At 35.3% G+C, this 129,267-nt stretch overlaps 1 protein-coding gene across 22 annotated transcripts; it reads right to left on the reverse strand.

The window, feature by feature from the left end:
* Positions 1–13,370: 13,370 nt before the first annotated feature.
* LOC106061028 (dynein axonemal heavy chain 6-like) lies at positions 13,371–121,641 on the reverse strand. 22 transcript variants are annotated; one of them, XM_056004074.1, is made up of 68 exons: positions 121,492–121,641; positions 121,168–121,296; positions 120,627–120,740; positions 114,983–115,126; positions 107,441–107,650; positions 106,259–106,471; positions 104,628–104,808; positions 104,159–104,255; positions 103,501–103,640; positions 103,333–103,406; positions 102,604–102,750; positions 101,377–101,487; positions 101,130–101,255; positions 99,906–100,061; positions 99,076–99,237; positions 98,305–98,442; positions 94,994–95,147; positions 94,226–94,351; positions 93,879–94,024; positions 93,076–93,288; positions 90,735–90,920; positions 90,346–90,542; positions 89,877–90,060; positions 88,687–88,914; positions 87,917–88,138; positions 87,567–87,714; positions 85,360–85,517; positions 81,251–81,382; positions 80,195–80,366; positions 79,359–79,522; positions 78,158–78,289; positions 77,716–77,876; positions 77,424–77,574; positions 74,045–74,226; positions 61,721–61,910; positions 60,603–60,757; positions 59,451–59,631; positions 58,143–58,268; positions 55,563–55,672; positions 55,281–55,443; positions 53,944–54,026; positions 53,408–53,621; positions 52,161–52,293; positions 50,709–50,902; positions 50,438–50,623; positions 48,409–48,581; positions 47,867–48,047; positions 46,870–47,049; positions 45,301–45,407; positions 44,275–44,404; positions 43,591–43,743; positions 41,382–41,546; positions 40,510–40,700; positions 34,317–34,410; positions 33,792–34,032; positions 33,006–33,106; positions 29,810–29,914; positions 29,006–29,120; positions 27,346–27,492; positions 26,680–26,825; positions 25,959–26,045; positions 24,688–24,780; positions 23,201–23,228; positions 23,075–23,131; positions 21,490–21,653; positions 20,705–20,817; positions 17,240–17,349; positions 13,371–13,518 (listed from the first exon to the last, which is right to left on the reverse strand). In XM_056004074.1, the coding sequence occupies exons 1-68, from the start codon at positions 121,636–121,638 to the stop codon at positions 13,415–13,417; spliced, it is 10,065 nt and encodes a 3,354-aa protein (XP_055860049.1). In that variant the 5' UTR covers positions 121,639–121,641; the 3' UTR covers positions 13,371–13,414. The 22 variants fall into 22 exon arrangements, 21 of the variants coding, with proteins under 21 accessions (XP_055860049.1, XP_055860047.1, XP_055860052.1 ...); XM_056004072.1 differs by having other exon boundaries at positions 23,075–23,228; XM_056004077.1 differs by lacking the exon at positions 46,870–47,049 and having other exon boundaries at positions 23,075–23,228.
* Positions 121,642–129,267: the final 7,626 nt, after the last annotated feature.

The following is a 129,267-nucleotide window of genomic DNA, read 5'->3' on the forward strand; positions in this document are numbered from 1 at the left end:
ACAGAAAAGTAAAATCTAGACAGTCAACTGTTAATTAAGGCTAGTAGAAAGTAGAACAAATATTCGTTTTGTAGAGTTCATTTTCAAGAATGTTGTTTATTATGTTGCTATCTTGACTAAGGCTAACTCATTTGACACAGAAGGCATTTCAAACCCAAGCAAAGGGGCATAGCACTTGTAATACATATTAACATAAACTTTTTCATATAGAGTTAAATATAAATATCTTTATATTATGAACTAACCGTGTATGTAATAGAGACCAACAAAAAAACAAAAACAGTCTAGAGAAAACCAATACATAAGATCATAGAAAGTGTAGGTGCAGCTACGGAAACTTACCCCAAAGTAGTCTATTGTTAAATTATGCCTTCTTTTAGCTCCAGTAATCCATCCCTTCTTTGTCTACTCAATCAATCATATACACTCTGGACTATCGTTTAGTGGTCTCCATGATCCTAGGTTAGACCCCTGCCTGCTGCCACCCCACATCTTCTTGTGGGACGTTCAAGCTAGAATGTAGTTGTTTTCAACCCTGAAGGAACATCTGAAACATGTAAAACATTTTTACAATAATCAGAATGGGTCACCACAATTTAGATCCTGCACACATAATAATTCCAGACTCATCATAGATAATCAGTAAGTCAAAGTTAATAAGTAAATACTGTTTGCATCAATTTAATTTAACTGAAAAAAACAACATTATTACATTATAATAAATATGTCATAGAAAAAAGCAGTTTTAAAATCATAATCAAGAAATTACTATTTTTCTCAAATTTACCTTAATTATAAATAGTCTAAGATTTCATTCCCCTGAATCTCTGGATAGTTGACAAAGTAGTTTTGAAGTTGCCTAGGAAAAAAATTTTTTTTAGGAATTAGTTTCAAAAAGATCAAACTCATGCCTGTAATAAACCTTCCTCAGTTACCAGTACTATAAAAAAAAATCCTGTGTTTGGTACCATGGGGTCAGTTTAAGCTTTATTAGTCTCATTGTAATTTTTTCATCTATGTTTTGAATTCTCTTAATTAAATAACATTAAATCTCTAAAATCAGTGGCCTGACTTTTAAACTTATCTGTTTGTTTCTAGTGTAACAGTGTAAGCTTACTTTATCAACTCTATGCAGTCTCATTTATTCTATTTTACATGTTGTTGTGTTTTTTTTAAAGCATCAAATTTACATATAAAGAAAAAAATAATATCTTTTTGATGTTTTTTTTTTTTTTTTGCCTTTTTATCATGTTTTTCTTTTAATAGGCCTACATAGATCTCTATATATTTTGAACTTCCAAATTACAGCAGTTTTTTGTTTAGAAGCCATAATGATATTATGCACTATGCACATTACCAAATTAGTTAATTTAATTAGGTTTGGACAAAGATGTAAATTAGATTTATATAGATCTTTACCTTTACCTTTACCTATCCCTTAGTCTGTTGGACCGCTCGGGCACCAGGCAAGATTTATCGACCGTCTTTCTCCATTCCTCCCTTTTTTTGCCTTGTTTAGAACCTCTCTCAATGGCAGGCCTGTCCATTCTTTAATGTTGTCCTCCCATCGCTTTTTCTGTCTGCCTCTTCTTCTTTACCTGGCACTGTTCCCTGAAGGAAGGTCTTTGCGAGCCCCGTAGATCTTGTAATGTGACCAAAGGTTTTAAGCTTTCGTCTTTTCACAATAGTTAGCAGGTCGTCATGGGCTCCGATCGCTACAGTCTCTGATTTCTTGGTTTGTGATGCGGTCTTTGAATGTGATGCCTAGGATCCTTCTGTAGCATCTCAATTCCATTGCTAGGATCCTCCTCTCAAGCTCTGCATTCAACGTCCACGACTCGCAAGCATATAAAAATGTGGCCATGACCAGAGAGCGCATCAGTCTGATTTTGGTGCCGAGGGTTAAGCCCTTATCTTTCCATATTATTTTAAGTTTTGAAAGGGCTGCTGTGGACTGTGCTATTCGGGCCAATAATTCGGGTTTTGTTCCCTCATCTGAGACAATAGCTCCGAGGTATTTGAAGCTGTTAACACTAGTTAGCTTTTCACCTCCAATACTCTTTTAAAGCCCTGATGGCTATTGGTCATAATTTGAGTTTTTTCAGCATTTATTTGCATGCCATATGCTGCGGCAGTCTTGTCAATGCGCATCACCAGGTCAGCTAGTTCTTCTTCTGTCCCTGCTAGGCCGTCAATGTCATCTGCGAAGCGCAAGTTAGTAATTCTTCTTCCTCCAATGCTAACAGTACCTTCATAGCCCTTGAGGGCATCTTCCATTATCCTTTCAAGGAAGATATTGAAGAGTGTTGGTGACAGTAGGCAGCCTTGTCTTACTCCAACTGTGGTTTTGAACCAGTCCCCAATATTATTGTTGAAGTACACCGCACTCTTGGCATCCTTGTAGAGGTTCTGGATAACTTTGATTATGTTTTTATTAATGTTGTACTTTTCCATTGTCGCCCAGAGTGCTCTGTGCCATACTCGATCGAAAGCTTTCTTGAAATCAATAAAGACACGGAAAAGATTCTCTTGGTGTTGGAGATATTTCTCACAATGTATTCTGAGGTTTAGGATTTGCTCTGTTGCGCATATATAGATCTAGAGTCTAGTAATCTTTAATTCATAACATGTTATGATGACTGGTAATCTGATTATAATTATGACATGTCACATGGTGTAAAATAAAAATGATAAGATTCAACTTGGCAGAATTTAAGTCATTGCATGACTAGAATACTAGATGATAAAAAAAGTAGATGCATGACGCGTAGCCATAGGACATAATCATCTTCTTTTTTTCGAAGTAACGTCTGTATTTTATAAGATACGATTCAACAATCTAATTCTAATATATATATATATCTAGATTCTAGATAGATATCTGTCTAGTCGTCTAGATCTAGAAAATCATTATAATCTAGATGTAGATCTAGCTCTAGATACTAGAATAGATTAGAATTAGTATAGTCTACTATTAATAGATTATTACTCACTTAGACTTAGATCTAAAATCTATAGTAAATTCTAAATTATATTTTTTAATATTTATTAATTATGTGATAATAATTTAAATAATTATGTAAATTACTTACCCCAATCATTATTTATATCCATATTCTACAGCTGAAACATTAATATTCCCATTAGAATCTTATTCTATTAAAGCCTACACATAAGCCTAAATATGTTCCATTTTGAAGGCTAGCAAAAAAAAACGTAATTTTCAAAAAATCTAAAAAATCCATTCCAACATGAACATGCTTCAGAGATACAGATAAACACCTAAAAATAGATTCATTATCGCTCTTCTAGGTCAGAGTTTGTAAATTTATAAATAATTTCCTTAAAAACTAGCAGTGCGTGCGTAAACGAAACAACCCAAAATCGGCGACTGTCGTCGCCTTCGACATAGAGGTCACGCTTTAGTTGTCTACCTTCAGTGAAGTCCAGAAGGGCGTCGACGCCGTAGGCGCCATTATCCCATTGGTGGTTAGAAAGGCTTTTATCTAACTACCAGGCCTGGACGTGGGGCTCTTCACCCATGTCCTGTCTGAGGGCTCCCAACGGTAGACGGTCATATCGATTGACTGGGCCAGACCGGACCGGGACGTCAAGGCCGGTCCTAGCGAATGCGGGGCTCTATGCGAAACGGATAGTGCGGGGCCCAGTCTGGTAAGGATAAGGATAATAAGTGCAAATTGCATTTTATTCATTCTTTACCAAGTAAAATACCTCGAGCTTTACGAACCTTGCGTGTAGCGAAGTCATACAGTATATTCTCAAAATTTTGTTTCTTGCTTAGATCACGCTCAAAAGCAATAGCAAATATTGCCAAATTGTTCAATGTATCTTCGTGAATTGTTGACCTCGAGTAATTGAATGACATCCCAATATAACAATTTTGTCTTTTTTTTCAGGAAATTTCTTGAGCCCGTAGAAAATCCAGAGGCCGAGGGAACCCTGAAATATAAGTTGTAATGGTTTATTTAAATAATATACACTTAATATTAGCGCGGGCCTATGAAGGTGCGGGGCCCACTGCGGCCGCATAGGTTGCAGTGGCCTAAGACCTGCCCTGCGTGACGTGTACACAGCGCACAGTCCCTGTTCCTGGGCCCCACTCGCTACAAGTGGCCGAGAACAGTGCTAACTGAGGGGAGCTTGTCTCATATTCCTATACTGTAACCGCCACTGTTCCGTGCAAGGACCGCCACTCCAGCTAACGGGACACTGATGACGGCCCCCTTGTGGAACGGCGTGACGGACTTATTCGACTGGGTTCCGGGCGTTTTTTCCATCCCAACCCCGAGTGAGAAAAAAAAAATCTCACCCAGGGAAGCCCGGCCGGGCCTGGTTCGCTACACGTACTTAGACTATCTAGTTTCCACCACTAGACGTTTCCACTGGATAGACACGCGACGGGTAGCTGGAATTTCCTCCGCCTAGTTGACCACCAGTAGCGGCGACTCCCGGCAACTCTAGTTGTCAAATGGTTAAATATTGACTCTATGGCTTGCCATGTTTGTGTTTCAGACGTCAATAAGATAAAGTTCTTGCGGAAGTAATCTTTTTTTTTAATTCGTATTTATAATTTTAAGTTCTCACTTTCTGGTCTTCGCTTTAAATGCTCTAAATTTTAAATTATCTCGAATTATGTAATTTGAGATCGATCTAAATAAGAAGGAATACTAACAAAACAAATATAGATCAATAATCTAGGCCAGGCCCTATGCTATGCTGACTGTGACCGGTCATTTCATCCCCGGTCACTTCATCCCCGGTCATTTCATCCCCTGGTCACTTCATCCCCCGGTCACTTCATCCCCGGTCATTTCATCCCCAATTAAATATTTTATATATAAATATGATTATGAAGAATGCTTTTTGACATTTTATGACTTGTTACTAATAGCCTACGTTTATAGAGTTTCCTCTTCCACTTTGTTTTCTTAATGAGAAATCTTATTGTAAATCTGGGTGTGTACTTAGCTATAGCGATTCTAATGGATGTGGGGGTTGTAATATCATAATATTATCCGGATCGAAGGCCAAGTAAAAAATCGTTTGAGAGATAGAAGTGCGATTACAATAATTATGACCGTGTCGCTGATAACTTATCATCAAAGGCCAAGGTATGGTGAAAGTACGACCATGTTTTCACTTTATTTTATTTTTCAATCGCTCTTTCTTGAAAATGGGCGATTCATTTTTAGCCTTGAAATAAGGTTTTATTTTTTTCTAATAAAGGCGGAGTTCACCCATTCTCGTGATATCATGTCGCCTGTATAAGTTTTGCTTTAATTCCTTTTAAACATTAACGTGTTACAATTTTGTCATTTAAATAAAATATGAATACATTAAATATTCCTCATTTCATGATTTTTTAAATTACAATTTGTTAGATAAAAATGATCAGATGATGAAAATATCAGGGGATGAAATGACCGGGGATGAAGTGACCAGGAGATGAAATGACCGGGGATGAAGTGACCGGGGGATGAAGTGACCAGGGGATGAAGTGACCGGGGATGAAGTGACCGGGGATGAAATGACCGGGAACCTATGCTGACATAGTTTGTACGCTATTAACTTCCCCACATTTTAACATGTTCAGATGATTCGTTTAAAAATGTTTTTTCATTGAAAAAGTCAATGTGATAGATAAATAGATACATTTTGTTACAGGAATTTAAGTTTGAAATGAACATATTGGATTTCAGAATACGCACATAGATTACTTTGAGTGATCTTGCTCCTCATCAGCAATGCAAATTACCTGGAACAAAAAGGTCTTTCAGAAGTACTGGGTACACTATCTGGACAAGAATAGGAACATAAAAAAGGCAAAATATGAAAATACTTTTTAAAAAGCTTTTCTATGGTATGTGGAAGAACTCCACATTCGCAACTATAAATTTCAATATTGTAAAAGGAAAGTTTCCCTTTCAGACCTTGCGATCTATGGGACAGATGATGTTAAGGTCATCTGTTTCTATGGCCAACTTTTAACGAGCAGGGTGTCATGAGGTCAGCACATTGACCAACCGCCTTTACTTTCCCAAATTAAGTCAGGTCACCATTAGATTTGGGTGGACCGAAATTCAAAATCCCAGTCTTCACCAAGATTCGGACCCAGGACCCTAGGTTTGGAAGCCAAGCGCTTAACCAATCAGCCACCACGCCCCAGTACAAATTTATTTATTTTGTTATTGATTCATGTATTTTCTTCGCCAAGGAATAATTGTGCAAAAGTTTCACTCAACTTGATCCAAGAATGGGAATGGGTGAAATGACATGTTCAAACTTTTTACCAGACAAGAGTTGGTATACGCTTTGTAAAAACAGGTTTATTGTGTAAGTAATTTTTTTTTTTTTTTTTTTAAGTTTCGGACACTTCTTTTGAAATGAAGATCATTCATTGCAGGGCAAACCTCATGCGTGACGTCGGGGGGATGACGTCATTGACGACGAGCATTGAAGTGCATATCACTCGAACCGGCGGCCACCAGGGGCGTAGCTAGGAATCGTTGGGGGGCCCAGGGCTTGACCTCTTTTGAGGCCTCTGTATTTTGCGTAATATTTTTTTAATGTAAAAAAACACACTAATTTGGGTGCTTTCTCAAGTGGGGGGCCCGTGGGGATTTTTTTTTTACAAAGCTTTTGTCAACTCTGTCTGTTTGGTCAAAAAGTTTTGTAGTTTTTTTTTTTTCAAAAAGTATTTTTTTATGTTTTCTTGTTCATATATTAATTTTTAAGAGATGGAAATTTCAAGTCACTGTCCACTGAAAGAAAACCTAGATAAAAGTCAGCGCTATTGTGTCTCTAGTGCAGTGTTAGGGAAACTTTTCGCTTATTTGTTTTTCACTTGGTGGCCTTAATATGGATTGTGTATGTGTGTGTTTATATTGTTACGATCTTCTCTATCAGGCCTTCTGCAAACACTGCCAACAACACAACACATCTAAAACAACTTGACTACAAAAGCTTCAATAAACAAAGTGAACACAATTGGCTACACTAACTGAAATGCTTTTCTTCACAACAGAACTGCCTAACTAATCCCTACAAGTCTCTCTAGCTCGTACAGCTACATCTTCGAGGGCTCTCAAGGTACTGCACAGTTTTTCTCTTGCTGTCCTGGACTCAACTGTCCTTTCTTTACACCAATGTTTCTCAAACTGTGTGCCGCGGCACATTAGTGTGCCGTCGAAGATTTGCAGGTGTGCCGCGGGAGTTTTTAGAACGCCACACGTGCAGCGTTACACAGGTCTGCCTAATATTAAATTTTGATTTTACGTTGCGATGACATCTCCACTTGCAATGACCAGTAGTAGTAGTGGATCTTTCCATTACGACGGAAAGGGGTGTTAGCTATTCAGGCTATGGAATTGTCCACTATACATATATTATTATAATGAATAAAATGTTGGCCGCCTTAGCAGACGCACAGCAGTTCTCGAATTGGTAACGATAATAATAAGCGATGTGTTTCAAGTAAATTGGTTAGGTGTATGCTAATAATAACAAATTAAGACATTACCATTCTCAATCTAATCATTGACACTAAGACATTACCATTCTCAATCTAATCATTGACATAACATTCTCAATGTAATCATTGACACTAAGACATAACCATTCTCAATGTAATCATTGACACTAAGACATTACCATTCTCAATGTAATCATTGACACCAAGACATTACCATTCTCAATCTAATCATTGACACTAAGACATTACCATTCTCAATGTAATCATTGACACTAAGACATTACCATTCTCAATGTAATCATTGACACCAAGACATTACCATTCTCAATCTAATCATCGACACTAAGACATTACCAATCTCAATGTAATCATTGAAATAACATTCTCAATGTAATCATTGACACTAAGACATTACCAATCTCAATGTAATCATCGACACTAAGACATTACCATTCTCAATCTAATCATTGACACTAAGACATTACCATTCTCAATCTAATCATTGACATAACATTCTCAATGTAATCATTGACACTAAGACATTACCAATCTCAATCTAATCATTGACACTAAGACATTACCATTCTCAATCTAATCATTGACATAACATTCTCAATGTAATCATTGACACTAAGACATTACCATTGTCTTTGTGGCAAAGTAAGATCTCGAAAGGAGTCTTCGACTGCTTTCCTACTTACAATGAATGTGCTTCAACTAAAGAAATCACCCCCGAAATTCTGGACACTTTGACACACTTGCAGTCAGCATTGTGGCATTAATTTTCAACACTTGGAAGCAGGGGCGGACTGGCTATATGGGCATACGGGCAAATGCCCTGTGGGCCGGTACCCAAATGGGCCGGTAGGGCACCTAGAGGGCATCATGATACTATTAAATTAAGGTTCCATAGTATTATCTTATAAAAGGGAATTTTAAGCGTCTTGTTCAAAAAATTTTCTGAGATTCTGTAATATCCTACATCCGTAGACAGTAGGCTCGATGGTTGAGTGGTAAGGAGCTAGGCTTTCGAATCCTGGTGTGACTGTGGTTCTTAATTGCGGGACCCACCTAGCTCTAATGGGCACCTGACGTTGGTTGGGGGGAAAGTGAAGGCAGTTGATCTCTATTATCTTATCGTATATCCCTATGATATACAAAGGCCGGATTGTAAATAAATGCCCGGGCCGAAATTGACACCCAGTCCGCCCCTGCTTGGAAGTAATGAATATGGATTGGATGGGTCAGTTATCCATTTGGAAACAATGAAGCTACAAATTTGACAACTGAAGAAGCAGAGAAGCTAATTGATTTAAAGAAACGATGCCGTTCTTAAGTCAAGTTTTGCAGAGAAAAGCCTGGATGTGTTTTAGATTTCAATCAACAAGTTATATCCTGCAATCAGTTTAAAAGCAATCAAAATAATTCTTCCATTTGCATCTTCATGGTTTTGTGAGTTTGGATTTTCAGCATTGACTGAAATCAAGTCTAAGAAAAGAGAGAGACATCTTACAATAGACGATGAAATGTGAGTTTGTTTGTCGACTCTGGAGCCTCGATTAGATCACATTTGCTCTAAAAAAAAACAGGCACACCCATAACATTAAATATATTACTTAAAAACAGGTAATATTTTTTTTCTTTTTATTATAAAACATCTGTTGCTCTTCGTGGTGTGCCGCGAAACTTTTGTAGTATTTTTTTACTGTGCCGCCAGACAAAAAAGGTTTGAGAAACACTGCTTTAATAACACACTCTTACATAACACGCACAACAATAGGTTTCTTACCAAGGGGAATAACTCTACACACAAACACATACACATCAACACAATGTCAACATCTCTAATTTTTTCTTTCTCTCTTTGTGTTTCTCTTCCTCTCTCTCTCTCTCTCGTCGTTTGGTATGCTTTGATTCTGGTATCCTCCCTTTGTTTCTACAAAACTGTATTTAAAAAAAAATTGAAGATAGCATTAGGGGCACGAATATTTGTACAATGGGCTGAAGGTGACGAAAGATTCTCTCTTTAGGCACTGGAAAACATTGAAAAAAAAACATAACAAAAACATAAAATAACATTTTTAAAAAGCACCAAAAATAAAAAAAAAAAAAAAACAATGTTACAAAGACATTTAAAAAAAAACTAAAAAAAAAAAAAAACGGACAGAAGCGAGGCTCACTACCCGATGTTCGCCTATCTGCTTCCACTAACATTTCTACCGAGGCGCCACCTTAAGGCCAGGGGGATCTGGAATTAACTCGGTGTCATTGAACCAGCTGTCTCTGCACCATTTGTCGTGGCGCCTTTATTGACCTCAACCTATCCCTTGGTTTGTTAGCCCGTTGGGGCACCACTCATGATCGCTCAACCGTCTTCCTCCATCCCTGTCTATCCTTTCAAAGACAAGCCCCTCCCATTCTTTTATGTTTGTTTTCTAATCGCTTTCTCTGTCTGCCTCTTCTTTTTCCTGGTATTGTTCTCTGAATGAAGGACTTTGCAAGTACTGAGGACATAATGGTATTGCCATAATATATTTTTTTTTACAGTGGTCAGCAGGCCTTCATTTACCTATTATAATGTCTTGAATTACTTTCCTACGCTCTTGCGCACGCTCCATTGGCTTCCCGTGAAAGCGAGAATCGATTACAAGGTCGCCACACTTTGTCATCAGTGTATATATAACAATGAGATGCCCTTGTACCTTAGCGAACTGATTACTCCATATGTCCCCCAGAGAGCCCTGCGCTCAATGGACTCAACGCTTTTAGTAGTGCCACATTTCTCCCTCAAAAGCTACGGTCTGCTTGCTTTTTCAGTTCACGGCCTACATTTTGTTTGTTAACAGCGCTTTATAAATAAAATTATTATTATTATTATTATTTCCGACCCAGTGCAGTCTTGCCAATGTTGACATTATTTTGACGAGAAACTCGTGCGCTAATGGACACACGCGATGGCTGTGTTGAAGCACGGAGATACTTTTGGGCTGTATGACACGTTGCGGGTTTGACTGCAGACACTTGGTACTAGATTGACACGTGATATGACGTAATTATCTTCCTTTTTTGAAGTAACGTTTGTAATATGTAAGATAATTTTTATCGACCCAATCAAATGAAAATTGTTTGTCTAGAACTGACCACCTCAAGTAACTACTGTAACAATAACAATATAGATGCACGATATAGATACACATACGAACAACATTCACATTCGAAAATCACATACACACTCATAACCAGCGCTTTATAAATAGACTTCTATGAGCTTCTCGATGACAGAATGTTTATTTTAAATGAGGCCAAACATAGCGGGCTCCCTTTAATTATTGTTAACGAAAATCAAGTAAAAAAAAATGATATTTTGGTCAGCTCTTATTATGAAAAGATGACCATTATTAAATGTATTTTTTACATATTAAATTTTTTTTTCAATGTTATCATTAAGTAAAATACGTGCAAAACATGTTGAACTATTTGAAACATGTGAAAACTAAAAATCGATTTTTTTTCCCAAAACTATCATTTTTGAGTGTTTCCCCTGCCCTTAAGTGGCCAAGTAGACCCAGTTGCGAACTGCATATTTTGCCACAACCTTTGCATAAAAAGCAGGTTCTCTGAGGCCTACGTTCTTTATTTTTTTTCGTCGACTGCGCCTGTCTTATCTGATGAATTACAGACGTTACTTCAAAAGAAAATATAATTACGGCCTGTGAGAATACAGTTATGCTAGTTAATTAGTGATTTAGTATTTGCCAAGTCATAGCTTTTCCTGGCTGATTCAGACAACCCATTCCATGCTCTAGTAACACTATTGAAGGAGGAGCACTAGTACACATTTGTCCTAGCATATGGAACAAGTAATGTGCTTTACCCATCTGTCTTTCTGAGTATTTTATTATGTTTTGTTTTCAGACAAGATAATTTTTATCGACCCAATCAAATGAAAATTGTTTGTCTAGAACTGACCACCTCAAGTAACTACTGTAACCATAGGCTAATAATATAGATGCAAATACGAATAAGATTCACACACGGAACACATACATACTTACAACCAGCGCTCTATAAGTTAGACTTCTATGTACGACTTCGATTACGACAGATGACCTTTCGTGTCCCTTTTTTTTTTTTTTAACATTTTTATCATCACTGACATAGACTTTGCAGTGGAATAACACAATGGTAATAACCTTATATAGAACACTAAGGCTTTTTACATACGAATGACAAAACAGTTCATAACGATACAGTACACACACACACACACGCTGACCTATTCTATGGCTGTGCAGCTGGATGAGTCAACCTTGCCTGGTATTGGTAATGTAGCATTAATTTTTATTTTGGTCGCATGGACATATGGTCATTTTATTAGGATCAAGCTTCACTCCCCCCCCCCCCTATATTATTTTCGAGCTCTGCCAAGCGCATTAAATTAGATCCATTGATTTCTATTTCCAAAAGACTTTTAGGCTAAAATGTCTGTAAAAGCTAAGAAACTTTTAAAAGGTAGAATTAATTGAAAAAAATTATTTTGGGTAAGGATGATTTTGGTAACAGGAATTTCTATTGGCACAGATAAAGGCAAACAATTGAAGACAAGACCTCACTAAATGTAGCAGGCCTATATATAGCTGGATAGTCCATAAATTAATCAAATTAAATTAACCATTTAAAAAATGTTCCACTTAATAAACAAACATGCTCAAGCCAACATATGTGAAACACAAACATATATATATGCAATAAATAATATATCACATTTATTATTGTGCATAGTGTGAGCTATGAAACTACGGATGGCTGCCTGGTCGTGGGATATTGTCTAGTGATATGTGGTCTCGAAAATCCCGGGTTCAAACCTTTCCTGGCATCCCGTGGGAGTTTTGTTAATCCTCAATATAAAAATTAGGAAAGGTAAGATTTTTAACTGGAACCATGATACACCTTCTTTTATGCAAAGACCGGAGGCCAAGCCGGGACACTCCATATTTCTATTATATTTATAGTATACCAGCCTTTAAATACAATAAGTTATCAATTCAAGTCTCTCTACAGTATCCTGTTCACCAAGGCTAACAAGCCCCATCTCCCTGAAGCTTACTAGTTTGTGCAGTCTATAATAATATTATCAGAGAGTCGACTTCTGTGTCATCTCCTTCAAGTTGAATATAAATAGATATAAATATTTATTTATTATACTTTAAATGACCAGAGTACAATAAATATTTATACTTTAAATGACCAGTACTCATTGCTCTATACATTTAGTATCACACCCATAATTCTCGCACAGTTGATTTTCTACAGTTGAGGGCATGGTATTATACCCCACTAAGAACCAAACCAACTTCCACCGAACTCAAATATATGAGCCACACATGAATTAGACTGGTTGTCAAAGGCTATTTGAGATATATGCCATAAGGAAGCAGATATAGGTAGTGGATTGTTTATATCCATTACCACTTCCAACAATTACACCTTTGCGGACCTTGAGAATAATTTATTGCTTAACTATGCAATGTGATTCTGACTGAATGAGAGTGGATTTGAATGCCTGGATCATATAATTTCAACTGTATAGAAACATTGTCTCGTATTATTTTCTTTCATGTGTCAAGAGAAGCTCAATGTATAAAAATTGTATTTTATTATGACTAAATAGAAATTTTTATAAAGAATTTTTTACTTCATTTTTATAGTGGTAAAAAATATAATTATCTTAAAGTAGTTAAAGACTTTATTTTATTTATGTTCTAAATAGTGATCAGAGAGGAAAGTTGCTCACTAACATATCAAACGTTTTGTGAGCCTACAAACAAACAGAGAACAAAACACAAAGTAATAACTAGAGAACCATTTGTAATGTACATTGTTTTTATTGTTAAATGCTTTACAACTTATCTGTAAGCAAAATTAATCAGAAATTTGACATAAGAGTGCTGCACCTTTAGCTATCCAGTAATCTTGTGTGTTGCTTGAAGGAAGGTGGACAGTTACAACAAAGTTAGTAGAATGTCCTGCCAAATAAACAAACAAGGAAAGCTATGTCAAAACAGTGGAGTACAAATATTTATAGATCATACTATACACCTAGGGTGCAGCAGCTAAAAAAAACTTTTATTTTTTAATTATCTCTAAAATGTGAATATAGTAGACCAGGGCAGAGGCTCCTAACATCATTGCATAAAGAATATTACTGCCTATTATTATAAAACTACATCTATAGGGTTATTAAATCAAAGCCTGAAGCTATGGTCTTAGTTAGGAGATCTTGTCATCCACAAAGAAGCCCCTCACCTGGCAGCTGCTAGTTCCAAAGGAATGACACAAAAAAAAAAAGGATATATAATATTATAACGACTCTATCCAGGATTTCTGCCAACACAACATAACCAACTAAAAGAACTTCACAACTCAGGCTCCAAATAATGTAACACTTTAATGTCTAATAAATACACAGCAATACTGAATACTGAACAATAATTGTACTGCAGTCTAAGCCTCTGTACAGCTGTACCAAACTCTACAGGCCTTTCCACCTCATCCTGAATTTAACTGTTTTCTAGTGCCTTCACAATGAATCGTGAGACCTTCAATCATGAATCATCTAGACTGACACCTTTGTTCTTAATATATGGTTCTCAAAGACCTTGTAGAAAGTGATTGATGATCATAAGACTATCATCATGAATTGCATATGTAGTATTCAGAATACAGATCATTCCTGAAGTGTCATCCCTCATCACAGTAGACCACTCACAGAGTTCTGGCCTGTGCTATCAGTGTCAGCTGATTGCACACACAATTACCCCTACATGAATCAGTAATAACAATATTCTAAAACACAAAAACACCCCTAGATGTCAGCCAATCTGTTTTGTATGCTGCAATCTTACACAAATAAAACACTTTTTAAATCTACTTAATATTAAAAACCAATTTATTGAATGGTCAAAGGTAATCTTAGAAATGTCAATGTGAACACATTTCGTCATTAACCCTAATAAATTATTGTCTATTTTAGCCTTCTATTATAATATATAAATATAACTTTATACTTATTATTTAAAATCAGAAAAAAAAAGTGTAAAATAAAATTAATTATGATGAAATAAGAACATAAAAAATTAGACATTAAATGCAAGCAATTAAAAAATAAATGCTCAAAGCAGGCACTGAAGCCTGATCATAATTTTAAATTCAGTAATTTCTACTACTAAATGGTTGATTTTTTTTTAAGTTTCTTATTTTTAGCATTTTGTTAACATCATTTCTCAAAATAGTACATCTCTTGTTTCAGTCAACATATAGGAAAGAATAGGAAACATGTCTAGCTTTCTATAAAGTACAGTTGGTCCAATCCATACTACATCAAAGAAAGCTTCTACTCAAACTTAAACAAACAAAGAAACCAGATAAGCCTACTATACCAGTATTGAAATACATAATCTGATTGGACAACCTGAAGTCATTTTCTGGGCAAACATGTCATCGGCCATTTTATAGAAGTAATGGCATATTGCTATTAGAAATACGCTCAGCTCATAATCATAACATAGGAGGCACGGTGGATGACTGGGGTCCAGGGTTCGAAACCTGGTGAAGACAGATTTTAATTTTTTGGGATCTTCTGGTGCCTCTGAGTCCACCCAGCTCTAATGGGTACCTGACATTAGTTGGGAAAAGGTAAAGGCAGTTGGTTGTTGTGCTGGCCACATGACACCCATAGGCCACAGAAACAGATGACCTTTACATTATCTGCCCTATAGACCACAAGGTCTGAAAGATAAACTTTACCTTACTTTATAATCATAACATATACACTTTTTCAGTTCCCTTGAATGTATCCCAAGCAGTGGCATCAAATAGATCTATACCTAACTATTGTCAGGCAATCACAAAAACTATGTACTGAGCTGAGATCTGGACATATATTAAAACTAAGCTGTAAAGAAAATGGACAGCTTCAGGAAACCAATCATGTTAAACCAATGGATGTACTAAAGCTAAAAAAAACAACAGAAAGCAAACAAGAACTTATCAAAAACCTCAAATACAATCTTTACACTGGAAAACCACTAGAAAGATCACATGCACTCAATATACTGTGACTGGCACAGCCAAAATGCAAACACCATTATTGATTTGATGAAACCAATGAATAAATCTGAGAGTTCCTGAAACACAAACAACACGGCTAGAAGCCTTATAGTAATACTATGACATCTTATATCTCTCTGATGCAGGTCTATTCAACACACAGAGACTGAAGACTAAAATATTTCTGCATTAGAGATTTGCTATTGACTGATGCTTGCACCCTGAATGCCTCAAATGAAGCAGATCTTATCCCTGTACACATTTTGGCTTCACAAACACAGTAGGCATGGAATCAGAAATACTATGACCATAAACTGCCTGATGTCAGGTCATTGATTGATAGGTTGAGCAGTATGCACTTTGGATTGTCATCAACCTAGTCCCGATTTCAAAGCCTGCCAGCTGGCCGTCATGCAGGAGGAATGAGCTAAGAGGTAATAATCTCCATTTCTAAAGGAACACCCAAAATGTATTAAAACAAAGAGTCAACATGCAATAATTTGTCCAGTTGGGGAAGCACTGTAACAATATATGCTAATATAGATGATTAAACAAACTTTTTGTTACACATGCTAGTGCAGCATTTGGTAGACTTCAAGAACAAGGAGGGCCAAGGAGAAGACTCAGCATCAACAAAGCTGAAAGTCCACAGTTCTTCCCTCACTTTTATAAGCCATGGTCTCTATAGTCTTGACACATTCAATAGCTGAACTCTTTTTTGATCTGTGCCGCCAAAGAAAAATTTCACATGTAATAGTAAGATCCTATACATCTCAAATAAACAGTGTCCATACTTTAAAAAAAAAATGTCCAAACTCTGCTGGGCTGGGTATGTAGTAGGCATGACTTTAGTCCATTTCCTAAATGAATTTTTGAATGAATAGCTGTGCAAATGAGGATGTTCTCAACACAGAAATGATTGAGAAATTTAAGGAATCCTCTTCTTATTCACAGAAAGACTAATTGTACTAGCTACAGAAACTATTGAACACAAAAATCTATCTTGATATTTAACCAATCCTGTTATGAACAGAAAAAAATGTTGCATATTGTTATGACATGATTAGGATTTAGTTATTTGATTCGGGAATAAGGGGAAAGTTTTACTTAGCGACAAGTGACGTGACAGATCTTTAAAAAACAAGAACGCTCCAAGTGACGCTAAAAAGAAGACGCTTCTTGTAGAGCAGTAGAATAGATATACGGATTTACAGACATAGCTGACATCGGACGATTCCCTTCTTGATTATTAAATATATTTGTAGAACAACATCAGCGTCGACTACATATTTTGATTGTTTCGGCCTTTCGCCGGTGTTACGGAAGTAGTTTGAGTTCAGTGTTACTTCCAGGCAGACGTAGATCTACACTAGTTATATTTCAAAGAATCAACACCGTGCGGAAGCCTCAACAATATCTATATACAGAGTAAATCAGTGAGAGATATACAAAGAAGAAACAAGTGAGAGCTAGATCTTAAAGTAAACAAGTTAGGTCTTGGAGAAAATAAACCTGTGAGAGCTGTAGCAAGACTTAACCAGACATGCCCATGAAAGCTATGGTAGGAGTTAACAAAAGATAGAAAGTGTTTTGTGAGAACATTGATCCCAGCTGTAAAGAAATTTGTTAACTTGTTACCTGTAGTGGAAAGTGTGCCAGCTCTTGCAGCTGTTTTGTAGAGTGGCGCTGGATAGAGAGATAAATCTGGTTCATAGTCTAGGCGAGGATCCATGTGCATTACAGGCAAACTGGATATCATTTAGAAACAAAGAATTAAATGACTCAATTTGTATAGAAATAATGAAAGCAGTCATTTCTTTTTTTCTGATTTGTTCCCCTCAATATGACTATCAAAACAGAAAGTTGTTTCTTTTTTTTTTATATTACGGTCAATTGATGGAGGTCATAAATAGTCCTACATGTTTCAAACTGCTTAGTTCTTTTTACACTTTTATAAGGTTAGCTTGAGGCCAGTTTCTTATAAAGAAAAGCACAGATCTGAACAACATTTTTTAGAACTATTCTACTTGGGTCTGTGTCGCTGGTTCAGATTTTCATCTTCCAGGGAATGCATTTCTAAATTACATTGTCCTATGTAGTTGAGTTAATTTAATTTTTTTTTTCTTCAGGCTGAATTTTTTGTAGTGTGTATAAGAGTCATGTTCACATAAATTGTGACGAGACTAGGACACTCTTGGTTTCATTTCTGTCATCACTTTCTCTAAGTCTAACAATATTTGTTTGCATTATTTTGGATCTTCCATTTTGTCAGTCATTTTTTTTATAGTTGAAACATGTTTTCAAACTTGCTTTTTGAACTTCAACGAGCACTGAGAGATGACTACAGTTCTGTCAGTAAAGACAGACAAATTCTATTCAATCAGTAGAAGACAGATGGCTTCTATTCAGTCAGTAGAAGACAGATGACTTCTATTCAGTCAGTAGAAGACAGATGACTTCTATTCAGTCAGTAAAAGTTAGATGGCTTTATTCAGTCAGTAGAAAACAGATGACTTCTATTCAGTCAATAGAAGACAGATGACTTCTATTCAGTCAGTAGAAGTTAGATGGCTTCTATTCAGTCAGTAGAAGTAAGATGACTTCTACTCAATTAATAGAAGACAGATGGCTTCTATTCAGTGAGTAGAAGTTAGATGGCTTCTATTCAGTCAGTAGAAGTAAGATGACTTCAGTCAGTAGAAAACAGATGACTTTTATTCAGTCAGTAGAAGACAGATGGCTTCTATTCAGTCAGTAGAAGTTAGATGGCTTCTATTCAGTCAGTAGAAGTAAGTTGACTTCTATTCAGTCAGTAGAAGACAGATGGCTTCTATTCAGTCAGTAGAAGTTAGATGGCTTCTATTCAGTCAGTAGAAGACAGATGGCTTCTATTCAGTCGGTAGAAGACAGATGACTTCTACTCAGTCAATAGAAGTAGTGATGGGCAAAAGTTAACTAAAAAGTTGCTAACTTTTAGTTTAACTAAAAAAAATTAGTTAAGGCCAAAGTTTAATTAAAAAAAAATAGTTTAGTTAAAATCCTAGTTTAATTAATTTTTTTTAGTTACAAACTAAAAAGTTTAATTACAAAGTTTACAAACTTTTTTAACATACATACGGTCATACCAATAAATATGTAGATAGATCTATATGTAATTCAGAGAATATATATAATGAATGATAGAGAGGAGAATAAACTAGAGGGTGCACAGGTCACTAGAAAGCCTTTTGACCTTTACCCTATAATGGCCGCTATTCCCGCCTTTTAAAAAAAAATACACGTGCTCATTATATTCCTAGCAAGTTTCGCTGCTTGATAAATCCTGATAATTCCTTGCTTCTATAGATCTACATTTTGCTGCTTTTTTATTAAACACCAGTGTGTTCCTGTATAGCTGCAGGCAAAGAATTTTGCTTTACTATAGATCTAAAAGAAATGTCGACTCTTTTTATTTTAAAACTTTTTACTAGATAGATCTAAAGTTAGAGTCTAGTGACGTCTAGCCTATTAGTATTAGTCTATTACTACTATTAGATCTATAGTCATAATAGTCTATATTTAATTATTTTAGTCTCTTAGTCTTAAGTAGAGTCTAATTCTTAGTAGTCTTAGATCTAAATGTAAATTTAAAATTATAAGTCAATAATATAGATCTATTAGTAGTATTAGTTTAGAGATTCCACTATTCTAGAATTAGAGTCTAGATTAGATCTAGATATATCTAGAAAATTCTAGATTACTTATTAGGCCTATACTCTATACTAAGACCTAAGATGCAAAGATGATAGATCTATAATATTAATGACTATGATAGGCCTACTAATAATAGCCGTCACTATACTAGATCTAATACTAAATTAACTAAATCTAGACTAGATCTACATCTACTTCTATTATAATTATACTTATATCTACTATCTAGATCTATTAGATCTAGATCTAGTATTATATTATAGTATATTATAGATCTAAATGCCTATATCTTGTTATAATCATAATTATAATAATCTAAAATCTCTAGATAGATCTAGAGTTACTAAGATATCTACTAGACTCTATTATTAGATCTAGTAGTAGTAGTAGTAGTAACTAGTATTTCTTAAATTATTTTTAGATTAAAATATTAATTTTTTGATCTTGGTCTAGTAGCTAGATCTAATTCTAGATCCAGATTATATTTCTGATCATTTCGTTTGTAGAAGATATTATTAATATTCTAGAATCTAGAGTTAGTTAGCGAGTCAACATGCAGTTTTATCATTACTTCTAAAAAGGTAACTTATATTAGAACTTGGACAATTACTTCTAATTTCTTGCTATAATAGTATCATTCTAGTCTAATCTAGTGATTCTATTAAGATCTACATCTATCCCATAAAGACATTTAAATCTTTTTTCATGTGCACAAATAAATGTTTATTACATTTTGCTAAAGAGATTGGTTGTTGTTTATATTTTTTCATTTTTGACTGTTTGTCCTTAAAAAAGGTCAAAATAGTTAGTAAAAGTTTAACTAAAGTTTCTTAGTTTAGTTTAACTAATTTTTTCAATTTGTGATTAACTAAAAGTTTAATTACTTTTTTTTAGTTCAAACTTAGTTTTAGTTTAACTAAAAAAATTTAGTTTAGTTCCCATCACTAAATAGAAGACAGACAGCTTCTATTCAGTCAGTAAAAGACAGATGACTCCTATTCATTCAGTAGAAGTTAGATGGCTTGTATTCAGTCAGTAGAAGACAGATGACTTCTATTCAGTCAGTAGAAGACAGATGACTTCTATTCAGTCAGTAGAAGACAGATGGCTTCTATTCAGACAGTAGAAAGGAGGAAGGAGTTACAGTTAAATATTGAATACAATGAAAAAGTAGATATTAACTAAAATACATTTTGTTTGTTATATCCATTACAAGACACACACTGCAATACATGTCAAGTTTGTGGCTTTACAGGCTATTAGTTTGCCCCATGTTGTACTATCTAAGAGTATTTAAGTATTGGTTCATTTAGCTAGATGATATGTAGCTGAATGAAAGTTGTATACAATATTAATAAGATCGTGTTGCAAACATTAATGCCAATGTGGCCTTTTTTTATGAGCTCTTACTTTGCCTGCATCTGGCCTTTCAATTGGTCACCAACAGTCATGTGATCCCAGTCCCAGGCAAAACCATCCATATAGAGTCCATGTACAAGCACTCCATCATCAGGAACATCCAACTGAAAATAGATAGGATTGAAATATAAGTTTACTAGATATGCTGTTTTTTTTTTTAAATTAAACATGTTTGGGAAACATTTAAGTAAAGTAAAAATTTCCCCCTTTCCGACCATGTTTTCTACACGGGCAGACGATGTTAAGGTCATCTGTTTCTAAGCCAGCGGTTAACGAGCAGGGTGTTATGTGGCCAGCACAACAACCAACAGCCTTTACTTTCCCCAGAGTTGGGTGTACCCAGGGGCGCCCTAAATATCCTGAAATTCAAGATCCCAGCCTTCACTGACATTCGAACTCTGGCCCTCAGGTTCGGATGCCAAGCCCTTAACCATTTGACCACCACACCCCCTGGGAAGCATTTAGGTTCCTCATTATGTTATGATAAAATTAAAATCTGACAGAGGACGAGGAGGAGAAAACAACAAAAGTTTAATTAAATTTCTCTAATTTTTTTTTAATTAATGGGAAATAATTTCATTGAATGAAGTGAAATTCTTTTTATACTTCCTATATTTCCATATCAAGTCTGATCATTTGTTAGTGTTTTTAATTTTGAAGTTCTATATTTTAATTTTGAAGTTCTATATTTTGATTTCGTAAACTGATTTAACCATTGTTTTAAAAATAAATATTGATTTATTAGAGAAATAATTTGATTTTAACTAAGAGTTTACATTTTGATCCATAGGTATTGTTTCGCCCTTTTTAACTGTACGCAGCTGCTCCATAACTAGTGCTTCTTCTCTAGAATATGGCAGGAGAATGAACTTGAATGAGAGATGATCAATAGGCTGGTTGTACTTTCTAGCAAAATTTTGAAGAGTTCCAGTCAAGAAACCTGTAAATAAATAGAAGATATAGTCTTCAATAAGTTTTAATTTTTTTTTTTACTGCTTGCCAACTAAGTACAAGTGGAATCTTTTACACATTTTTTCTTCCACTTCCCATTCTTAAACCAAATTGAAAATGAGCACAATTATTGATTGTTGATGACAACACATGAATCAATCACAAAATTAAGCAAATAGTTAAAATGTTTGTTTTACATGTTTCGGATGTTCCTTCAGAGTTGAAGATAGTTTACTTCCTAGTCCAAACCTCCCGCAGGACGACGGGGGATGGGAGCGGGCAGGATTTGAACCCTCGACCATCGATAAATCCGAACGACAGTCCAGCGCGCGAACCGCACGACCAGGCAGTTAATTACCAGACAGCAGGCTTATTGTGAACAAGACAGCAGTAGGTCTGTTACAAAGGCAGAAGGATACATAATTTGAGATCTAAAGGAAATCTACAGAGTACAGACATAGACTACTGAAAGAGAACCTAAACGGATCACAGCAATGTCTACAACAATTATGTCTGCATTGGGTGTGGCAAAATATGTAGGATGACAGCAATGTCTACAACAATTATGTCTGCATTGGGTGTGGCAAAATATGTAGGTCACAGCTAGGACAGCCTAGCCGAGTGAAATGCTGCACTCCCCCTTGAGACTCAAATACAAGCCTTCTCATTATTAGTCCTAAATGTACTAAGCAAAGTGAGATAAGCCTTGTGTAGAGAATAAGGTGACACATTTTTTTAAGACTGTAAAACCTTCTATTTTTTTATCAGTACTTGAACAGCTCAGTGACTGGTACCTTAGCCTTCCATCCTAGATACTTGAGACCTCCATTTCAAATACAGAATCAAGCAACTTTCTTAGTTTAAAAAAAAAAAAATTGGTTTTGAAAGGGCAGCACCAAAACTTTATCCCAGATTCAAACCCCTTCCCCAACAGAAACTTATTGGACCATAGTGCACTGAGCAAGCTATTAGCATTAAAGTGGCAATAAACAAAAACAACTAATTAAAGTATTTCCAATTGCACAAGTTTATTATTATTAGTCTAGCTCTGTTAAAAATTAATTAGATTATTGATTCAAAATAAGTAATGCTATTAGTTTTTAAAAGTACTTTTTATATTTCCCTTGTTCCTGACATGGTTTTGACACTTTAGCTTTGTAACAGCAATCACCTGCAGTTGCCTTAAATCAAGGTGATCATAAATGGGAAGATCAAAACTCATCCTTTAATATAGGGCAATAAAGTCATACCCAATCATATTATGTTACAACTTAAAAATAATACTCCAAAAAGACAGTAATTTATTTTCAAACACATTTTCATGACGTTTATAGGACACATAAAACTTTGTGAAAAGATAGTGTAAGTATCTGACATTTAGATCTACAACTTCCCAACAAAATTACAAACCTTGTGGAAAGAAGAAGCCAGACAACCAAAAAGACTTAGGAGGTCCATTATTGATCCAACTGTCAATAAAACAACACCTCATTATCAGGTCTTTAACCCAAGATGCTAAAGACTTTAACGAAGGATAAGCGTTTCTGGCCCATAATTCTGGGACCTGAAAATGAGTATCAAAATGTGTATCAAATATACTAAAGTGCTTCTAAACATATCGTTAAAACTATTTGATTATTATTGTTACATAAAACACATTAGTGATTTGGAAAACTCTGGATTAGTTTAAACCATTAGTAAGCACAGTGGATTTAAGATATTCCATAATTTATTTTCATTGAAGTTCTAATAATTTATTTTCATTGAAGTTCTATTTTTCTTTTTTGTTATAATATGTGAGATGTGTGGCTGAGTAACAAGAATTCTGTGGCAACCCATTGAGAGGAGGGGAGGGGGGGGGGGCTGAGTTTTATTCCAAACTTGACCAGACTTGTGTTTGCTGAGTGCCTGAAGGCAACCCATTGTCTCCCCCTGATCCACAAAAGGAATTGGACTATAATTCAAGAAGCTTGCTATAAAGCAAGAAACTTGTGCTTTACAAACAGAAAGAAATATCCCTGACCAAATTAAAAATCTATTGAAATTGAGTAAGTCATATAATTTACACAACAATGATTTTGTTAGAAAAAACATAATGAATGGAAAGTTGATCCATACATGTGTCAGGCTGTATTTTAAAGCCTTGCCTTATCTGTCCTGGCCCCCTGACACAGTTACTCAATTATGTCAAACAAGAAACACCACTACAACTTGACTTGATGAATGTTTAATCTTATGATACATTGAATGAAGAGTGAGGACTAGAAACTCAAAATACCTAAATAAATGAAAAGCTACCAGTATCTTGGAATTCCCATATTGACATAATAAAGAAATCAAACAAAAGACTATAGTTTATCATAAATGTTTGCAAATCAGACAGTAATATCACAACAAAATTCTATTTCACCTTAAACCAATATGCAAAATTGCATCTTAATTTGGGGGATCCTTCAACATGTGATAGATAAAGAATCTAAAAGATGTCATATAGAGCTATGAGGCATATCACAAATGGATACTTACATTAAACTAAATTAGCACCTTAGGATATCACTAAACATTTAGAGGAATTCCAAGACAAAACACTAGAAAACAAAGTAGTAGTAATACCTAAAACACTAAATTGTAGCTTGCAAGTACAATAACATTACCTAATATAATAAATACTCAGAGACACAAGGCTAAAGACACATTTCTTATTCCATAGGCTAGAACAAATTAATATAAATAATCTTTCTTTCCAAGCACTATTTGAGAAATGAAAAGGGTTGCTTGAATCAGCAAGGAAAAGAAAACAATGAGTTAAAAGAATTTTAATGCTCTGTTTCACGTGAGCCAGTGGGTAACAGGATGAATTCAGGTTGGAATTATTATCTTCTTTTTGAACTAAATTTGTATAAGAGAAGCTGACTTTAAGTTGAAGCTTCCAATAAAATGTGTGAAGTTTTTCTGGAAAAATAAAACTAAAATTTAACAGATAGATCTACGTTCATTCTAAATGTAAACAATAAATTACTTACATGGTTATTTAAAAAAGCATTGTATACATTCTCCAATTCCTCACTCATCACTACGAAACCTTTGATGGCTTTTTTCAGTTGTTCTAATGATGTCTAAAGGAGTAAAAATAAATTTTAAAAAACTTAACCAAATTATCTCTTAAAATGAAGCTCTGACTTACTATAATTTCACCATTATCACGAGAATTCCAACAGTTGTTGCTGGGTATTTTCTATTCTGGTATCCATTGAATAACAGTTTTTTTGCTGTTGTTGTTGAGCTTTGTAAGTGCTGTTCTGAGGTTTTTAATACAAGAGGAATCGGTTTTGCAAGCTTTGGAGGGTTGTTTTTGCATCAGTTAGAAAGACAATCTGACTGTGTGGGGAACTTGGATGATTTGCTAGCATGGTAGCAGCTAGTGCTAGTGCTTCCCTTTCTGCTCTGTGACTGTCAGAGAGCTCTCCAGTTGCAATGGATTTTTCTAGTTTTCCTCTATCTGGAGATTCGATGAGTATTCCAGCTCCTCCATTTGTGGTGGCTTTATGGGATGAGCCGTCCCTGTAAACTCTGATCCACTGATTGCTAGGATAATTGGTTTGTAGAAAACAGTTCACTATTTCCTTGAGCTCTGTTGGTCTGTAGTCAGATTTTCTTTTTATGTTTTCAATATGGTCCTTTATAGTAGGAAGAGGGCTTTCGGCCTAGGGTGGAGATTCATTATAGTGTATCGAGGATTCCAGAGTAATTTTTTCAAGTTGTTGAATGCATTGAAAGCCTAGAAAATTGAATGGAGCTACCAACTTGCTTTTACAAGAAACGGCCAGTTAAGAATTTTTGATTTCACTACATGAGATATTGAGGGCGCGGTGGCTGAGTGGTTAAGTGCTTGGATTTGTGATTTTAGGACACCCCTGAGTCCACCAAATTCTAATTTTAATTTAATTCTAATTTTAATTCTAACCCAAATTCTGACTTTAGTTGGGGAAAGAAAAGGCGGTAGGTCATTGTGCTGGCCACATGATACCCTGCTTGTTAACCTTAGCCAGCAAAATAGATGACCTTGACATCATATGCCATATATATTGCAAAGTTGAAAGGGGAACTTATTCTGTGTCAATATCATATCATAAGCAATCTTCTTGTAATTCGCCTCGTGAACTATTTGTTAAATAAATCTAGACTTCAGATTTCGTTTACATTAAACCTTTTATAATATCAGTAAGGTCTTTGTATACAATACTATAAAACATACTCATTAATTATTCTATATTTAAATCTTATTAACATGTACCTTGATTATTATAAGCAGCTTATTGAATCTTTCAGTTTCTTGCATCAACACTATGGTTAAAGAGTTTATGCGACCTTTGGCGTCAGGCTAGTGGATAAAGAAACAATATTTTGCAATCAATTTGTCAATTACTACTAAGCGTATCTAATATTATTGAAAAAAACAACAACATGGTTTTTGATATTTTAAAAAATATTGTATGCACTATTATGTTGTTTTTCTTTAAATAAGAAGCTTTTAATAATGTAGTAGTTTTCACATTCAGCATTCTATTATGTTAGGTATTATTGCATGCTAAGAGAGCAATCTACTGTTAGGTATTATTGCATGCTAAGAGAGCATTCTATTATGTTAGGTATTATTGCATGCTAAGAGAGCAATCTATTATGTTAGGTATTATTGCATGCCAAGAGAGCAATCTATTATGTTAGGTATTGCATGATAAAAAACTAAGACACTACTATATAAAGCTAGACACTAAAGCATCACAAGAACTAAAAGACTATCATGTAATACTAGGAACTATGGAATGATAGGATCACTAACAATATTTGAAACAGAAAGGCTTACTAAGAATTAAAAGGATGGCCCAGGATAAAGGAATATGGAAATCCATTGCTGGTGGCCCATACTTCAATAGGGGTGATGGACTCTAAGTAAAGTAATTACTCAGAATTAAAAACTACCATTTTTACTTGGAACTAATAATATTAGTACGTACTGTAAACATATTGGGATTCGCTCTTTCAATATCCAGTTTGTCAATCAATCGATCCAGGACAGCCTCAGCAAGTTCATAAGTAATATCATCATTAGACATCCCACCATCAGCTGCTACGATTCTCGGTTGAACATCAAGTATTGTAGCTAGATAAAAATTTGTTTTACTCCTTTAGTTCTGCATGAACAACATTTTTTTTTCAAATTCCAAACATCTCACCCTTTTTTTGTTGATTTATTTGAATAAGAAGAATCAATTGATTTATTAGTGCTGCTAACAAACAGTAGGCTCAAGGTAATAGGTGAACAAAAAAGATATATAAAGCAAGAGTTTTGAACTGGTTTGAATGTTCTTCTTGAACATTATCAAATGTGGTTCTCCTGAGAACAACAAAAAGAAAGTTCTAAACGACCCACAATCTGTATCTTTTTAGGGAGAAAAGTGGCAAAGGAGTCTGTCCATAGAGCATAAGACTCACTGATGGCTACAATGTTGTAAGCCATAATAAAGCAGTGTAAAAAAGATTATATGCCAATTTATTATATGACAATGAATCATATTCTTAACTAAAGTATTTCAAAACAAAACCAGTGTAAGTGTATATAGCAGTCAATTGCGACTGTTTTTATTTCTATACAAGCATTACCAAAACAAACACAGTCTTACCAAGTAAAGCATTGGTTTCATTCAACTGAAAGGCTATGTTTGCATTCTCATGGAGCCCAAAGATTTCTGGCTCATCTATAAGTGGTAGAGATTCTATGTAAGCCTTGACAGTAGCCAATGTCTTGACAAGAGGTGGATAGTAAATACCTTCAAAAATAGATTAAATTTAAACAATTACCTTCCATGGCCCATTGTATTTAATACAAAACAACATAACTTTTTTTCTCAAAGACATTATTTCTTATGAGGCTGATGACTTTTGGTAAGCAATTACTTTGCTATTAATTACTAATGAATACTACATTTTAAACAAAAGAACAATTCCCTCTCCCCCATACCTGAAATAAATCAAGGTTAAGGGAATGTATAAATCTAGTCAGAATATATAAATTCTAGTTTGGTGATACAGATGCAGACATAGCAATATTTTAAAAAAGGGTAGCCTAGACTAGAATACTGGATCTAGATATTAATACAAGTAATAAAAGTTTCAAAGATGTAAAATGTTCTTGAAAAAGTTTAATGTATTTATTGAACTCTTTGACCTCCAGACAAAATGTAATTGTAAGAAATTTATATTTTGAAAAATTATAATGGTCAAACAAGTTTCAAGTGCGGCGGCCTGGTCTTGCGGTTTGTGCGCTGGACTGTCGTTCGGATTTATCGACCGTCGAGGGTTCAAACCCTGACCGCTCCCATCCCCCGTCGTCCTGCGGGAGGTTTGGACTAGGAAGTAAACTATCTTCAACTCTGAAGGAACATCCGAAACATTTTACAAAACATTTTACAATTAGCTAGTTATTCTTTTCCCAAAGTTATACTTAAACTGTTAAATTTGTTAGAGCAATTTTTGAGATATGTCTCCATCCAAGTTTGTTGTTTTTTTTTTAACCCTTTTGCCAGCTGATAAGAGGAATAGTAAAATAAACAATGTATCACGAGCTAAAAAGTTCCTCACCCTGACAGACTAAAACAGTCTTAATCAAATCTACTTTCACTATGTTAAATCTTTGCTCAAGTTGCATAGGATTCTGAAGTCAGATTAGAATGGATTTAATCTAATTTGTTATATCAATTTTGATTAGGCTCATACTTCAATTCTGTAACTGGTTATAATTTATGTATGTTTTTTGTTTGCCTATTTTGAAAAGGAATTTTGCTTTGATCACTCCATGCAACTATTTTAAAATGCATGTTACATTCCTCTCTATGACATGCATCTTAATAGCAATACAAACTTTTTGATCAGTTGTCAACGCTTCTAAACCCTGCAGCTTCTCTACAATCAATAGAGATCTAAATAATGTTGATGTGCCATAAGCTATTGACTATACCAGCATCTTAATCTTTAACAAATTTTTAGTAGAACATTATACAAACTTACTGATGAGAAATCAATTTTGAATATTTGTATTTTACATCAAAATATGTTGATCAGTGTTAAGGACAATGTGTGTATGTGTGTGTGTACTGAATGAAGTAATACTTGTACGAAGACGAAGATGCTACTTTCAAAGGTTAGATCACAGATATGGTGTATAAAAAGAAAAAAGGAAACATACTGAATTTATTTTAGTTCTAGTTTGAAACTTGCTAATAAACATCAACATCTGCCGCAAATAAATTAAAAGGACTTCCCTTATAATGTACTTTATATTACCTGATTCTGAGTATTTATATTTTGGTTTTAAGGTTTCAGGTCTGAAAAAAAACTTTAAAATTGTCCTTAGACATCTTTGATCTTGGGCATCTGTGACTCGACCACCATAGGTAATCTGTGGTGATAAAAGAAGTTTTTAATAATTCAACTAATTGTGTATTATACTGTACAAAAAAATAATCATTCATAAATGTTAACCTAAAATTTGGAAATTAATGAGTATAGATAAATATATGAAGTCTTTTATGGATGTATGTAGTTTGAAAATTGTGGTGGTATTTTATTTTAAAATGTTAAAATGCGCAATTGCATTGTAAGAAATGCGATAATAATTAAACGTGAGCCATCTGTGGTCTAGTGACAAAATGATACTTTTCTCTTTTGACTCAATTTAGTTAAGGCATCATTAGAAAGATGTGCCCACTTCTGTTACTCCTTTAATCCAGCTTGGTCTCAAAGCCTGATATTGCATGTCTAGCTGCTGAGCAAAATCCATATAGAAAGTCTATAACCATTTTTGATATAATGTGCACTGTTTTGTCATTTTCACTCCACATGAAGCTGCTTAAAATGGATAAGAACCTAGGTGGGCATCCAAGTCTGGTCAATTTCAATAACCAAATTATTAATTAAGTTGTCTCAAACTATTACAATGATTTCCTTTAAAATTTTTCTTTATAATTACACGTTTATAACAAAGCCATGAAAAGTCAAGAGATAAATATTTTTGGCTTAGTGTTTTAGAAAGAAACTAAAATATTTATATCTCATGCTGCGCAAATGACAATGCACACAATACTCTACCTCTCCTGTTATATAGATCAGTGTCTCCCAAGGGATGTAACCATCTTTACAAAACATTTCCATGTTGAGCAATGCACACTCTCTGTCGCTATCACTAAAAGCGTACTAAAATAAAAATAAAAATAAAAATAGATACGACTTATTTATAAGAAAAACTGTATACATAAATAATTTTTTTTCTAAAAAGATAATATTTTGAAATGAATTACTTTAGGAAAGTGAAGAAAATGATCATCCAGAGAGGACTAGTGACATTCATAAACCCTATATATATAGAGAGAGAGAGAGTTGCAGAGTCAAGACAGTCTAGCACAGTGGAGTCCAGTACAAGATCAGTACAGTACAACAGTTATTCAATTAGAAATTTTGTGTTGCCAATAGTACACTATTTGGCATGTAATACATTAGACTCAATAAAGTATCAGCCTATTTGGAATCTGAGTTGCCACATTCTCCCAATCGGTGGTAGCTGTTTTGATTTCAATCAAGAAACAAAGGAGAGAGACACAACAATATCATTATTGTTAACTGTGTTAGGTTCATTATGATTTATTAGTTGTTTAATTAACAGGTCCATATTGCTGCATGTTTTGATGCTGAACATTTTCTTTTTAAAAAAAATAAAAGAAATATTTATACTTAATATGTGTGTTTATTATATTTGTGTGTGTGTTGAGCATTGTCTTTTTTTTTTTTTTTTTTTTTTTTTTTTATATTCCTGAGCCACCAATTCATTTTAGAGCTTGCATTGCCAGGATGGTCTGCACTGAACAAAAACACATTTTTTCTTCCCTAATTGCATTTTCTATTTTAAATTGAACAAATCTAGTCTACCATATATCACAATATAGAAGTGAAGCTAGGTGCTGAAACAAATGAGGATACATACAGATTAAATATAAATGAAAAGCAGCACCAGGGACCAAGTTTTTAAATGGGAGAAAGTAGTGTATTAAATGCGACGAATATAAGGGACTGCGCCGACCAAGGCTCGAACCAGTGACCCTGGAATCGACAACACTGCCTAGCGATAACGCACTAAGCGAACTTAACCTTTAGACCATCAGAATGTCCAAAAAAACATTCTTCAATGAGAGTCTGTGTCCCTTATTTTCGTCCCATTTAATACACTACTTTCTCTCATCTAAAAACTTGGTCCCTGGTGGCTGCTGTTCATTTATGTTTAATAGGTATGTACCATATATCACAGTAGCTACTCCCATAATACAGCCTCTAATTACTTTCAAACATTGATTATCTCTTTATCTCTCTTTTTTTTTCTACACAGCACAGGGAATACATTTTTCTAATACATAACTTCCTTTACCAGCTGATTAATGTTTGCCAGGAATCTTTTATCCAAATAAGATTTAATAACAATATTATATAAGTAATCATCCAGCTTCAATTACTTCTGACTCTATACTGATATAGTCTTTCACAATTGTTATAAGGAAAGGTCAAAAAATGTATTTTCAATATACCAGGTAGATGAATTTTCTCAAAAAAAAAAAAGTTGTTAGACAATAATAAATGTTTAACAAAATTTTGTCCTAGTAGTAACCTAGAGAAAAGTTTTTAGTTTCGAATATCCAGCACTAAATGAAATTTAATATCTTAACACAGTCAGATGCCCTATGCCTAATTAGCATTAATTAAGGCCAACTCTCGTCAAATTATTATTTTATATCAGCCTCATGTCATAATTAATTTAATGGGACAAGCCTTAATAAACAAGTTGATACTTTTGGAATAAAAACAAAACATTAAGTTCTAATAATAACAATAGAAACACTGAAAAAACAACAACATAATTCTTAAGCTTTTTCTGTAGGGCCTCACTGGTTTTTTTTTCCAGCTATTTTTTAACATAAATAACTTATTTTTTTAAATAACTTCATGACACATGTTGCTGAGATTGCTTTTCTATTCCTTTTCATTGTTCAGATTGTAAGGTTTTCTTCGCTGGAGGTGGTAATGGCAATAATATGAATAAAGAGAGGACAAAAGCAATTAAGAAAACTACATGACAAATGTAGAGAGTATAGATTCCCTACTCATCATGAACTGCCAGGTTTCTTTTATCCACTTAGTTTGCAATCTTAGGTACCCTACCCTGATTAAGTGTTGCCTGAAAAGGTATTTTGAGCACTGGTGCTAGCTAGTGGCTTAGTTCTTTAAATTAAGCTAATATGAGTTTTTTTTTGCCTCAACTCTTTTCTTCTGACCCACACATAAGTCAGCTCTGCAAAGATCTCTATCTGCAGCTAGGCAGATTAGGCCAGATCTGACCATCTTTGACAACAGAGTCAACAAAAAAAGTTAGCTGTAATATTTATACTCTCCTGCCTTGACTACTGCAATCCCGTTCTAGCAGGTAGGTATACAGGACAACACCATCATTCAGCTAGAGCAGGGGTTCTCAACCTGTGGGTCGCGACCCCCTTGGGGGTCGATTGACAATTTCCAGAGGTCACCTAATACCATCGAAAATATAGATTGTTTTTTTTTCTATTCTTCTATTGCTGTGTGTGTGTGTGTGTTAGGGGGGTCGTGTCAGAGTGGGGGATTCTAAAAGGGGTCGCCAACCTTAAAAGGTTGAGAACCGCTGAGCTAGAGCAAATTCAGGACAATGCTGCACGAATGGTCCCATGAAAAACAAGAAGTGATTCTGCTACTGCTCTCTTGTGTACACTCAATTGGCTTCCTAAGAATGCAATAATCGACTACAAAGCTAAGAACGCCCTTTTACTTTAGTGAACTGATCACTCCATATGTCCCTCAGAGAGCCCTGCAGTCCATGGACTCAATGTGACATGTTTCTCACTCAAAAGTTACAGTTTGTGGCCCTTTTCAGTGCTTGTCTAAAGGTTTCGAACTCCCTCCCCATTGATCTCAGACAAACAGCTTGCTTCACTACTACATTCCAGAAGAACATTAAGACCTATCTGTTCAAAACTTTTTTTTTAGATTAATGGGTCATTTTAACACTTGAGTTTATGTCTGTTATGTTATAGCTTTAATAATATCTAAAAAAAAAATTGAATGGGTCCTTACACTAATAGATAATATTCCAGTTCTAGTCTTAACATGTAATATTATGGTTCTACACTCTAACTGTAATATTCCAGTTCTACAGTCTTAACATGTCTCTTACTGTAATATTCCAGTTCTACAGTCTTAACATGACTCTTACTGTAATATTCCAGCCTAATGGTCCAAATTTTTTCCTCTCAAGAATAACAGCATGAAAAAAACAAATGCCGAAAATGATCTTCCTCCAGTCCATTCCCAGAGCTGTTATAAAAAAAATGTTTAATTTATATAGAAACAATAACACAAGTTAAGTCAGTCATTATTATTACTAATCTTTAAAATATCTTTTTTTTGTCATTTTTAAATTAAAAAATCAATCAACCTACACTATAATAACAAATATAACAAATATGGAAAAGCTCCAGACCTTTGTTAACAGATGCCTACTCTGCATATTAGGAATTATGTGGCCAGAAAAGATAACTACTATCGATTTGTGGGCGAGAACTAGACAAAAGCCCATAGCCCAAGAAATCACAAAACAAAAATGAAGCTGGATAGGACACATCCTGTGAAAACCAGCTACCAATGTTGCAAGGCAGGCATTTGACTGGAACCCACAAGGAAAGAGGAAAGTGGGCGGACCCAACCAAACCTGGAAGAGGTCAGTCATCAGTGAAGCTGAGGGTACTGGAATGACATGGCAGCAGATGAAGAAAGCTGCTCAGAACCGAGTTCGGTGGAGAGGTGTGGCTGCAGCCCTATGCTCCCCTGGGAGTGCACAGGATTAAACCAACACTATAATAATCCATACACAATACATAGTGTAAATAACATTATTACTATTAACACAGAGGACTACATTATCATCTCTCAATACTATCATAGTGTTGGAGTTTATTGTTAATTATTTAAAAATTTTCTAACAAAAACAAACAAGTCTTACGGTGGTCTTCAAAAAATGAAGTTGACATATCTATGAATGCCCTTCTTAGATTGGCTCTAATGCCCTTAGGTGGCTCATTAGTGACTTTGACACTATTCTGAAGAACACTGACAGGGAAATGTTTGGCAGGCATTGAAGACAGATAGAGTCTAAAGTTGCTGTGTAAAAGTGAACTGGTCTCCTGGATATTTTTTATAATGTCTTCCATGGCATTCATCCATGAAGCGGCTAAATGGCAATTCTAAAAAGAATTTAATATGATAAATTTAAACTAAATGTTTTGGTTTAAATAACTTTTTAACGCAAAAAATGTTAAGTCTTTTAATAATAATACAATCAAATTTTTAATTAATATATTTATAAATCTTAAAAAAAAAATCTATGTTTATACAAAAATAATAAACATTGATTTCTGTTTAGTCAATGGCTAGGAGAGATTATAATATAACAGTTACCTATATACTTTTTGAAAATGACAATTGGAAAGGTCTAAGAAGAAAACAAATGCTAGCTTCTGTTCCTTACCTGTAAAAAAACCCATTCACCAAATTTGGTTGCATTCTTGATCATTTTATCCGCCACTGGACCTTGACCTTGGCCAAGTGAAATTGATTTCACACTATAAGTGAATAGTTAAAATAAGGAATCAAACCTACAAATTACTTTCTAAATGTGATGAGGATTTAATAAAAACAACCACAATGTAATTAAGCAATAACTAATCATACATAAATAAAATTTAGCAAATGTCATGTCTTTCGTTAGCTCTAATAATAACATAATAATTAAATTTCCCTCAGGAGAAATTCAGAGAGAGACAGACCCCTTTACATCGTTTTCGTTGATCTTACTAAAGCCTTTGATATGGTCAGCAGAAGTGGCCTTTTCAAACTCCTAAGGAAAATAGGTTGCCCTCCCAAACTACTGAAGTTCATTGAGTGCTTTCATGAGGAAATGAAATGTACTGTCAAATTTAATGGAGCCCAATCAGCACCTTTTGAGGTTAGCAGTGGTGTCAAGCAGGGATGTGTGCTCGCACCTACTCTGTTTGGCATATTCTTCTCCTGTCTACTGCATCATGCGTACAACAACATCAAGGAAGGTGTGTTTCTCCATACAAGATCCTCTGGAAAACTATTTAATGTATCAAGGCTGAGGGCAAAAACCAAGGTTAGGAAGCTACTTATCAGGGAACTCCTGTATGTTGATGATGCAGCTATTGTTGCTGATTCTGATATTCAGCTTCAATTCCTAGTTGACAAACTATCTGCTGCTAGCCAGAAGTTAGGCTTAAACATTAGTCAAAGCAAGACTAAGATACTAGTCCAGAACACAAATACTGCACCTCAAGTAAACATTAATGGCCAACCACTAGAAATTGTGGATCACTTTTGCTATCTCTGCTCCATCATATCCAACAATACTCTACTGGATAAAGACATTAACAACAGGATAGCCAAAGCAATGGCCACCATGTCACAGTTGCAGAAAAGAGTGTGGGACAACATATTGTTGACTAACAATACAAAAGCCCTAGTCTACCGGACCTGCGTGTTGAGCACCTTGCTATACGGAAGTGAAACTTGGTCAACTTACTCATGGCAGAAAAAAAGCTGAATGTCTTCCACCTCCGATGCCTAAGGCGGATCTTTAAAATAAGGTGGCAAGATAGGATAACCAATAAGGAAGTGCTACAAAGAGCAGGATGCCAGGACATGCGCTCTGTTATCAGCAGCAGATGCCTTGGCTGGCTTGGCCACGTTCGTAGAATGCCAGTAGATCGGCTTCCACAAGAAATTCTGTATGGTGATCTAATAGAAGGCAGGAGAGACGCTGGTCGCCCACTTTTACGTTATAAGGATGTATGCAAACGCGACATGAAGCTCTTCAAAATCGACACCAGCAGCTGGGAAAAAGTAGCACTGGATAGATCTACAAGAAGAGAGAGCATAAAGGAAGGGTCTCGGATTGCAGATGCCATACACTACAGAAGCAGAAAGAAGGGTGATAATGCAATGGCGCCTGGTGATCACATATGCCCAACCTGCAATCACAGCTGTGTATCAAGGATTGGCCTCTTTAGTCACACAAGATGTTGCAAAGGGAAAAGATCGTCTCTCCTGACGTAAAATGCCACAGAAATTTCCCTCAGCCAGCTTGCACCAAATTAAAAGTTATACAAAGAAGAATTTATTAAATATATAATTAAACTGTATAAAGATAAAACAAATAAAAAATTGATAGGTTTCAAATAAGTAACACTTCTATCCTTCTGATGGTATTTATATCGTATCATCAGAGGGATAACATAGCATCAGAACTTTTAAAATACAATGGCTCAAATATAACTAAATTTTTAGGACTATCTGCCAGAAAATATGGGATTAAAAAAAATATTGCCACAAGAATAGAACCAAAATTTTTTTTTATTCCACTGCTCCAGAAAGAAAACTTGAGACAATAAAAAACAAACTATAGAACGATAAAGTCTAATAGTTATCCAAGCAAAATAATGCTGAAAATAATTTCAACAGACTCAAAAGTTGAGGAGGTCCTTTGCAAAGGTAGAAGCATTCTTGAACATATATTTAACATTAGACTGTTAAAGGAGAAAATGTCTTTAACAGCTAAATAAACTGGTACACGACTTCACAGATTTAAAAAAAAACGTTTGACTGGTTTTGGCATCATGGTATGTGGTAAGTGATGAGGGAGTTCAGCTAATAAAAACATTATCAATAATATCAAAGCCCTATTCCAAAAGGCAAATAGCTCAATACTTCTGAACAACCAAGTTTGAGAAAGTTTTAGGACATCCATAGGAGTGAGGTAAGGATGCATTCTCTCTCCAGCTCTTATCAACATATTTCTGAAGCATATTATGATGGAAACTCAAGAAGGATTTACTCCTAGTTGACCATATGGGCAGCCTTTGTCCATCTCGGGTTTGAAGAGGATATAGACCTCATTGGGGAAATTTCAGACCAGAAACAAGATATTACTTCAAAACTGGATACTAGAGCAGTCTGCATGGAAATCAGTGCTGATAAATTCAAAATACTAGTTTGTGCTGGAGATATAATGAGATGTTGCGGATGTTGGGGTACAGTCGAACGAACTAACATTAGAAGAAGTTGACTCATTTAAATACCTATGGTCAAACATTGGAAGAGATGGACTTCAAATCAATAAGAAATAAAAACCCTTTTAAGCTTGGCATTTGCTGTCATGAGCAAACTAGAGAATCTGGAAAAGTAACAGCTTCCAACCAAATTAAAACTGCTTTCTTCCCTAGTGGTCTCTGAACCCCCACATGGTTGTGAAAGTTGGATACTGAACACAGACAGAAAAAATTCAAATAAATGCTACAGAAAAATGCTGGGTTTTTACTCTTACAAGTCAACACTCTGGATGACAAAAAAAAGGAGGAACTTCTCAAGTCTATAAATTAGGAACAAAACAGCAGACTTAGACATTTTATTAGAATGTGAGAAACCAGACATAATTGCAGGAACAGAAACTTGGCTGCATCCTGAAATTTATAATGCAGAAATTTTCAATAGTAATTATGAAATTTTTAGAAAAGATAGGGCTGATAATCATGGAGGAGTTCTTTTAGCAATAAAAAACACTCTTATAGCAGAAGAAATTACCTTACCTAACTCAAAAAATGTAGAATCAACATTTTGTAAAATTAATACCACCTCAACATTCCTAATAATAGGCAGCATTTACAGACCACCAAATTCTAGTTTAGAATACATGCAGGAACTATGTAATCAGATTACTACACTTAAAGAGACAAATAAAAATGCAGTTTTTTGGATTATGGGTGATTTCAACCTACCTGATATAAATTGGAAAACACTAACCATAGATAAACACCAAAACCTTAAGGACATAAATGAGCTTTTCATAGCAACTTTACACAACCTAAGTTTAGATCAAATCATTAAAAAGCCAACTAGATTAAACAACACATTAGATCTCTTCTTAACCAACAGACCTGGATTAGTAGTTGATTATGAAATTATCCCTGGTCTATCAGACCATGAGATCATAAAAATACACAGTCAGATAAAAGCAGTAGCCAATACAAAACCCAAAAGAAAAATCTTACTCTGGAATAAATGTAACCTAACACAACTACACCAAGCTGCACTAAACTTTCAACAAACATTCTTATTAGAAAAAGACATTAACCAACCAGTCGATGACCTCTGGAATTTCATTAAAAACCATCTTAAAAGCATAATAGAAAATCATATACCAACTAAATACACATCAAACAAAATAAATAAATGCTGGTTTAATAATAGACTAAAGAAGCTTTGTAAACAGAAGGAAAACCTCTATAGAAAATTTAAAGAAACTAATGCAGAAAGAGTTTACAAAAAGTATATAAAAATTAAACACTTAACCCAAAAAGTAAGCAGACAGCTGCAGAGTGAATACATAAACAATGTAATATCTAAAGATAACAACAAAAACCTATGGTCATACATTAAGTCTAAGAAAATGGAAACAACAGGCGTAGCGCCATTAAAAGATGAACATAACATAATACATAATGATAATGAAACTAAAGCAAACATTCTAAACAAATACTTTGCATCAGCATTCTCAGCCCCAGGAGACAAAGACATATTACTGAATTTGAACCAAGTAGACAACATAGAAGATATAGTAGTACAAGAAAATGGAATTCAAAAACTATTAGCCAACACCAAACCAAATAAAGCTTCTGGACCTGATGGTATTCCAGCTAGATTACTCAAAGAACTAAGTAATGAGCTAGCCCCAGTGTTCAAAATACTCTTTCAGGCTTCACTTAACCAGGGCAGAGTACTAAAGGACTGGAAAGAAGCTAATGTCACCCCCCTATTTAAAAAAGGAGAAAAATCTGACCCAGGGAACTACAGACCAGTATCACTTACCAGCATCACATGTAAAATCCTAGAACACATAATATGTAGCAACATCATAAACCACTTAGACAAACATAATGTCCTCACACCATACCAACATGGCTTTAGGAAATATAGATCATGTGAAACACAACTAATAGGACTAATTGATGATTTTTCAAAAGGTTTAGATAATAGTGAACAAATAGATGCTATCTTACTAGATTTTTCTAAGGCTTTTGACAAAGTTCACCACCATAGTTTGCTTAAAAAATTAAAATATTTCGGCATTAATGGTCCACTGCATCAGTGGATTAAAGACTTTCTGATAGGGAGAGAACAAACTGTAATAATAAATGGCTCTAAATCAACACCGATAACAGTAAACTCAGGTGTACCTCAAGGTACAGTCTTGGGTCCACTACTATTTTTAATTTACATAAATGATTTACCAAATTGCATTAGTTCAGGAACAAAAGTCAGATTATTTGCAGACGATTGCATAATATATAGAACAATAAAAACAACACAAGACACAGATATTTTACAAAGAGAATTAGATGAATTACAGAAATGGGAATCAAATTGGAGCATGTCTTTCCACCCAGAAAAATGTCAGTTGTTAAGAGTAACAAAAAAACTAAAACAAATTAATTCCACTTATCTTATTCATGGCAAACCAGTATCACAGACTAAAAACGCAAAATACCTAGGTGTTATAATAAATGAAAAACTATCATGGAATCCACATATTGATGAAACTACAAAAAAATCAAACAAAGCATTAGGATTTATTAAAAGAAATTTCTATAAATCAAATAAGAACATAAAACTAAAATGTTACTTAACCTTGGTTAGGCCAATAATAGAATATGCATCCTCCGTTTGGGACCCCTCAACTCAAGAAAACATTAAGAAACTGGAACAGACACAAAATAGAGCAGTGAGATTCATAACAAACGAATATTCACATTTGACTAGAGTAACACCTTTAGTAAAATCACTAAATTTAGAAAGCCTTCAGGACAGAAGGCTCAAAAGTAAAGTAGCAATCATACATAAAACACTGAACCATAATCTTCAAATACAAAAACAAAATTTAATAAAATACTCTGAAAGACACAAAGATAAAGGCACATTCCTCGTCCCATATGCTAGGACAAATTTGTACAAATACTCCTTCTTCCCTAGTGCTATTAGAGCATGGAATGGGTTGCCTGAGCTGGCCAGGAAAACCAGTGACTTGGCAGAATTTAAGTCATTGGTTAATATGCATGACTAAATGCATGACGCGTAGGACGTAATCATCTTCTTTTTTGAAGTAACGTCTGTATTATATAAGATAAGATAAGATGTGAAAACACAAAGCTGAACTGTTTCAGTCATATGGGTAAATTTGAGATTTCAGAAACTCTTGGAAAATGAGGAAGCAGGGGGAACACTGTAATAAGAAACTCTCTGTCTAACTAGAGTTAGAGCCTTGACTTTGTGAATGAGATGATGTAGATCTACTTGTATTAAAAGCTAGTGTTACAAAGAAATCTAGTTCCCTATGTTGTAGAGAAGCTAATTGTTTTGGTTAAAACTTTTTTTTCAAGAAGTAACTAACTGATATGAAAGGGCAGCAGACTGACACCAGACAAAAAAGATGTCACAAAAATGGCAGCAGTTTCTCCATGTAAGCTTTATGTTTCTCTTTTCCATAACAATCATATTTAAATTCCCATAGAATTTAGCTTAATTTAAAGAAGACATTTATGGTAGAAAACTAATTTAATGAATATATTTATTGAAAAAATGTCTGCATTTACTTTTCATGAACTCCCATATCTTTAGCAAAACGTAGAAATGATGTCATTGGATCTGATCCTGGAGAAAGAACGAAGACAAGTGGAGTAGTCTTAGACATACTTTCATAGAGTTCTGGCAATGTGACAGGAGGACTTTCAACAAATTGTTTCCCTAAACATTCAGAAACAAACTCTGTCACTGCAAATGTTGTCTAGGATAAAAATAGAATTGACATAATATAAAAGTTAACAATAAATCCAAAAAGGATATAATTAATTTTTATTCACATAAAACCCAAGAAAAATATCTTCGTTGAAAAAAATTTACACACAGTGCTTTATAGTTAGAAGATTATTTTGATCCTAACTGCTACTTTTTTCTATCATTTTCAATGGATCAACAATCTCAATAATGCCCCAAGATATCTATTAGATTAATCAATTTAGATTAATCTAGATCTAGATCTATTCAATTAGTCTTTCTACCTCAACATTGTTAATTCATGTTACAGAGAATATCAACTCCTTTTAAACATTTGAACATTGTGAGTGTAAGCATTGTTTTTAATTCATCATATTGTAAAAAGACAGAATGAGCCTTTAACTGGGAAGGAGTTTGGTTAGCAGGCCATAGATCTAGATTATCGATTTAACTGCCCTAACCCAGGGATCTAAGATGTGATGTGATTTTACAGAGAACCTGTGCCGCAGAACATAGATCTAATATTTAAACTATGACCATGGTAAGAAAACTTAAGGCTATGGCGCAAGATCCTTTGATCCCATTTGCCAGTTTCACAGTTAGAATAGTAGGTCTATGTACTGGTTTGTAAGACGTGAGTGTGATGCTCTTTCATTTGGGCACACAACAAAACTTTTAATTGAAAACTCACCCTTTCCTCACGGAAAACTTTAACAAACATTAATTTTTGAAAAGCTGTCAGGCGATCATTCCAATTTCCATTAACTCTATCTGGAAGAGGCAGATCACCATCGTTATATTCAGGGGGATCCAAGACAGCGTAGAGATAGCGCTCCGGAGGAGGATTTGCTCGAACCTAAAGTTTTTGATATAAAAAAAATCATGCTTTCTCAGTTATAATCTATATAATTTTAAAACACAGAAACTTTCACAAGCTTCTTGCATTCATAACATTGTAAAACCTAGACCTGAAGGCCCAAGTCAAGCTGAATATAAAATATATCCTTGTTAATAAAATGAGCCTTTTTAAAATTCTGTAACAGTTATTGTAAAGAAAAACACTTTTTTTCTCTTGCCTCCTGTTAGGAACATAATAATACAATAGAGTCGAAATACACTGAATGACTACACAACACATATCTCTAATATTTGCTGAACACATTCTTATGGAGAGTTACAAGCACATGTTAACATAACAACGACAACTGATACATTAAATCATTTTCATAACATTCACCCCATACCCCCTCCGGTTCAAATTGTGCCTAGGATTTACAAGGAAAGAACTAAACTAACCATACACCAAAATAATTGTTATCTTGTTCATTTTCTTTATTTCCAACAGTTATTATATAAACTTTATGTCCATTGCTTACATAGATTGATAAATCATTATGTAAAATGGGAATACCCACTAGAGAAAGTGAAATAAAAAACTTTATGTTTGTCACAAGGCACTATTGTTTTGTTATTGTCACAAGCACTACAATTTTTGTGTGAAAGATGCCAACTCACTTAATTGTTCCTAGTTGGAGGCTCAAATTTACACTCTTGAATTTAAAGGTTTATGTCTGCATCTTCTGCCTGTTGTTCCTTATGTCTGTATCTTCAAGGTGTTTTTCTTATTTTCTGCTAATTGTTTCTTGTCTTAATCTTCATGCTTGTTTCTTTTGTCTGCAAGCTTGCTGGTTGTTTCTTAAGTCTGAATTTTTGTGGGCGTCTCCTTAATCTGCATCTTCTGCTTTTGTTTTTTTTTTTTTATGTTTGCACTTTTGTGGTTGTTTTTTCATCAGGTAACTGGCTTAATCAATAAGATGCATTTCGACCTCATGAATATTATCATCATAGGGTTCAACAAAAGCTGTTGCTTTTTTGGTGCAAAGATGGCAACTATCTGCTCTTTATTTTACGATCTTCGTTTGGACCATGTGTTCAGCTTTTTAAGATAGCAATAGAGCTTCGTGAGTGGGTTTGTGGTCAGGAAATCCTGATATGAAGCCAAGAACTGACCAACCCAATAAATGTGACTGGACTCGCCATCTGAGTCTAATTCAGTAACACTGGAGCTAAAAATACAGAGAGCTGTACATGGTATACATTAATGATTTCAACGACAGATTTTTATTATAGGTTCATCCAAATGTGTTCAGACTAATGTGAATTCTTTAGGGACCATAAGAAATATAGTGCTTATTTTGATTGTTCATCGCTTTATGTGTATTGGCTCACCAGGCCATATACTATTTCAGAAAATGTGTTTGGCTAGCATTACAGAGAAAACAGAAGGGGTAGCAAGAGACTCATGGGCACAGGATTAAAACAATGAATCTAGAGTGACAAAACTAAATTTAGTCATCCTGTACGGAGGCCCCATCAGTTTCTTTATCAAATTGCAATATACTGCAGACAATTTAAAAATTATAATCACAGAATTAATGGGAAATAAAATAATGTAAGAATTCAAAACATTAAAACACATTTTTTTTTTAAGAGATTGGTAATGAGCCTGGGCTCACGGAACCCATTTGTGCCATGGTTACTATGCCACAAACTGTAAAATATTTTGTATAATTTAAAATCACAATAAAACAATTTAATATAAGACAAGTGATTAAGGCATATTTCTCATTCCAAATGCTAGGACAAATTCTTAAAAGTGCTATTTATTTCCTATGCCTGAAATGGGTTGCCTGAATCAGCCAGAAAAACAAATGCCTTTGCAGAGTTAAGTCTCTCATTATTATGTACAAATAGATTAAAGAGACAGATTTCGAAGAATGAAATGATCTTTTTTGAAGATATGTCCTAATTATTAAGATATGTAGCCTTCCGTTTGATTGAGACTGATTGTTTTAATATTTTTGTATATGGGTAATGCATTTTGTTATCATTATTATTACCTCAGGGCCTTCATCCAGTCTTATCCATACAGGTGTTTTATCCAAATCATAATGGATGTAACGGAAGTCTTCAAATGTGTCACTCATCTCGCAGGCCATTTTCCAAACATTTAATGGAAGCCACGTTGTGTTTTCTGGTTTGGGGACATTTTGCTGTAGAAAATGTAATGGCTTTTAATTACAAAAAAAAGAAAAAAAGTTTTTATTTTGATAGAAGTTGTGTGTTCTATAATTGTTTAACCTTCCTCTTTCAGTGAGATTCTAAATAATCCATAAATATGTCAAGTTGTCAGTGGTGACAAAGTGTGTTGATTCTCAATGGTTATATAAATTTAAACTCTCAAATCTAATTGATTTGAATAAGCTACATTCTTTAAGATGTACAGAAAATTCTGTGGAATTCAGGATTTTAAATCTCTTGAAACTTATAATCTTCCCTTTGTAACTTCTCTTCTGCATAAAGAGGCTAATCATCGATACACAGCCACGATCACAGAAAATCACTACTCCATACGTGTACTATTATTTAAAACTTTTTATTCCTAATGTATATAATAAAATGATAACATATTTATATATCTCTAGGATCTCTAGAAAGTCATTTCATTTCTGTGAAGGCATTTCCTAAAATAAATGAAGTTGAAATAAGAAAAGAAGAGAAATATTAATCAAAATGTCTAGTACCTTCTCTATACCTCCAATAGGTCCACGGAGAAAAAAATTCCACTCCAAGGGAGTTATTTCCCCTTCAGTTTTCATAATCTCTGAACAAAGCAAAAATGAAAATACAAGCTTGTGTTTTTCAAAGAGACCTCTGAAAGAAAATCAAAGCAACCACTAGAGGAATATCTCAGTTCACATGTCACATTAATCTGTAAGTAAGATCAAAGTTAATTTAGTTAATGAATTCTTTAAGATTTACAATATAAATAATGGGTACTTCACATTAGCTAAGAAAATGCTAGCTTCATAACACCCTTGTTAACCATCAGTAATAGAAACAGATGACCTTTGCATCATCTGCATCTGAAGGATGTGAAAGGGGACCAAGCATACTACAAAATAAAGCATGACCACAAAACAAGATATACTAGAGGCACTATGAGATACATTTGATTATTTTATGGCCTCCTTCAGTCATGAAACAACTATCGGTCTCATGTAATTGAGATGAATACATAGGCTATGATTGGAACCATGTTACACACGCAGCAGTCCTCCCCCCTCCCCCCTCCCAACCAGCTGATCTATCCAAATGAAGGTTAATGCCAATAAAGCTAAGGAGTAAATTTTATCGGCATCCCAGACTCTGCCAGGGTGTAGCACTGTAAGCTGCCCAAGGGTCACTGGCTCTTGATTTTTCTTCAGGGTTGACTCCTGAAAACTTTCACCATGTTTGGATATAGCTGCAATGAGTAGAGATTTGAATTAGAGTTTTCCTTCTCCTAGGTGGGTAGCCAGCAAGCTAAGGAGCCCCTTCCTGCCTGAAGATTACTTGTTAAAGCACCAGTGCTCTTCTTTACAGATAACAGTTCAAGCCGATCCAATATCTTAGTTGGACTAGTTATCAGAGGCTATTTGAGACGCATGCCACATGCCATTGAAAGCATTTTATAGGTAATGGAGTGCTTATTTGCATTACACCAATTCCAGTCATGTCAATATTACTGAAACCATGAGACACAATGCAGGTAACAATACAAGAATTACCTAGAAACATTCTTGTAAATACATACTGTAGTCTCTTCTAAGCAAATGTCCAGTCGTGTTTGAAGGTCATCAGACTTCTCACTGGTTGAGATTGTATTGTTAAATAGCTGAATAAAATTTTAAAATAATAAAATGGTTAAGATGTTTCTGACTAAATCCTAAGCATTTGAAACATTGGAAAAATAAAGGCTAAAATTCAAATTAAACTCAGACATGATTGCCTAACTTTGGACTGGACCAATTTTCCTTTCAGACAATCAGATGATGGGGGAGGGAGAGTTATTTTAATTTTATTAGTAATGTGGGTGTAGGGGAGACAACTACTCTATTCTAGCATCATTTCATTTTTCAAATTTGTTTCAGATTTTCTAAAAAATACACCAAACTAATTTCTACTTCATACTCATACAGATGGCTCCTCGGTCCTTTTGACTACTGCCTAGTCCTGTTTTCGAACCCTACCAATTTATTACAGAGGCACAGATGACAAAAATGTTGACACCTTGTAATTCATTCTTTTAATCACAAAGAAACAATGGATTTTACAGAAGAATCCCATCTAGCCTTGTCAAGAACCATAGCTGCAGTGCTAAAATTTGTTGCAGGTTGGCGTCATTATCATCTTATATACCGTCATTGTCATCTAATATACCATCTAGCAAAGCATTCATGGATAATAAAGATTATTATTATAATCGGTTTACAGGGGTAATGTTTAAAGTGGTTCTGCCCATCAGCAACACAATACACAAAGAAGCTAAACATTTTATAATGAATTTTCTAAATTAGTTAATAATGACACTGTATTTCAAACTTTAACTGTAAATAATGGATATTTTGGATAAGACATATACTGATTGTCAAAGAATATGAGAAAAAAACACATGTGCTTATACATGAGTAAATTATCTGTTTTTATTGTTATGACTATCTATCTGGCTGCCTGGAAACACTGGACTCAAGATTGCCGGGTACTTTATCAACTCTAATAAACTATGTCAAATACTGTACAGTTGGAAGTTTGAAAGACTGCACAAGCACTTCACTGTAGAGAACCTTACAAAAAGGTATTGCTCTACTTAATTGAATCATACTAGACTATCTGTTTTGTCCAGAACTGAACTGAACCTGGACTCTACCAGACTATCTTGACTCTGCCACCTCTTCTCTTTATAAAGGTCCCCTGAAGGCCTACTAGGAAATGACAGAATGTCCCCAGACCTTTTTTAGACAAATCACATGACCACATCACAACCTATTTTCAAGTAGAGTGTCCCTGAAGGGCCGTCCCTCGTCCCTGTTCACTGCTAGCAGTCAGCTGGCTTCTGTCACCTGTGTGAGCTTGTCATATGCACATCTAACCTTACCCATATCAATAGTTCATTTATAACAATATCATGTATAAATACTTGCAAAAAGTATATTAAGTAAATATGGGTAAAGTTAAAAAATGTATATTTATACATGGGCCCACTATCAACTTTGGGTACTAAGATCAATACTTATTGTTTTAAGAATGTAAAGTACACATACTAATGTGATGATTTTATGGCTTATCCATTCCTTTACCTGTTTAAAATACTTGAGAGAGAATTGATACATGGGATCTACTTCCCCCATGTCAGACACCACAAAGTACATAACTGAACCCCTCTCAGCAACACAGCGATATTTCTCCCGGGCTACACTGATCTTTTCTTCTGTTGTCTCGGATTCAGCAAGTCTTTGTTTGATAACTGCTGAGGTGACCTGTCAAGAAACAATTCAATGTAAGTCTTTGATAACTGCTGAGGTGACCTGTCAAGAAACCATTCAATGTAAGTCTTTGATAACTGCTGAGGTGACCTGTCAAGAAACCATTCAATGTAAGTCTTTGATAACTGCTGAGGTGACCTGTCAAGAAACCATTCAATGTAAGTCTTTGATAACTGCTGAGGTGACCTGTCAAGAAACCATTCAATGTAAGTCTTTGATAACTGCTGAGGTGACCTGTCAAGAAACCATTCAATATTTTTCTTTAAGTTTATCAGAAATAAAAACTAGTTAATACATGTCTGCTATACATTTTACATCTGAACTTATTTCAACAAGTGTATCTACACTGTTACTTGATGTTTTTACTTTAAATTGGCAACTAAAAACCAATTTTTTCCCAATAGCTGTAAAATTTATTGGAGGACACCCTCATGATATAATTTTCTGGTAATATTGTCAGACCCATTTTAATCTTATTAGAATTTTGTTTAACCTTATGCACATTGTTTTTTCTTGAACCAAGTCTAATAAAACATAATGGTATTTTTTCTATTTGATTTCTAGTCTTCTACATCTTTGTTTTCTAAATCACATTATAATTATATGATCATTATTATATATTAAACTCTGCAACTGGAATTATAAACAAAATTATTTTAGTGCTGTGTTACTTCTGCCGAGAGATATAAGGAATGAGAGATCCTCAAGATGTGCTTGGGACATTTGATTGATGCTTTATGGGTCATAAACACCCACATTACCAATGGAAACAAGTGAAACTCACACACTTCAAGGCCTATGTGATACTTGCCTTAGAATCATTCAATGTATTGATAAGTTCTTCATTGTCCAATATATTTCCTTCCGATTCAAAAAGTAACTTCAGAATTTTATCTTCAATAGATTTCAGCTGGTTCTTATCAGCATTGATTCTCATGATGAGTTCATTTCTTTGTTCTTCCAAGTCTGGTCTCTCTAAACTGACAACATCACTACAACCAATAGAAAGAAAAACAACCTTTTCATGTCTGACCTATTAAATGTAACTAGTTGAAATTTTTACTGCTCCTAGTTGAAAATTAGTCTATTTAAAAACAGATTGTATTCCCAAAAAAAATATATTTATATTTTCATAATCAAAACAATAAAACAACATTTACATAAATGTAGGTTTTATAGTAGCAATAAAAATTGTAATGTATTTAGTTTAACCAATCTTATTTTTTAAAAAAATCTTTTTAACAATTTGACTGGTTAATTTAGTCTTGAAAGAATGCTTTGGATGTTAAGCCAGAGGTAAAATAAAATGTATGTAACAAGAAAAAAAAAAAAGATGCGAAAGAAATTTTTAACCTAAGAAGTTGATCTTCAAGGCCTTTCTTGGTGACTGTGAAATTGATAACTGTTACTTTGATGCAGACTTCTGGCAAGTAATGTGGATTGGACAGTTTGGTGGTCATATAGAAACGAAAGTTTCGATCATAGTCTATATCGCTATCCCCCAAGCGAATCAACACACGCCCACCCTGAAAAAGACAAGGAAAAAAAAGATTAAAAAGTAATTTTTATTTAATCAGAATGTTGGCCTAAAACTCTACACATTAGGTATCACTTTGAAAATTGAGTTTTTAACTGCAAGTTCTATCCTTCCAATCCCTTTTAAGCTCATTCATGACAAATTCAATTATTATTTCACTCATGTTGATTTTATTTATAATAATCTCATTCATTACTAGTTGATTCATCATGATTCTATTTATGGTCATTTCATTTATTATAATATTATTCATGCTAAAATTTTTCCTTATTATTTAATTGATGGGAGTCAGGTAGTGTAATATACTGACTAGACTGTTGTTCGGATGGTCTCAATAGTACCAGATTCATAACCTACAGTTCAGCGAGAGGTTTGGTTAGGATGAAATTACCGTCAAATCTGAAGGAACATGTGAAATATTTTACATGTGAATAGACTTCATTACTTTTAGAAATATTACAAGATAAACTAACTTTTGTTTTAATTTTAAAGATTACATCCAAAACTCTATTCATTGAATACTTCCTGTAAACATGAGACACGAGCTAAGTAGAAGTAAAAGTAAAGTTCCCCTTTCAGACCTTGCTATCTATGGGGCAGATAATGTTAAGGTCATCTGTTTCTATGGCCAACAGTTAACAAGCAGGGTGTTATGTGGCCAGTACAACGACCAACCGCCTTTACATTCCACAACTAAAGTCAGGTACCCATTAGAGTTGGGTGGACTCAGGGGCAAATGAACTCCATCTTATATTTTCTTATATTTCCTATAAATCTATTGTGAGCCTAAACTTAAAACTTAGTTCATCCTTAGAAAAGGAAAGAAAAATTATCATAAATCAGCCCATAACATAGTTATAATGAGAATGATATTCGAGAATGTTTAAAATATCATTATCTAGATTTCAATCTACAAAGGAATATGGTAGGCAGACAAGATAAGGTAAGATGATCTGTTCTCTGCTATAATATAACAAGTAGGCTCTGACCAGAAAATAATTTTCTAATTGGACATACGTTATGACTACATATACTCTATTCAATTAAAACCAGGAACATTCCAAGAAAACCACTAAGGAGACCAGATACAACACTATGAAATTCATTGAAAGCATTGGCAAATGGGGAGGGGGGAGGCATTCCATAAAATCATCCTTAACCTTTTATGTATTATCATTTTAGCCTTGCATTTTTTCATTCACAGTTACCTACAACACTATACTATTTATTTGTGTACAAAATATATTTTGATTACTTCAGCAACCAAGATTGGTGTTCTAAAAGATTAAAGTAACATTTTTTTCCTCTCTGTTCAACAATATATTTGCATCTGAACACACTGCATTAACACTGTTCTGTGCATCTCTTTGAGAATCCTGGGATTAAAGCAAGCAATAGCTTTACTTCACATATACCTAATTAAGCACCCCAAAGAACTCAAAATTTTTGAATCTACTCTTATAAAGAAACATGTTAAGTCCTTAGAAAAGAAGCATTTTCATAATGTCAAATTTGATAAAAGTGACCTTACTTAAAAATATATAACTGAAAAAGTCAATAAGGTTACATAAAAGGTTCAATTACCTAAAGGAGTTTAAAGCTTGATTTGTTACTTGTAATGTAAAGCACTTTAGTTATAGATGGAGAAATGAATTGAATGTTGCACTGACCAAACCCTCAAAACATATTGGAGTCCAGAGTAGATTATGTGAAGTTGTAACAAGTCAGGAGACATAACTCCATCATTAAACCTTTTTGCTTTTACAAACACAGCTTTTACACACATAGAGAAAATTTTGGTATACAGTAGGTTTTAAATGTTTAGATGTAATAGAAGAATGTTACCTGTATAAATGTTTGTTTTAACAAGACAGGTTCTAGTGCTGGATCCAAAGCTTCACCAACATCCTCCATCAAAACAGGTAAACCTGCTCTTATGCAAGCTTCCAGTGTTCTCAGAAAGTTGGAATTTGATAATTTAATAATTTTAAGCTTATTTAGAGCCTCTCTATTTCTGATCCATCTGTTGGCCTGAAAGAAGTGTCAACAATAATACTCAGCTTTAATCAATACAAGTACATACTAGAAACATTATTTTTTTACTTAGAGACTTTACCTGTTCTTGTGGGTCAATCATCAAAGGCCACCTGCGACCTTTAGTTACAAGAACAGCATTTTCAATTGACACAGCATCTCTTGGCAGACCGTCAGCATTCCATTGTCGAATTTCATATATATCTGCCAAGACTGACACAAGCGTCATATTTTCTGTTGCAGGTATTTGAAGATCAATCAATCGTTTAGTCCAACCTGTAGAAAAGTTTTTGTATCCAAATTATTAAATACATTCAAATGTCTTATAATGAATCTAAGTATTCATGCTAGATACATCAGAGTATTTCAGTCAAGTCAATTGGTCGTTGCAGTAATATTTAGGTTATGTTATGCTACTTTCGTAAAAATGTTCTTTCTTAATATAAATATTTCTAAAAGTTTTTAACAAATAATTAAATGTGAGAAATACAAGATAGAGTTAAGTTAATAATAGTAAAGTAAAGCTCCCCTTTCAGACCTTGTGGTCTATAGGGCAGATGATGTAAAGGTCATCTGATTCTGTGGCCTACAGTTAACAAGGGTGTCATGTGGCCAGCTCAACGACCAACCGCCTTTACTTTTCCCCAACTAATGTCAGGTACCCATTAGAGCCGGGTGGACTCAGAGGGGCCCAAGGATCCTGAAATTAAATATCCCAGTCTTCACTAGGATTCAAACCCCGGACACCGGTTTGGAAGTCAAGCGCTTTACCGCTCAGCCACCGCGCCTCCTAAGTTAATAATAATTGATGTAAAATATTTTGTTTCTAACTACTAAATCATATATCTGAGAGTAAAGCATAACTAAATAATGAAAAATCAAGCTAGACCTAGTAATATTTTCAAGAGTTATGAGAACAAGAAGTTTGTATAATTTGATGTTTGGCCAGGAAAGTATACAGTCTCAAATGATCAATTCAAAAGCAGAAAGCAGGAGGTTTGGACTAGAAAGTAGATTATCTTTATCTTTGAAGGAACATCCGTAACATGTAAAACATTTTATAAACATTTTTTAGAAACAGCCTTCACCATTTTCAAAACCTAATTCATTTTGTACTATTCATATTTTCTAATTGAGGATGATTAGTAGCCATGTATTAAGATTAATGGGCGATTAGGAAAACTTACAACTGAAGTGAATCAAAAGCTGCTACAAAGGTCTAAAAAATGTATTTATGTATCCAACACAAGACTTTAGCTAGTCAAAAAACAATCAGTTAATATGGTATAAGCAGACATTGCATTAATAAAGGTTTCATTTTTTAAGTTTTGGACATTCATTCAGAAATTAAGATTAGCATGTACCAATCTAAACTTCTTGAGAACCAAAGCTGACAGCAGTGGGAAGGGTTCAAACTGATGACAGTCTTAAAGGCATACCACACGACCAGTTTGCTCTCTTAATGGTACTAGTTTTCAAGGGTGTCTGTATCTAAACATTTTAAAAGTACATTGTTTTTGATGTTTAGACTTACCTTCTACAAGTTTTTGCCTGTAAGTAGAAGTAAAGGCTCCATAGTAAGCTACACAAGCTGCTGCTATAAAAACATCTCCTACTACATTTTTCAACTGTACATCAAAGTTGGCAACACTTTCCTCCCAACGAACCTATAAGAAACATGATGTAGAAAGAGAATAAATACAATGGCCTTCTTCAGTTGCAAAATAACTATGGAAATGAGAAATGAGATGAATGACTGGGCATTAGTTATGGTTGGAACAATGTAACCCAAATAGCTATTTTCCAATTTCTCTGCACAGCTGATGAATCCAAAGGAACAGCAAGTGCTGATACAGAATGCGAAATGCGGTGGCGCAGGCTCTGCAAACTGCCTTAAGGTTGTCTGCTCCTTATTTTCCTCAAGACTCCCAAAGCCTTTCACATATTTGGGTATAGCTGCAAGGCAGCAGAGGTTTGAATTCAGTTTTCCTTCTCCTAGGTGGGTAGCCAACCAAGGCTAATGAGCCCCTTAAGCCTGAAGCTTACTGGTTTAGGCACTGGTTACACATTTTCCCCAGTTAGTGATAACAATTCTCCCATATGTAACATCAAACGGGTAGAGGCTGTTTGTCAGAGGCTATCTGAAAGCCATTGAAAGTATTTTATAGGTAGTGGAGTGCTTATATCCATTACCACTTTTAACAACCTTGCAGAACAGAGAATAAATATTTCAAGGAGCAGAGAATAAATATTTCAAGGAGCAGAGAATAAATATTTCAAGGAGCAGAGAATAAATATTTCAAGGAGCAGAGAATAAATATTTCAAGGAGCAGAGAATAAATATTTCAAGGAGCAGAGAATAAATATTTCAATGATAAAGATGAGAATTAAATGATTTTCTAGTAATGTCCCATCCTTATTTAAACATGAAATCATGAGATTGAGATGTTGTTTCAAAGATAGTTGAGCTACTGAAATGTTTATTTTTTTTTAAGTAGAAATAGGAAAAAACATCACACCAAAAAGTGACAAATTCATTGTAGTCTCACAGTTCTTTCTAAGACTGTGTGCCATGCATGTCTAATCTCCAATATGGAAATATGGTTTTAGTGAATGAATGCAGATATTTTCAAATCGTTAATTTATTCCTCAAGGTGATATTTTTGTTTGATCATTTCAATTTATCTTTGATATTATAAAAACTACGCCCAGTAGGCCAAGTCTGACTAAGAATCATATTTTAATGTTATAATAGTTCTCATAGATTTAAAAATAACCTACTTGTTCATCAGCTAAGGCTGTTGTCAGTTTGGAAGAGCGCTTCAATCTGGCGGCAGTCACAGCCATGTTTCTTTCCAAACTTTTTTTTTCAGCCATACTCTTGTCAAAGACAGCCTGAAGATTTTTAATTTGTTTCTCCACTTCAGCCAGTTGGTCTTGTTTAGCTTTGAGGACACTTAAAACCTCATTGAGAACGTCTTGAGCCTCAGCCAGTCTGACAAGGAAGAGATAATACATCTTGTAATAATAATATACCAACTATAAATATACTTCTGTAATAAAACTATATATATCCCATGTTCCACTGTCAAAGTGACATCATTATGATTTAGTACAAAGTTTACTAATTAATGACCACTAAAGTTATATTAAAACGAGTCTAAGAAAACAAATATAATTGAATATTTTTTTTACTTATACCTAGAATGATTTAAAAAATAGCAACGCTTTGACTGCTAATTATTTAATGCTTTGACTGCTAATTATTTAATGTTTTGACTGCTAATTATTTAATGCCTTGACTACCAATTACTTACGCTTGTTTCTTTGGCTCAACTTGTTTAGCTACAGCAGAGTAAACATCAATTGCTCGAACCCATAGGACTAAAGTTTTACAAGCCTAGACGAAGAATAGATTTATCAAACAACATTCCATCATTACTCGGTGGTCATAACAATCTTCAAAATATTAAATCACAAATATTTTCAGATAAGTAGTTAATGATTTAAGATTTACATTCACTATGAAACTTTTCCATAAACAATGTAATTACAAAATATAATGTCTACTAAATAAAAAAAACAATAATGCATCTATAGACATTTTTTTTTCACACCAAATACAGAAATTGTTTTTCAGCTTAGAAGATTGCTGGTTGGCAAATAAAAAAGAAGCAAAAAAAAACAAACAAAACAAAACAACATTCAATGAAAAGTGGAGTTGTTTTGACATACTGTGGGCTTAACTTATCAGACAGATCATTTTATTAGTACAACATTTGTGGGTGAATGTTAGACTGTGTTACTCTTCAAGTCTCTGATCCAAATAAAAGAAATGATTTCACATTCACATTTTGTTGTGTTTTTTTTTTAACACCAGATCTTCTGTAGAATATTAAACACATGACTAGCCTAGTTGATCTAATTTTTAAACATCTATGTTAATCATCCCTCTTTGCTTATGATGCTTTCAATATAGACAGTATCATCTCTTTCGACTAGGTTTTCTCCTTGAAGTTGTAGTTGTGCTTCTATGATTTTTAAATCAGTTTTCTCCACTTCTATAATGACCTTGTTTAATTTTAAATGAGCATGTTGTAGTTTTTGGAGGCAGATATCCTCTGTGAAATCTAGATCCTCCATTTTTTTTTTGTCCATTGAATGCATGTGTTGCCAGCTTTTTACTTTTTCATTATTCAGTCTAATCATCATCATCAAACTCCATTTGAGTGAGGGCTTGAGAGGCTCAAATCCTCTCTTGCAAAAGCCCTGGACAGAAACCCTGCTGTCTTGCGTAGTGCATAAATGTCGCCATACAGGTCGAGAATTTTGGGTTTCCCAGACCTGTCGAGACGGAGATCAGCAACTCTGGGGCAGTCAAACAGATTATGAGGCAGGGTTTCCTCTTCTTCCCCCGCAGCGGGGGGCACCGGGAATCGAAATTTGGCCATAGCCGCGAGAAATATGAGCCAACAGGACAGTGGCCTGTCCTGCACTGTGCTATAATAGCTTGCTCAGGCCTGGACAGCCTCCACCACGGGGAAGTGCGGTCAGGGCGCCTCATGCGCTCCCAGACTCCACAGGCTTTTTGGGACTCAGTCTAATGAGTTTTTAGAAATAATTTAATGATTCCTCTGATAATAAAATAAGTTACCTTTGAAACTTTGGCTACAACGTCAGGTACAAAACTTGGCATGGATGTATATTTCCTGACTTTAGCCAGCTTGGCGGCTGGGACATTTTCTTTGTCATATTCATAAATTTTTTTCAAGAAGTTTGTGTCTGCCAGCATGGCTTTACAACTCGCCCAGTCTGTCCTGAAAGACATTATTGCATATGCAATCAACATTTTAGTGCAATGAATTACTGAAGGTCACGGTCATTAGACATTCACCAAGTATAAAACATTAATGCTTTGTTTATTTATTCCACTTACTTGTTGCCTAAGAGAATGGCAACAGCTTCTAGAACTGTCTGAACAAGTTCTGGAGGTTTGGTAAATACTCGTATCTCAGCAATGTCATTTTTGTCTAGTGCTAACAAAGCCTGAAAGCGCAGAGTCATAACAGATCATTGTCATTCTTATTATAAAAACTAAAACAAATATATTCCACTTATCTTATTCATGGTTAACCAGTAACAAGACTAAAAACACAAAATACTTAGGTGTTATAATAATTGAAAAACTGCCATGGAATCCCGATTATTGATTAAACTATCAAAAAATCAAACAAAGCATTAAGCATAATTAAAATGTTTGTTAGGCTCATAATAGAATATGCATCCTCTGTTTGGGGCCCCTCAACTCAAGAAAACATTAAGAAACCGGAACAGACACAAAATAGAGCAATGAGATTCATAACAAATGAATATTCACATTTGACTAGAGTAACACCTTTAGTAAAATCACTAAATTTAGAAAGCCTTCAGGATAGAAGATTCAAAAGTTAGGTATACATAAAACATTGAACCAGAATCCTCTAATACAAAAACAAAACCTAATAAAATACTCAGAAAGACACAAAGATAAAGGCATATTCCTCTTCCATATGCTAGAACAAATTTGTACAAATGCTCTTTTAGCGCTATTAGAGCATGGAATGGGTTGCCTGAGCTAGCCAGGAAAATCAGTGACTTAGCAGAATTTAGGTCATTGGTTAATACGCATGACTATATGCATGATGCGTAGAACATAATCATCTTCTTACAAGACTGTCAATTATTTTCTCATAGAATGTCACAATTTAATTGAGCTGAACAACCTAGACTAACTAACACTCTGTAAGGCAGTGTGGAACAACTAGGAAGAACAGCATGCCACTGCAGAGAGCCTACAGCTAAGCTGAGTAGATGAAGTAGATGAGAAAATGTGGTAGAGCTCATGAGTTTAATAAAATTAATTTATTGTTTCCCCAGCATTAAACTCTTCAGTGCTTTCCAGCAATCAACTCTTCTAGGGGGATAAGTTATCAATACTTCATATGCATAGTGGTTATGTGTAGATCTTTTCTGAGAGTTTCATTAGTTCACGTATATATAGTTTTTTAAAGTTTAAATTTAACTTAACATTAGGTGTTTAAAATTTTAATGAAGTGGTTAATAAGAAATTTAAAATCAGCAAATTTATTTTATGTGTTTAACATTTGAAAAAAAACAGCATAAAACAAGACAAATCTCAGAGACTTATAGCAAAGGCAAAAGTCAAATATGATTAAATCAGAGCTATTCACATATGGCTGCACTTTACTTCCCTCAAATATAGTGGGTCTTCAAAAGAGCTTGACTCTCTTCACTAAGGCAAAAACTTTGGCTTCAATATCAATGCAGCAAAGACAAAAGTTCTGTACCAACCTCCTCCCAATAAAATTGCCAAGAAACAAGACATTTTTAAAGATGGCCAGAAACTAGTAAACATAAAAATGTTTGTCTATTTGGTAACTAAATGCCAACCTATATGCTGAGGTATACTTCCATGTTGCTTGCCACAGACTTTAAAAAACAAGTATGGCCAAGAAGACTATTCACTTCTACAAAATTAAAAATTGACAATACTGTAACCCTGCTATGCTTCAGATTCCTGGACCTTATGTTCCAGTGACATCAAAAAGCTGAACTCCTCCCATCTCTGATGCCTAAGAACTTCACCAGTTAAAAATGTTTGACTACATATGAGATTTTAAGATCTTACAGCTATCACATTCATGCCACAGCAAAAAGGTCAGAACTATAATGGGATGAACATGTAGTTCTTTTGTCTGAAAATTGCCTCCCCAAATGACATTTTATGTGGAGCTGTGAGCTGGAAAGTGCTCCCAAGTGATTAATAGGCAACTCTCAAAGAGATCCCACAAAGAAAATGAAATTGACATTCATGACTGTGAAATGCTATTTATTATTGCACCTCATGGCATGAAGCCGTGTATGGCAGTATTATGAGATTGAAGACAAGGAGATTATGGTCATCAGTAAAGAACATTCTTACAAAATTTTTTTTTATCAAAGTGGGCAACTCTCAAGATACCCAACCTTTTCATGCCATGTGTGTGGCCAGTTTTTCAAAATGAAGATAATCTTCCCTAGCAGTCTTTGAGTTAAAAGAAAATGAGATCCTTTTTCAATGACAGAGAAGGAACAACTACCTTGTCATGTAATGAAACTTTGTGAAAGACAGAAGATACAAAAGTCAAGTAATAATAATACATAAAACACTCAACCATAACTTAAAAATACAAAAGCACAACCTAATGAAATACTCCAAAAGACACAAAGATAAAGTAACAAGTAACATTTCTTATTCCTTCTGGTAGGACAATTGGTACAAATGTTTCTTCCCTATTGCTATTGCAGCAAGGAACATGTTGCCTGAATCAGCCAGGACAATCAAGACTTAGGTGAGTTTAAGTCTGTTATTAACTTACATGACTAGATTAACAAATGGATATGCTTAATCTATAATTATCTTCTGTTTAGAAAGAGTGTCTGTAATTTATAAGATGAAGGAATAAAAATGTTTTACTTTCTCTGCAACTTCCAGCGCAGGTAGCGCCTCGTTCAAGTCTCGCTGAGCATCATCTGCTATAGCCTGAGTTTCTTCAGCAGTTGTTTTCGCTTTGGCTTCATCGATAGCCACCTGTTTCTGAACCTGATTGATAAATTGAAAGAAAATGTTATCCATACATATTAAATATTTCATATTGGTTAGAGGTTTGAAAAAATTCACAGCAGCAATTTCTGAGCCTAATCAGAACATAGTAATAGATAGATCAAAAGCAGCCTAGATTCTCATTAGTGCATTGAAATACTTATAGAGGTCTTATGTTCTTAAATGTTGACTGGTTTCTACATGAAATTTTAACTTGAATAATCACTCAACTCATAATTGTTATTATCGGTGAATTTTATAACACTGCAATTGTTCAGGGAACAGTACCAGGAAAAAGAAGAAGAGGCAAAGAAAGTGAATGGAAGACAACATCAAAGTGGACAAGCCTGTCACTGAAAGAGATTCTACTTAAGGCAAAAGACAAAGGAAAATGGTCTACAGATCATGTGTAGTGTCCCAACAGTTGAACAGGCTAAGGGATAAGTGAAGGGGATGCTTTCATGGTCTAGAGGTGCTAACTTTTCAGAAAAACGCAGAGATTTGTTTACTTATTTCCTACAAATCAAACATTGGTACTATTCAGCCATAGCTTGTCCTTTTTTTAAAAATTACTAATTGCCAAAACAGCCCTTTGTTCATCAAATCTTAAAATGTATCATTTAAAAGTACAATTAGTAAACGATAACCTATGTACAATTTTATTTTCTTATCCATCGCATTTAAAAAGGAACATCAATACTATATTACTACTAAACGTAATCATCTTCTTTTTTGAAGAAATGTCTGTATTATATAAGATAAGATAAGATAAAAATCAGTAAGTTTAAAGTACAAATTATATTTTGACATGATTGTTTCTTTAAAGTAAACTTTATTAACATTCTGACTTCTTTAGTTAAGTTTTGTAATCCTATTTCAAATATAGTGATAATATAAGGTTCATTTCTGTCTCTCTTTGAACATATATACATATATTTTTTTTTTCTAAAGCTAAATTAGAGTTTGACAGCAATCATCCTATACTTTCTTAATAATTACCAATACTACCATACACCTGATGATCATTTATTAAAATTCCATCATTCAATGAAACTTGAACTCATACAACATTACTTGTCCCAACTTCAAAAATTAAATAGTTAAGATAATTGAATGATGAATGCACAAAAATAATGCATTATATTATAAATAGAAACGTCCTATTTCCGAATGTCAACTTACAACATTAGCTTTCTCTTGATCTATTTTAAGTCTTTCCATCAAGGCAGCAGTGTCAGCAGACTTCTGTTTAAGTTCAGGCTCTAAAGCAACAAGTTCTTTCTTCATATTGTCAACCAAATCATTGGTTGAAAACAGTTTGGAAAGTCCATTAGCTACTCTCTCACGAGCAGTCTTAATATTACTACAAGAAATATATGCAACAGAAGCATATTAAATAAACCAACATGAGCAAAGCTATTAACATTTTCTACAGCCTAAACTAATATGTTAGTATTCTTTTGTTGATCCTGATTTGTGCTTGCATTATAAGATGTCTGTGTAACAAATATATTACTCTTATTATAACTAAAGATAATCCTAGCTTTAAAATATGTCTATAAAACTAATTGATGTCTTTGGACACTTATAATGATACCATTTGAAGTATCACTTTTTAATACAACTGCACTATAATAATAGTAAGGCTTTTTCTTTGAGTCCAAAGATTAATGAGGAGTACACAATTTTACATGGCTACACAGTCCCAGCTGTGACCTGCAACTGCACTATAGAATAGTAGCACAAAAAATGACTAAATTAGGATAAGCATTAAGAATTAGCCACCAGCAATATATATCAGTGCATCCAGAACCAAGGAGATGAACAATTAGTGACAGTCATAACTTAGATTCAAAGATCAAACTCCAGTTATGTCCAGATTTAGCTCACTATGTTTACAGCCATCAGCTCTACTACAACTAAGCTATTTTTAACTAACCTCATTTGACAAATCTAATAACTTATTCTAAACCAATAATATATACTCATGTCAAAGTCAAGAAAAGAACATTACTTCAAGGATAAAAAAATAGAGAAAGATTAAAGGGCTGAGAAGAGTCTCTCTGAAAAGGATAGATTTGTGCAATGGTAGAAAAGGAAGAGCAAGATTTAGTACAATCCAAGATAAATTTTTTTTTTTTTACATTAATAACATCCAAAAATTTGAAATAAGTCTGGCTTTATTAAATAAAAAAATATTTATAAGGAAGAACTGACATTTTTATTTTGAAATATTAGAACAATAGAAGGTAGTTTCTATTCTAGGATTTAATAGGAAGTGCAATTTATGATCACTTCTTTCAAATTATATTTATTTAGAAGAAATTAGTGTACCTTGTTTTCTCTTGTACCATGGTAATGTACAGGTTGATCAGCTCAAGGTAGGAAGTGGGTGTGGTGTAGTAACGGCGCTTTAGCTCGGTGAAGAATCTCTCAGACATTTCTGTGACACTCATATGAATTTCTACACACATTTTAGATACATTGTCCTGTAAATGAAATACTCAAACTATTACACAATTTGTGGGACATGATGGTCTAGTGTTAAAGCACTTGGCTACAAACTGATGAGAGGGATTCAAATTTGAAAATCAGTTAAGACTTGGAGTTTTAAATTTGAGATTTTTTAAAGGCCCCTGAGTGCACCCAACTCTAATGGGTAGCTGATATATGATAGGTAAAGAAAAGGCAGTTGGCATTGTGCTGGCCACAGGACACCCTAGTTAACCTTTGGTTATAGAAACAGATAAGCTTTGTTAGTTTAATATGTTTCAGATGTTACTTCAGAATAGAATATCCTTATTTCCTAGCCCCCACCTCCTTCAGGTTGACAGGAGAAGCCAGTGGGCAGAGTTTGAACCCGGGACCATTGAGATGACAGTATGGAGTGAATACTACTTGACCAGGCAACACAAGTTTTATTCATCTGCCTCCATAGATCACAAGTTCAGAAAGAGGAACCTCTATATAATAAGTGTTTAGGGCAATAAAATAGCAATGTCAAACCTATGTAATCAAGTCCTTTTGATAATACACCAATGTAAAATGAATAAGAACTTTCTTGTTGTAATGGTTCAGATGCTACACTTAATTGTAACTTGTTGACAATATATTTTTTAATTGTAACTTGTTGACAATATATTTTGCTACAAAATATTCAAATTTGTTTTGCTCTAAATTAAACATTTCTTGTATGTCTATTTGTATTAAGTGTCAATATTAATATTTTTTTAAGAACAATTTTAACTATTGAGTTTTGTTTGTTACTAGAATAGTAAACATTATCTGTTTGAAGATTAGTCTGCTTCATATTTTTTAAGTGGTACTTTCTAGAAAAATGCAAGACAAGTTTTTCAATTGAAGTCTTGAGTGGATGTTAATGATCATAGATATTTGAGAATCACATTTTCCTTCTAATGCTCAATAAAAGAATAATTTAGTGTAAGACTTACTTTGATTTCATCTGAACATCCTAAAGATACGGTTTTAAAGAAAGACTGTGCCACTCCTAAAAGAGCTTCTTTCGGCCATTCAATGAACCAGTCTATGGTGCAACAGTTGACCAAAGATGGAAACATCCGGCATCGTGATCGAAAGGCAGAGCCCACCGGAGACATGCACAATACTATGTGCAGATTATTTCTGGAAAAAATACAGACCGATAAAGTGCCATTAAATTTAAAGGGCTGCTTTACAGAAAATAATATTTAAAAAATGTATTATGTCTGGATTAAAATATTACGACAGTACAGAGTCTTAAAGAATTTATTTCTCTGAAAAGTTTTCTTCATAACCATCGAAATAATTTTTCTATCTTATCAGTCTACAGATATTCCTTGTTAATTTAGTTATGCACATTAATTTTAGACCTTAACACTTTTGTAATCTCAGCTCTTTTGTTTTCTTTTAAAGAATGTCCAAATGAAGATCTAAGGGGTAACAGTGTTGACTCTATCACAACATGATATCTATACTCTTAATTCACTTTAATTGCTCTCAACCAATCTGCGACTAATAGTTCATTCTTGAGTGCCTTCTAATCATCTTGTCTTACTTTTTTTTTTATTTTGTAAAATAATGTTTTACATGTTTCGGATGTTCCTTCAGAGTTGAACATAGTTTACTTCCTAGTCCAAACCTCCCGCAGGATGACGGGGGATGGGAGCGGGCAGGGTTTGAACCCTCGACCGTCGATAAATCCGAACGACAGTCCAGCGCGCAAACCGCACAACCAGGCAGCCATCCAAACTTTTAACTTTTACTGTGACTGTTCATTCGTCAAATATAGATTTACCTATGCATGCACAAATTGTTAACTTGTATCACATACAAAGATTATATTTTCAAACTTGGAAATCCAAAACAGGATTACAATTTACAATGGTAACCAAGCCCCATGATGACCTTCTGACCACTGTTAAAAAACACAAGTTAAGACTGTACAGTGAGATTCTCAGGGCTCGCAAGAACTTGTCTGCAGGTAACAGTACCAGGGAAATAAAGAAGGTGGTGTAAATGGAAAGGATAGGGAGGACAACATTAAGGAATGGATGGGGCTGTCTACGGAAGAAACTCTAATCTTGATAGAGAGAAAAGGAGAAAAACTGTCAACAGATGTTTATGGTGCCCCAACAGTTCGACACACTAAATGACAGGGTGAAGATGACCATATGTATGTAATGCTACACAACAGTCAAGTGACAAGCACAATTCTCTGAACATATGTTTATGGTGCCCCAACAGTCAGACAGACTGAATGACAGGGTAAGGTGAAGATGACCATATGTATGTAGTGCTACACAACAGTCAAGTGACAAGCACAATTCTCTGAACAGATGTTTATGGTGCCCCAACAGTCAGACAGACTGAATGACAGGGTAAGGTGAAGATGACCATATGTATGTAATGCTACACAACAGTCAAGTGACAAGCACAATTCTCTGAACATATGTTTATGGTGCCCCAACAGTCCGACAGACTGAATGACAGGGTAAGGTGAAGATGACCATATGTATGTAATGCTACACACCAGTCAAGTGACAAGCACAATTCTCTGAACAGATGTTTATGGTGCCCCAACAGTCCGACAGACTGAATGACAGGGTAAGGTGAAGATGACCATATGTATGTAATGCTACACACCAGTCAAGTGACAAGCACAATTCTCTGAACAGATGTTTATGGTGCCCCAACAGTCAGACAGACTGAATGACAGGGTAAGGTGAAGATGACCATATGTATGTAGTGCTACACAACAGTCAAGTGACAAGCAGACTAAATGACATGGTAAGGTGAAGATGACCATATGTATGTAATGCTACACACCAGTCAAGTGACAAGCACAATTCTCTGAACAGATGTTTATGGTGCCCCAACAGTCCGACAGACTGAATGACAGGGTAAGGTGAAGATGACCATATGTATGTAATGCTACACACCAGTCAAGTGACAAGCACAATTCTCTGAACAGATGTTTATGGTGCCCCAACAGTCTGACAGACTGAATGACAGGGTAAGGTGAAGATGACCATATGTATGTAGTGCTACACAACAGTCAAGTGACAAGCAGACTAAATGACATGGTAAGGTGAAGATGACCATATGTATGTAATGCTACACACCAGTCAAGTGACAAGCACAATTCTGTCAACATATGTTTATGGTGCCCCAACAGTCAGACAGACTGAATGACAGGGTAAGGTGAAGATGACCATATGTATGTAATGCTACACACCAGTCAAATGACAAGCACAATTCTCTGAACAGATGTTTATGGTGCCCCAACAGTCAGACAGACTGAATGACAGGGTAAGGTGAAGATGACCATATGTATGTAATGCTACACACCAGTCAAGTGACAAGCACAATTCTCTGAACAGATGTTTATGGTGCCCCAACAGTCAGACAGACTGAATGACAGGGTAAGGTGAAGATGACCATATGTATGTATTGCTACACACCAGTCAAGTGACAAGCACAATTCTCTGAACAGATGTTTATGGTGCCCCAACAGTCAGACAGACTGAATGACAGGGTAAGGTGAAGATGACCATATGTATGTAATGCTACACAACAGTCAAGTGACAAGCACAATTCTCTGAACAGATGTTTATGGTGCCCCAACAGTCAGACAGACTGAATGACAGGGTAAGGTGAAGATGACCATATGTATGTATTGCTACACACCAGTCAAGTGACAAGCACAATTCTCTGAACAGATGTTTATGGTGCCCCAACAGTCAGACAGACTGAATGACAGGGTAAGGTGAAGATGACCATATGTATGTAATGCTACACACCAGTCAAGTGACAAGCACAATTCTCTGAACAGATGTTTATCGTGCCCCAACAGTCTGACAGACTGAATGACAGGGTAAGGTGAAGATGACCATATGTATGTAGTGCTACACACCAGTCAAGTGACAAGCAGACTAAATGACATGGTAAGGTGAAGATGACCATATGTATGTAATGCTACACACCAGTCAAGTGACAAGCACAATTCTGTCAACATATGTTTATGGTGCCCCAACAGTCAGACAGACTGAATGACAGGGTAAGGTGAAGATGACCATATGTATGTAATGCTACACACCAGTCAAATGACAAGCACAATTCTCTGAACAGATGTTTATGGTGCCCCAACAGTCAGACAGACTGAATGACAGGGTAAGGTGAAGATGACCATATGTATGTAATGCTACACACCAGTCAAATGACAAGCACAATTCTCTGAACAGATGTTTATGGTGCCCCAACAGTCAGACAGACTGAATGACAGGGTAAGGTGAAGATGACCATATGTATGTAATGCTACACACCAGTCAAGTGACAAGCACAATTCTCTGAACAGATGTTTATGGTGCCCCAACAGTCAGACAGACTGAATGACAGGGTAAGGTGAAGATGACCATAAGTATGTATTGCTACACACCAGTCAAGTGACAAGCACAATTCTTTGAACAGATGTTTATGGTGCCCCAACAGTCAGACAGACTAAATGACAGGGTAAGGTGAAGATGACCATAAGTATGTATTGCTACACACCAGTCAAGTGACAAGCACAATTCTCTGAACAGATGTTTATGGTGCCCCAACAGTCAGACAGACTAAATGACAGGGTAAGGTGAAGATGACCATAAGTATGTATTGCTACACACCAGTCAAGTGACAAGCACAATTCTCTGAACAGATGTTTATGGTGCCCCAACAGTCAGACAGACTGAATGACAGGGTAAGGTGAAGATGACCATATGTATGTAGTGCTACACACCAGTCAAGTGACAAGCAGACTAAATGACAGGTTAGGGTGAAGATGACCATATGTATGTAGTGCTACACACCAGTCAAGTGACAAGCACAATTCTCTGAACATATGTTTATGGTGCCCCAACAGTCCGACAGACTGAATGACAGGGTAAGGTGAAGATGACCATATGTATGTAATGCTACACACCAGTCAAGTGACAAGCACAATTCTCTGAACAGATGTTTATGGTGCCCCAACAGTCAGACAGACTGAATGACAGGGTAAGGTGAAGATGACCATATGTATGTAGTGCTACACACCAGTCAAGTGACAAGCAGACTAAATGACATGGTAAGGTGAAGATGACCATATGTATGTAATGCTACACACCAGTCAAGTGACAAGCACAATTCTCTGAACAGATGTTTATGGTGCCCCAACAGTCCGACAGACTGAATGACAGGGTAAGGTGAAGATGACCATATGTATGTAATGCTACACACCAGTCAAGTGACAAGCACAATTCTCTGAACAGATGTTTATGGTGCCCCAACAGTCAGACAGACTGAATGACAGGGTAAGGTGAAGATGACCATATGTATGTAGTGCTACACAACAGTCAAGTGACAAGCAGACTAAATGACATGGTAAGGTGAAGATGACCATATGTATGTAATGCTACACACCAGTCAAGTGACAAGCACAATTCTCTGAACAGATGTTTATGGTGCCCCAACAGTCCGACAGACTGAATGACAGGGTAAGGTGAAGATGACCATATGTATGTAATGCTACACACCAGTCAAGTGACAAGCACAATTCTCTGAACAGATGTTTATGGTGCCCCAACAGTCTGACAGACTGAATGACAGGGTAAGGTGAAGATGACCATATGTATGTAGTGCTACACAACAGTCAAGTGACAAGCAGACTAAATGACATGGTAAGGTGAAGATGACCATATGTATGTAATGCTACACACCAGTCAAGTGACAAGCACAATTCTGTCAACATATGTTTATGGTGCCCCAACAGTCAGACAGACTGAATGACAGGGTAAGGTGAAGATGACCATATGTATGTAATGCTACACACCAGTCAAATGACAAGCACAATTCTCTGAACAGATGTTTATGGTGCCCCAACAGTCAGACAGACTGAATGACAGGGTAAGGTGAAGATGACCATATGTATGTAATGCTACACACCAGTCAAGTGACAAGCACAATTCTCTGAACATATGTTTATGGTGCCCCAACAGTCCGACAGACTGAATGACAGGGTAAGGTGAAGATGACCATATGTATGTAATGCTACACACCAGTCAAGTGACAAGCACAATTCTCTGAACAGATGTTTATGGTGCCCCAACAGTCAGACAGACTGAATGACAGGGTAAGGTGAAGATGACCATATGTATGTAGTGCTACACACCAGTCAAGTGACAAGCAGACTAAATGACATGGTAAGGTGAAGATGACCATATGTATGTAATGCTACACACCAGTCAAGTGACAAGCACAATTCTGTCAACATATGTTTATGGTGCCCCAACAGTCAGACAGACTGAATGACAGGGTAAGGTGAAGATGACCATATGTATGTAATGCTACACACCAGTCAAATGACAAGCACAATTCTCTGAACAGATGTTTATGGTGCCCCAACAGTCAGACAGACTGAATGACAGGGTAAGGTGAAGATGACCATATGTATGTAATGCTACACACCAGTCAAGTGACAAGCACAATTCTCTGAACAGATGTTTATGGTGCCCCAACAGTCAGACAGACTGAATGACAGGGTAAGGTGAAGATGACCATAAGTATGTATTGCTACACACCAGTCAAGTGACAAGCACAATTCTTTGAACAGATGTTTATGGTGCCCCAACAGTCAGACAGACTAAATGACAGGGTAAGGTGAAGATGACCATAAGTATGTATTGCTACACACCAGTCAAGTGACAAGCACAATTCTCTGAACAGATGTTTATGGTGCCCCAACAGTCAGACAGACTAAATGACAGGGTAAGGTGAAGATGACCATAAGTATGTATTGCTACACACCAGTCAAGTGACAAGCACAATTCTCTGAACAGATGTTTATGGTGCCCCAACAGTCAGACAGACTGAATGACAGGGTAAGGTGAAGATGACCATATGTATGTAGTGCTACACACCAGTCAAGTGACAAGGAGACTAAATGACAGGGTAGGGTGAAGATGACCATATGTATGTAGTGCTACACACCAGTCAAGTGACAAGCACAATTCTCTGAACATATGTTTATGGTGCCCCAACAGTCCGACAGACTGAATGACAGGGTAAGGTGAAGATGACCATATGTATGTAATGCTACACACCAGTCAAGTGACAAGCACAATTCTCTGAACAGATGTTTATGGTGCCCCAACAGTCAGACAGACTGAATGACAGGGTAAGGTGAAGATGACCATATGTATGTAGTGCTACACACCAGTCAAGTGACAAGCAGACTAAATGACATGGTAAGGTGAAGATGACCATATGTATGTAATGCTACACACCAGTCAAGTGACAAGCACAATTCTGTCAACATATGTTTATGGTGCCCCAACAGTCAGACAGACTGAATGACAGGGTAAGGTGAAGATGACCATATGTATGTAGTGCTACACAACAGTCAAGTGACAAGCACAATTCTCTGAACAGATGTTTATGGTGCCCCAACAGTCAGACAGACTGAATGACAGGGTAAGGTGAAGATGACCATATGTATGTAATGCTACACAACAGTCAAGTGACAAGCACAATTCTCTGAACATATGTTTATGGTGCCCCAACAGTCCGACAGACTGAATGACAGGGTAAGGTGAAGATGACCATATGTATGTAATGCTACACACCAGTCAAGTGACAAGCACAATTCTCTGAACAGATGTTTATGGTGCCCCAACAGTCCGACAGACTGAATGACAGGGTAAGGTGAAGATGACCATATGTATGTAATGCTACACACCAGTCAAGTGACAAGCACAATTCTCTGAACAGATGTTTATGGTGCCCCAACAGTCAGACAGACTGAATGACAGGGTAAGGTGAAGATGACCATATGTATGTAGTGCTACACAACAGTCAAGTGACAAGCAGACTAAATGACATGGTAAGGTGAAGATGACCATATGTATGTAATGCTACACACCAGTCAAGTGACAAGCACAATTCTCTGAACAGATGTTTATGGTGCCCCAACAGTCCGACAGACTGAATGACAGGGTAAGGTGAAGATGACCATATGTATGTAATGCTACACACCAGTCAAGTGACAAGCACAATTCTCTGAACAGATGTTTATGGTGCCCCAACAGTCTGACAGACTGAATGACAGGGTAAGGTGAAGATGACCATATGTATGTAGTGCTACACAACAGTCAAGTGACAAGCAGACTAAATGACATGGTAAGGTGAAGATGACCATATGTATGTAATGCTACACACCAGTCAAGTGACAAGCACAATTCTGTCAACATATGTTTATGGTGCCCCAACAGTCAGACAGACTGAATGACAGGGTAAGGTGAAGATGACCATATGTATGTAATGCTACACACCAGTCAAATGACAAGCACAATTCTCTGAACAGATGTTTATGGTGCCCCAACAGTCAGACAGACTGAATGACAGGGTAAGGTGAAGATGACCATATGTATGTAATGCTACACACCAGTCAAGTGACAAGCACAATTCTCTGAACAGATGTTTATGGTGCCCCAACAGTCAGACAGACTGAATGACAGGGTAAGGTGAAGATGACCATATGTATGTATTGCTACACACCAGTCAAGTGACAAGCACAATTCTCTGAACAGATGTTTATGGTGCCCCAACAGTCAGACAGACTGAATGACAGGGTAAGGTGAAGATGACCATATGTATGTAATGCTACACAACAGTCAAGTGACAAGCACAATTCTCTGAACAGATGTTTATGGTGCCCCAACAGTCAGACAGACTGAATGACAGGGTAAGGTGAAGATGACCATATGTATGTATTGCTACACACCAGTCAAGTGACAAGCACAATTATCTGAACAGATGTTTATGGTGCCCCAACAGTCAGACAGACTGAATGACAGGGTAAGGTGAAGATGACCATATGTATGTAATGCTACACACCAGTCAAGTGACAAGCACAATTCTCTGAACAGATGTTTATCGTGCCCCAACAGTCTGACAGACTGAATGACAGGGTAAGGTGAAGATGACCATATGTATGTAGTGCTACACACCAGTCAAGTGACAAGCAGACTAAATGACATGGTAAGGTGAAGATGACCATATGTATGTAATGCTACACACCAGTCAAGTGACAAGCACAATTCTGTCAACATATGTTTATGGTGCCCCAACAGTCAGACAGACTGAATGACAGGGTAAGGTGAAGATGACCATATGTATGTAATGCTACACACCAGTCAAATGACAAGCACAATTCTCTGAACAGATGTTTATGGTGCCCCAACAGTCAGACAGACTGAATGACAGGGTAAGGTGAAGATGACCATATGTATGTAATGCTACACACCAGTCAAATGACAAGCACAATTCTCTGAACAGATGTTTATGGTGCCCCAACAGTCAGACAGACTGAATGACAGGGTAAGGTGAAGATGACCATATGTATGTAATGCTACACACCAGTCAAGTGACAAGCACAATTCTCTGAACAGATGTTTATGGTGCCCCAACAGTCAGACAGACTGAATGACAGGGTAAGGTGAAGATGACCATAAGTATGTATTGCTACACACCAGTCAAGTGACAAGCACAATTCTTTGAACAGATGTTTATGGTGCCCCAACAGTCAGACAGACTAAATGACAGGGTAAGGTGAAGATGACCATAAGTATGTATTGCTACACACCAGTCAAGTGACAAGCACAATTCTCTGAACAGATGTTTATGGTGCCCCAACAGTCAGACAGACTAAATGACAGGGTAAGGTGAAGATGACCATAAGTATGTATTGCTACACACCAGTCAAGTGACAAGCACAATTCTCTGAACAGATGTTTATGGTGCCCCAACAGTCAGACAGACTGAATGACAGGGTAAGGTGAAGATGACCATATGTATGTAGTGCTACACACCAGTCAAGTGACAAGCAGACTAAATGACAGGGTAGGGTGAAGATGACCATATGTATGTAGTGCTACACACCAGTCAAGTGACAAGCACAATTCTCTGAACATATGTTTATGGTGCCCCAACAGTCCGACAGACTGAATGACAGGGTAAGGTGAAGATGACCATATGTATGTAATGCTACACACCAGTCAAGTGACAAGCACAATTCTCTGAACAGATGTTTATGGTGCCCCAACAGTCAGACAGACTGAATGACAGGGTAAGGTGAAGATGACCATATGTATGTAGTGCTACACACCAGTCAAGTGACAAGCAGACTAAATGACATGGTAAGGTGAAGATGACCATATGTATGTAATGCTACACACCAGTCAAGTGACAAGCACAATTCTCTGAACAGATGTTTATGGTGCCCCAACAGTCCGACAGACTGAATGACAGGGTAAGGTGAAGATGACCATATGTATGTAATGCTACACACCAGTCAAGTGACAAGCACAATTCTCTGAACAGATGTTTATGGTGCCCCAACAGTCAGACAGACTGAATGACAGGGTAAGGTGAAGATGACCATATGTATGTAGTGCTACACAACAGTCAAGTGACAAGCAGACTAAATGACATGGTAAGGTGAAGATGACCATATGTATGTAATGCTACACACCAGTCAAGTGACAAGCACAATTCTCTGAACAGATGTTTATGGTGCCCCAACAGTCCGACAGACTGAATGACAGGGTAAGGTGAAGATGACCATATGTATGTAATGCTACACACCAGTCAAGTGACAAGCACAATTCTCTGAACAGATGTTTATGGTGCCCCAACAGTCTGACAGACTGAATGACAGGGTAAGGTGAAGATGACCATATGTATGTAGTGCTACACAACAGTCAAGTGACAAGCAGACTAAATGACATGGTAAGGTGAAGATGACCATATGTATGTAATGCTACACACCAGTCAAGTGACAAGCACAATTCTGTCAACATATGTTTATGGTGCCCCAACAGTCAGACAGACTGAATGACAGGGTAAGGTGAAGATGACCATATGTATGTAATGCTACACACCAGTCAAATGACAAGCACAATTCTCTGAACAGATGTTTATGGTGCCCCAACAGTCAGACAGACTGAATGACAGGGTAAGGTGAAGATGACCATATGTATGTAATGCTACACACCAGTCAAGTGACAAGCACAATTCTCTGAACATATGTTTATGGTGCCCCAACAGTCCGACAGACTGAATGACAGGGTAAGGTGAAGATGACCATATGTATGTAATGCTACACACCAGTCAAGTGACAAGCACAATTCTCTGAACAGATGTTTATGGTGCCCCAACAGTCAGACAGACTGAATGACAGGGTAAGGTGAAGATGACCATATGTATGTAGTGCTACACACCAGTCAAGTGACAAGCAGACTAAATGACATGGTAAGGTGAAGATGACCATATGTATGTAATGCTACACACCAGTCAAGTGACAAGCACAATTCTGTCAACATATGTTTATGGTGCCCCAACAGTCAGACAGACTGAATGACAGGGTAAGGTGAAGATGACCATATGTATGTAATGCTACACACCAGTCAAATGACAAGCACAATTCTCTGAACAGATGTTTATGGTGCCCCAACAGTCAGACAGACTGAATGACAGGGTAAGGTGAAGATGACCATATGTATGTAATGCTACACACCAGTCAAGTGACAAGCACAATTCTCTGAACAGATGTTTATGGTGCCCCAACAGTCAGACAGACTGAATGACAGGGTAAGGTGAAGATGACCATAAGTATGTATTGCTACACACCAGTCAAGTGACAAGCACAATTCTTTGAACAGATGTTTATGGTGCCCCAACAGTCAGACAGACTAAATGACAGGGTAAGGTGAAGATGACCATAAGTATGTATTGCTACACACCAGTCAAGTGACAAGCACAATTCTCTGAACAGATGTTTATGGTGCCCCAACAGTCAGACAGACTAAATGACAGGGTAAGGTGAAGATGACCATAAGTATGTATTGCTACACACCAGTCAAGTGACAAGCACAATTCTCTGAACAGATGTTTATGGTGCCCCAACAGTCAGACAGACTGAATGACAGGGTAAGGTGAAGATGACCATATGTATGTAGTGCTACACACCAGTCAAGTGACAAGCAGACTAAATGACAGGGTAGGGTGAAGATGACCATATGTATGTAGTGCTACACACCAGTCAAGTGACAAGCACAATTCTCTGAACATATGTTTATGGTGCCCCAACAGTCCGACAGACTGAATGACAGGGTAAGGTGAAGATGACCATATGTATGTAATGCTACACACCAGTCAAGTGACAAGCACAATTCTCTGAACAGATGTTTATGGTGCCCCAACAGTCAGACAGACTGAATGACAGGGTAAGGTGAAGATGACCATATGTATGTAGTGCTACACACCAGTCAAGTGACAAGCAGACTAAATGACAGGGTAAGGTGAAGATGACCATATGTATGTAATGCTACACACCAGTCAAGTGACAAGCACAATTCTCTGAACAGATGTTTATGGTGCCCCAACAGTCAGACAGACTGAATGACAGGGTAAGGTGAAGATGACCATATGTATGTAGTGCTACACACCAGTCAAGTGACAAGCACAATTCTCTGAACAGATGTTTATGGTGCCCCAAAAGTCAGACAGACTGAATGACAGGGTAAGGTGAAGATGACCATATGTATGTAATGCTACACACCAGTCAAGTGACAAGCACAATTCTCTGAACAGATGTTTATGGTGCCCCAACAGTCAGACAGACTAAATGACAGGGTAAGGTGAAGATGACCATAAGTATGTAATGCTACACACCAGTCAAGTGACAAGCACAATTCTCTGAACAGATGTTTATGGTGCCCCAACACTCAGACAGACTAAATGACAGGGTAAGGTGAAGATGACCATATGTATGTAGTGCTACACACCAGTCGACAAGCACAATTTTCTGAACATGATGACAATGAATTATTGACTTTCTATGAACAGGTGCTAGATATCCTACACCCACACATTCAAATGAACAAGGCAGTTTCCAAGGGTAAAGGATTGAACAATTTTTGGTTTCATTAGCCATGAAATGTTGGATACTTATCTGACACACTGAATGCAACAAAAGCTACATGTACCTGACAGAGAATACAATAAGCCAAATGAAACTGTTATGGGGGACATTGAAAAGTCAAACGAACGTGAAAAATGGATAAAGAAAAGTCAAATGACCAGGTACAAGTTCAAAGTTCAAACATACCTGACACACTGGATACAGTTAGGTCTAGAGTCATTTATACATGAAATGTAGTAAGGTCAAAAGTGCCTGACGGTTAAAACAATAATGTCAACTGTACCTGACACAATGGATACAATAGTCATAAATTGCATCTCTATTTCCTTCAGGAATTCCTGCCTCTTTAGCACCTGGTCTGCAGCCTATTATCAACCTCTCATACTCGTCAGGTTCAAACAAGTTTGGAACTTCTCCAGAGTTCAGCATGTTGTTGATATCTTCTAGAAATTCTTCTACCACAATCTGTCAGATGACAAAACTCACATATTTTTTTTCTGTCTTTATGTTGTAGTGTAGCTAGCACATTAAAAAACTAGTGCGCAGTGGTGCACATGTATGATTATTGATGTTTATGGTCAATTATATTGAAATTAGTGCAAGGGAAACATTGATGACAAGGCATTTGACCACCAATAAAATGTTTTGTAACACAAGTTTTGTGGATGTTATTTTGTTGTGGCCATATTTAGAGGGGATTTCAATCCGCATCATTGTGACCTACTTGTAAAGTAATGTTATCTAAACAAATTAAGTGGACACCCGTAAAGGCAAGACACAGATAGTCAAAGGTAATTGTACTGAGAAAGGCTTCAAGATAATGGATTGCTTTGTTTTGGAAAAAATTCCAAGAGGATGGGAGAAGGGTTGCATTGCAAGAAAAAACAATTTCTAAAACTAGTTAAAATGTAGATTCTATTGTTGCTAATTGAAAAAAAAAAAGTGCATAAACACTAAATATTTTAATAAGACATAATAATATGGACTAATTAATTAAAATAAGTACTATATGCATAGTTCTATACAGGATTTTACAAATCAAGTTTTCATATAGATCTAATGATTTTAAAAATGTTTGTTATCTTTAATGATCTCAGTATATGCATAAAATGAATATTTGTGTATGCAATATACAAATTTTAGGTTATTTAAATATCAAATATTTATGACTATGAAACTGATCAAATAGACAGTTTACACCAATCTAGTTTTATCTACAGTAGATCCAATGGCTTTTTAACCTGTCTTGACTTATCATCAAAATGAAGAAACTGCATATCCTGATCAGGGACTGCTGTTCACAACAATAAGGTGCACACCTACCATTTGCAAGAAAGATCACAAAAACTATTAAATGCTCTGGCTGTTGCATGTCAAGGGTTCAGACTTGCAATAAGTCTCGCCAAGACTCAAGTCTTGCACAAGAAAAAGCTTCTGCAGCAGTGGCAAGACTCTCTAATTATGTCTGGGAAAATACCAAACTGACCACAGCGACCAAAAAAGCTGCGTAGTGTGAACTCTTCTTAATGGTAGTGAGAGCTGGTCAACATGCATACATCACGAGGATAGATTAAACAGTTTAACCTTGCACTGCCTGTGACACATAATGTCCTTTTCCTGCAGGGTTTGTGTCTCCCATCAGGAAGTTTTGAAACTAGCCAATACACACAATATCTATAATATTATGACACAGAAAAAGACTAAGTTGGCTTGGACATGTCACTTGCATGCCAAATGGAAGTTTCCTAAGCCCAACCACTATGCCAAGATTATTGAGTCCTACCCAAGGGATGACCAAGACTAACCAAGCAAGATTTGATGATCACAGGCTTCAATGAAAGTATGTGGGAGAAGAATCACCCAAGATTGGACATACTGGTACAAACATCACCCAAGATTGGACAGCATGAAGGTAGACTGTGCATACTGGTACAAACATTACCCAAGATTGGACAGTGTGAAGGTAGACTGTGCATACTGGTACAAACATCACCCAAGATTGGACAGCGTGAAGGTAGACTGTGCATACTGGTACAAACATCACCCAAGATTGGACAGCGTGAAGGTAGACTGTGCATACTGGTACAAACATCACCCAAGATTGGACAGCGTGAAGGTAGACTGCATACTGGTACAAACATCACCCAAGATTGGACAGCGTGAAGGTAGACTGCATACTGGTACAAACATCACCCAAGATTGGACAGCGTGAAGGTAGACTGTGCATACTGGTACAAACATCACCCAAGATTGGACAGCATGAAGATAGACTCTGCATACTGGTACAAACATCACCCAAGATTGGACAGCATGAAGGTAGACTGCATACTGGTACAAACATCACCCAAGATTGGACAGCATGAAGGTAGACTGTGCATACTGGTACAAACATCACCCAAGATTGGACAGCATGAAGATAGACTGTGCATACTGGTACAAACATCACCCAAGATTGGACAGCATGAAGATAGACTCTGCACACTGGTACAAACCTCATTGAGAACAAAAGGAATGAAGCAGCTAGAGACAAAAAGATGATAAGGAAAGCTGTCCTGTCACATAGCCCTATAACAGGGTATACACTAACTGTGGCAAACTTTGACACTCAAGAATTGGCTTGTTTAATAACACTAGATTCTGCCCAGTCTCAAGAAGAAACTAAAACCGATGACGCATCCAGGCTTATCCATTGTCTTTCAAATAGAAGGAGCCATATAGTATAGTACCAGTATTAGATTTTTCAAATATCAATATGTATCACATTAGTTTGACAATCACACATGATCCCACAGATATTCACATACATACAGTTTGACAAACACACATGATCACACAGATATTCACATACATACAGTTTGACAAACACACATGATCACACAGATATTCACATACATACAGTTTGACAAACACACATGATCACACAGATATTCACACACATACATACAGTTTGACAAACACACATGATCCCACAGATATTCACATACATACAGTTTGACAAACACACATGATCCCACAGATATTCACATATATACAGTTTGACAAACACACATGATCCCACAGATATTCACATACATACATACAGTTTGACAAACACACATGATCCCACAGATATTCACATACATACAGTTTGACAAACACACATGATCACACAGATATTCACATACATACAGTTTGACAAACACACATGATCACACAGATATTCACATACATACAGTTTGACAAACACACATGATCCCACAGATATTCACATACATACAGTTTGACAAACACACATGATCCCACAGATATTCACATACATACAGTTTGACAAACACACATGATCCCACAGATATTCACATACATACAGTTTGACAAACACACATGATCACACAGATATTCACATACATACAGTTTGACAAACACACATGATCCCACAGATATTCACATACATACAGTTTGACAAACACACATGATCACACAGATATTCACATACATACAGTTTGACAAACACACATGATCACACAGATATTCACATACATACAGTTTGACAAACACACATGATCACACAGATATTCACATACATACAGTTTGACAAACACACATGATCACACAGATATTCACATACATACATATGTATCTCTCTCTCTCTCTATATATATATATATATAAACTCTTTTGCCAACCTGTGTATCAGTAAATAAAAAAATTGAGGGTTTATTTTGAATGCCTGCTGTATCATACAATTTTTTCAGGTCATCGTGGAATGAAGAATAGTCATAGCCTCGAAAGAGCTCAATCTGGAAGCAGCGATAGTTACACATGTGGGCAGACAATCTGCACACAAAAAAAAAAAATCACATACTTAGGTGTGTTTTTATCTACTAGTATATATAAATGTTCTTTTAAAACTGTAAAAAAATGATTATTTTAACTCAACAATCTGGTAAAAATATTATACATATTTATATATTGAACCTTGTTAATGACTGTTTTCCTGTTCCTCCCACTCCAACCAATAAGGCATTGCCTCTTTCTTGTTGAATCATCCTGACTAGTCGAGTAATATGTTCCATTGCATCCATAAAGAACACAAGACGCATTTCTTTAGGTGATGTAAGGTTAAGGTCATCTAGATACTGTCTCAAACAGAAGGAATTTCTACATAAGTAAGTATTAAAAGCTTTGTAGAGTTCTATATATTTTAATTTAGTTGATTTAATAAAATATAGAGGTTAGACTATGAAGTGCTTGATGATAACTTTTGAAATGGTTAAAAACATTATACCTATGTAATTATTTGAAGTATAAAACTAAGTTTCCAAATGTCTAGAACTTTATCGTTTTATTTTGATATTTTTATATGAAATTTTCATTACAAAATATAAATTTTAGAAATCATTAAATAGCAGTTTGTTACCTCCCCTAAAACATGTTGAAGTTTGTTCATGTCAGATATCTCCTCATAAAATTTCTCTTCTGGTGGGCATCCCATCTTCATGAAATTACCAAACAGTAAAGGATCTTTGATAAATGAATGCGGATCAAAGTTCTGAAAATAATTAAAAGAATTCTTTACTGGCATTGATTTTGATGAAGGTCAGATGTTTGGAGTTAATTTTAAAAATAAAAAAAAAATTGACATTTGTATTTTAGATAAGATGGCTAAGTGATACAATGATGGTCTAATAAATAGGGTAGTAAGATCTTGACAATGATGGTCTAATAAATAGGGTAGTAAGATCTTGACAATGATGGTCTAATAAATAGGGTAGTAAGATCTTGACAATCTCAGTTCAGGTCGGGAGAATTAATGAGATTTAGGCTTGTTTGTAGCTTCATTATTCATGCTTATGGTAGTGCGCGATGGTCCAATCTCTTTTGTGAGAGTATGGGCTATCTGGGAGAAATTTCTGTGCTGCCTTCAGGAACCCAGCAAACACAACTCAGATCTTAGTCGGGTTATGAGCTTGAGCCCCTTTGATAGATAGCACAGCAGTTTAAGCTTTTCCACCACTCTTCACAGATCCTCTCTCCCCCCCCCCCCACTTTAAATGAAATATAGATTCCATTGCACTGAGCTAACTAAAAACTATTAAACATGTATGTTATGGAGTGTGTGCCCATGTTTGTACTGACAGAGAACTGTTGCTGCTTAAGTCAGATTTCTAAAGATGAGTTGGTAAAAGAAGGTTAGCAGCTGATGAAAGAAGTAGGAGATGAGAGACAGAATGTGTGTTGATTGTAGGTGTTGAAACATTTCCAGAATTTATTCAGAGTTTTGTATCAAGTAAGATAAATGCTTACTAGAACTACAACACAATGACAAGCTCATCAACAATGGAATAAACTTCTATACAAATATTCATCAATCTGACTGAATGTTCACATTGTAATATGAATAGGAACAAGACTGTTTGCACTTCTTACACCAATTTAAGAACATTGACCTAAATGTTCACATTTTAAAGAGTTATTAATAAAGATTAATTTGCCTCTATTGATGCTATTACTTCTATTGATGATTGTATTTATTTCAGTTCTAATTAACATTACTGATTACATTGTAAACAATAATTAAATAAAATTAAAAATAATGATAACAGTAATTTAAACATAACCTCATTGAATGTTTTGTACACAATTTCTGCCATAAGTTTGTGGAAGAAAAGCTTGTCTTCATTGTTAATTAGTCGATCATGGAACACTCTTTGAGTCTCGTGAATAAACAGACGAACAATTTGAATTTTTTCACGGAAGATTCCTGCATCAGCCTGCAATATACCTACAAAACAATAAAATGTCATTACAAATTTGAAAATTCTAACAGAAAATGAAATTGAGATTCTAGAAATAAAATTACAAGGAAATGGTTTGTTATTTAAAAAAAAAAAATATCAATCTAAAAATACTATTAAAAAGAAAACTTCAGAAAGTCCAAACCATTTTTGTGAGACTTTGTAATCTATTTTTTTTTAATTTGTTTAATTAACCCCCTGCTTTTGTTACTGTAAATTAATGTAGCTCTAATTAAAAAATCTGTGCTTTTATTGTGGAACTATTTATAGTTGTTTGATATGAAATTGAATTTATCAACTTCTTCATTGAAGAGCTGTTTCTCAATAATGTTAGTTTACTTTTATTTGTAATCAGAACCAGTCTGCATTCTAGGCCTTATGGTCACTCTCGAGCTTTGAGGTGATAATAATTTTCAAACAACAATTCTTTCACTTAGACATTCTAAAGCTTTGTTTTCTTTTCATAGTTTCTGATTCATAGTATTAGTTGAACAATATTTTCAGTGGTATTTTAAAGCTATATTCATATCATCTTGCAATTAATTATAATTATATCAACAGTAATTATTATAATATGGGATATTGAAAATCTGCAAATGTCATAAAATTTTGTGGTTTAAATGCTTAGTAGCAGACAATTTATAAAGTAGAATGCTGACCTTGGACTACTTTAGACAGGTCTCTCAGATTGAAAACGTAGTGAGATTTGGCAGGTGTAGGAAGTAGGTCTGAGCTCATTCTAAAATAGAGTTCAACAGCTGAGTTAACTATTGGTTCAGCTAATGTACGGGCATTGCGAGAGAAGTCTAGTAAAAACCCATTGATGATTGCCTGGAAGTAAAAGTGAAGTCAAACATAATAGGCCCAATAACCTAAACAATGTTTTTATTATTAAGTAAATACTTTGTTCAATGACTGAAAGAGGCCAACAAAGTCTTTACCAAATGTATTTTAATTTACTAGTCAAAAAAGTTATATTTTATCTAATTATCTTTTTTTTTTCCACAAATAGTTGAAAACATTTTATATTTCAATAAATTGTAATTTATTTCAATGTGTGTTACAAGACAGACATTCTATCTGAATTGAAGATTAGAACATCCTAGTCCAGACCTGACAGGAGTGACCAACATGACAACATTCACAAATACTAAATGACCAGGCAGTTTACCCTGACATTTGAGAATATAGTCAATACAATTTACAATCACTATTTTTTAACTGAAAATATATATTACACTCAATACGGGATGGCTGCCTGGTCGTGTGGTTTACACGCTGGACTGTCATCTGGACTTATCGATGGTCCCGGGTTCAAACCCTGCCCGCTCCCGTCCCCCGTCATCCTGCGGGAGGTTTTTGGACTAGGAAGTAATTATCTTCAACTCTGAAGGAACATCCGAAATAAGTAAAACATTTTTTACAATATTAATATTTTAAGTATAAAATATCAATACCATTAAAAATTAAATTATAACATATTTAAGAGAGGCCCTTGTTAAAATAGTTGCCTGATGATACGGTAGGAGCTCTGGACTATTGTCTGAATGGTTCCTAGTTCAAACACTGTCACCCTCTTCCGCCTACCTGAGGGAGGTTTGGGCTACAATGTAATAATCTTTTAATTTTGAAGGAACATCGAAAACACATAAAAAGCAAAAAAACAAATATTGTACTAAAGAAAAGTATCAATAAAAAAACAACTCTGTACTTACTAAAAACATCTGTTTCAGGCTCATTTCAGTTGGGGATGGGATGGTGAACATGGAAAAATGTCGAAATAACCTTGGTGACACAGGATTTCTACCACCACCAGGAGGCGAACAGGCAGCAGCAAGGGTTACATCCTGTAACAGAAAAAATTGTTTGAGTCAGTGCACAAAGCTGTGTAGCAGTGCATCAGCTTTTTTTCTTTTAAAATGGACTAAAAGAGAATTTGAAAGATTATTTCATGGAATCTTGAACACAGGATTATTAAAGAAATCCAGTCTTGACCCGGAATGTCTAAAAAACTATCGCCCGGTTTCAAATCTTCCCTTCCTGTCAAAGCTTCTGGAGCGCATCGTGTTAGTGCAAATTCTTTCTCATCTTGAACAGTACTGTCTCTTGGAAGAATTTCAATCTGCATATAGGAAGTGCCGTAGCACAGAGACAGCAGTGGTCAGGGTACTAAACGACTTACTTCACAATTCCGACAAAGGCCACATATCAATTCTTTCTATGCTGGACTTGTCCGCAGCCTTTGATACGCTAGACCATGAAATTATGATGGCCAGATTCTCTGCAACTTTTGGTTTAGCAGGAGTCGTCCTAAAGTGGCTTGGATCCTACCTGACGGAACGCACCCAAAGTGTCGTTGTTAGCGGGACGGAATCAACAAGCTTACTTTTGAAGTACGGAGTACCCCAAGGATCAGTTCTAGGCCCAGTACTGTTCACTATGTACACATATCCACTCAGCGGTGTCATACGGCCAACCGGCATCTTATACCATTTCTTCGCCGATGACTCACAGTTATACGATTCATCAGTACCCTCAGAGTTGTCCCATCTGGCAGAGAATATCAGTGGTACCGTTGCAAGGGTGAGCGATTGGATGGTTGAAAATAAACTCAAGATGAACGAAGACAAGACAGAAATAATTAAGATTGGCACTAGGAACAATGTCTCAAAAGTTGAAAGCACAGATTCTCTCTTTATCACGAACTGCCATGTTCCTTTTGTTCATGTAGTGCGGAATCTTGGAGTTTTCTTCGACTCAACACTATCTTTCGACCCACACATAAATCAGCTCTGCAAAGGTCTTTATCTGCAGCTGCGCAGATTAGGCCAGATCCGACCATATTTAACAACGGAGTCAACAAAAACGCTAGCTGTGGCATTCATACTCTCCCGCCTTGACTACTGCAACGCCGTGCTAGCAGGTATACCTGATGACAAAATAGCCAAGCTGCAACGTATACAGAACAACGCCGCTCGAATAGTCCTTAAAAAAACTAGACAAGATTCTGCTACTACGCTCTTGCGCACGCTCCATTGGCTTCCCGTGAAAGCGAGAATCGATTACAAGGTCGCCACACTTTGTCATCAGTGTATATATAACAATGAGATGCCCTTGTACCTTAGCGAACTGATTACTCCATATGTCCCCCAGAGAACCCTGCGCTCAATGGACTCAACGCTTTTAGTAGTGCCACGTTTCTCCCTCAAAAGCTACGGTCTGCGTGCTTTTTCAGTTCACGGACCAAAGGTTTGGAACTCACTCCCCATTGATCTCAGACAGACAACATGCTATACCACTTTTAAGAAGAACATTAAGACCTACTTGTTTAAAACTTTTTTAGATTAACTGTTATTTCGGCAGTTGTGTTTATTTTTGTAATGTTGTTACAGCGCCTTGAGCCTACATTTTGTTTGTTAACAGCGCTTTATAAATAAAATTATTATTATTAAATATGTCCACTTTGCTGATTGTCAGTAATGGTTTCTCTGGTTTGATGATAGATTATTTTGTGAAAGCCTATATATCTCCATTGCCACACCTGTACCTTCTTGGCAGCACTAAATTCTCTAATTCTGATAATATAACTTCTGGTAGCCCAACTTTCACTTCAGAATAGATTCAGAAACAGGACTATCATTTCAAACCAAAATTCTTAAGTGAAATAAGCACTCAAAATATCTTTAAGACTGTTAAATATTAAAAGTGCTACTTGAAACTCTTTGCTGAGTGAAAATATTTGAATTAAATTGATCATCTGAACTTTTTTGTTGCAAAGCCTATTTATTCTCTTAACAAAATCTATTCCATCATTTAATGACATTAACACACACACACATATATACTTTTTTGGGGGTAAGTTTCTACAAGGCTGGAGGAGTAAAGATGATAAAGACACTTTTTAAGATTTGCAACAGGATCTGGCAGTCAAGAGACTGGCCCAAGCCCTGGTTTCAATCACTCATCATCACCCTGCTAAAAAAAGGCTATTTGCAACTCTGTCAAAACTACCATGCCTCATAAGCCATCCCAGCAAAGTCCTGTTAAAAATTATATTATACCATCTAAAACCAATAGATGACAAAAATTTTAGTAGGACAAGCAGGTTTTAGACAAGGTCACAGCACAACAGAAAAAAATCCTAAGCTTCAGGATACTCTGTCAAGTCTTAATAGATTTTAAGAAAGCTTTCAACATCAAACATTACAAAGGTACTGCAATCATTAAAGGAAGAAAAATTACTAACTTGTGCTTTGCTGAATACATAGATGGTCTGGCAGGGACTAGCTTACCTGTTGCTCAAAGACAAGACTTACACAGCATAGGGTATGCAAATCAATGTTGAAAAAACACTAATTATGACTCTAATAGCCAACAGACATTAGTATTGGAGGCTTAAAGAAAGTTGACAAGTGTCAGTAAATTTAAATACCTAAGAGCTATTGTTTCAGATAAAGAAACCAAAACTGAACTACTGGTCAGTTCACAGGAGCACTTGGTTAACTCATAGCAATTTAGAAAGACAAAGGTATAGCCCTCCACACTTAAATCAGACTTTGGTCATGGCCACATTTTTATATGCTTGAACTGCAGAACTATAGAGGAGGATCCTGGCCATAGATATATGCTATAGAATGATCCTAATTATCACATACAAAGACTGAAACATAAACAAAAGATTAGATACTGGATCACAATGACAATTGGGCCCAGAGATGACCTGCTAACCGCTGTCAATAACAGAAAACTAAAACTTTATGACCATATTCGTTTATGACCACAAGGTCTTCAGAGCTCGCAAAAAACTTTCTGCAGGGAACAGAACCAGGAAATAGAAGAGGCAGAAAGAGATAGGAAGACAACATAAAAGAATGGATGACCAATCATTGAAAGAGATTCTATTAAAGGCAAAAAAAAACAAACCCAGAGAGGAATGGAGAAAGACAGACAGATCATGCGTGGTGTCCCAACAGTTAAACAGGCTAAGGGATAGGTGAATTCTTTAAATGATATTTGCAATCACAAAATTGAATACTTTTACATTTATGTCTATTTAAAACAACTTTATAGTCTCTTCACAGCTTGTCAGTCCAAGGTGGAACTAGTTTTAATGATTTCAAAATTGCAGCCAAAGAGGGTTTCCAGTATGAGCCATTCTGAATCTTTTAAAATTATTTAACATTTTATATCATGGCGAGCCAGTATATTAAGAATGCTACCCTCTAAATATATAAAGGGTAAAAAAAAGTGGTCCACATTGCAAGACTCTCCCCATTGTTCTTTGGCTGTTGTTATCATTCCAGGTACATCAGTTTACAAGAATCGATTACAAGGTCGCCACACTTTGTCATCAGTGTATATATAACAATGAGATGCCCCTGTATCTTAGAGAACTGATTACTCCATATGTCCCCCAGAGAGCCCTATGCTCAATGGACTCAACGCTTTTAGTGGTGCCATGTTTCTCCCTCAAAAGCTACGGTCTGCAGGCTTTTTTCAGTGCACGGACCAAGGGTTTGGAACACACTCCCCATTGATCTCAGACAGACAACATGCTATACCACTTTTAAGAAGAACATTAAGACCTACTTGTTTAAAACTTTTTTTAGATTAGTTTTTGATTTCTATCGTCGTGTTTGTGTTTGTAATGTTATTACAGCGCCTTGAGCCTACATTTTGTTTGTTAACAGCGCTTTATAAATAAAATTATTAAATTATTATCATCAGTTTAATCAAAAATCTTCAACTCATACACATGCACTCAAACAGTAAACATTTTGTTATCCTTTATGAAAAAAAAAACGTTCGCAATTATTTTTAGCACCTGAATCTCTTTCCAGGTCATTGTTTCTCTGTCATATAAACCATCAAAGTCTAGATACTGTCGTAAAAGTTCAATAGGTGGCTGAGAGCCGTACGTGTCAAGTTTGGGCATGTTGAGATCGTCAATAAATATGACCACTCGTTTACCTTGAGGTGCACCTGTACACAAGAGAAAAACATGACAGAAGGACATGAATAATGAGCATTGATCAAAGTTTTGAGCAGGAATTAAGATGTAAGTATACCGGTACTTTTCAAGAGTTGTATGTTACTACTATGGTCTTGTATGTCAGCCATTAAGGATAGGATGGCTGCATGGTCATGCGATTTCCGCACTGGACTATCGTTCAGATTTATCAATAGTCCAGGGTTCAAACCCTGCCCGCTCCCATCCCCCTCATCCCGCAGGAGGTTTGGACTAGGAAATAATTATCTTCAACTCTAAAAGAACATCCCAAACATGTAAAACATTTTACAAATATGTAAGTAAAGGCGGGGCTTTAAGTCAAAAGGGCAGGTCGTCACAAATCCTCAAAAAACATAATTTGATGCGCTATCCAAAATGTAAGACTACAGTTGAGATGCTTATAGAAAGACATATAAATGATGATCAATTTAAGCCGCTACCACTTCTTTGTTCCCCACCCACATCTATTGGACTGTATTGTTTTTTTAATTGTTCTAAAAGTGGAGTTCAATTTTCTGAGATTTTGTAATTAAACATTTATACTACTAAAACATTAAGTCAGTTTTAGACTATTATGTCACAATGCATTAGTTAAACATTGAAATTGTTCTTATTCTTAATTTCAATCAATCAAAGAGTTACTGAATTTATTGTATTAAAAATTGCTCTAGGACATGTTGTCCAAGAGATGAAGCATGTGGGAAATATTAAAAGTACAATTAGGCTACAAGCAGATACCATGTCACTATGCTGTCATTACTCTGAACTACCTAACAGCACAATGTTATGTACAAAACAAAACTACAGTTGATGTGTGGAAAGCAAACAAGAAAAAAGAAATGCAGGTTAAATTAAGACCTGACAAGTTTTCTTGAAAGAACTTGAAAAAAAAACATTTAATGGTGCAACTGATCACTGCCTCAGAAACATTTCATGAGTTTACTAGGTAGACCTGAGAGAATCAGGACAAAAAATAACTAAAACTACATAAAGCATAGACTACAAATCAGCTTGCTGAGTTCATTGGGTCAGGGCATTATAAAAAGAAATGCCAAAGCTGAAAGGGAAAAAAAATTGTTGTAGCTGCTATTGGAACTGTCCAAAACAGGATATAAAAACCACTCTTTCACCACCAGCAGGTATATTGAAAGGACAAAGTCTATTTTTCATACTGCTTTTAGCCACAACCATGATCCAATTATGGTGATTTGTGTGTGGGTGATTTGTTACCCCAAGCCATGTAACTTTAAAAAAAAAAGAAAAAAAAAAAGAAATGTAGCCTATTTTGTTTGTTCTACTAATTGTTTGAATGCATTTGTTGCAATGTGTGAAGTGTGTTACTTATACATAGATGTAACCCATCCAGACATCATTTGTTAAACAGATGTAACCCATCCAGACAATCATTTGGGGCAGGGAACCACTCTAGATCCTTAAAGCATAGCTGGCAAAGCGTATCAAGTGAAAATAACTTTTTTTTATATGTGTTTCAAACATTGAAGATGTTATAGAACTATATGTGTGTTAGTCATTAAAGACATATATGTTAGTTTTTAAAAGATTTTTGTTGGTCATTAGAGAAGTGCATATTAGCAGTTGAACACAAAATGTTTGTTAGTAGTTGAGGAAGAACATGATCTCTTTCTCAACTTGCGCTCTTCATGTAAATTTTTTTTTTTGCAATAAGCCCCTGTCGATTCTTTTTGCACATAAGATCAAAACAGTAGCCTATATAGCCTGCAAACCTTGACTCAATTGGTAGGGTTTTGAAAATATAGAAAATTATTTTATTTTAAGTAATCAATTTTTAGCATAAAATGATATTTAATTTTATAATTACTGAAATTAATTTTAGTACTAAAAATATCTTGAGAGAGTAAATAAAGAAATTAATAAGTCAGGATATTAGCCAAAAAGACATACAAAAAAAAAAAAAAAACTGAGATCAGACATTTAGTTTAAAACATAAGACTATATAAGAAGTTAAAATGTTACAGTTATAGACAAAAAAATAAATTTACCAATAACATTTTTCTTTCGTTTCTCCAACTTCCCTTCAATAATTTCTTGAGTTCTTCCGCTGCTGGTTTGTGCAGAAAAGTTAATGTAAACTGGTACGTAGTTCATTCTCTCAGAGATGCGATCAAGTAAATCTCTTACTATCACAGACTAGAGCAAGTTGAAGGAGACAATATATTCATTCTTTCAGATATGCAGTCAATTATTTCAATTACACAAACATTAACCAATCAAGAAATATTCAGAAGTTGCAACATTTTTTTTTTAGTTATAGTTTAAACAAAAACATTAAATCAACATCTAATAATCATATCTTTAATGAAGGTAAATTGGTAAACTAATTTCATACTACCTTGCCCACGCCTGTCCCTCCTGTAAAGAGCACTGGTTTTTGAACAGAAAGTAACCGCTCTAGGAAGTAGCCATAACGTGCTGTGTCCACAGTGGGCACCATCATTTTAAAAAATGAAATGGATTTGTCAAATCGAAAGGATGAGACAAGACGTTCCCACAGATCCATTCTCTTTGAATCCACCTCAATGTAATAGCTCCATAAAGGATATGTTCCTGGCAGCTGAAAGGTTATATTAATAATAGAGAAACACTCCATCTTGCAAATAATTTCAATGCTCATAACTTCAGTATTGTTTTTAAGGACAACATAACATCAAATTTAAACAGAACATGTTGTCATTTCAATAGTACTTCAGCAGTGCATCTAGAATGCACTACATCTAGACTTCTTTCCAGCTACTAGATTACTCAATGAAGTCAGCTATAAGCAAGCACCAGTATTCAAAATGCACTCAAGACTCACCCATCTCTGTATCCAATCACAAAAACTATTTTTTATGCTTATAAAGAAGACTCCTTGGTGTACGTTTTGTTAATTGTTTCCTACTATCACTACCAATGTAGTCTTTTACTAGATGGGTCTAGTTTTTAATAAAGTCAATAGGTTTAGTGAGTAGAAGAAATATACCCAGTTCTTTAAGGTCCAAACTTGTTGTTATATTATCCAACAATGAAATCAACTCTGAGCCCGTTCAGCACTAAATTGTCTATGATGTATAAATAGAATATCTGATTGAAACTATCAACACATAATATTGTTTCAGTTACCTTGGCATCTTGATTTTCATCAAATTGTTGTCGTATAAACAGATCAAAAGCATCTCTGTACTCATCATTGAGGTTACCCCCAAGAGCCCAAAGGTAACAAAACACAAAGATCTGGCACAGAAATCGAAACATCTTGGAGGATTCTAGTGACCAGTCAAATTGACCAAGCTTGTAGAAGAAAATGGCTTCAAGCAACTTACAAAATGAGTTTATTTTGCTGATATCTACCTGGAAAATAAGAGTACAGATCTAAATGTTGAGAATTCTTAAGTCTACATTGAAACTAATTTGTTCTTACTGGTATGGATATAGTTCTTTAAGATACTTTGTATTTAATGCAACATCATTTTTAAAAAGCACTGGAATCTTTCTTGGCACCCTGATGGGTCAACCTTAGCTAATAGCATCTGCATGCTTCTATCATTACATTATTCACTACCTTCCATCTCTATCCATTTAACATTGTAATGATATAATCTTGAAATTAAAAAAGGTGAATACACATTATCATATACACTGCACAACATTTTTTTTTGTTAAATAATTAGAGTTTAAAAAAAATTTTGTTTGATTTTCAATATGAATAAATGTGTTGCCAATTATGTCTTAGTAACTCTTAAGCATAGCATCTATTACAATGTATTACAATCTATTACAATGGACACTTTGACTCCCCCCCCCCTAAAAAATAGAAATGTTATGTTTATGTTAGGGCAAAAATTGTGAAAAAAATTGCTACTTTTTCACATTTCTAGGACAATTCACACATAAAGGGGTTGACCAAACTTAGTGTATAGGTTCCCTTTTTTTTTTTTTTGTTTTAACATTTAAATGTCATAATTACATCAACATACAAAAATTACATTTCAAAATAAGACAAATCAACACACATTATCAGAAATATGAATCACTTAATTTAAATGTAACTAATTTTGATATAAGTGCATGAAAAAATAAGTCTTATATTGGTGGCCACTGTTTGTATTGAAATAGGTATAAATGAAATAAAAAAGTATATATGACTTTCAGTTTGTATAAGTTTAAATGAGTTTTAGTTTATATCACTAAAAAAAGGTAGGCTAAATATGACTAAGTGTAATTTTAACAAATGATTTTTTTCAGTACGTAATATGAACTAATAATGGACTTGGTCTCTTAATAGAATAATAACACAAAATTAAAATACTGACCTGGTTCATTGTCTGAGTACATTTTTTGGAGACAAATCTTAGACCATCTTCAACATAGATTTCAAAGAGTTTGAGAAGATAGGCAGGAGCCTCCGGGGACATATTTTTACCCCATTTATCAAGCCATGTTTTAACAAATGGTAACCACTTCAGTTCATCTGGGTCAACGTAAACCATTCCACACCTTCAAATGTGACAATCATCATGAAAATATATTAAAATCAAATTAAGATCAAGTTTTAAAACTAAGCAACAAAATTTAGACAAATTTAATTTGTGTAGCGAAACTGTGGTTATTAGATCCATGATTGATAGAAATATACAATGATAACATATTTGTAACAATTGGATGCTGAGCCAGACTGTCAAAGTAAAAGTCTTTCCTGGCATTACTATACAAAAATATCTTATTCAATTACAAATCTATATCTTAAACTAAAAATGAAGAAATGCAATCAGTAGCAAGCACCTGCTGACTGTCGCGGGTGAAGCTACGGCTAGATCCTGCACCTCAAAGATCATGTGGATGTAAGGTGTAAATTTGATTCTCTCACTATTGGCTAAGCATAACATTTTGTTGTCGTCTAACACTGTGTTCATGTTCTCTATCCATAATGCATCCACAGGGCCATCACATACTATCCACTGATGATCTTTGGTTGTGTCCTAAACAGTTCAAAATAATGCCAAATGTATTCACAGGCTAGTCACAATAATATACATTTACACTTCATACTCATGTGAATAATGTAACCTACTCTAACACTTATCGTTAAGTAAACAATATATTCTAACACTTATCTTAACGCAATATTTTCTTGCCAATTTTCAAACTAAATCTAACTGCTAAACTCTTACGTTGACACAAAACCTGACAGTCAGTCCCATGAGCCCATCTTTCCACTCAAGCGTTTGTTTGTCCACACCTCCATATAATTCATTCATAGTAATAGATTTTGGATTCATAACATACACATGAACTGGTTGATAGAATTCATTCTGTACACCTTGATTGTACAAACTGGTCAAGGCTTTTTCTAGAATCTAATGAAACAAGTCATCAAAACTTTAAAACATTTTTTTGCTTACATAGATAGAGTTATTATTGATTTAGTACCATGAAAATGAAGAAGAGGCAGACAGAGAAATCAATGGAAGGACAACATAAAAGAATGGATGGGCCTGCCATTGAAAGAGGTTCTAACTAAGGCAAAAGTCCGAGAGGAATGGAGAAAGACAGTTGATGAATCTTGCCCCAATGGTCCAACAGACTAAGGGATAGGTAAAGGTAAATTGATTAGAATTAAAATACATATTATACCTATTCTAATGTTATGTCTTTTCCAATGTAATATCAGATCTGATGCTTAATCTAATGCCTTAATAAGGTTGAAGCACACAACAATACACATTCACCAAACTGTAGACATTGGCAGTTAATCTTTTCATTCACAAAAGATGAACATTTTTTTTTTAAATTGTGTAAAAAAATATTATGAACAGAATGAAAAGTGTTTAGGTTACAAGCTAAATAGTTAGGAAGGAACTGCACCAAATAACTAGCAATGAGTCTGACTACCCTACAAAACATCAGGGGTGGGTAACAAAGAGCTCAGATCATTTAAACCAGTGATGCCCAAAATACGGCCCGCGGGCCAGATCCGGCCCGTGACGTGCTTCCTTCCGGCCCGCCAAAATGTCGGCACAAAATATAGAAAATCCCCCCTTCCCACCCTAAAAAAAATGTTGAAACTGTATTTTACATTAGTGTGTTCATGAAATAGGACTCAGAATATAGAATCTACTAGGAAAAGTGAACGGATCTTTACCTTTCTGTAGAACATCATACCATGCTAGCCGGCATGTTTGTTTTTATAAAGTGTGGCTGTATTCAAAACCAATAACAACAAAAACATAAACAGAACTTAAGGCGATTTTCTGAAGCGTACAAAGAAAATTCAAATATATCCCAGTAATTCAGTGTAAGTACTAGATCCTCGGGTCTCAAATAAAAGAGTTACAAGTCAATTTCATTACTTTTTTGTATCTTTTCTATCATGTGGCCCGCGACACTAGAGTTGGAAATTAAAATGGCCCGCAGATCGAATTGGGTTGGGCATCACTGATTTAAACAACTGCACGACAAAGCCTGCCAGGTGTCAAAATTTGTATTGAATCTTTTTACTTTCCTAATAACTTTCTTTTATTTTCTTTTTTTCATTTTAATGATGCTGTTAGAATATTTTCAAAGAAAATTTGGCAATAGTTAATCATTTTTTTATTTGGTTGAGTAAAAAATTTCAGATAACCCTTTAGCAGCTGTATGCATTGTAAGACATAATTGCCTTAAAATATCAGTGATGTCTTAACCTACACCTACATCATGAAATTGTGAAAAAAATTCTAAAAACTCAGAACCTGTCCCAAATTAGCTGAAACAAGATATGTATTATTTTACATCTGACAGTCCATCCAAAGATGAAAAAGAAGGCCAAACATTACATAGGTCTCACCAGCCAAATGAGGGGGCACAAAACCCTTTTGCAAAGCCCTCAGCCCCCTGGATGACAAAAGTGGTCATCATCAAACTACGATGGACGAACTATATATACATATATATATATATATATAAATGCTCTAAGTGTGAAAGATGGTCTTTAAAATATTTTTAAATTTGTTCAAATTGTTATACATAATTCCAAGGGAGGAGCCTTTTTTATTTCTTGTCTTTGTCTCACTGGTGCCACAGAGAAAGTTGATATTGAATGTGTTTAATTATTGATTGTTATTAACTTTCAATGTATAGACCTAAGAAACAAGGTCATTGTACAACAAAGGGACATAATGATTTGGATTTTAGGCACATCAGCACAATTTAGGCCATGTCGTGCCTGCAGTCCCTTAAGGACTACTCTCTCTCTACATAATCTACAACAGGGGCTAAATTCTATACAGTTAAATCATTAAAATCAAGGTCTATTCACAGTTAAAATAGTAAGGGTAGTAAAAATTTAATAATTTGGTAAAAATCTAATGTAAATAGTACATGTTCACAGATTCATAAATCAGATCTTTGTAGACAACCCTACTTCCCGGATAAAGCCCAGTACCTTCCCAGGGTCGACATTGTCGAATAGTGTTTTTAAGTTAGTGGCTCTAAAACACTACAATTAGAATGGCTACAAATGTAATACACTACCCTGTAAATTGTGGTCTTTCCACCCCCAGTTGGTCCAACTAACATAACACCATGTCTGACAATCATAGTCTCCAAGAACTGTATCACTTTCACAACTTGCGTGTCCACCACTTGGAGCTTCATTTCTAGTTGGATGTTCATGATCTCATCTTTCAGCTGGCCATAATCATGTTCTGGTATGTTAACACCAGGAAAAAGATCTGAAAGTATGGCCTGCAAAACATTATAAAACCACTCAGTGAACAAGTTTCATAACTTATTTCTTAATACTTTTTTTTTTATTCCACCCAAAAATATAATTTTTTAAAAATTTAGATTTATCTGTAAGAAATATTCTGGTTAATGCTGGTGATAAAACCATAAGAAAAACTTTCCACAAATGAATTGATAATTCATAGATAACAATATGTTTGTCTAAAAACTAATTGAAAGCTTAAGCTCCATGTAGGTAAATACACATTATTAACATGTAATATGAGTGATAATTTAGTTTATGGCATAATAATAATATACAGTTTTTACTATTGTATGGTTCAGTAAGCTTATAATCAGAAGTAGGGCCTACATGAATAGATGTAGTGGTTTATTAATCAACAGAGTGATTTATCCATTCATCAAATGGTTCACATTTATTACAGAGCTTAACGCTGTGGTTTTTACTTAATCTTTCTATTGTTTTGACATTTGTTGGAAGAGTTTATATATATAGCTGTTAGTCTTTTATAACAGTTCAAAGCATAAACAAATAATAGTGATACTTATACTAATAATAATAATAAATGAAAAAGTAAAAACCGAGTTACTTGAAACAGTTTAGCATCATTGAACAAAAACTTTGGAAGATTGCTATCACGAAGCGCTCGAATCAGAACTACATCTTCCGGTTTGTCAGGATTCTGTCTTTTTAAACTGCCAGCCATAACCAGGACAGATTTAACAGCTCGCATACCTAAAACAAAATGTGTACATTATCATAAATTTGCTTTTTACCTAAATGAAACATATAAGCACATTTTATTTGAGTGTGTACATGTCTTTAGCTTTAGGATATAATTATTCATGAGTGTCTACTATTTTTAGGACATTTTATTTATGAGTGTGTACTTTTTTTCTAGGAAATACTTATTGATGAATGTGTCAAGGTTATTACCAAAGTCATAATGATCTTGTTGCGAGAGTTGTTCACTACAAAGTTTGTACATTTGAACCATTTTCTTGGCTAATGTTCTGGAGGACTCAAATCCTTCAGAGTACAAGATAACTTCAGCAATCAGACCTAAAAGAAAAGAAGCAATAAAATATGGCCAGATTTTTCAACTGGAAATAATTTATCTAGAAGGAGTCACTTTGTACCGGAGTGACAATAAACTACATATAAACTTCATCTGTAAGTTTATTATATATCATTTTTATCAACACTGATGGCCTTAATGGAAAAAGCTTCATTGGTCTTACAGCAGAAAATGTATCAATACTGAAATGAGATGAAAAGAATTAGCCCAAGTTCCCATCATCTGAATAGAGAGACAATATAGCATATCTAGCATAAGATCCAAGCCATCTCAAATGACAGAGGCTGAGAAAGAAATTGCATGTGATACCAGAGATAAAAGTAATAAAACATTCAAAAGGATCACTCAACTTTAAACTGGTTCATAGGTTTAGGTTCTATTTTTGTTATCTTATAAATTAAATACATAAATAAATCTCCGTAGGAGTCAAACTTTGGCCCGAACCATGCAAAGTACAAGACAAAGGCCTGTTCTGCACAATGAACAGTTTGTTCAGGCCTCCATGACATCACATGTACTTGCAGATATGGGCCTTTTGGGATTTTTCTAAACACTTAGCCATTGTTATACTTGTAGCTTTTGAATACTACTAAGGAAAAGACCTTCTAGATGTTTCATCATCTTACCATAATCTGGTACCATCATTGATATAGGTCTAAACAAAGCCTGTAAATTATCAGGTAATTCTGTCCGTCCAGCGTAACCAGGATTCATAGTGATGAAGGCTGCACATGTATGAACCAGTTTGATCTCACGCCCTTCAAACATGAACCTATTGAGCTATAGAGGGAGACAACATAGAAAACTTTGTTCTTACCAGTCTAGTAATCTAAAGAGAGAGACAATTTTTTTTGTATTGTTTTTAACACCAATCAGGTAAACCAATTTCATTACCAAATCTCCTTGACCATAACCTACATGGAAACATACATGCACTACATGCAATTACCAAGCTTCTATCTAGGGATTTTAAAAGTTAGAATAAACGCACCCACCTCTCAAACCATCACTAAAACAGAGGTAATGATAATGAATAGTCAAAAGTAAATAGGAAATAATGATTAAGACAATCTCAGGACTATATTAATATACGGTGTGGTGTCAAAAAAAAAAATATATGAAAGTTTTAAATTGCAACATGAGAAAATACAAGAAACTGCTTGACACACATAGAATTTGGAAAAATAAGTAAAACAAATTCACTGACCAAGATGAAATAATGGTGTGTGCTTATGATGATATATTGGTGTGTTATTCTAATGAAATATTGGTGTGTTATTTTGATGAAATATTGGTGTGTTATTCTAATGAAATATTGGTGTGTTATTCTGATGAAATATTGGTGTGTTATTCTGATGAAATATTGGTGTGTTATTCTGATGAAATATTGGTGTGTTATTCTGATGAAATATTGGTGTGTTATTTTGATAAAATATTAGTGTGTTATTCTGATGAAATATTAGTGTGTTATTCTGATGAAATATTGGTGTGTTATTCTGATGAAATATTAGTGTGTTATTCTGATGAAATATTGGTGTGTTCATTTGATGAAATATTGGTAAGTTATTCTGATGAAATATTGGTGTGTTATTTTGATAAAATATTGGTGTGTTATTTTGATAAAATATTGGTGTGTTATTCTGATGAAATATTAGTGTGTTATTCTGATGAAATATTAGTGTGTTATTCTGATGAAATATTAGTGTGTTATTCTGATGAAATATTGGTAAGTTATTCTGATGAAATATTGGTGTGTTATTCTGATGAAATATTGGTGTGTTATTCTGATGAAATATTGGTAAGTTATTCTGATGAAATATTGGTGTGTTATTCTGATGAAATATTAGTGTGTTATTCTAATGAAATATTGGTGTGTTATTCTGATGAAATATTGGTAAGTTATTCTGATGAAATATTGGTGTGTTATTCTGATGAAATATTGGTAAGTTATTCTGATGAAATATTGGTAAGTTATTCTGATGAAATATTGGTGTGTTATTCTGATGAAATATTGGTAAGTTATTCTGATGAAATATTGGTGTGTTATTCTGATGAAATATTGGTAAGTTATTCTGATGAAATATTGGTGTGTTATTCTGATGAAATATTAGTGTGTTATTCTGATGAAATATTGGTGTGTTATTCTGATGAAATATTGGTGTGTTATTCTGATGAAATATTAGTGTGTTATTCTGATGAAATATTGGTGTGTTATTCTGATGAAATATTAGTGTGTTATTCTGATGAAATATTGGTGTGTTCATTTGATGAAATATTGGTAAGTTATTCTGATGAAATATTGGTGTGTTATTTTGATAAAATATTGGTGTGTTATTTTGATAAAATATTGGTGTGTTATTCTGATGAAATATTAGTGTGTTATTCTGATGAAATATTAGTGTGTTATTCTGATGAAATATTAGTGTGTTATTCTGATAAAATATTGATGTGTTATTCTGATGAAATATTAGTGTGTTATTCTGATGAAATATTGGTAAGTTATTCTGATGAAATATTGGTGTGTTATTCTGATGAAATATTGGTGTGTTATTCTGATGAAATATTGGTAAGTTATTCTGATGAAATATTGGTGTGTTATTCTGATGAAATATTAGTGTGTTATTCTAATGAAATATTGGTGTGTTATTCTGATGAAATATTGGTAAGTTATTCTGATGAAATATTGGTGTGTTATTCTGATGAAATATTGATGTGTTATTCTGATGAAATATTTGTGTGTTATTCTGATGAATTATTGGTGTGTTATTCTGATGAATTATTGGTGTGTTATTCTGATGAAATATTGGTGTGTTATTCTGATGAAATATTGGTGTGTTATTCTGATGAAATATTAGTGTGTTATTCTGATGAAATATTAGTGTGTTATTTTGATGAAATATTGGTGTGTTATTTTGATGAAATAGTGTGTTATTCTGATGAAATATTGGTGTGTTATTCTGATAAACTCTTTTAAAGGTTCATTTTGTTTCGCTTTTTAAACCAGAGTGGTTTATTTATATTTACCTAGACACTTGTATCTACTTGATTATAATAGGGAAAGTTTGCAGTAGTATTTTGTTATAAAAATTCCAATCCCATTATTCAAAATCTACAACTTAGAGAAGTCTATAGACTTGTGAGGGGCAGAATAAGTTGAATAAGATTATAGGAATGAGGCACATTTTCTCACACTGACCTTTGTATTTTATAATGAAGGACTTATTGGAGTTTATATGGTGCCTTGTACAACTGAAGTTATTTATTTCTTAGTCTGCAACACTTTTCATAAATAATAATACCAAAAAAACTAAGAGAACAATGTTTTAGTCTGATTAATTACATTGATTAACTCCCTTTCCATATAATATTTAAAAAAAAAACACTTTTCTTTTAGTAGGCAATAATGGAGATTAATAAAGGACTAGACTGAAACACAAGAGGCAAGCATGTAGGCCTTGAGTTTCATGTTAAAAAAAACAAATAAACATGTAGTCCTTGAGTTTTACGTCAAAAACAAACAACAAAAAAACATTTAGGTCTTGAGTTTCACGCCGAAATGTAATCTAATAAAGGTAAACTTTCATCTGGGTTATTAGACCTAATAAAAACACAAGAAATCTTCATTCAGAAAGCTAGAACCTAAATATTTACTTTCATGCACAATATTCAATATGAAAATATTATTTTCTCATTAGATTCTTTTGCTAATAATTTTTTTTGTCTTTATTACAGCTTATTCTATATTATGATAACCAGATCTAAGTAATTACATTTTGATAAAAGTCACTTTATCTTGATTAGCTATTATTTTATTTATTTTCGGGCTACACTTTATAATTGACACTTTCCTTGGTGGTAAGACATGCTTCATATTTGCTGCTTTAGCTTCATGCCTATGTTACTTTTGAATCCTGCCTTAGCTACTTTTGAATCCTACCTTAGCTACTTTGGCATTTCTGATAGTAATAAGTTGTTGAGCAATAACAGATAAAACTTCAATATTGATTCGGTTGAACTCATCAAAACAGCACCAGGCCCCTGACTGTGCTAGCCCAGAGAAGAATCCTCCCATCATCTGGAAGAATACAATGGAAATTGAAACTATCATTTATGTTACAACAACATAAAATATAACATCTAATAATTGCTTAATAAAAATGTAATTAACATTAATATAGCTGAAGGAGTCAAACCATAGAATAATTATTATCATCACTGATAGACCTCTGTCCTAAGATGACTATGGCTATCACATAGAGCCTTCCTTGTTGGGGCTATAGAGCCCTATTTTTGATAGGCATTTTCCCATTCATTCTGGTAGTTCCAGTCTTTTCCATTTAGCTTGGTTGGTCAGCTGAGATAATTACAACATCATTGCTGCTACATGGCTGTTCAATGAATGTCTCTCTACCACTTCTCTACACATGGTGAAGTCTAGATCCATGTCCATGTCTTCCCAAGCATTTATATGCTCTTCTATTCATTTGATTTGATGCATTCTGATCAGTCACAACAATATGTAAGCCATTAGCCATGGTGTTTTTCAATGAAAGTAAGCTTCTCTATACCATTTAGCTATGGTTTGTCTGCCCCTTAGCCATGGCGTCTCTTTTAAGTCAATGAATAATTTGAACTAAATATTCAATATTCACTAATTCAAATAAAGTCTTTATAAAAGAAACATAATTATATTTAAGGTCCTAATCACCTTATAATCCAAGCTGTCTGAACAATTAAACACTACACACCATATAGCCAAAGCTTTAGCCAAATCTTTAGTTGTTTCAGTCTTTCCAGTACCAGCTGGACCTGCAGGTGCTCCACCTAGATCAAGTTGTAGGGCTCCCATAAGGCAGAGATAGCATCTGTCCTATTAATGAGCAATGTGGCATGTTTATAAAACTAAAGATAGAGATGGTTGCTGTTGTTATGCATAAACTAGAAAGAAGAAACTTCACCTCCTATGAGGAAGAAAGAGTTTTGTCAATGTCTCTATGAATGAGCTTTCAGTGAACCAAAGGCTTGTAACTATTTGTCAAAAAGTAACATCTGGCATTCCCAACATAATTTTAAGATACTATGAGCTCCCATTTAATAGTCTCAACTAGATTACTAATGCTTACTTATATGTTAATCATAAAATCTTCAGGCTAGTTAAGCAACTGAGAATTTAACAATTTAAAAGTAGTGATCTACACAAAAGTAGTTGCTTTTTTAAAAACTAAAAGCATTTCTATTAAGTTTATTACAAACTAAACAATTTATTAGCACTTTATTCTGTTGTGTTCAGTAAATTTGTTAAACATGTTGGTCCAGTTAATAATCATTGATGAAAAAGATATGTCGGCTTAGTTATTCAATGTCAATTATTCAAATGTTTTATCCTGCCCTTTATTCAAATGTTTTATCCTGCCATTTAATCAAATGTTTTATCCTGCCAATTATTCAATTGTTTATCCTGTCAGTTGATCAAACAAATATGCCCTGTCACTTGGATAAATATAAATAGTCCAACAATACCCATATCAATAAACTTACGGTCAGAGGTGTAATCACTAATCTAGGACAGGCTCCAAGGTACTCATAGCCATAGGTGTAGACAGCAATTGACATGCAGACAACACAGTTGTCCACTTCCATATTCCAATAATATCTGAGTTGTTTTTGCCAGTCAAAACTTAAAAGTTCTGATACCTGTTAACACAAGTTTTGTAGTTTCCTCATTTAACAAACAAATGAAAGAATCCCAAGGAGATTGAAATGGAATAAGACACAGACTGAATTCGCAAAGACTTAGTAGATCAAAAGAAATGCCACACCAAAAAAACTTGGCTAAAGAGATTTTAAAACTGCCAGCAGCTACAACTTACAACTAGACATATTTATAAGATATATCTCCTGTAGGTTGTAAATGTTTCCAATGCACAAGCAATGTTTCTATTCACATACAGAGAGAAAAATATTTTTGTTTTTTTGTTCCTAGCATTATACTGAACCCAGAAAGATTTTTTATTTACATTCAGATGATAATGACATGGACCTAAAAAGACTAAAATGAGTCCTATAGTTACAACATAACCAAAACTATTCTTTCTTTTTAAAAACAATTTTTTGTCCCCAAAACACAGTTTGTAAAAGAGAAAGAATGAAACTGTAACTTGTGATTTTCTTTTCTTTCTTTTTAAATAGAAGATTTTGTATTTATTTAAATGATGTTGTTGTTTTTTACTATTAAGTCTTGAGTGCTGGCAATCAAATCATTAAATAAGAACAATCTGGTATAAACTTTGTCACATGTAAATTATGAGTGAGTCTGGTGTGAATGTACATTTTGGTTTCTTATAGTTATAATGTTTTTTGTTTGGTGTAATGCACAAATTGTAAGACAAATTTCCATACGGATAATAAAGATTATTATTATTATTATTGTAATTAACCACATTTGGGACATTCATGATTTTGTCATTTTTACAATGGATTACCATTTCAAAATTCAATTTGACTGATTAATTTGTAAAGCTTTGATTTATTCACAGGCATACTATTTTTAACAAGATTTTAAAGCTTTTGGTAATCTCAGGGCTGCATGTAAAGCAGCCCATTAATGCACATTTCACCAGTCATCTTTTAAGAATAGTTCTTGGTCTTTGTTGAATGAAGCAATATGCATTTATGAATGATGTCAAACAATGTGATTAAGCCATCAAATGGAATTTAATTATATTAGGAAGATTAAAAAGTTTACTGTCTAAAATGTCTGACCTGTTTTTTCACCATTTCTGAAATTATGTCCCGTGCATGAACATTGATTGTAATAAGAGCGCAGAGTGTAGCTCGTGCCAGTTTAGGAAGTTCTCCTCTCACTGCCCCAGCTAGAAGATTTAACTCCTGTTGATAGATTGATAGAAAATCACTTTGAAATTACTGATACATTTTAAGTGCTGATTTATACTTAATGGTAGAAAAGATAAGTTTTGTGAAATATAAAATCAAATAAAAATTTTTTTACTGTAAAGCTTCTTTGTTCAAAGTCCCTCATTCCCCTGATTACTGTTCGAGAGTCTCTAAGAATAGCTGTGACATCACGGGTCCACATCATTTGACATATAGTTAGAACAACCTAAATACAAATTTGATATTCAATTAAGAGCAATACTAAAAAGGGTTAGCTCTGTCGTATACAAAAGTCTGAGGTCAATATGAAATTAATTATCTTACTTGTCTTTGTTTGTTCTTTTCTTGACAGTCTTATAACTTAGCCCAGTCACCTAATAGCTTGTCCTAATAACTTAGCCCAGTCACCTAATAGCTTGTCCAAATAATGAAACATTTATTCTGCTTTTCTATCATTCGAATTGCTAGTACCTATATTCTTCTACTTGTTTATAATTTCACAAATTAAATTTGTTCTAGCAGTCAATTATCTGTCCCATTAGTTAATTATGAGTCTTTGTACTCTATTATTATTTAATGTACCAACATCTAGTGTCCTATTAATTTATAATCAGCCCTCCTAGTTTATAATTTGTCCTTTACGTCAAAGATTTTTCTGAGAATCAATACTTTTTATTATTGCTTTCATGTTCATTGCATGCTCAATGTACTATCCTCCAATCTCTTTTGTGGACCAGTGGGGAAGGGGGGGGGGGCCATAGAAACAAGTTTCCCTCCTGCTTTTAGGCACTCAGCAAACACAGCTCTGCCCAAGTCCAGATTCAAACTTGAGCCCCCATTGATAGGTGACCAAGCCATGGCTCAGTGGTTTCGGCCTCTCAGCCAAACATCACACCAATTTTGTCCAACTGCTTTTGATTTGTTTTAAACGCATCAGACATTTCTTCCAAAATGAAGATTATTAGTTAAATCCTAAACTTAAACTCCTGCAGCATGGCAGAGGATGACAACTTGCAGGGTTCCAACATGGTACTATCCTGATGACAGAACAACCTTGTCTTTAATGGTAGTGTAACTAACTGTCAAGGTAAAAAAATGCTGAACTTCTCTTGATAAACAAAGCTGTGAAACCTAAAAAATATATTTTTATTTACCAAATATAGCGTAGATTAAAAAAAGCCATTCTATTATATAGACATAATAAATAATTTTTTAAAGAATAGTAATAAAGAATAGTAACAGTACCCATCATTTCTGCAATCAAACTAATTGAATGGAGAAATTCTAATACTTTTCTCAAGCTAACACGAAATAAAATGACATACAAAAGTTATTTACTTACTTGTGAAGCATTAGACATAATCCAAGAAAGAAATGACATTGTCTCATAGTCTTTGATTGACTTTTTGCACAATCGTCGTATGCTGGCAAACATGGCTTCTTCCACTTTTCCAAGCCAATCTTCAACATTACCTCTTGCCTTCAAGCCCTATAAAAAGAATGAATTGTAGGTAAAAAAAAAAAGATTTGATCCATAATGTAGACTATTTCCATAATTTGGGGTAAACATTTCTTCTTTACGTTAGACTCTGCTTTGTTGAGTCATTGACAAAGTTTGATTTTGAAGCCACAACCTCAATTTATTCTCATTGTTATTGTCCCTAATACCAATATTAGTAGGCTTATAGTTACATTTAGTAGAAAGAAAATATAATGTTTAAGGTCACAATCACATTACATTTTACAATGACAAAACAAAACTCTAAATTTTTTGTTAGGTAGTTCTTTACAGAGTAGTTAATAAAATTTGTTTAATGGCAATGTCTTTGATTCTGAAGATTCAGGGTGAACACAGTGGTTCACATGACTATGCAAACCCAATATTGACCTGCATATTTTGCCAAATCTAATGCAGACAAAGCATGGGTTTATTTAAGTTTTCGTTTTGTTTAATGCACCCGTCTTTGATCATGTTTTAGATATAAAGCTAATCAGTTTCCATATTTTAATAAAACGTATAACAAAGCCATTAAATCCTTAAAAAAAAAAAGAGAAAAAAAAAGATACTTACTTTGCCCAATCCAATCTTCTCTCCTTCTGGTGATATCATGCTTAATATGTCATTTGTAAATTGAATCTCTTCCTCTGTAGTTAAAAAATAAATTTAATAAATTACTTGTATTTTTTCAAGCTTTGAGTTAGAAAATAGCAAGACACTATTATGCTACTATAAATATACCAGGTGGAAGTCCTTCAACCACAGCAAACTCTAGCCTGTGTATAGCATCAAAACATTTACGTAAATGTGGTTGCACAGCCAGTGGGTTTCGAGTCTGTGCAAGTATCTCGAGTAGTTCATCATTGGAGAGAAAGTAGAACCTTAGAAGAGACAGAAAATTATGCCGTCTACAAATATTATTTGGACAAAAATACAATCTAATCTCTTCTAAAAAAAAACACTAGCTCACTTTCTTAGCTATTACATCTATAGGTAACTCAAAGCTCTCAAAGTTGTTTTTTTTAATATTCTGCATTTTCTAAATTTTGTTTAAATGAGAAAATCGGACCAAAAAATTATTTAAATTATAAAACAAAGGAAGCATTCTATTTGGGAAAAAAAGATTCAAAATTTAAATTGCTTGTGAATACTCTAAAATAAATCTTAAGCTAAGTAATTTTTTTTTTGAAGAAAATTTCTTGACATAAAGAAGAGACATTTCTTTAAATAAAGATTTTAGTGTACTGTTAGTACCTATGTGTTAACTTAATCATTCATGTTAGCGTTAGGTTATGTTAATTAGAGCATTAACCAAGTCATTGATTCTATTAGTGCATGTAATCTAACCTAAAGCTTAACAATAATTTCTGTAATAGTAATAGCTAAGCTTCAATCTTGCCTTGGAAATGTAACACGCTTTGTTTCCAGGTAGGCTTCAAGACATTTCAGAATTTTATCCAATAATTCATTGTTATATTCAAATGTTTCCCAGAGACCTGTAAAGATGTCATTACTTTTAATGTAGAAATGTTTCATTTAAATATTTGTTACTGTTTTGTTCAAATACTTCCTAAAGTTACTGAAATAGAAAAATAAAATAAAAAATTTATTGACATTTTGACACCTTCAATAGAATCAGACAACAGATTTCTCAAACCCTGTTCCTACATTTTGATACTTGCTCTACAATTTAAATGGTTGCACTACACTCATGAGCTTGAAGATTAAGAGCCATAATCATAATCAGTAATATATATATATATATATATATATATACAATGTAAATATTACCATAGCTTTGATTATATCAATGAAATAAATATTTATTATGTAGGGCTAAGAAGTAAAAAATTGAACTGAAAACAAACCTGGCTGTGTTCCATTACGTATAGCTAGAGGAGTTTTCTTTACTCTCCTCATAATTTCCTTGTAAGATCTGTCAACTTCAACAAACAGTTTGGCCTCCACTGGAAGCTGCCTCTGAATATCAGGGGCACTAAAAATTGATTCTAAATATAGCCATGTCCTCTGACAGTTGATCCATGATTCCTGGAAAATAAATCTATTTCATAATGAGATGGCACAATTAAAGACAGGGGAAAGAAACTGCTATCCATGGAACAAGGATCTAGGATAGTATTATAATGAATTAGGATAAAATGGGGTAGCAAAAAGTTTGATAGAATAAAAGTCAGATAAATGGATTTAAACTGTAATGGAGGTCTGTGGCATTTTACGTCTCGAGAAACGATCTTTTCCATTTGCAACTTCTTGTGTGGTTAAAGAGGCCAATCCTTGATTTTTTCAAAGACATTACTGTCAGAGATGGAGTGACCTCTCCATTGCTGGGGGAAAGCCTGGGCGGTACATTTGCGAGTGCTGGGCTGCCCACACGTCAGCACACGCCTCTCTAACGGAGATAAGAGGTGTTAAAATAGACGAAAAGCAATTGAAAAAAAATAGGACCTTAATATTTTAAAGAAAATAAACAGGATATAAATTGTATGTAAGAAGGTATAAAAATAACAATAACATAGTTGGAAAGCAATTCAAAAAAAAAAAGGACGGGATTGATGAGTTATATCAGTGTTTCCCAACTGTGTTCTACGAGGTCTGAATAGGTGGTCCATGAACTACTGGAATAATTAACTAGTAGGCCTAACTCTAACCTCTCTTAAAAAATAAGCAAAGTGTTCCTCTAAATACTCAGAATGTAAAAGTGTCCATTTATGAAAAAGTTTGGAAAACATTGAGTTAGATTAACGGAAGTGTACACATTGATCTTTCAGATCTTGCAATCTATAGAGCAGATGATATAAAGTTCATCAGTTTCTCTGTTCAGTACTTAATGAGGGTGTCATGTCACCAGCACAACAAACAGCTGTCTTTACATTTCTCAACGAATGAGTTAAGAGTTGGGTGGACTTTGGAGCTTCATACACAAATCAAATTCAAAATCTCAGTCTTCACCAAGATACAGAGTCCCTAGGACAAATTTGTACAAATACTCCTTCTTCCCTAGTGCTATTAGAGCATGGAATGGGTTGCCTGAGCTAGCCAGGAAAACCAGTGACTTGGCAGAATTTAAGTCATTGGTTAATATGCATGACTAAATGCATGACGCGTAGGACGTAATCATCTTCTTTTTTGAAGTAACGTCTGTATTATATAAGATATGATAAGATTTAGAAGCCAAGTGTTTTATCAATCAGTCACATTGGCCTCTGAATATCAACTGGAAAACCAAAAATATACAGAGGCAACAAACATGGTCAGGAAACTTAATAAAATATATATTTAACATTTGATGGAGGAACCCTTGGGAGAAACAACAAAGTGAAAGACTTTCTAAACTTTTAATACTTCATTATGAATAATAATAATAATAATCTTTATTATCCGTAAGGAAATTTGTCTTACAATTTGTGCATTACACCAAACAAAAAACATTATAACTATAAGAAACCAAAGTGTACATTCTAAACTTCTAACTTCTTACCAAAGTCTTGTTAAATAAACTGAGACTAGCCGCCCATTCTTCCACTTTGGTTTTAATGGGACCTACATGTCTTGATGACTGAATGGTCTGGATGTTAATGTTACTATCATCTAACAGTTGTTGAATCTCATCTGTGCTCCCAATTATATAGACATCTTTCTGATCTTTGTAAGGCAGTACAGGGAACTCCACATGCTTCCAGGCATCCACCACCTGAACAAGATATTGAGACATAAGTTTGATATAATTTAAAGTGGAATTTACCAAAACAATGAATTACTAATTGTAAATTTATCTTTGTCAATGTATTATTTTAACTCTTTCTCTCCTAACTAACGATATCAACGTTGATTCCACCAGAATGTGGTAAATAATTACGGAGAGAAAGAGTTAATACCTCTGGTATTATTATAATGTCTGTTGAGTACTAATTAAATATCCTTCTTCACACCACGATTTGTTGTACTACTTGTCGTCGGGTATGTCTACTTACACAACATGTATTAAAATTCACTGATTCAAGTCGACTTAACAGATATACATTTATTAAAATAAAACAACAGTTTATAATATACTGGCAATTTCAGCCATCAAGAAATCACATGTAATACTTCACATAAACTGATAATGTAGTCCAACAGAATTCCTCAAATACATATATCATCTATCTTCTTCTATGTCCATGGCGTCTACCGATTTCTGACCATGTGGTCAACTCTCAGAACGAGACTTATTACCCACCATTCAACTGTGGACCCTTGTTTCCCACGTGAAAAATAATAAACGCTATAAATCATTGTATTCTGTGATCCCTGACTAGTGCATGTCACGATAGCTATAAAACAATAATGTGACACTAATCAATACCATAGTCACTAACTTTAACATAGAGTGTGCTTGTTAAAGTAAGTTCTCCAAAGGTGTATATGAGGCCACCAAAGTTGGTTTTTAAAAAAAGTCAATAAGGGTGGTTAAAATAATGTTGTCAAAGGTGCTTTAAAAATAGTATCATGATGCATTCATTAGCCTACTATAAGAATTATGAAGTAGCCAACAATCATGATTAGAATTTGGACTAAATGTAAAACACTTAAAAATCTAAGATAATTTTCATCTTAATAATGAATTGTCTAAAAAAAAATGCACAAAAATGGTAGATCTATAATACCAGTGTTAAATTACTTTTTTTAGAATGGCTTCCAGAGCTGCCTGTGAGGACGCCATGCCAGCTATCTCCATCATTTCTTCAGACTTGTCAAATGCATCAATCTCAATCAACAGGCCAAGTGTTAGAGGCTCATCTTTGATAAATTTATAATTCAATGCTTCCTGGATCAAGTCCCAGTGCCTTTTTTTAAGATGTGGGTTTCTCATGTCAGTTATTACCTGAAGCTGTGAGTACATGCAATAACAAAAGTTTTTGATCGACCATTTGTCAAGAGTAAAAATAAAATGAATTCAAGAATTGTACAATTTAACAACAGTCTATTTAACACACCACTTTTATAATGAGAAGAATAAAAAACTTTTGATTTTAATTGTGCTGTTCAAATTTTGGAAGTCTTATCGAAAAGAAATTTGTATTTAAATTTCATTGAACTTTATTGTTTTGTAGCTTGTAGCTTACACTAGCCTGCGATCACTCTCTGATTCTATATATATGTTCTATCAACTTTAGCCCTTTCTTAATATTAAACTATTCACATTTAGTCAACTGTTATACTTTATATTTTCAATGTTTAATTTTAATAGACCAATTAAATAGCTCAAACATGTGTGAAATTTATAAAACTGCTTGAATGTGTCCTACAACTTCCTAAATGTAGGTCTACATGACTAGATTGACACATGGGTATTGGTCTACATGACTAGATTGACACATGGGTATTGGTCTACATGACTAGATTGACACATGGGTATATATCTACATGACTAGATTGACACATGGGCATTGGTCTACATGACTAGATTGACACATGGGTATTGGTCTACATGACTAGATTGACACATGGGCATTGGTCTACATGACTAGATTGACACATGGGTATTGGTCTACATGACTAGATTGACACATAGGTATATATCTACATGACTAGATTGACACATGGGCATAGGTCTACATGATTAGATTGACACATGGGCATAGGTCTACATCAGTGATTCCCAAAGTGGTCTATATAGACCCCCAGGGGTCTACGAAGACTTCCAGGGGGTCTACGAAAGTGAAAAAATAAATTGGGGGTCTATGAGAGGTCCACGGGGGTCTACGATAATAGATTTCATTTAAAGCAGATCATTTTAATTTTTACATTCATTTAATGTAATTATTTTATACAGTAATATATGATTTTTATCTTGGTAAATCATTTAAATATATATCCTGCTAATCAAACCAAAGAATTGTCTCAATACTTATTTAAAAATTTTAATTTTGTCTACATGTAACAAATGTTTAACAAAAAGAAATGTACACTGTCCAGCGTTGATTATTTAAAACTGGGATTCATTCCTTCCATGTCAAACAAGCGGTTGCCTAAGTGACTTTTTTAAAATAATGATACGAAACCAATTGCTAGAGGATCATCTGAGACAATGTCACCCTGACAAAATAGATAAAGATTTAAAAATTTTCTAGCACTCAAAGATAAAGTTAAGAATAGACCCACACAATCTCACTTCAACATCATATATATAGAGAGAAGATGTTGGTTTGTGAGCGTCTTACAATATCTCTTTACTTATAGCAAAATACGGAAACATAGGTAAAACATTGATTTTACCAGCCGTTGTAGTTGTGAAAACTGTTTTACACACACCTACATCTGATATTATTAAAAGAATTTCTTTAATCAAAAATACAGTTCAAGAGGGCACATCGGTGGCATGAGTTATCAAATTAAAAGCTTCTTATGTGATTCTTTGCAAAGGAAATATATACAGTTTGGGATCAGTTTGGGACCAGTGGCGTCACAGGCTCTGATGGGGTGTAGCGCTGTGTGCTGTAAACTGCCTAGGGGTCGCCAGCTCCTTATTTTTCCTCAGGGTTGACCCACGATAGCTTTCCCATGTTTGGGAATAGTTGCAAGGCAGCAGATTTTTAAATTCAGTTTTCCTTCTGCTATGTGGCTAATGAGCTCTTCCTGCTCAAAGCCTACTGGCTAAGGCGCCAGTTACTCGCCTTCGCCCCTTCTCCTTTAGTGAAAACAGTTCGGCGGACACGTGAAAGATACACGAGAAATTCTTTGCGAAAACTTTTACAATGATACTTAAAACAAATTAATTAATTATATTTATTGTTTGAATGTCTTCTTCATAGAATGTATGAAACATGACATCCATAGGAACAGATGATAAGCCTGGGTAAAAAAACATTTCCAGTGTGTTTGATGATTCCAGCAATACATATTGTTACGTATTTCTGAATCTTCTGGCTAGAAGTATTAGTAGGCACACAAATAAAAACACAGCAAAGAACTTGACGACTAAACTTTCAGTTTCATATAACTTTAATGACTATTAACTCTAACAATTCGTTACTGTAACATGTAGCGTAGAAGACTGTACAATATCTGTCAGTTTACAGTTAGCTATACTTCGTTGCAATTCATCTCTTCACTTCGTTGCAATTCATCTCTTCTCAACTTGCATCGAGCCGTATTCCACAGAACAGACCAACGACACACTTCCCAGTGTCGCTCCAGGTCTCCTAAAGCTGAACCAAGTCGTAACAGACCAACGACACACTTCCCAGTGTCGCTCCAGGTCTCCCAAAGCTGAACCAAGTCGTACTCTAGTCTACCACATCAGAGCCACACACGTCTTACATCGACTGTATCGACTGTAACGGCTCAAGTCCACTGTAGTTCGCTGTATAGACTTTAACGACAGTAGTCCACTCCAGTTAACTCTACCCTAGTTAACTTGCATCGAGTCGTACACATTTCTCTTCCACAGAGCCGCACACGTCTTACATAGTCTGTATCGACTGTAACGGCTCACTCACGACTCCATACGACTGACTTTCACATTAACTCTCTGGCTTATAAAGAGTCCCTAATCGCTTGTCCAAAGTTGCACAAACACTCCTAGTATCCTCTGGAATAACATGTCAGGAAACATCACATCCTGTCTTTATTTATACATGTAGATTCCAGAAAACACTCGCTGCAGTGTCATCAAGTCGGGGTCACACGTAGTGACCTTTATCTGTCACTGTTCATTAGTAACTGTCCCCCTACTTAGATCTGTTCGTCCCCTGGAACAACACGTGTGGACACGTCACATCCTGTCTTTGTTTGTACATGTAGATTCCAGGGAACACTAGCTGCTGTGTCATCTCGCCGGGGTCATACGTTGACCTCTACCTATCACTGTTCATTTGTAACACTGCCCCCTTCTTAGATCTGTTCGTCCCGAACAGATTCTACTTCATCACGATACTGATGAAATCGATCGACGATCAAGTAGGAAGCTTTGGTGGTTGCCCCCTTCTCAGAGATGTTCTTTCAATCTGGCCGTTGTCCATCTTCTTTCCATAGAAGAATGGGAGCCAAATCCTCATTTTTCAGCAGGTCCTCACAAATGTTTTCATCAATCTTGGTATGGAAACATCGACCTTCAGATGACGACATTGGGCAGCATTCTAAAGAGTTCGTGCTTCACTCGCTGAGTTTTACATTTTCAAGTATCTTTTTACAGAGCTTCTTCAGAGATGACCAAGTTCATCACAGTACAGCAATATTCACATGCTCTTCTTTTAAACAACAGCAACTGACTTGGGTTTGTACGATGTTGGGTTGATCTTCTTGTACAGTTATGTCACAGATGGTTAATCACTACAGTTCTGACATCTTAAACTACTTCTTTTCTGTCCTTCTTGCTTCTGACTTAATTAGCGTTCTTCTAAAACCTCTGTTATACTTCATCAACCTATTCTCACGAGGAATGTTCTTAGATTATTCATTAGTGGCTTCACACTTTCAACTGATTCGTAAGGCTTTCTTCTTTGGTCTGATGGTTCCGGACAGAATCTTTCTAAAAACATGGGCTGTGGAGTTTCATCAGTGCAGGTGGGGGTCTATCAGTGGGAGAAGTGGTGGGCTTGTTTTCTAACAACATGGGCTATGGAGTTTCATAAATGCAGGTGGGGGTCTATCAGTGGGAGAAGGGGTGGGTTTGTATCTTGATCTTGTTGGAGCCATCCACGTTGCACTCTGCATATGTCGCTTTCTCCGCCTCCTCAATTTGATATTTCTTTGGTTGCGTTGATGTCGTTGTCTTGCTTTCCTGTCAATCAATGCTGATGGCAGCGACTTAGCACATAGGAAGGCATTGTATTTCATAGCTGTAGTCATCAAGACTGTTGATCTAACAAGTTGCTTCAGCATTATTCTTCGATGGGTGCTTTGCGAATGAGCTGCAAGTCCACTTGAAGGCAAGTTGCCAAACACGTCAGCACCTTTATCCGAGTCTGGATGACTCGACTGTGGGGCAGGTTGATAACATTCAACGTGCAAAGGTCCATCAACTTCAGCATCAGTTTCTATTGTAATTCCTTGACTATCACCAGGGCTTCTCGCGCCTACCTTGATAGCTGTACAAGCTTCTGTTAAGTCTAGAGCTTGTTGGTGTATTTCTTGGCATTCACAGTCTTCTTGCATAGCTACGTATGTACAGTTCTTGTCAAACGCATGAGTGCAGTAATCAAGCTTCGAGTTCCTCTCGTAGACACTGGCAGATAGACAGAAGTCTTTAAGGCCCACAGCAACAGGCTTGGACTCAGACCCAACGTTGCCTTGATCTGTTTGGCTGGTTGAGGTACTCATATCAGGTATATCTGTAGCTAAAGCTTCGGTCAAACTATAGGTCTCTTCTATTGTTTCTTCAGCGGTCTCATTCTGATTTTCGTTGAAATAGTAACAGCTATCGTCTCTTTTCATTTCTTGTGGGCCACATTCGTTTGGTTTGCTATCACAGTCACAGACAGCACAACCATCACCAGCATCTCTATCGTAATTGTCTGTATCGCCACATCGTTGGTTGGACAATTGTTTGCTGTTCATCAATGGTGTAGCTCTTTCATCTGTCGACTCAATCTGGCCCTGCTGGGTGTTCAGCAGCTCGTTCATCGTGATTATCGTTTGATCTTTTATCGTATCTGTTTGTTCTTCTGTCTTGTTGGACTTGGTAACTATTTGTTCATTCTCATTCATGGCTTTGATCAAATGGTTAAATGAAGAAAATCGAGTGTTGATTTCTGATTCTATCTCCCTAATGCTCTCATTCACCGAGCTCATTTTGTATTGCAAAGTTCTCAGGAGCTCCATCGTATTAGGTTTGATTTCAAATTGGCAAGTGTTCGGATTCTCATCTTCCTCCAACAGGGCTTGTCTTAGACGTGCTATTAGCGTTTCCTTATTTCCGTTAAGATGTAGACCTCTTTCTCGAAGCTCTTGTCTAAGTTCTTTCATGTCAAGTTCATTAAGAAGTTTGGTGGAATACATTCTAGCCAGAAAGATCCCACTTCTGACACCAATTGTTACGTATTTCTGAATCTTCTGGCTAGAAGTATTAGTAGGCACACAAATAAAAACACAGCAAAGAACTTGACGACTAAACTTTCAGTTTCATATAACTTTAATGACTATTAACTCTAACAATTCGTTACTGTAACATGTAGCGTAGAAGACTGTACAATATCTGTCAGTTTACAGTTAGCTATACTTCGTTGCAATTCATCTCTTCACTTCGTTGCAATTCATCTCTTCTTAACTTTCCTCGAGCCGTATTCCACAGAACAGACCAACGACACACTTCCCAGTGTCGCTCCAGGTCTCCTAAAGCTGAACCAAGTCGTAACAGACCAACGACACACTTCCCAGTGTCGCTCCAGGTCTCCCAAAGCTGAACCAAGTCGTACTCTAGTCTACCACATCAGAGCCGCACACGTCTTACATCGACTGTATCGACTGTAACGGCTCAAGTCCACTGTAGTTCGCTGTATAGACTTTAACGACAGTAGTCCACTCCAGTTAACTCTACCCTAGTTAACTTGCATCGAGTCGTACACATTTCTCTTCCACAGAGCCGCACACGTCTTACATAGTCTGTATCGACAGTAACGGCTCACTCACGACTCCATACGACTGACTTTCACATTAACTCTCTGGCTTATAAAGAGTCCCTAATCGCTTGTCCAAAGTTGCACAAACACTCCTAGTATCCTCTGGAATAACATGTCAGGAAACATCACATCCTGTCTTTATTTATACATGTAGATTCCAGAAAACACTCGCTGCAGTGTCATCAAGTCGGGGTCACACGTAGTGACCTTTATCTGTCACTGTTCATTAGTAACTGTCCCCCTACTTAGATCTGTTCGTCCCCTGGAACAACACGTGTGGACACGTCACATCCTGTCTTTGTTTGTACATGTAGATTCCAGGGAACACTAGCTGCTGTGTCATCTCGCCGGGGTCATACGTTGACCTCTACCTATCACTGTTCATTTGTAACAATATTTAATTGGTTAAATATGAATTTTATCAATAAAAATGAGTTATTATTTAATACTTTATATGTATTTTTCAATTGCATTTTCACTCTTCAACTCACTAAAATTAGAAATTAGTTTTAAAATAAATTGGAAAAAAAAAAAGCTATATAAGTTAAGCAGGGGGTCTACCGAAAAGCAGAAAACATGGCAAGGGGTCTACGAGACAAAAAAGTTTGGGAACCACTGGTCTACATGATTAGATTGACACATGGGTACAGGTCTACATGACTAGATTGACACATGGGTATTGGTCTACATGACTAGATTGACACATGGGTATTGGTCTACATGACTAGGTTGACACATAGGTATGTCTACATGACTAGATTGACACATGGGTATTGGTCTACATGACTAGGTTGACACATAGGTATGTCTACATGACTAGATTGACACATGGGTATTGGTCTACATGACTAGATTGACACATGGGCATAGGTCTACATGATTAGATTGACACATGGGTATGTCTACATGACTAGATTGACACATGGGTATTGGTCTACATGACTAGATTGACACATGGGTATTGGTCTACATGACTAGATTGACACATGGGTATGGGTAGAATGTAATTATTTAATTATGTCTGCAATAGATATTAAGACGCTTCCTCCTGCACCTCTCTTTTCACGAATTGTATAAGTATTCTGAACTATTTATGAACTTCATATGGCATTACTGAAATTTTTTTCTAATAGAAGAATGCCCACCAGATATGGCAGGCAAAAAGGAAAATCAAATACCAAGGGGAGATCAAAACCAGCATCAACCTTAAACAAGGGATGAGTAGATTAGTCATGTAATACTTTCCATTGTCTGGAGAAAGCCTCAAAAAATAATTGGTTTTGGGAGAAGAGATGGGTGCCACCAAGGCCTACCAAACCCAATAAAATGCCATGACAATGAAACCATTGAAAATCTCAAGCTGCCAACAATAACCTTACTTCGTACTGAAATGCTACTGAGACACACTCTAAAACAATTTATATTGTGGGAACAACAAAGGAAACATCCAAACGTATACCCGAAACCTAGTGTAACAGAGCTAAAAACTTCACATCTAAATGTATCATGACAACAAAATTTTATGTGTTAATTAAAAAATCTAAATGAAGCAAACCTAATTGAGGAATTACGCCTCTAATAAACAGAAAACAAACACCTACTCTCTGTTTCATAACTTCAACTTTCTTCTTCAACATGCTGACCACATCATTGGGTGGTAGACCTTTCTCTAGCATTTGAACCGTCTTCAGGTATTTCATAGTGGTGGAGGTCACCTCCTCTGGTTCCAAGTTCATGAATGGAACCTGGTAGCACACACAACCAAAGGAATAATTAATACACAATTCTTAAAGTGTTTTATTGCAAATATATATATATATTTTTTTTTAATTAATCTTGTTTTTTTTTTGTTTAAAATCTTATAAACTACAGCAATACTTGCAATATGCATGTCTAATATAATGATTTCAATAAATGCAAGCACTTGGTGCTAAACCTATATATATATATATATAATGTCACTAAAAACTTAATGTAAGAAATATTAGGGCTTACAATTATTATTATTAAAAAAAAAAGGGAAACATAGGGGCAGGGCACCTAACGGTAAACTGCTTAGATTCTTAACAGTCATATGCAGACATTCATTTTATAGATTACCCTTTTCACAATAAGATGAACATGCTTTTAGAAAACCCTATTAGATCAATAGTAGGGTTTCCTATATGTAGCAGTAAATCTTTTTATTTAACAATACAATGGTTTTGTTTTTACACAGCTTTCCTAATTTTCATTTGAAACAGAATTATCTTTACAAAGACATCTGATAAATGAAAGACACTGCTGTGACCTTCTTATTAGAACCAAAAAGAAAATGCATCTACCACTCGTTAATATCTATCCTTGTGACTTTGAATAGTTGTTCAGCTGCTCCACATGTTATCAATGAACTTAAAATGTTTTCTAAAGTCTGGTCAAAAGTCAGTTTATAGTGTAGGCGTATGTGCATGTTATAGGGAAGATATATATATATATATATATATATATATATATATATATATATATAGAGAGAGAGAGAGAGAGAGAGAGAGAGAGAGAGAAATAACTGTGCTACTCCATTCCGATGCTCTCGCATATATTTAACTTATTTGAGATTTAAATATGACCAGCAGATAAACCTGGAGCTTTGATAGGCGTGTAGCTGAAATAGTGTTGTATTAGGTAGATAGGCCTGGAGCCAAATTATTATATAAATAAGCCCATAAAAAGTGTTGTATTAGTTAAACAGGCCTGGAGTGAAAATAAATTAATTAAATAACAGTAACACTAATACAGTTAGATTGGCCACAATTTTCGAGCCATGCTAGGGCTGTATTAGATGTGCCTGGAGTTATGATAGGGCTGTATTAGATGTGCCTGGAGTTATGATAGGGCTGTATTAGATGTGCCTGGAGTTATGATAGGGCTGTATTAGATGTGCCTGGAGTTATGATAGGGTTGTATAAAACTGTATAAGTTTGATAGGCCAGGAGCCATGAAAGGGCTCTAGTTTATTAGTTAGATTGTCTTGTAGTAGATATAGTATTAGTACTAGTTGTACTATATACATCTAAAGTTCTATTCTAGGTTATTATAGATCATATGATTAGTCATTAGATTGACTGTTTGACTGCATCACAATGTTACAATTAGTGTTGGGTCAGTAACAACGAAATTCATTGAAATGTATTTCTATAATCTAGACTAATAAATAGTAATTACCAATACTAACTAATAGAGTAATAGATCTAGATCTAGTCTAGGCTAGGTCATCGGCCAATCGACTGGCTAGACCAGAGACTAGACCTAGATGTAGATCTAGATTCTTAGTATTCTAGAGTAGTAACTTCTAGAGTCACTAGACAAGATCGTTGAACTTGAAGATCAGATAAGATTAGTCTGATTAGATCATTAGACTAGTCCTCTAATCTAGATCTAGAGTAGTCTAGACTATTAATTATAGTCAGAGTATTCTAGAGTAAACTGAGAGTCTAGAGTAAGTCAAGTAAGTGACCTAAGTCTTGACTCTAGTCCTTGAGTCTAGCCTATAACTATATATATAGTTAATATACTTATATAGAGTCTAGACTAGAGTCTAGCTAGAGTAGACGCAGAGCTGGCAGAGACTAAAATCTAGGCTTTTCATAATTATGATACTAATGATAGATCTAGTATTGTGAGGGCATAATTTTTTGACTAAGACTTTCTGTGTTGTTTTTATAAATATTTCTATCGCCACTCACATTCATTGATAACGTAGCTAGCTAGCCTAGAGCTGCACACTTGTTGAACATGTGTAGCAGACGCCATGCTTGTTTATATTACGATCTGTGACATAGATTCTATAAATAGATCTAGATATATATAGATAGATATATAGATATATTCTTCAAGGAAGAATAAATACGGCCAGATTGTGATGCAGGCCAAATATTATTTATTACAAAATTAAAAATAAAATCGAGTATCACATAAGTAAAGGTTTTGTTTTTGTTCTAGACCTAGCGCGGCTAGTCGCTAGATCTACATCTATTAAAATGATCAAATACTGAATGAGAGAACATTATCATGGCAACTTTTAAAAACAAGGTTACAAAGACAGTTTGTGTGGAAACACAAAATCGACACCTGAAGTGGTCCACCCAGGCAGGTAAAAAGGCAGGTTTCAATATTTTCAGAAAGAACATCAGAATGAAATTCTATCAAAGACAAATGACAAAGAAAAATGGAGAAAGAAGGTTGACAGATCTTGTGTGGTGCCCCAGCGGTCCAGCAGACCAATGGATAGGTGAAAGTGGATGTGAAGTTAGCTGTGAACTGATAATGAATATCTAATTGCTCTTAGACATATCAGTATTTTTCTTAGACATGTCACGTGGAAGTGGTTCAGTTTCTTATTAGCATGTTTTCTGTACACTGTCCACGTTTCTGAGGCATAGAGCAATGTAGTGAGGATGATAGCTCGATATATCCCTAGCTCCCTAGCTTTGTATTTGTTGTGATACCTCGTCTGTTTTAGACCGTCTGGCCTTGGCGATGCGCAGGTCGATTTCATTATCGAAAAATACTGAATGTCAAATGGAAAAACAAAATACCAGATACTGACTGAAGTCCTTCGAAGAGCGGCTCACCAAAGCATCCACACAATCCTGATGCAGTCCCAGCTGGGTTGGTCAGGACACGTCTGCCGAATGGAAGACCGCCGCATCCCTAAACGACTACTGTATGGCCAATTAAGGGAAGGAAAGCGTTCCCAAGTACAGGGACACCCTCAAAGCTTCTCTGAAGGCGTTCAGCATAGACCCAGCCACATGGGAGATAGAGGCACTGTGGCAGGCACATGACAGAGCACCAAGGCGTCGCGCTATGAAAACTGGCGCACAGGTTGCTGAGGAAAAGAGAACAACGAGGGCAGAAGAAAAACGCCAGAGAAGAAAAGCAAAGCCAATGACACTAGCTCAAGCTGGAATAACCTGCCCAGTGTACAGCCGAACATTCCAGACTCACATAGGTCTCACCAGCCACACGAGGAGGCACAAAACCCCAGTGCAAAGCCCTCAGCCCCCTGGATGACAAAAGTGGTTATCATCGAACCACGATGAACGAACTCTATATATATATATATATATATATATATATATATATATATATATATATATATATATATATATATATATATATATAATTTTTTGTAAAGGGTCAATCTCTTATTCTTAAAAAAAAATAACAACATTTCCTTAAAAAAATATTATCCTTTAGTTGGAGTGTCTAATGGCCGTTATGAAGCGCTGCAGTTCACGCGATAATGTGAAAAACTATTTATGAATTGTTGTTTTAAATTATGCCCAACTTATATGCATACTAAATAGATTTTTTTCTCTTTAAAAAAAAGTAAGCTTTTTTTTCTAAATGCAGTAAATAGTATAACAGAACTTACTTAACTAAGCAATACAAATGTAAAATAAAAAAATTGACAAAAAAATCTATAACTGTTTATGGAACTGTGTTCAAAATATGTTAAATAGTCATCTCCCCTAATAGTAAATAGTTGTAAAAGTGGTGCATTTTTATGAAATAACTGGTTGCATAAGTGATTTTAAAAAATTAGATTTTTCGCTTTCAGAAAAGAAAAAAGTAGCCGTTGCACCAGAACTTTGAATGGTCTAAAATATTATGATGTTGGATTTTCACTATCTTTTCTAGATCTAAACGTGACGGACAGACAGACATTCCACACAAAACTAATAGCGTCTTTTCCCCTTTCGGGGACCGCTAAAAATTAGCAAAGTCAAAGTGTATCAGCTGCAGACAATGACACATACTTTGGCGTGTTTTACATAGCCTGAAATAGCACAATTAGCATATAGATCGATATATAATATATCTACATCTAGTTTAGCGCTACGGCTCTCAAAAACGTTATGTTGCGTTGCGAAACTTTTTGTTTCATTTTCTTCTCCGGTTAATCTTTTAAGTAGATCTATTTTTTTTAGCTCATATGCATAAATTATTTTTGAACAACTATTGCATTGTATAGTTGGTCTCGACAATGACCAATACTAAACACTCGTCACAGCTTCGAGCGGGTAAAAACTCGAGAACCTGAAGATATTCAAAGTGCAGACGATGTGGGAAAAGAGGCTTGACCTTAAAGAAAATTTAAAATAACGCATTTAACAGACAGGAATTGTTATATCGTGTACCTTAAGATGTAGATTAGAGACAAACTAGCAGACAAGTCTTAGGTAAATGTCAACTTTTGCTCTCTTGTATCAATTCATCCATCCCAGTGGCATTTCAGCTCATGGACGGCCCTGACCTTCTCTAGCACATCTTTCCATTGTGATCTATCTCGGGGCTCAGACTCTTAGCTGTTGTAGATCTGCCTCTACATCATGTGGGATGCGTGGTCGAAAGGCTAAGTACGCTCAAACTTGGCTACCTATGAAGGGGGCTCGAGGTTCGACACTCGACTCGAGCAGCGTTGTGTTTACTGAGCGCCTAACGGCAGCACGGAAAACCTTCTACAGATGCCCCCTCTCCCCACTGGTCCACAAATGGGATTGGACCATAACGTATATAAGCATGCTATAAACATGAAAGTAGCGCTTTGTAAAAGCTATAATAATAATAATCATATAATCATTTTTCAGATTTAGAGCAGAATTAATTAACTGCCTGGTTGGGATAGCTGACTAATAGTCGTATGGTGGGAAGCGTGGTCGAGAGGCCAAGTGCGCTTGAACTTGGCTTGGCTACCTAGAAGGGGGCTCAAGTAGCGCTTTGTAAAAGCTATAATAATAATAATCATATAATCATTTTTCAGATTTAGAGCAGAATTAATTAACTGCCTGGTTGGGATAGCTGACTAATAGTCGTATGGTGGGAAGTGTGGTCGAGAGGCCAAGTGCGCTTGAACTTGGCTTGGCTACCTAGAAGGGGGCTCAAGGTTCGACACCCAACTCGGGCAGAGTTGTGTTTACTGAGCGCCTAAAACCAACTCCTAGATACCCCTTCCCCCACCGGTCCACAAATGAGATTGGACCAAAAGCGCTCTGAACATGCTATAAGCATGAAAGTAGCGCTATATAAAAGCTATAATAATAATAATGATTAGCGCTTCGGAAAGTCATCACTATAGATCCGAGTTATAGGCCTAACCCTGGTTGCTGCCATACCATACAGGTTGGTCTATCTTTGTAATAAAACAAAACTTGTGAACATCGAAACGAGTATTTATCTTCTACAAATATTTAATTTTCTGACCTCTGTCCATCTTTGTACGATGTTGTCCCATTGATCGATACATGTCCCCATCACATCTCTCATTTTAAGTTCGGTTTGGACTTCATGTAGATAGTCCAGTTTAATCACCTCCACCTAAACCGTAAATGATCTTTTTAGCTATGTGGGTTAATTAAATAAATGAAGAGACTGATGGACTGCAAACGAACAACGAATTACTGGACAAACAAATTATATAGTAATGGAGAGAAAAAAAAATGTTGGCCATCACGATCAATGAAGTTTTAGCAGACGATTGTTAAGTTTTTGCGTGCAAGCGAAGAGGCGGGATGGAAATTTAAAAAAATGAAGAGCAAAATTGACAAAACAAACAAAAAAAAAAGGAACATTGGATGTTGCCATTCCCAAAAGACGCATTTGATTGTGCAATGGTGTCATGACCTAGTTCTTGAGGGGAGGGTGCACACTAGAAATCTGATATCCACGCATCTCTTGTTACGACCATCATGAACTACTTTACAAATGACCTACTTTGCACTCATTTAAAGAACTTCAGACGAACCTTCAACTCCTTTTGACGATCTTTTAATGCCTTAGACTTTTGTTGCACAGATTCCATTTGCTCAAAGAGGTCATTCAAACATTGCCGGACTTCTTCCCGATCTGCTTTAGGATCTAGGAGCATTGGATTCTGTTGGGGGGAAAGCATTCATTTGTTTGCATTCAGAATCATAACAATTACACTAGAAAATGGGCGAACCAAGTAAAGTAAAAGTTCCCAAGTATAAAAACACATCCATAGGGCCTATATTAATCAACAACAAAAATAAACACAATAAACAATGCACATATACGGAAAGTAAACAAGGTATTTCAAATGTCCAACCTGCATTTTCTCAAACACATTCTTTGCTTCTGACAAATAAGTCTGGCCATCTTTCTCTGCACACTTGTTGAACTTCACAAGAATGGCATCTCTCCCAGACAATGCTCGGTCAATCAAATTTTTAGAGTTATAGATGATAGGCTCCATGGTCTGGGAACAAAACAAGAATGTCTTAACCTTGCATATAATATTTCATATGCGGTATTCAAGTTATCGAAACAATTATTACCATTATTTTCCCATTAATTTCCATACACAGTTACACCCAAGTTTTATTTCCCTCTATTCCGCGATTACCTCTTTTTTTTTACACACGAACATATGAAAAACTGACAGAGATAGACGGACTAATGTTCATAATGACTTCATACATTTAATTTTCCATGACAGACTGCCACTGGCTATGGTCTAATTAATACATACTGTATTTTCCCTTCTGCAACCGTAGCAAGTGGACAGACAATATACAGCAATATGCAATATAGGCTATTATTCGTCAAACGTCTTAAAACGCAATTCTCCTAATAACCAAATTTTGCGACCCATTAATAGTCGTCACGGGTCAGCTGACTCCTGACCAGGCGCCTTCGACAGTCACGGAGGTCACGCCTGACTCCCCCCCCCCCGCCCCCCGAAAAAAAAAAAAGAAAAAATCAAACTACTGTTTAAAAATATATGTAGGCTAACTTCAATTTTAATGTGTTTTATTTTAGAATAATCACTTAAAAGACAGTCTGATTAATATAAGAAAACAGAGTACTATATTTAAAAATCTCAAATGCATACATATACTATCCTACTTGTATACATAATACATTGTCTTATACGCTGAGTGATAAAGGGAGGCTCTACATAATAACCTCATTATTTCAGATTGTGTAAGGAATTTTGTGCGGCCCGCACCTTGAGATTCTAACATTTTGTGTAGCTCGCCAAGTCAATAAGCTTAGAGACCTGCTTTCAACTAAAAAATATTATACAAATGATTTGATAAGCCCCTATCATTCATTTTCTTGCTGTTTTTTTTTCTTGTATCTTTTTTTCCCAATAACATATTAATACAGTACTCTAAACATTATAGCCTCCTTCAGTCGCAAAGTGACTGTGGATCATCTGTCAGAAATAATAAAATGAAAGCCTGGGCATTGGCTATACTCGGAGCGATGTCGCCCACATATAAGCCCCCCACCCCTCTCCACGTAGCTGACGTGTCTAATAACATCAAATGCCGATACAATATGGGATAAGGGGCGTCGCACATTCTGCCAGAATGTTGAACTGTATGCTGCATGCTGCCTAAGGGTAATCAGCTCCTATTTTTTTTTAGGGTTGACTCACAAATCCTTTCCCATGTTTGGATATAGCCGCAAAGGTTCAATTTTCTTTTACCTAGCCAGACAAGGCTAACGAACTCCTCCTACCGATTCTGTAAAGTTGTTATGACCGGAAATGGCAAGGATATAAGCTCTCCAATGCACATTGGCGGATTTCAGAGATGGCAGGCGGGGCTACTGACCCGGGGACGCCGCAAGAGCAAAAGGGAGCCCCACAATAGAGATTCAAACATATCAATTTCGACGGGTCAGAAACTTTAAGTTGTTAACATTTCTTTCATATTTTTTGTTCGCATTAGTACGACTATAGGCCTACTTTAAATCTTACGGTTGGCTTAATTCTGACGTGGTTAAGAAGTGTCCGCTTGTAGCGTGTTCGTAATATAAAAATGCAGCTCCGTATTTACAGCAGTGCGTCAACCCAGGGCCTTACCCTCCATAAACTCAAAAATATTTTTTTTTTTACGAATATTTGTATATTTATTTTTTTAAAGAAGGAAAATGGCAAAAAATTTGCTAGTTCTCTATTTCTTTCATGTAAAAAATGGCATGCTTTTAGATATAAACATTATTATTTTTACTAAGTATTTTTTTAAAAAAGCTTTTGAAAAAGTGTAGGAGCACAACAGGTGCCTAAACTCTCAGTAGACGACTTTTTAATTTTATCCTCATTCTCATTATTTAACGAACATCATTTTCTAAATACTTGCATTACAACAATACTTCCATTACATAAGTACTTCCATTACATAAGTACTTCCATTACATAAGTACTTCCATTACATAAGTACTTCCATTACATAAGTACTTCCATTACATTAGTACTCCCATTACATAATTACGTCACTGACATCACTACTCCTATTACATCACTACCTCCATTACATAACTACTTCCATTACATAAGTACTTCCATTACATAAGTACTCCCATTACATAAGTACTTCCATTACATAAGTACTCCCATTACATAATTATGTCACTGACATCACTACTCCTATTACATCACTACCTCCATTACATAACTACTTCCATTACATAACTACTATTATTGTAAAACTACATCCATTACATCATCATTTTCATTACATCACTACATTCATTACATGACTACTTCCATTAGATTGCTAATTCCATTACATCACTACATTAATTACATGACTACTTCCATTACATTATTAATTCCATTACATCACTACATTAATTACATAACTACTTCCATTACATTGCTAATTCCATTACATCACTACATTAATTACATGGCTACTTCCATTACATTGCTAATTCCATTACATCACTACATTAATTACATAACTACTTCCATTACATTATTAATTCCATTACATCACTACATTCATAACATAACTACTTTCATTACATTGCTAATTCCATTTCGTCACTACATTAATTACATGACTACTTCCATTACATTGCTAATTCCATTACATCACAGATCATACTTTTGTTATATCGTGTATTTCCTGACTTTTCCGTTGAAAGTTGAAAGTTTGAAAGCCTTACATATTTATTCTGTAGGTCTACCCCTCCCCCTTCCCCTACTCACCCTGTATCATCTTAGAACTTGAATAGATTCTAGTTCTTCTTTTTGGCATAGTTTTCTGTTTTAAATGGCCTACCATAGCTTGGCTAAATCTGCACCCGTCACCGAATTAATGTGTAGTTCCACCTCCTTCGCCTCCCGTCCCATATACAGCTGTTTACAATTATTCGGTATTCGCGATAAGTTTACATTGTTTGAATAATTAGTTTCTTTTCCTCTTCTACTAGTAATGAATCTCCCACCTCCCCTCCCAATTTCACACGATTCACAAAAAGTGAAATTGTCATCTAGAACCAAATTACAATCTAGGCGAGACATAGCAACACACAATATGAGAATAATGATGTCAAAAATTTAATAGTTATATATTAAAATATCAATAGGCCCTATAAAATTCTATAGTAGGATTTAGCTTCTGAAAAAAAGCAGAAACAACTTTATGAATACACCGAAGTTTTCTTTTGTATTTTGTTTTTTACTGATTAAGAATTAGATTTTAATTTTTTTTATAAATCTTAGTCTGTGTAATTTAAAATGCTCACACACCAGCAGATAATGAAAGCATCACCTAATTTTTGGTATACAAAATTGAAAAAAAAAATTATATCTTCACAGAGATGCCTACAAGTATCTTGCTTATTTTTGTACGCAAATGGACACGCGAGTACGGTTTAACATCTGAAAAGGAAATACGCATTCCTCCCGCGAAAGCAAAAAAAAAAGTTTTAAAAATTTTTATAAAAATTTATAAAAAAAATTAATTAAAAAAAAAACAACAACAACAACAACAAACCATGAACAAACTAACAAAAACAAAAAGAACAAAACCAAAAACAAAAAGTTGTTTCAATCATATAGAACTATATAGATCAGTGCATCCATGCCGGAAATGGATTAATCTTACCACGATATTTAACTTTTTCTTTTCTTGCGCTGATGCGCGAAGATTTCAACTACTGAACTAGACATCTAGACTAATTATTACTAATTAGACCTAGAATATCTAGATCTTGCTGATGCCAACAAAGTGGAGTACCTTTCAGTGTGTCAGCTTATTCCTAGACTTGTTATCTAATGGTATGTACTAGTACTACATCTAGACTTAATTTATAATAATTAATTTTTATCTAGATCTAGTAGTTACTAGTAATTACTAGTATTATTGACTACATGATCATGATCTATTTTATATATTATAATCTATACTTATACATATACTTATACTTATACTAGACTAGATCTACTAGTTACCTAGATCTAGTAACTATACTGTTACTATACTATTATTATTATATCTAGATCTATACTTTTATATAGATCTAGATTAGATTTGATTAGATCTAGTCTAGTCTAGTGTCTCTGTCTGAGTGTCTCTAGACCTAGTCCTAGTAATAAGTAATTGCTACTAATAGTAGTATTTCTAGTATATAGGCTATTTTTTTTTATAGCCATAAATTATGATAGATAGGTCTACTACTATACTAACTACTAGAATTACTAGATCTACTAATAGAACTAGAGAGTCTATATTTGGTATTAATATTTATATATATATATTATATAGATCTAATCTAGAAAAGTAGAACCAGTTACCACTACCAGTATCCTGAGTATCATGAGTATGAGTATAGATTATAGATCTATATATTATATGAATCTAACTCCAACCTCACAAAGTATATCTTATTATCTAGATTGAAATTTTGAATCTAGAATCTAGATCTATTTATTAAATTCTTTTAGTTTTAGTATTACTACAAGTAGTACTTCTTCTTCTTCTAGCCAGCTTTATTGCTGCTGAGCTGTGAGCTCTTTTGCAGACTGTGCCAAGGAAAAAAAGTGTGCTGTTTTCTTCAGCTGTTCAGCACTGCCATACAGGGTGTTGGTTATGTTGGGCTGTAGTGGAAGTAGGGTCTGCCTAAGGTGGATTAGGGAGGGGCATTTAAAGAGGATATGGTTTACGGTTTCAAAGGGGTGGGCGCAATGTCTGCAAAGGGGTAGTTGTGTGGAGTTTATTTTGTTCAGGTGGTAATTTAATAGTGGTGTGTGTCCTGTTCTTAGTTGGAAGATTGTAGATTGTTCTTTGCGGGGGAGGAAGTTAATACTGTCCAGTTTGTTAGGCGTAGTCATTTCTCTGTACATGGCTCTGCCTGTGTTTCCTGATGCCCATTGGTTGAGCCACTCCTCTTTGTGATTGTTGACTAACATTGACCTTAGGGTGAGGTAGTTAACAGGTCTATCTGGTTGTTCCATAGATGAACCTGCCTTTGATAGCTTATCTGCCTTTTCATTTCCCATGATGCCAATGTGTCCAGGGATCCACTGTAGTGTAATATTGATATTTAATTTTGATATCATCTGGTGGATTATCACAATGAGTGTTGTCAACTCTCTTGGGCTGTTTGAGGTGCTGCTGTTAAGTGCTTGCAGAGTAGATTGGGAGTCTGTAAAGACAACAATATCTGATGGTGGTTGCACTCCTTCATATAATTTGTTTTCCACTGTCTGGAGTGCTATGGTGATTGCCTCAATTTCGGCTTGGAAGTTTGAGCAGTAATCACCACAGGGTGCGCTTATCTCAAAGTGTTTATTTTTAAAAAAGATCAGGAAGGCACCAAGACCAGCATTGATGGTAGCTTTGAAAGTCGATCCGTCTGTATAAATATGGATAGCTGTTTTTTTATAGCTTTCGATTGTTTCAAGCGTGCCTACTTTGAGCTCCAGTGGATTTGATTCTTTTGTTAAGGTGTTATTTAGTAAATGTGTTTTAATGGTTGGTTGTTTGTAGTTTAGTCCGGGTGTAATGTTTGAAAACCTGGTAATTTTTTCTCTGTTATTGGGTAGGTGGTGTTTTAGGGCTAGTTCATCAGTAAGTTGGATCAGAGTCCTTTGCTTTTTTTGGTTGTTTTTCCTATTTCTCTGTGTTAGTAATTTATTTGGATGATCGTCCTCCAACCTTCTGTATCTCTCAATAGCTTCTAATGCTGCTCTGTTGCGCCTTAACTTAAGAGGTTCAATATTGGAGTCTATTTCACAGGCTGCTGTGGGAGTAGTTCTCATACCTCCACTAATAAACCGCAAGGCTTGGTTTTGGATTGTATCTAATGATGATTGATAGGTTTTGTTGGCAGCTACTTGTATGGAGAGACAGTTATCCATTACAGATCTGACAGCTCCCCATGATGTTCCTGCTAGGTGTTTTATTATGTTTAATCTTTGTGATGCCTTTTCTTTTAAATCTGCCATAAAGTGTTTTAGAGACAGTCTTTGGTCTAGTTTTACACCAAGATATGTTGGATTTTCTTCTTTATTTATTGTCTGAGAGTCTATTTTTAGGATGTAGTTTCTTTTTGCTGTTTTGTTGCTGTGGCTAAAGATTTTCTTTGTTTATTTCCATTTTCCATAATTTTGAATATGTGGAGATAGTTGTGAGGGCTCTATTTAGTTTGGATCTAGTCAGCACTGGATATTTCTCTGTAGTCCAAATTAAAAGGTTGTCTGCATAAAGTGCCTTATTGACCGAAATGAGGTCCGGGAGGTCATTCATGAAGATTAGAAAGAAAGTGCAGCTAAGAGCTGAACCTTGTGGTAGTCCTTCTTCCAAACTTTTTTTGCTAGAGATGGCACCTTCGAATCGGGTTTGGATGGTTCTGTTTTTTAAGAATGCCCTGATCCAGCTGTACATTTTTCCATGGATGCCCATTTGTTTCATCTTCAAAAATAGACCTTTTCTCCACACTCTATCATAGGCTTGCTGCAAATCTATAAATACTGCTGTAGTGTCCTTGTTTTCATGAAACCCTTCTACTGTGTCCTGGATAAAACGAAAGAGGTGGTCTTCTGTTCTACTTGCTTTCCCGAAGCCAGCTTGTGCATTGTGGAGTGAGCAAGTACTTTCTAGCCACCAATAAAGTCGGTTATTGATCATTTTTTCTGCCATTTTGCCAATGTTGGATGTTAGAGATATTGGTCTATAACTTTTTGGGTCTCCAGGTGGTTTATTTTTTCTTTAAAATGGGTATTATGTTTGCGGTTCTCCATTCCTGTGGTATGTCTCCAGTTTTCCATGTATGGTTGATAAAGTTAAGTATACAGTTTTGGGCCTGTGGTCCTAGTCTCTGAATCATTTCATTTGTTATTTTATCGGGTCCAGGGGATTTTCTTGACTTGTGGCTTTTTAGGGCAGTATTGAGCTCATGTAGAGTGAAGGGAGTGTCAAAGATCTGACAGTTGACTGTTGGAGTTTTTTCTTCTTTCTTTAAGATATTACTGAAGGCCTGGTCCAGTTGTTTTCTTGGCTTTGACTTGTTAATGCTGGCAAAATATTTATTGAAGGTTTCAGCCTTTTTAAGGTTTTCTGTTATTATGTCGTCAGTGCCTTTTATAGGTTGGGGGTTTGTTATTTGTTTCTTTCCTGCTAGCCGGTGCAGAAGGGTCCAGGCCTTTCGACCATCCTTGTTTAGATCTAGTTGTTCGCATGTTGTGGTCCACTTTTTCTTTTTTTCTGTTTTAATTTTGTATCTTATAAGCCCTGTCAATTTGTTGTACGTTGTCTTGTTCTCTCTAGTAGGATTTTTTTCTATAGTCTTCCTGGCCATTGTTTCTTTCTTTTACTAATTTATCTAATTCAGGTGTCCATAAAGGTTTGTATTTCTTAACTTGGCCTCGGGGGATGTATTTTTTTGCTACTTGTAAGATGTTGGAGACTATAGTTGTGTAGGTTGAATTGACGTCTGTCTCAATTATACTTGATAGTCTTGTGTCTGTTTCTTGTGAAAAAGCTACAAGTAGTACAAGTAAGTACTAAGAGTCTAAGTATTAGTATTTTATTTATCGACCTAAAAAAAAAGGCTAAATTTAACTGACTAGGTACATTGTAGC

This window comes from Biomphalaria glabrata, chromosome 11 (assembly GCF_947242115.1).
Source record: "Biomphalaria glabrata chromosome 11, xgBioGlab47.1, whole genome shotgun sequence".
In the NCBI taxonomy this organism is placed as follows: Eukaryota; Metazoa; Mollusca; class Gastropoda; family Planorbidae; genus Biomphalaria; species Biomphalaria glabrata.

Coding starts and splice junctions, on each gene's coding strand:
- LOC106061028 (XM_056004072.1), bottom strand. CDS start 121,638: ATGGAGCCTATCATCTATAACTCTAAAAATTTGATTGACCGAGCATTG. Junction 58,269..59,450: donor ATCAAGAGAAAGCTAATGTT/GTAAGTTGACAT, acceptor TTTATCAATCAG/GTTCAGAAACAGGTGGCTAT. Junction 21,654..23,074: donor TGGCTTCTTCTTTCCACAAG/GTTTGTAATTTT, acceptor ATTTATTTACAG/GTTTCTTGACTGGAACTCTT.